Source organism: Polypterus senegalus, chromosome 11 (assembly GCF_016835505.1).
Source record: "Polypterus senegalus isolate Bchr_013 chromosome 11, ASM1683550v1, whole genome shotgun sequence".
Taxonomy (NCBI): Eukaryota; Metazoa; Chordata; class Cladistia; order Polypteriformes; family Polypteridae; genus Polypterus; species Polypterus senegalus.
The window spans coordinates 127370052-127506665 of record NC_053164.1 but is presented as its reverse complement, the minus strand read 5'-3'; the positions used below and the strand labels follow the sequence as shown (position 1 = coordinate 127506665).

The following is a 136614-nucleotide window of genomic DNA, read 5'->3' as shown; positions in this document are numbered from 1 at the left end:
AGCAAATGAAGCTCTGCAGCATCATGATTGCATATGAATGAGGTTAATTAGCATAGTCCATATACGGTTGTATCAGGGTAGCAACAGGGTGGAGTTAGAGAAGAGTTCACACATGCACATTTACAAGGTGATTGTCATTTATTAAAAATAAATTTTGCAAAAATGTGCACATGCCAGGTTTTATAAAATTGATTTTTTTTTGGCTTATGCATTTTTCTGTTTTTTTTAATATATGCATACTTTCACACTCAATTCCAATGCAAAGTTTTATAAATGAGGCCAATGGACTTTCTGATATTTTTGTACTACAGGGGTCTGGTAAGCAGATGAGTTTAGAGTCTGACATAGAGATGCCTACCATTGCCAAAAAAAAGTAGGGGTGACATAGCCCCTTCCAGTGAGTTCCTGGCTCTAGTTAACATAATGAGTGCATAATCTGGCCAATGCCTTTATAATGATATTTTGTGCTTTTACTAAACATAAACAAGGTAGGTTGTCCCCTTTAAGTCACCTGAACTATAAATACACCATTCAATATTAAAACTTAATATTTATTTGAGTATTACATTATAAGGAAGAGTAACACAATACCAAACATTCCTTATCTAACCTCAATGATTCACTGTGAGCAGTTATCATTACTAATATGTTAGTATTTTTTTGTAAACAATAGCAAATAACACAATAAAACAGATCAGGCTACAATTAAAGCATGCACAAGACAAAGGAACAAAATTTGGAGTAAATGCTCAAAGCTAAATAACAGCTAGGGACTTTCTGCTTTGTTATTAATTATGAAACCTATTGGACGGCAACACTGTGCTCTTTTATATGTGAACTAAGTGTACTGTATCCACTTCAGGCTTGTTTTTTATTGAATTTATTAAAAGCATATAATATTCCATACAATCAAGTCAAACTTTGCAAAACTAAAATAAAATCAAATCAACCCCCACCCATGGGGACTGTTAATTCAGTTTTAGCACCAGATGGAATTTGTATCCCACGTCAGCATTCGCACTCCCACCACCATTACTAGAAATGCCTCCCAATATGTCCGTACTGACCCCTACTCTCTTTTCTGTTTCTTTTTCCGGTTTCTTTGTGGCCACCACCACCTACTCAAAGCTTCATGATGCTCCAACAATGATGGACGGATTAAAAGGCAGAAGTCTACGTGACCATCATCATCATCAAGCCCTTCCGTGAGAATCCTAAATCCAAAGAGGACTGTTTCATTTATGTTAGGTAGAATGCCCAGAGGGGACTGGGCGGTCTCATGGTCTGGAATCCCTACAGATTTTATTTTTTCTCCAGCCGTCTGGAGCTGGAGTTTTTTTGTTTTTTCTGTCCCCCCTGGCCATCGAACCTTACTCTTATTCGATGTTAATGTTGATTTATTTTGTTTTATAATTGTGTCTTTCATTTTTCTATTCTTTAATATGTAAAGCACTTTGAGCTACTGTTTGAATGAAAATGTGCTATATAAATAAATGTTGTTGTTGTTGTTGTTGTTGTTGATGTTAGCTTTGTCATTCATTAACTTGGAAAACCAAAAGAAATGTAACTGACTGTATCATAAATGTTGTAAGTTGCCTTGGATAAAGGCATCAGCCAAATAAGTAAATGGAAATGGAAAATGGAAATTAACAAAGAGGATAATAATTGCAGCATTTATAGATTTTCCATAAGATGGATAGTTGCACTCTTGCAGAATCTGTCAATCTAAAGCTGTTAAACTATACAGTAAGAAAAATTTGCGAGAGTAAAAAGATGATAAGTTTAATAAAGAAAAAGTAATTTTGAATCAACTCAACGGTTAACAACACAATTTGCAAGCAGTACCTTGTTTAAATTCATGGACTTAAAAAGTATACGAGTACTTGAAATTTATACCCCTAACTAACAGGAAAGAGGAATCTTAAAAAAACTGAAAACATAAATATGGTTTGTCTTGGCTTCATTGATAAACTTGTTTTATGGCTAGGAGCAATTTAGCAAGAAGGGAGTAGCTCAAAAAGTAGGTTTTTTTTTTCTTATCTATATAATCCAGACATTTTGGCTCAAGTCTCACCCTGATCATCTTTATCATTCTTGAACATTTCAGACTCTTAATTACAGTGCAGGAGGGGTAAACTTGCAAATCCAGTTGTCTGACAGACACACAATCCCATTGTACTTTACTGCCAAAAAAGTTAAGTCTACTGTTCAAACATTTCTATACTGACTGCTGAAATGCCCTGGATAAAGTTTAGTGTGCCTTCAATAATGCAAACTCACTCACTGCCTCTTTCAGAAGGAGATCTAAGGAGTGGTTACTACAATGGAAGTTCTTGGAGTCTGGATGGACTTCTTTCAGTTTGTTAAATTTATCAAAATGGCAGGTCAAGGCTATGGTTTAACCTTTCCAGGACATGGAACTTTGCCCCCCACCAAATCATGAATGTTCAGGATCATTGTCTTGTTGAAACACTTTGTGTTCAACTTGAGCTTTCAAACCATTATCTTGACATACCTTATAAATTCTTTATTTTTTTTTTCAGAATTCCCAATTCGCTCAATGATGTCAGCTTAAACAAGACCATAGTAAGATCCACAGACTCATCCACAATCATCCTTGACAGGAAAGACAAGTGTTTGCTGGCTCTTCAATAAAACATGGGCCCACTTGTTGTGTCCAAATAGCTGAAGTTGGAGTTATCTGTCCTGAGAACTATTCACACTTGCCCAAATTGTCTGTAACAAAAACTTCAGATTGGCAGCTTTGCTATTTATGGATGGAAGAAAGTTCTTTTTGGTAAGCCTTCCATAAATGGGGTCTCTTTTTTTGGACTCTTCTTACTGTTAATTTATATACCACTATTCTAGAGACAGCTAGGAAGTCCTCAGGGTGTTATTTTAGAATGATCTTTTACTTCTGTTACTATTCTCCTTGTTACATTGGCCAAAATATTAGAAGAGTGTTCACTTCTTGGCAGGATTGCAGTTATTTTATTGTTTCCCTCTCTTGTATACCATTTTACAGACAGTGGATTTATTTAGCTCAGATTAATCTGAAACGGCTTTATACTCGGCCTATTTTGATGAGCATCCAATAATTTTTTTATCAGTTCTCCTGATGCTTCCTTAGTTTGAGGTGAGGCAAGGTGCTATTGTAAGATGAGTAATTGATAAGCTTTCTTGTAATTTTTTGATAGCTGCTCTTCCCTTACTCACCATTTGAGGTCTTCAGTTTCCACAGTAGGCTCGATGAATTGGTTAACACTGTCACTGATGCATGTGACTCTGCTTTACCTTGATGTTACTCACAGAACTAAGGGTTCCTTTGTTTTTGCAGCTGTACAATTTCTGTATACTATGTGATATTTTGCTACACGTTTCCTTTCAAATAACTCAAGGAAGTGACAAATCCTGAATACATATTGTCACATACGAGCGCATGGAAGACAGCTAAAGGGACCTATCAAAGGTAATTCCATGCCAGGCCAGGGGGTGGTGGGGTGCATTAATCTTTCCTCTGATATTTCTGCAGATCAAATACGTGAACTTCTGCCCAAGTTCGAAGACGTCACTTCTGGTTCTAGCCACGAAGATATCACTTCTGCTTCTGGCCATGAAGATGTCACTTCTGCCGACCAGCCTTAAAACCCTGATAACCTCCATCTGTAATCAGTTCGATCTTGGACTCAATTCTGTACACAACTGCACTACAAGCTTTGCCTTTTTGCAGCCAGGATTCAAGAACACGGGTGATTGCCCCAAACCTTTTTCTGTTGTATCATATTCACAATATATATATATATTACAGTTAATAAAAACAAAATATCTCAAAGTATGTAAAGTATTTAAATTTTCAAGCATGACTATATGTGTTCTCTCCAACAACAGCTTCCAAACCATCCCATTATGATAACTAGGGCTTCTGAACAGAAACCTTCTTGACAAAGGAATTAGATAGTTTTGTAAAGCAGTGCTTTGATCTTTTATTGTAACTCTGATCTCACAGATCTAACAAAATTAATACAATTCTGAATGTAGACCTTACTGGCCAGTCACTTCTTTTATCCAATTATTTATCAAAACATTTCTTTGTTTTTACTCATTTACTCATTCCTTCTCCACCACTTTACTCTGAGTAAAATGGAGAACACAATGTTTCTTTAGTGTAATGCAATCAAGATTCATTTATAAACCATTTTCTTTGGAATGATCTCTCAATTTTCCTTGCGCCAAATCTTGTAAAAGGGAACTTAATGTCCGTAAGTTAAAAAGCTTCCTCAGATTCTATCATTTTAACATTGCAACTAAATATAAAACTCAGAAACTTAACCTTTAATGCCGGAAGCAGTGAGCACTTAAACATAACAGTTATGTCACTTCTCCACCAAGTCTCTCTGCAGGTCAATTACACTACTTCTATTGTTCCACTAACATCTTCATTCCTTGGGAGAAGAAGCTTTCAGTTGCTCCTGAATCCAGTTCTGCACTGCTTCATTAGAGGTCAACCTGTGACTGTTTAGAGCCAATTTAAGTGAACCGAAGATATGATAGTTGTATTGTGCTAAATCAGGGCTCTAAAGAGGATGAGGAAGACATTCAAACAGCAGCTGTAGCATTGCCTCCACCGTTGTGGCCACTGCATGACAACTGTTTTCACTGGATGCTTTGTCTCTTGCTTTCTGGCACACAGTGGTTAACCCATATCAGTTTCTATCTGTTGCTGTTACGCATAATTTTCAAATTGCTTTTACTTTTTGATTTATCCTTGTATAACGCATGCGCACTTGGTTAATCTGCTATTCAGCCAAACACTGGACTCTTTAGATATGATTGCTGGTACCGAACATTGTCCATTAAAGTACTGATGCAGATTTAGCACACATCCTTTCTGTGATATGTTTTGAGACAGTCAACAACACAATTGGTGACAGCAGAAGTGTGTTTCTTTCTGTGATTTTCTAATAATATTTTTTCTTTTGTTGCTTGAGCTTGCTGGAAGAATATCAATGTCTGATCTGCATGATCGATGCACCCCCTGTGTTATTGTGCAAGACTTCTACATTTCCCTTGACAGGAACGCCAGTTGCTACATTGTCAGCGGTGCTTAGGATCCAACAGCTTTCTTGTCCTTCTGCTTCATTGCAATCATTTTGCCTCTTCGCCACACACCTACTTGCATAACAGTTTGGTGATACAGTTTCACTATTCATGTCAGTGATGACCATTTCCCATCGTCTTCACTATCACTTGATTTAACCAATGTAAAAATGTACTACCGCAAAACAGATCATTACAGTCACCCCAAGTCTGACTTGAACTGAACCATAAGCAGACTGGAACTATTCCTACGTTCTTTAATTATTCAGTGATTTAACCCCTGTTAGAAAAGGCAGACCTCAATGCTTTGCTTACCAGTATCTTTCGCCCCATTTCCAAATTACCATTTCTTTTCAAAGTTTTGCCGAAAGTTGTGGGTATCCATCTACAGGCTTTTTCAGAGCACAACAATATTCTTAATAAGTTTCACTTGGTATTCAGAACATTTCACAGCACAGAATCGGTGCTTCCAAGAGTGATGAATGATCTTCTGTTGGCAGCTGATTCAAGGAGGTGCACAGTGCTAATTTTATTGGATTTGAGCACTGCGTTTGACACGGTTGATCATGACATTAAGATTAACAGGTTTGAACATTGGGTTGCTAATCGGTTTACTGCTCATAAGTGGTTCGCAGATTACCACATAGGAAGGAATTTTTCTGTATATGTTGGTAGTTCACCGTCTCCTACCACTTCCGTAACCTGTAGGGTACCCTAGGGATCTGTCTTAGATCTCTTTCTGTATGTTACCATTATGCTCTATATTAAACAAGTATAACATCCCATATCATTGTTATGCTGATGATACTCAACTTTACTTCCAATTTCAACCAAGTGAAATGGAGTAAGTGACAAAGCTTTTTAACTGCTTAAACGATATAAAACACTGGATGGCACCTAACTTCTTGCAGTTAAATGAGTCTAAAACTGAAGTCATTCTATTTGGTAAATCCACTATTACCTGAAACATTGCTAGCACATTGGGCCGATTTGTCCAGTACTTAATGTAATGTGCTAAACAAATCTATTTATTTTATCTATCAGGCTATCACCAGCAAACTATAAATAGTCCAGATTATCATAATCAACAGGCATCTTTAGATTGGAGTTACCTGTAAATGCTGGTGCAAGATTGTCAACAGAAGTATGAAGCTGGAACCAAACACATACATCACTGAAACTTAGCAGGCCTGAATCTACCAAACATGGTGTCAGTTTCACTGTTTGTGTCAATGTCTGGTGACCAATTCACGTTGTCTTCATTATTGCTCACTTTGAGCAATGGTTCCATTTCAGTTTGTTCTAAAACTGGCTTTACGGCTTGGTTATAGGCTCTGCCCCACTCATGAATATTGATAAATTACGATAAAGAACATATAAAAATGTAATGGTTTTTCACAGAATGATGTTATTTTAAACGCTGTCCCAAGAGTAATTTGGACGGAACAATGTCTGACTCAACCTTAACCATATTTACATAGAATTCTGAGCCTGATTCACGCCCCGGGTTACTGCTCCGGTGTTGGCCTCTCTTCATAGGTCTCTTCTCTAGTTATAATGTGAATTTTAAGATTTTAGAATTTGTGTTTAAAGCATTACATGGGTCAGCTCCACCATACTTAGCTGATCTTCTCGATCAGTATTCGTCAGCTGAGGTGTTCAATTCAGCTATTGCTTACTGCCCCACGTGCATGTTTGAAGCTGAAAGATGATCATGATTTTGTGGTTGCTGGTCTGAAACAATGGAACAGTTTGCTCTTCACAATAAGGTAAGCTCCCACAATTCCTAGATTTAAGTTTTTACTAATAAAGCAATTTTATTCACTTGCGTTTAAGCTTATGAATTTTAGTGCTTAAATCTTTCTATTCATATTATTTATACGCATTAATTTTATTCTTGCGGATTTTATTTTACATAATTTTATATAAGTTATTTATGTTTGTATGCTGTGTACAGTGTCACCAGGCTAGTATGTATAACTTTTTTATATACTTATCTGGTTGTAATTTCTTACTGTTAGCTTTTATTCTTTAAATGCACTTTGGTCAACTTTTAACTATTTTAAATGTGCTATATAAATAAATAAAACTGATGGTTCAGTTTCAGTTTGTTCTAAAACTGGCTATACAGATTTAGTTTACACACCATTGTGTTTTGGTTGAAGGCTCTGCCCCACTCAGAAATATTGATGAGTTACCTGACAGTGGCAAAACACATTGAAATATTCATGATTTTTTACAGCATATTATTTTATCCACTAGATGGCAGCAGAATACTGTCCAAAGAGTTATTCAGGCTTAACACTGTAATAGCAGATCATTACAGTCACCCCAAGTCTGATCTGGACTGAATCATAATTACATAGAATTCCAAGCCTGAATCACACTCTGGGTTAATAGCAAGGATGTTAATGAGAGACGTTTCAGAGAATGGCCAGACATACTCCAGTAATAGCTCTTAAAAATGGTGTTGTGCAAACCTTCCTCTGTCTTGAACATGAATACAAACCACGTTAGACCATGAAGTGGATGGGGCTACAAAAACATAGCGCACAGGTTCCACTCCAGTTAGCTGGCAGATAAGGGGACAAGTGAACTGGAGAACTTAAGAGTGGTCTAATGGAGCTCAATTTTTGGTACAACATCAAGATGTTAGAGTCAACACTTAGTGTACATAGCATGACATACTCCAGTATGGATTGACCCTTCCTTTTATCAATGGTACAAGCTGGTGGGGGTACAGGAAGACTGTGCGGGGAATGCTTCCTTGGTACATATCAGGGTTATTGACATACCATCTGAGTGCTCCTAAGCAGTGGTTATGCACTTTCAAAACAGATATTTCCAGTAGAATAATCAGCTGTGTCACAAAGGTGGTTCCATGAACAGCACATTCACTTTATTCTAATGACCTACTCAACCTCCAGATGTCACTCCAACAGAGTAATAAGATAGAACAGGACATTTGTAGCATAAATATTTCTGAAAATTCACCATTAATTTTGTGATGCCATTGAGTAAGATGAAAATTCACACAACATTTTCTGGCATCATGCAGAATTCATGCTTTTCTGGTGACAAAAGCTGTTCAAACCAGCCAAGGCTGTACCTCATAAAATGCCCGATCAGTGCATGATGGGTAACTTTTTTGTAGTACCTTTAGTATCCGACTTCCAGCTTGTTAAAATATATTTTCTCGTACAGTAAATCACTTACTTGTACTAACAGTAAAGGAGACACCACTACTGCCTACCCCCAAATTCACATATAAGAGGCCAATTTAGAGTCACCAGTTAATGCGAAATGCAAATGCTTTTGATGAGTGAGGGAAAAACCAGAATACACAGAGAAACACATTGACATTGGTACGATATGCAAACTCCAAGAGTTATAAAACACGCCTGGGATTTGAACACAGAGGTCTATTGCAATAATATTAATACCTGCACCACCATGACTTATCACTTACTTATCAATAGCACCTGATGACCCTGATTCTATTGATTCACTAACACAATGTCTGACTAGTATCTCAGAATGGATGAATAGTAATTTTCTCAAGTTAAATAAAGAGAAAACTGAAATCTTAGTGATCAGCAATAATGGATACAATGAGGCTATTAGAAATAAACTGGATACATTAGGATTAAAAGTCAAGACGGAGGTAAAAAGCTTAGGGGTGATTATTGACTGTAATCTGAATTTTAAATCACATAATAATCAGATCATTAGGACAGCATTTTTTCACTTAAGAAACATAAGTAAAGTTAGACCTCTTATATCACTGAAAGATGCTGAGAAATTAGTTCACGCGTTTGTTTTCAGTTGACTAGATTACTGTAATGCACTCCTCTCAGGACTACCCAAAAAAGATATAAATCGTTTGCAACAAGTGCAGAATGCAACTGCTAGAATCCTAACTAGGAAAAGAAAATCCGAACACATCACACCAGTCTTAGCGTCACTACACTGGTTACCTGTGTCATTCAGAATTGACTTTAAAATTCTGCTTATGGTTTATAAAGCCTTAAATAATCTCGCTTCATCTTATATATCGGAATGTCTGACACCTTATATTCCAAATAGTAACCTTAGATCCTCAAATGAGTGTCTCCTTAGAATTCCAAGAACAAAACTTAAAAGAAGTGGTGAGGCGGCCTTCTGCTGTTATGCACCTAAAATCTGGAATAGCCTGCCAATAGGAATTCGCCAGGCTGATACAGTAGAGCACTTTAAAACACTGCTGAAAACACATTACTTTAACATGACTTTTCTATAACCTCATTTTAATCTTAATTTAACTTAATCCTGATACTCTGTATGTTCAATTTCCTCACAATAACTATTCATGGTGGCTCTAAAATCGGTACTGACCCCTACTCTCTCTTCTGTTTCTTTTTCCGGTTTCTTTGTGGTGGTGGCCTGCTCCACCTTAACCTACTCAAAGCTTCATGATGCTCCAACAATGATGGACGGATTAAAAGGCAGAAGTCTACGTGACCATCATCATCATCAAGCCCTTCCGTGAGAACCCTAAATTCAAAGAGGACTGTTTCATTTATGTTAGGTAGAATGCCCAGAGGGGACTGGGCGGTATCATGGTCTGGAATCCCTACAGATTTTATTTTTCTCCAGCCGTCTGGAGTTTTTGTTTTTCTGTCCCCCCTGGCCATTGAACCGTACTCTTATTTGATGTTAATTAATGTTGATTTATTTTGTTTTATAATTGTGTCTTTTATTTTTCTATTCTTTAATATGTAAAGCACTTTGAGCTACTGTTTGTATGAAAATGATATATATATATATAAATAATATATATTTGATATATTTATATAAATAAATGTTGTTGTTGATGACATTTATGTTACTAAGAAATAAATGAACGGCGTAAACTAAATTTGCTGCGTATGTAGCAAATAAACAAAGGTAAGAATGAATGGCTGGTACAGTATGAATCTCGTTAAAAAAAGACTTGCTGATCCAATAGTAGCGCTCCCTAAAAAAAATCATTATTAAACCAGGTTTTACTTGTGCAGTGCAGAAGTGCTAAAAAGGCTCGATGGAAAGACAATGTGATGATAACTAAAGTGAGTTTAAAGTGATAAGAGACATTGAACACATTAGACAGCACTACTAATGGCTCGATTAAAGGTTACTCATATGTGCTAACAGCACTGTCAGGAGCTTTGAAATTTTGATGTAGCCGTATCGCCATGTATCACTGAGCTTCAACACACCAAATACCAAAACGCAGAGCAGCAAAAGGCACACCACTTTCTAAACAAACTTAGGTAGAAGGGCAAAAAAACAATGACTGTGTAATAAAGCAAACACTGGATTATTTATTGTTCACTGCAAGGAAAGCTGCAATGGGTTTTCAAACTATTACTGATAGAATTGGCGATGGCGTTCTGTTATAATTTCTTTATTATTGTGTAAATGAAAATTTCTATCCACGTCTCATTGTCGTGTGCACTGTACATACAGTACACTTGAGGTACGATGTTGAGTAAAACATTTGGTTGATGGTTACATAGCATATGTTCAGCAAAAACTAAATACTGACACGGTCTTAATAAATGCCCAAACATACTACCTGGTGATGCTGTACAAAACGCCCACATGGTTCCATTTAATTGTTCGACATCAATAGAATTTAAAGCATTTTATGGGTAGGTTCCACTCATTAATGTAACGATACAGACATTAGCTTCCTTCGTGTTATGTTTACCCCCCAAACAAACAAGCCAAAAGTGCTGAAATTTTTGTTTTCAACAACAAAAAATCTTAATACGTGTAACGGATGAATGTAAATGCCAAAATGTCAACAGATTCACAATAGGAAAGGTATGTCTAGTGTCCATCGCTGTACTGATGCAGATTTAGTATATGTGATTTGTGTGAGATTTTTTTTTTTTTTTGAAACGGTCACCATGTAGAAAGATTTATTTTTAGTATTCCAGAGCTGACGTCACACAGCATGTAGAATTTTATAACAAATTTGGTCCGTTTTTATGCAATATACTGCATCCGTGACAGCCTTCCCTTGTAACCCATGAAGCTTTAGTCAATAAATATATCACAGTCGGGAACCTACACCTTTTACATATTTTTGACCTCTTTGAACAGATTTATTGCTGGGTCAATTTTATTAGTGATATACTTTACAGTCCATCCATCATCCAACCTGCTGTATCCTAACCAAAGGGTCACAGGGGTCTGCTGGAGCAAATCCCAGCCAACAGAGGGCGCAAGGCAGGAAACAAACCCCGGGCAGGGCGCACACACACACCCACACACTAGGGACAATTTAGAATTGCCAATGCACCTTCTCTGCATGTGTTTGGACTGTGGGAGGAAACCCACACAGACACAGGGAGAACATGCAAACTCCACGCAGGGAGGACATGGAAAGTGAACCCAGGTCTCCTGACTGCGAGGCAGCAGCGCTACCCACTGAACCACCCTTTATACTTTATAATGAGACAAATTCAACACTTAATCATAACTTGGCATGGACCAGTACTATCTCTGGACTGCTTCAACCACTATTCTCTGTAGAATCAGAAGACAGAAAAACACCCATATGCCATCTGTGGCAGCAGACTGTCAGGAACTGGCACATGGTTTACTGTGACCTTTCCCATACTACTTCGCATAGTGGTTCATTTCAACAACTATTTTTTCTACCAGACAATAGTCCAGATTATCATGATCAACAGACATCTTTAGACTGGGGTTACCTGTAAATGGGCAACAATGAGGTACAGGAATGTCAGCAGAAGTATGAAGCTGGCACCAAACATATACAGTACATCACTGAAACTTAGCAGGCCTGAATCTACCTAACATGGTATCAGTTTCATTGTTTGTGAAAATTCACATCGACTTCATTATTGCCCACTTTAAGCAATGGATTCTAAAGCTTTACGGTTTGGTTACAGGCTCTGCCCCGCTCATGAATACTGATGAGTTACGATAAAGTGGCAGAACACATAGAAATTTAATGGGTTTTCACAGAATGATGTTGTTTTATACACTGTTTCAAAAGTTATTTGAACGTAACTGTCTGACTTGGCCTTAACTGTATTTAAATAAAATTCTTAGCCTGATTCATGCTCCGGGTTACTACCAAGGTGGTTAAAAGAAATCAGGATACACTGTATTAAAAAGCGATGCAAAGAAAAATAAAGAAGCTGAAAAAATAGTGTAAACCACTAGAAGACTGCATTCATAATTAAAAAGAATTAAAAAATCAGAACGAAAGGTGGATCCTGCTACTCAAGGTGTAGAGATTCCTACATGCTGCATCAATAGACAAAAACCCTCTGCTAGCTACAACCAAATCATATTCCTCAATCTTAAATGAAACATGCTTTTAAAGCACAATTGATTTTAGTTGTAAATAGGCTATCTGTACTGGATGTATGCTAGGAAATTATTTAGGTTGTTAAATGTCCAACAATCCATTTACTTGTCATACGTTCTCCAGTTCAGGGGCATGCAGTGTGGCAGCATATCACAGCAGCAGTGGGTGCCAAGCAGAACACAGTCCTACAGCACACATCCATACACACTCAGACCAGCCATCTATTGTTTTAGAGCCTAAAAATTAGGGCTTTCTTTAGTAAAGTGTATCACTCAATGTACTTTGCAGTGCCATTAAAAGGTATTTGCCCCTTCCTCTCCACCTCTGATTTGGGTTAATCATAATACTTTATTTGGTTTCTGATCGGCAAACAAATTTAGAATAACACAAGAAAAAAACAGAACACAATACTGTACAAGTTTTAAATGATCATTTTGATTTATTCTAGGAAAACAGTTCACTGACACTCACCTAAACCAATGTGGAAAAAGTAATTGCTCCCACAAACTGACTACTTGGCTGTGTCACCTTTAGCAGTAACAACTCAACTCAAATGCTTTCCATAACGGGAGATCAGTCTTTAGCATCACTGTAAAGAACTTCTGGCCCTCTCTTCTCTACGGAATTGTTTTAACTCCGCCACATTGGAGGGTTTCAATTATGAACTTAAAGTCCAGCCAAAATATCTCCATGGCATACAAGTCAGGACTTTAACCAGGCCAATCCAACACTGAATTCATGATAATCTCAATTATGGCAAGTCACCCAGGCATTGAAGCAGCAAAGCATTCCCAAGCCATCCCCACCACCTTCACCACGTTTGAATGTGGGCATGATGTTCTTAATGTGGAAAGCTGTGATTGCTTTACACCTGGTGTAATGGGATCCCATGTCTTCCAGAAGGTTACACATTTGACATATCAGTCCACATTTCTTTTATTTAGCAGTAACTTACCCATGGATGCCATCTTTCTGATGGTGCAGTCATGAACACTTACACTAACTGAACTGAGAGAGACCTGCAGTTCCATAAATGTTCTTCTGGGATCTTCCACAACTTCCCAGATGAGTTTTCTATGAATTCTTGGAAGTAATTGTGCTAGGTTGGCCACTCCTGGGCAGATTTACCACTGTTGACTCTAATCTCCAGATGGAGAAAAATGTGATCACTAGAATCCCAGGGTTTTACATATTGCTTTGTAATCCTTTCCCAACTGGTATATTTCAGTAATTTACTTTATCAGGTCTTCTGGAATTTATTTTGATCAAAGCATGTTGTGATGATTTTTAGTAACTTCATATTGCTAGAAAGGTTCTATTTCAGTAATGTTTAGAGATCATTAGGGCTGGCAGCATTCAAGCTTAAGCTTAGGTGTGTCTAGTCTACCTTAACCCATTATAATTTAAGTTTGGTTCACAATCAGCAGCCATACCACATGTACCACATTCATAACATAATCCACCTGAAGCTAAGCATGTTTGGGCCCTGCCAGTAATTGGATGGGGAACCATACAGGAAAAGCTTGGGTTGCTGATGGAAAAGGTGTTGGTGAGGTCAGGAGGGGCTGGGTACCCTGCAGTCAGAATGTGTATCCTGATGCCCCAGTGCAGTGACGGGAACGCTGCAAAAATGGCGCTGTCTTTTGGAGGCCTTAAACTGAGGTCCTGAGTCTTTGCAGTCATAAAAGATCCCTGGGCATCTTTTGTAAAGAGTACAGTATTTTCCAATGTCCTAGCTAAGTTGTCCATCAAGCCCTGGTCAGTCCTCTAATCTTCCCCTGTCAGTTACTGGCTATCTCTCTTACATGTTCAACACCTAACAGCTAATGTGTGGTGAGCACACTGATGCAAGAATGGCTGCCATAGCATCACCCAGGTGAAGGCTGCACACTGATGGTGGGTAAAGTGGCTCGACCCTCTCCATATAAAGTGTTTAGAAATGTATTGAAAAGCACTTAAAAAAATGCAATGTCTTTTTCTTCATTGGTTGACAGGGTGACTACGGAGACAAGCACCTTTTCGCAGAGATGGTAAGCGTTGGTGGACTTTTTCCTTCAGTAAATAAAAATATCATTTAAAAACTGAACTATTTTAACTCAGGTTGTCTTTTGTATTGTTTGGAGATAATAAACAGGTGTTTATAAATAAACAAGAAGAAATAAAGAATGGGGCAAATACACATACAAAATTAGACAAATTATCTTGCAGCATTCTGGAACTTTTAGCAGGCTTAACAGGCCTGCAATCGACAGATACATGTTTGTATCATCAACAACATCATAGCCACGGCAATTTGTTCAAAGCCACAGAACTTCCTGTGATGGGTCAATGGGAATGCTAGGAAACTAACTATGATTAGTGTCCAGTTAATTAATGCCACTTTTTACCACTCGATATGCACTTTTAAAAAGTAATTTGGGTGATAACTATTGCCTTAATATCCTTCTGTCATTGTATTTCAGTAAATACAAGCAGAACACTTTATAAATGATCCATCTTGTTTGTTAAAGTGATTTTTGCTAGTATCCATCACATAGCTCATAACTAATTCTGTTTATCAAACTGAAGCAAAGGCCATTCGGCTTGGCATAGCAATTCGGTCTCAGGTTTGTAAAATGGAAACTGATTTCAAGGACCAATATTTATGCACAATGACTGCATAATTCTCAAGACGGCTACACTACACTGGAGCCTGCGTAGGTTAAACATGCTTGCCAAAAACATACTGAGTATGAAGATTCCTGAATATCCAAAAGTGCTGCTTATTCTGTGCAGACCTTTCAGAATTCAAGGTTCTTGCACTGGGTGACTATCTTCTTATAGAATACGCTACCGTGGCTGTCCGTTTAGCTTGCAAACCGTACATACTGCTTGACGTCTACTATCCACTTTCGGGGTGATGATTGACCTCAAAGGATATTCCTCTTTTTAGTTTTATTTTATCGTAGAATCAACTCTCGGTAGTGGCCAGCAGGGCGGCACATGTGTACGGGCACTGTTCTCATTCTTACTACCTTCGCTGTCACTTCCCCTACCTCTTCATATCTTAAGTAAGTCTTCAATCTGCCTCAAGAATGAAGTGGCAGCTTAAGTGAAAAATTAATTAAAACGTGTTAAGTAACTGCAACCCAAATACTGACTTAATCAGTTTTAACATGAAAAGATGCCAACAAAAAAAGAGAATAAGCGGGCCTGGGAGGGGGAAAAGAATAGCTGCTCAGGAAGCAGCAAGGGCATAAACCTCTGAGCAAACGAATGCTAAACGTACAGAGAAAGAAGATGAAAACAATGAATGCACAAGTCAAGTGTGTTCACTGCATGTTATCGTGCAGTGCGCAGTTACTGGTGTAACTATAAAAGAAGGCTCACTCAGCAGGGTGATAACTAAACTTTGACCAAGTCCTTGAAGATAGTTCTAGCACCAGCATTCAAATATTAACTTTTTTTTTTTTTAAACATTATTTTTAAGCCGTCTGTTTCTGTACTAAATGAGACAGATTTAATCTTTATCTGTGCCTCTTCCATGCATGTAATGTACTGTTACCATGTGTTCCAGCTTTGTACTTGATACTGCCAGCAAACCAAAAACTAGATTAAATAGGCTCAGCAAATTGATACTATATTTATCATTGGTAATATTGTTAGCAGGAAAAATATAACCATCACAAAAACATTTTTTACACATTTCTAAAATCATTGACTAGAAAAATCATTAAATCACATTACTATATCCTATACCCACCAACCCATCCATCCACCCAGAAATCACTTTATCCAATGCAGGGTTAGAGAGAGCTGAAGCCTACAAAGGCAAAATTGGTCACATGGTATGATACAAACAGGGTGCCATTCCATTACAGATAATAATGCACAGCCGCCTGCACTCACTCACATACGTTCATTGTATGGTCCCAAATTATTTGCATTGTTAAAAGTAACAAGATTACCCACAAGAAAAAAAGGCAAGCCTCACAAAGACATTAACCATACCTGGAATCAATCGTAGAAATCTGGAACTGTGCTAAACCATTGTGCCATCATAGCGCCTCTCTCACTCAACAAGATTAATCAAATATTTAAAGAGAAGGCTTCATACAGTGCAAATTTATATTATTTGTCTTTGTCAAGAAGACACATTAAGTCAGTAAGTTGCCCTGAGGTGTTTGCCTAAAGTATTTTTTTTAAAACATTCACTTTAAGAGGGAAGCGAACACTTTGTGAAACAAATATGACAACATTCCAATAAATAAGTACCATCACATAAAGGTAGCAGTCAAATTTATCAGACAAAGACCAAAGCTGGCATTCTAATTTTAAAACTATCTGGCCTAGAATGGAAGTCACTTGTAAAACTGGTTCCACTCTAATAATTGAAAGTAAAAAAGTAATTGGTGGTATGGAACTTGTATTTTTACATCACCCATAGAATAATTTTGTGTACAAATTAACAATTCACCAAATATTATATAGGAACACAATCAAAAACAAACAAACAAAAAAAAAACGATTACACAGAGAGTTTAGACACTCTATAAAGGCTCATGAGTACTGCTAAAATTGGACACATTTGAAGTGTGAAAGTCCACTTATATGAAGATATAGCAGCTGTGTGTCACATCCTTCACACTCTGCACTGTTTCTCTAAAAGCACGCTTTCCTTAAACAAGTGCACATGCCTGAAATTACAAAGGGTTAGGCATTATTATTTAAAGTATTTTCTGACATTAAACAAAAACTCAAAAAAATAAAATAAAATAAAGCAACATGATAGATTAATCCAAGATATCTCGGCAATTTCAAAATAATATAAATATCACATTGATCTAAGTAAAAATAATTTCAGTTAAAAATTGAAGCCTTTACAAAGATACTGCCTATAAATACCATTCTGACATAGCAGCAACCAGTTCACATAATTAAGACGTTGATTAACACGCAACCAACCTAAAAGATAGGGGGAAAAAAAGCTAGAACGTCCCATTGGCAGCACTTCTTTTGAATCTGCCCTGCACAAGACCCCAGGCCCAAAGTGTACTGCATGCTTATCAGAAGACCACATACTGCGATGCATCTCCTAACTAGCCAAAAGTGATGTAAGTATATTCCAGTTCTTGTAAATCAAAATCCATTATACCAGCTACACAGTTGGGCACATAGCATTTTTTTTGTAGTGTACTATAAGAATGACAGTTTATAAGAGGAGAAATTCCTGCTTAACAATCTTGGCAGATTATTGGCCTTTAAAAAAAAAAAAAAATTCAATTTACCACCTGATATAGACAACCTGACAGTTCCCTTACTTTTGGAAGTGAACAAGTCGAGGTTGAAGGAGAACAATCTACACATAAAACAAAAATAAAAAGCCTTCCCCATCACCTAGAGGAAAAGAGGCCACATTAATAAAGTCTCTGTAGCTGTGCAGTTCATAATTGTTCAGATCCCTTTTTCTTTCCATTCTGTTAAAAGGCACAGCTCCAAAATGAATACATCAAGGCTACCAGGGTCAACTCTTATTCTGCCAGATCGTCCTTAGGTTTAATGGTCTGTTGGCTGGAAGAATACAGGATCTTACAAAAAGTAACTCCCAAGATGACTATACTTCCTTTTCTGCTTCTTCATTTTTTGACTCAACCATGCTGTTAGTCTGTACAGAAAATGGAAGATAACAAAAATTAATCAATACAGGGTCATGTGGATAGTTAGTACTTGAGGCACTACGCCTGTAGAATATCAAGTAAAATAAACCTGTTATAATATAGCAGCTTATAAAAGATACTTTCAAAGAAAATGCAAGCAATTTTTATAAATAGGTCAAAGTTTGATATAACAGTGGAGGTGAACTTTTAATTTTTAATTAACCCAAAAAATGTTAGAGGCATAATTATTTTTGTTTATTTCATATGTAAACCATTTTTTAATCATAACATTAGTTCATGGAAATCTTTTATGCAATATAATTAACTACTTTGTTACTGGTTGTTTTTTTAATTTGATAACAAAGTTTCTAAATCTATGCATAGTGACAGGAGAATCTCTCAACATTTTGGTCTACATCTATGAAGGGTTGGGTATTCATATAAAACTGAAAATAAGCTAATAATAATAGCTAAATAACTAAACATCAGATAAATGTAAGTCCTTGTGCAATAACAGACATACCCTAAAATCTATAACTATCATCAAAATGGATACTTACCATAAAAACACAAAATAACTGTCTTATTGCTTCAAACAAAATCAAAAGAGCAAAAAAAGTGTAAGGTAATGGCAGTTCATAAAAAAAGGATGCATTGGTAAAAAAAATATTGACAACATCCTTGCATCCAAAGGACGATGCTACAAAGATCTAAGACAGAAGGTGGCATGGCTCTACCTGTCTTTCCATTTTATTACTGGCTGGCAAATATACAAGTAATAAAAACCTGGACATTGACACAAATAGACACACACAGGCTTGGTCCACAATAGAAATAAGATCCTGCAGTACTTCATTATATTGCTTGCTTTGTACCCCAGTAAATAGAAGTTATCATCACTACTCTAAAGTCAATTGTGCTTTATTCACTCAGAATATGGAATCAATCTAAGAAGTACTTCAAGACAGAGAAACTTTTATCTGTGGCACCTCTGCACGACAACCACCTTTTTCCACCCTCTCAAATGTACACAGTTTGTAATGTTTGGAAAATATTCAGGATTAAATCACTTAGAGATTTGTACGCAGATAACGTCTTTGCATCCTACGAACAATTACATTCCAAATTTAACTTTCCCTCAACACAATTTTTCCACTATTTCCAAATTAGCAACTTTGCTAAACAAAATCTGACCAATTTTCCTCACCTCCTACATACTTCTATTCCGGAAGAAATTGTGATCAGTCTTAAGTGCTCAGACAGCATTTCTGTAATATATAATAACATTTTAAACTCCCTTCCTTTCAAAGATCCCAGACTACAGTGAGAAAAGGATCTCTTACTCAACATTTCAGAAAAGGAGTGAAAGGCAGCCATGCACAGAATTCACTCTAACTACATATGCGCAAAACTTACAATTATTCAACTTAAAATCTTTTATCGAGCACAACTGTCTCTTTTAAAATTATCTAAATGTATCCAGGGCAAGATCCAACCTGTGAAAGTTGCAATCAAGCTCCAGCATCACTGGGCCACATGCTTTGGGCCTGCACCATATTAACATCATTCTGGACCAAAATGTTTAAATACCTTTTAGACAGCCTTGGCGTCTCTATCCCTCCTAACCCATTAACAGCTGTGTTTGGTGTACTTCCAGATGGGCTTAAAGTGGAGAAGGACAAACAAACTGTAATTGCCTTTACTACACTATTGGCACACAGACTTATGTTGTTTAACTGGAAGAATCCTAACCCACCTTTTTTAAGTCAGTGGGTAACTGATGTTATATATTATTTGAAATTGGAAAAAATCTAATTCTCACTTAGTGGAACTGTTCAAAATTGTTTTAAACCTGGCAGGATGTAAACAGTAACATTTTAGAATAAGCATTCATACTGAGGAAAAAAATTCTCTTCCCCTTTTATTCTACTCTTAAAGTTTTACTCTGGCTGTTGGCCTTGCTCTCTTTCTCATGGGTGGTGGCTGATTTGAATTTAGTTTTGTCAAGTTTGACTTGCTTATATAGAATGTTACTTGCTTAAATAAATTCAATAAAATGTAATAAAAAACATCCTTTTACTGTATACTTGCACAAGACAGAGACAAACATTTCACTGGTACCAAGCAATTAAAAAAAGAGAGAATGAAGTACAGCAATCATATTAAATTATGGAACACACTCTTTTCCTGAAAGCTATTCATTACTGTGTACAAGCTAATTCTAAATGAGGTAATATTATCTATACTAGAACCACGGGGTTCTTAAAAATGAAAAAAATTCTCACCTTGTTCAAAATGCGTTGCATCTTCTCAATAACAAACGACAGTTGTCCTGCATTTTCCTTCAGCTGTTTCTCACAACCTGAATGTCTTTTTTCTGCTTTGCTTAGTTTTTCTTGTGTTTCAGTTAGACTCTTCTCTGCAAACTCCAGTTTGGAAATCAAGGATTTCTTCTCCCCCTCTTCTGTAGCTATCTGTGCTAAGGCCTCCCCTAGGTAAGCATTGAAAATCTTATTCAAGATGCCAGCAATCTTAGTTAAGTAAACACATATACATACAACAGAAATAATTTAACATTTTCTTTTCCATTGACAACATAAGTAACAGAAAGTAATACTGAAACAAAATGCAATTTATTAAAACAAATCATTATTCATTTAAAATGAATGCCTTTAGCACTTAAATGAGTTATTACGGTTGGTCTGAAGACAAACTGTTGCACTTACAAATGACCAAGGCACAGGTATTGCCAACAAAACCAATGAAACAAAGGACACAAGAATAAAACAAAATTCCTTAGGCACAAGCAACCTAAAAAAAAAACTATTTTAAACTTAACTGATGGAAACCAAGGGACGCATAATGTAACACTAAAACATATTAATTGGAAGTACTTCAGATATAACAGGTATTGCTGGGTGCTATTAAACATAGTATTTTTCTAAATGTAAAATAAATGGTATTTTTACCTAGCCTGGCTTCCAAATTATTAATTCTGCACTCCAGATGGACCCGTGTGCTCTCATCCTGTTCCAGCTTCTGCAGCAGATTTTCAATGTTGACAACAGCACCCTTATGCAAAGCAAATTTACAGGTTTCATCTCCCAAATGGTGAGATGAATCAATGCTTCTCTTTGCAGGTAATGGTGGCAAAAGAGCAAGGTTTCCTGAAATAATAAAGGCAGAACACTGATTCCCAAGAAAGATACATTTATGAATACTTGTTGTGTGATGTTACCCTTTAAAGTCTAACAACATATCACGAGTTACTTCTACATCTACTGTGATAATAAAATAAAGCAGTATTTTATAAAAGGTAATTTTCTATGACTACTTTTACTTACAGTTAGGTCTATAAATATTTGGACAGAAGCAACTTTTTCTAATTTTCAACAACTTTTGAAACAACTCAGATGCAGTTGAAGTGCAGACTTTCAGCTTTAATTGAGTGGGGTGAACAAAAAGATTGCATAAAAATGTAAGGCAACTAAAGCATTTTTTTAACACAATCCCTTTATTTCAGGGGCTCAAAAGTAATTGGACAATTGACTCAAAGGCTATTTCATGTGCAGGTGTGGGCAAGTCTGTCGTTATGTCATTATCAATTAAGCAGATAAAAGGCCTGGAGTTGATTTGAGATGTGGTGCTTGCATGTGGAAGATTTTGCTGTGAACAGACAACATGCGGTCAAAGGAGCTCTCCATGCAGGTGAAAGAAGCCATCCTTAAGCTGCGAAAACAGAAAAACCCATCCAAAAAATTGCTACAATATTACGAGTGGCAAAATCTACAGTTTGGTACATCCTGAGAAAGAAAGCAAGCACTGGTGAACTCAGCAATGCAAAAAGACCTGGACGTCCACGGAAGACAACAGTGGTGGATGATTGCAGAATCATTTTCATGGTGAAGAGAAACCCCTTCACAACAGCCATCCAAGTGAACAACACTCTCCAGGGGGTAGGCGTATCGATATCCAAGTCTATCATATAGAAAACACTGCATGAAAGTAAATACAGAGGGTGCACTGCAAGGTGCAAGCCACTCATAAGCCTCAAGAATAGAAAGGCTAGATTGGACTTTCCTAAAGAACATCTAAAAAAGCCAGCACAGTTCTGGAAAAACATTCTTTGGACAGATGAAACCAAGATCAACCTCTACCAGAATGATAGCAAGAAAAAAGTATGGAGAAGGCGTGGAATAGCTCATAATCCAAAGCATACCACATCATCTGTAAAACACGGTGCAGGCAGTGTGATGGCTTGGGCGTGCATGGCTGCCAGTGGCACTGGGACACTAGTGTTTTATTGATGATGTGACACAGGACAGAAGCAGCCGAATGAATTCTGAGGTGTTCAGAGACATACTGTCTGCTCAAATCCAGCTAAATGCAGTCAAATTGATTGGGCGGCGTTTCATGATACAGATGGACAATGACCCAAAACATACAGCCAAAGCAACCCAGGAGTTTATTAACACTAGAATAACCAGAGCCTATGAAAAAACTCGTAAATCCGTCCCATCTTAAATCGCTTCTTAAAAGCGTTCACAGCTCTCCACCAGTGTCTTTTGTCATCTAAATGTGCTGATAAAAATCAGGCTGCAAGCAGCCGGCTATTCCATCCCCCCACCGACTTAGAACGTGCACAAACTTCTCCCAGCTCATGCCTTGATTGAGTATCTGGGAGTGAAGTGGAGTTTTAGAGTGGAAATAATAGATTGTTATTTGGAACACACTCATTTCACGTCTGTTCCGTTTCTACAGTAATCTGTGTAAACACATTGTTAAAACAGAAACGTTTTTTATATTCTAGTAGTAGATGACAAAATGTAGACATAAACTATATAATGTATGAAGCCTGAAGTCCAAATAGCAAAGAAACATTTTCATAAAAAGTACAAAAATAACACAGCAATTGCGCTTTTATTCAAAAATATAACTGCAGAAATAAAAAGCCACCTTAACATGCAACATTGACACCCATTTATTATGACTGCCTCTGTGGTGCAATAGAATCAGCTGCCGACTGGGAACCAAAAGGTCGCGAGTTCGAACCTGCACCACTCCGTTTTGAGAAGTAAACTGCTCTTAGTCTTACTATTTTAGAATAAAAGCATACATTTGATTTCAGTCTGTAACAACCGGTGTAATTTATGATCCTTGTAAAGGTTAGCTTTGTTTTTTGTTTTTTTAATTCACTTTTCACTTTCTCAGTCGCGTTCAGAATCAATCCATATAACCCCATCTGACACGGCTGTTTTCACATAAAGACGCGCTATAGCTCTGCAGTGTACGTGTGACTGCATTCTCGTACCAATGTTTGCGAAATGAAGCGCCTGTGTGCACTTTTCGTGGCATTACATGTGTATTTTTTGAGCATGCCCGTTTCAGCATGCTCAAACACAGGAACATATGTTGGTGTAAAAGTATAACAAAACAAGTGCACTTTTATTCAAGACTACCTGTATAACCGAAGAAAAAAGAAAGCAAGTTACAGAAGGCGATTGATACGACAGCTTGCATGGTGCAATGCTAAGAAGTGCTGATTTTCATTCCGTGCTATATAAAATCATCACATTCAAATATTAACAGTTCCCACACACCCAAGGACCGTCCTTCCTTCATTTACGACACGTGTACTTGTTGCAGTGCACACACCTCTCTGTGCTATGGTTCCTATTACACTGAATGAGCACCTGACACTGTACTTTCTTCCCTGAGGGAAGGTCCCGCATCAGAGAATTTCCAGTTCCTGCATAAATTCATACCCGATCTGACGCTGTTCGTTTTCAAATAATATTGCATTAGTGCGATGATGTTTTCACATATATTGTCTCTTTCTTTCAGGTGTGTAATAGAAACCACAGCATAGCGAGAAGTGTGTACATTGCTTCTTACAGGAAAAGGCGATGGAAAAGGTATAACTAAGGCTCCCATAGATTGGCTTTGTACCCATGTGGTCACACAATTTATAACTTTTGCGTAATGTGTTTTTTCTGAATTTTTGGTTGATATTCTGTCTCTCACCATTAAAATAAAACCACCATTAAAATTAGAACAAAGAGTGTTCATTTCTTTGCTGCAGTTACAATGTGTTGAATTCATTTCAATTAGATGACCGTTCTGCAATTAGTTTTAAGCACTAGACAAGTTTGATAAGTTTGAGAGTTAATCATAGACTGGGCACAAAAGTAACATAATTGTTGCATATTTGCATACCTTTGCATATTTCAGGTGTGACTGAATGACATTAGAAAAAACACTTAATTTTACCTTTCACAAAGCAGTCAATGGTAAGATCCTTATCTTGATTCTCAGTGGCATTATTGCAACTAGCTGCTAAATCTCGGTAATGAAACTTATTCTCTGATGAAAACTTGGATAGTAGATCTTTAACCTATTGGAAAGGGGGACAAAACATAGTGACACAATTACATTAGTCCTAATGCAATTGTTTTACTAGAACACAAACACTCAGCACTATGGTGATTATGCACATCTTTTCAAGCAAATAAAACTTTATAATTTGTGTAAATGTAAATCACTAATGTGCTCATGTCTCTCAGCCATACTTCTAATTATAAGAAAATGAATACAACTCTGGATGGACTGCCAGCCCATCACAGAGCATATGAAAACACATCCATAATCACTCAAACCAAGCAAATTCAGTGCAGACGGTCCAAGACACACTAACAGATTGGGAGTGTTGTATATTCTCCAAGCTTTTCAGGGAGAAGGAGAGTTCAATAAGAGGCACAATTCCAGTAAAGGGTTGTCTATTCATCCTTTAATCCAAAGAGTGATAACTTAATTTAAAAAATTAACTTTGTTTTCAACTTAGTTCACTAGAGGGCTCAGCTTTACTGCCAAAAGAACAAGGCCTCTTCCTATACTCAACAATCTATTTGCCAAAACAAATGTTTCACTGCTTTACAGACGTATGTAGTGGCAACAACTTTTAGCACCATCAAAAATTAAGAATGATTCTGAGACATTGCATATGCAAAATGAGTACATAGTTCTCTGCTCTATTATTAATAAAATACTGTAGATTAAACATGTATGATAATGGATATACAGACAACAATATCTACAAATAGAAAACATTGAAATTGTTACTGTCCAGTAGCTATTTTTGCTCTCCACTGTGTCAGTCATAGTTGTCTGTTGTTCATTAATATGTGCTGTACATTCGTTCAAGATAACTTTCTGCCCCTTATAGCACTGTTTAAAACTACTTTTATATGATTTAGATCATGAGCTTGGGTGCTGCAGCACACTTAGCACCTCCCTTCTCATGCCAAGAATTGCATACTGCTTATTGATTGAGTTATGCAAGATGGTGCTATGATGTACAGTATAAGATTAAAAATATTCTTGTACAAACTGCACAAAGCACAAGACAATTTATTTTCCATTTTATTAATAGGTATCATTATTTCTATAAAAATACGCTTTCGAAGTTGTTAAAATAGATGTAGCATTATGTGAAAAAATTAGCATACCCAATGAAAGATTTTCTTCTTTTTCTAACATGTGGATATATAAAGATTTGATCTTCATTTAAACAATACATATAGTGACATATAAAGTGACATAATACAACAAGCATTATACCACATTTACATTTTCCTGTTCATTGTATAATTTACATAAGCATAAATGTAATTCATGCATGTGGAAAACGTAAATGCACCCCTAAATTTATCATTATTTGAAATACTTACAATTAGAATCAGGTGTACCAGATCAATTGAAAGTGATAAGATCATCATTAGAGAGGACTGGATCCTGGAGGAGCCTGTTTTATTTAAACCATACTTATTTTTTTTTTTTCATCTGTCTTATTTGAACCTGATTTATTTATTACCATGCCTAGATCAAAAGAGCTCTCTAAGGCTGTCAGAAAGAAGGTTACAGATGCCTGAGTCTGGGAAGAGATTTAAAAAGACCTCCAACAAATTAGAAATCAACCATTCCACTGTCCGGAAGATCAGTTACAAGTGCCAATCTACAAGTACAATATACAAATGCCAACTTGTCCAGGTCAAGCCGACCCTGCAAGTTCCGCATGAGAGCAGACTAAGATGCTGAAAGATGTTTGTATGAGCCCCAGATATCATCACCGAACCTACAGGTAGCTCTTGTCACTGCTAATGTCAAAGTGCATGAGCCTATCATTAGAAAGATACTGCACAAATTAAATGGAAGATGGGCTAGGAGGAAGCCTTTACTGTCCAGAAAGAACAAAGACACAACTAAAGTTTGCCAATGAACTTCAAGGCAAAGTGCTCTGAATAGATGAGGCAAAGATAGAGTTATCAGGCCACAATACTAGAAGACATTTTAGTGAAATTCAAAGACATCTGACCTGAAACATCTGATTCCAACAGCAAAGCATGATGGAGGAAACGTTATAGTTTGAGGATGTTTTGCTACATTAGTGCCTTTGCAGTTCACCATCATAGTATCATAGTACAACAGGGTGGTTAAGACTAAAGTGAGACCATCTGTCAGAAGACTGAAGCTCAGTCAACCTTCAACTTGACAACTGTCCTAAACATTCCAGCAAACACACCAAGGAATGTTTGAAAAGAAACAAATGTAGGGTTCTGTAACACTAGCTATTATGGCCAATGGTGTACTTATTTTTCCAGAGATAGAATATTTTTGTTGAATACATTACTTGAGAGTGAAACTTTTTTCCCCCCAATAACATCACCTCTATTTAAAGCTGTTGTTTAAATGATCTAATCTAGAAACGTCCACATTTGATTTAAAAAAAAAAAAAAAACACACTTGCTGGGGTGCACTTACTTTTTCACCTGACTGTATGGATGGAAGATGCAAGGTTAGGACATTTGTTAGCAGTGGTGAATTAAAAAAAAAGTATTAAAACATATGATCATAGATGCTAAATGAAAAAAACTACATTATGTAATACAAGGTGAGCCAAAAAAAAAAAAAAGTACCACATTTCAAACGTTTATTTTACAAAAACGCTACCAGGTAAAATAAATTTCATTATGACACAAGAAAATTTATTATAATAGAGTTTTTTCACTGTGTTTTAAAAATGATGTCTTTAAGGTGCTGGCCACCATTAGTCTCTTCAAGACGATTTCTGAACACTCGCATGACTCGTTCGGCCATTTCATGGAGAATAGCAGTGATTTCATGGCGAAAAGCGTCCTTGAGGGCACCAAGGTTTTGAGGTCAGTGTGTGTATACCTTTGACTTGAGATAGTCCCACAAGAAGAAATTGCATGGAGCGAGATCAGGCGAATGTGAAGGCCTCCCGATATCACCACGTAGGGGGATCAGATCTCCCGCAAAAACTTGCATGGATCTCTGTATGAACTGTTGCCCCATCCTATTGAAACCAGGCATCCACTAAATCCATTTCATCCAGTTGGGGCCGCAAAATGTTCTCTAGCATTTCAATGTAATGTTCTGACATGATGGTGACTGTTGCTCCCCCCTCCTCAAAAAAATTCTGCAACGACACACAAAACTGTAACACGTTCACTGTGCCGGGGTCTCTGATGAAGTTCACGAGGGTTGGTTTCAGTCTAATAGTGGAAACTTTTGTTTATTTATGCAACCATTCAAATGGAAATGTTCCCCGTTGCTGCACATGATGATGGCATCTCGATGAACAGTTTGCAGAATGTTCACACACAACTCTTTACTGCTCTCCCAGTGAGTTCCTGAATTACCACCATTTTGTATGGATGGAAATTAAAGTCCTCAAGCAAAATCCTCCTCAAAGACATGTTGGAAATGCCAAAGTCAAAAGCATGTTTGCATGGGTACTGAAAAATTGATGCCCTTACAGCTTGGATGTTTTCAGGCATCCGTACAGTATGAGAACAGCCTGAAGATTTTCTGTTCAATGTTGTACCCATCTGTCTAAATTTATCCATCCACTGAAGAATTGTTTTCGGATTTGGGACGTCACTGTTAGGAGGAATTCTGAAGTGCGTTCAGAAGGTGCATTGCATGGTGACGATGGATTTGTTGTTTTTGAAGAATGTTTCGACAGAGAAAGCACCGGATCAAGGCATGTTGCCAACTTAAAACTACAAAGGATCCCACCCCAACCCACTTGCCCGCCTTTACCTCACACAATGACCTTGAGAAATGTGGTACTTTATTTTGGCTCACCCTGTACATTATTTTGGAAACGTGGCTACAAGAATAAAAAGACCAGTGACTGACTGACCATTTAAATGTAGTTCATGCAGTGGTTAGCCCTGTTGCCTCACAGTACAGGAAGACTGGGTTCAAATCCCAGTCTGCCCACTATGTCTGGTTTGCACTTTCTTTCTGTGCCAAGAGTTGGATAGGCTTTAGGTTCTGGACTGTCCAATACATCTGTGCTTAATCCCTTTACATCTGTATTAAATGACAAATTGTGCACAGGATTATACTGATAGCAAGCAACTAATATATTTGTAATATAACATTATAATTTTTGGTAAATAGAGCAAACACTTTGTTGTAAAATAATAAAAAGAATACATTTATTATTTTCTTGAGTGTCTGAAATCCACTAATAGCTCCTTGGTCTTGCTGAGATTCAGTGAGAGGTTATGAGCTTGGCACCAGGTGCTGCCAGGATCTCTACATTGACCTTTTTGGAAATGATGCCTAAGAGCACCATGTCATCAGCAAATCTAACAATGGTGTATTGTGTGTGTATAAAGGAAGTACAGCAGAGGACTCGGTACACAGCCTTGTGGAACTCCTGTGTTGACAGTGATGGTGTTTCTTTGATCAACTACAACAAACTCTTGATTAAATTTATAAGAAGAAGACCATACCCAATAGCAAATAATTAACCCGTTATGCTTTCTCTGTAAGATCTAAGTATTGTTAACTAAAATGAATATCAATAAAAACGAAGTCTGTCATGATGAATCATATATTGTAGAAACAACAGTTAAAAAAAAAAAATTTAAATGAACACCACAACCCTCATCACAGTTCATACAGCAAAACACTTGAAAAGACAAGTTCAAAGATAAATAAATATACCGGAATCAAGTGGAAAAACTGGCATGATTTATTAAGTATAGACTCTGTACTAGAAAAGAAGAAAGGCACTGAGAGGTGCAAGTCTCGTAATAGCTGCAGAAGATCCCATTATTTGTTTTATTATCAGTATGTGACTTTTATGTTTTTGTATTTTAACATAGCTAAATGTCTAAATGTGCATTATATTGATTCTAACTGGTATTCATGCTTACACAGACTTAGAAAGGGATAAATGTCTGTCTTCAATGATGTGGGATAATTTTTGGTAACCATCACCAGAAATCTTTTTTTTTTTTCTTTCTATGTCTTATATAGAGATTCAGTTTTGCATTGCTTTTATCACTTTATAATAATGACAAAACTCCAAATGCTTATTATACATTATTTATTGAAAAATAAAAGTTTTTTTGCCTTTTTCCCCATTATATTCTTGGCTATCTCTCACCTATTTGTCTTTGCATCATCTGACAACTTTTTTCAAACTGACTTATGACAATATGAGTATCAATTACTACTGTTTATATGTATTTTTCACTATTTAAGTACAGACAGGTTAAGTGAGTCACATCCTCACTGGACACACTTCAATGTCTCAGAAACAACATACTGCTTAAGAGATACTCTCAGGCTGTTGAAACAGCTTTGATTCTAACAAAAAATGTTTAAGACTTTTAGGAGTCTCCACTTTATCATAATTTATTTGTTTCTTTGCTTTGCCAAACAGCACTTTGAAGTTGATCTTAAAAGCACTGAATTTTGTTTTGTTGTTAGTTTGAATGAGGGAGTATAGTTGTTTCTATGTCAGCCTGTCACTCGATGATTCCTGAAACACATCATGTCAGAGGAATCCAACAATTAACTTAAAGGCAGACACTGTGAAAGACCATACTTTTCTTTGACATTACATCCACAAAGTTGATTCCTGGTCCAAATCAATAATTGCAAACACAACCCTACCATTAAATAACTATTAATAACCTTACTTGAAAGAGATCCATCTTAGAAACCAGGAATTATATCAACACTATTTTCAACATTCAAAATAAATTCAATATTTTTAAGCTGTGCATTGAAAACTATCTTCAATGTATGGGGGTTCAAGTTTTTTTTTTTTCCTAGCCTGCAAGGAATTTTATTTACAAAGCAATTTATTTGGTAGAATGAAAAAAACATGACAGACAGACAGATAGACAGACACTTTATTAATCCCAAGGGGAAATTCACAATAATTCAGAGACAAACAATATAAAAAACTATACGCATTTTTTTTCTGCTGGGTACACCAGTCCTTAGCTAAACAACTGACTACTTTTAAATAAAAAGGTTTCAATTAAGTTGAAATAGCAGATTACTTCACAACTCCACAATAAAAATAAGGTAGAATTTTATAGTAATGACAAGTAAGAGGGGTTGATATGGCCAAAAAATCCAATCATGGTATAATAAATACAAAATGTATTATTTATTAACTGTGCACATTAACATGCCTCTCATCAGTCAAAATGTTTGCTAACACTTTGCAACTCAAATAGTTCAGAGAGCAAGGATTCACCTCTCTCACTAGAGCTACAGATGCCACTTCCAAGCAAACACTGCACAAATGCAGTTTCTTCTCCTTCAACCTTCCTGTTTGCATCAATGCTTGAAACACACATCAAATCACTTATTGCGTACAATCCATACTCAAAAATATTTTTATGACACTAATATGTCAACAGAAAATCACTTTCTCATTTCCTTCTGTATACATGTTTTGTGTTGTACACTTAAGATATGTTCACAAGTTTTCCACTAATTTATAGCATACTGATGAAACTGTCTTTAATCTATGGATCAACTGGTATTATCACCAAATCCAAATGACAAGAATTATATCATAATGTGCTTCAGCTCAAAGCAGATGTCCTGCTTCTTCTTGTAACTATAATAAAGTTACCAGTTTCTAAACACTATAAACAACAAAGAGTACTAAGAAATAGATCAGGTTAAAGACGTCCATCAAAAGCTAATGTGAAAAGAAGACATATTTACCCTAAAAGGAAGGAAACTTTCAACAAGTAATTATCATAGCTTTGCCTACTGTCTATTCCACTGTGTATGATACCCCATACACTATGAAAAATCATGGTTAGTTAACACAGGGCATATTTAGTAAGAAAAAAAAACAATGCTGCTGCTAGTTTTCACACTTTAATATACATAAAATAACCAATTAAGAAAACAAGGAAATAATTTTAAAAAAGTCACCACTAGAAATTTAATCAAAAACACTTTCCCTAATGGCTTTTTGCAGTTTGTGCTTAACATTTATATTATCCAGCTACTTTTGCTTTAATAAGCACTTGACTAAACAAACAAGCAATTGATGTACACCACAAAGAGACATTAAATCATAACACTTACAGCATTGCCTCCTATCCTCTTTAATAAAACCCTTGTGTGCGTCCAGTGTCCGTGTGTGTGTGTCTTCTGGTGAAGTGCGCATGTGCGGGGCCACATGGCATGTGTTCAGTCTCTTCCTGTGTATTCCCTGTGCAGAGAGAGAGACAAGATACACACAGGCGCGCGCGAGTCTCACACACACACACACACACACACACACACACACACACACACACACACAGAAGTGCGCGGTGTCCGTGTGTGTGTGTGTCTTCTGGAGAAGTGCGCATATGTGGGGCCACACAGCATGTGTTCAGTCTCTTCCTGTGCATTCCCTGTGCAGAGAGAGAGACAGACACATACACAGGCGCGCACGAGTCACACCCACACACAGGCGCGCGTGAGTCACACACACACACACGAGTCAAACAGACACATGCGAGACACACACAAATACACACACACACGAGTCACACACACACGCACGCACACGCGAGACACACACACACAGGCACGCGAGACAGACAGACACGCACGCACACAGAGGCGCAGGCTTAAGAGACACACACGCAGGCCTGTGAGAGAGACACACACGCAGGGGCACGTATGCATTGTTGCAATGTTACTTTTCTTGGTTGTTTATTAAATTACAGATTTTTCAAATGTTCATTTTTTCCCCTGTGCTTAAAACTCATTAAAAAAAGAGTTTTTAGCGAGAGGGTCATAAGGCTATAGCGCAAATTCTTGCAGTGTTAGTTTTGACTGTTGTTCAAGGTTTTCTTAGTGTTATTCAATGTTTTTACATTTAGTTTACTATTACGCTGTGCTTTCTATGGTATAGTTAACTATATTTGTGCTTAAAAACTTTAAAAAATATATATTTACATACAGTTCATATGGTCTGAAACGGATTAATTGTATTTACATACAATCCTATGGGGGAAATTACTTCGATTCATGATCAAATCGGGTTACAACCAGAGTTTTGGAACGAATTATGGTCGTGAACCGAGGTTCCACTGTATTACTCTCAGATAAAATTACAGGCATTTCACGGAAATACAAACCAGTATTACTGAGAGAGAAAATTAAAGGCACACAATAAAGTGACACATATTACAGCCACATACAAGGTCCCTTATGCACTACTGTTCTAGCGCCCGTTATTTTAACGGGCTTAATGTCTAGTATTGTATAACTCGTAATCAGAAGTCACAAAACATAAGCTGAACAAATCTAAACAAGCTTTGCATCTGGCGGCTATGTTCTCACAAAGTTGTCACTGCGTATTCTGTTAGGAATTACTGGCATGCAGGTAATTTAGCGGGCATCAAGCTGCACCCTTCCCCACTTGCATTCCAATGTAAGGGACTAAACATCTCGTATCAGAATCAGTGTGTACTTCATCTTATGACAAAGGTGTAAATCACAGTTGCACTGACATCTTTGCAGAGGCCCCTTTGCAGATTTCTTGAGCCAGAAAGCATGTAATGGATTAATGCAAGAAATGTAAATCAATGAATGACAATTCTGATGGACAAAAGACCTTGCCTATGAGGAGACCCTGACTTTTTTACTGGATGTGACTTTAATCCTATCAGAAGTTACACATTCCCTTAAAACTCTTTGCATCAGCCTGTGAATTCTCTGAAGACACACCCTGATTCTCTCGGCTCACTCAAGGGAAGTCTAAGGGAACTCCCACGGGAGCTCTGCTCTCACTATCTAAAATGACTAAAAACCTATGAAACCTGTTCTCTGAAACTAAATGGCTTTGAGCTGGTCTTCCTTGGGGAACTGAAGCCAAGGCTCTTCTTTTTATAAGCCAGAGAGCTGAGATCCAGTCTGCCAAGCTTAAACAGTGAGCCAGTCTGAAAGCAGAAGAAAACCTGTGACAATGCGGGTTCTACTCCATGTTCCCATCTTCCTTCTGGTATCCCTTGAACCCTACACTGTCGGTAATGTCACCGATGAGCTAGGCAGTGAGGCACAACAATGAAGCAAGGGGATGGTGCAAAAAGTGCAGAAGTGCTTTTATTAAAATCAACAAACAAAATCAAACAGTGTCCGAAGTGCAGTGCTTCAAAAAAGTTTCAATAAATAAATAATAATCCAATAAAAACGAGTGAACAGTGGAGGTTAAAAAAACAATAGAAAAAAAATCCTTTAAAAACCCAAAGTTAAAATAATGGCTGGAAGCTGTCCTTTTAAAAACAGATCCCGGTACTTTTCTACTGGTGACTCCCCAGCTTCTCCCATCCAGGCTATGCACCAGGGGAGCCACCCTACCTGCAGCTGACCTTCTTTCTACCTTCTACTGCTGGTCTGTTCGCCTTTCCGACCCCTGGCTCTGTTGGGCATCATCAGACCGTGAATTGGGCTTCCCAGCGACCAGGGAGCTCATGCTGGGGCTTTCACTTCCCAAGTCCTGACTCCCGCTGCCTTCTCGGCCTTATGCGGCGAGCCATCCTCCTTCTGGTCACTCCCTCTCTAATGCTCAGCGGGAGCAACCACTACCGACTGCCCCCAGATGCCGGCCAAACACCCCATGAGGGCTCACTGTACAGCTGACAACCGCTCTATACAGTGAGCGAGCATTTGCTCAATCACGCACCGGCTTTCTCCTCCCTGCTTCCTGCCTTCTTCTTCTCTTGCAACCTCTGTTCGTCTTTTCTCCTTTCTCTTTGTTCTTTTTCTCTTCTCTAGCCATCTCACGCTTCTATTATTTGTCATGAGGACGTGGACCAGGTGTGGCAATTAGCAGCTCCCGGGATCAATTACGGATGCGGACAAATCCTCACCTGTGCACTTAAGCGAGGACCGCTCACACCACAAATTCACCTGGAACCTGCTACGGCCACACTACCACACCCTTTCTCTAAGCCGCGAGTGCGGCAACTATTTATTTAAAAAGTGGCCTTTTTAACTTGAGCTGTGGACCCGCCACACAACACAGCTATCACTTCAAGAATGGAACTTCAGCATCTAAACTCTTGTGCCAGAAAGAGTAATGCTGTTCTCTATGAAGCTACAGACAACATAGCAAAGGGTCTAACTGAGGAAAGCCCAGCACACAACAAACAAAGGATCACACAGCAAAGAGCAAGGAATGCACTATAACATAATAAGAATCCTTCACTTGAACCTAGTGAAGAAACAAAAGCAACAATTCCCCACATCAGACATTAACTTTAAAAACGAAGTATCGTAAAACTATCAGTGCCATGATAAATTAGAACTCTAAATAGCAAGAAAACAATTTGTCTGTCTATGTTATATGTTTGTCAGTCTAGATGGTCTGCATCCTTACATATCAACATATATATTCAATTATCATATCTCTATAATGTTTGTGTTCATCAACCAATTGTATTATTCTGCTTCTTAAAACAAGTATGCTTCAGTTACATTAATATAAATTTAAAGATCAGAGACCAGCCTCCTACAACAGAGAAAGGTAAGGTAAATAAAGTAGAAGCCTTGCTGAATGATTTGATTAAGTACCAGTGATGCCAAAGGCAAAACTGATAATTATTAAGGGAGTTAAAATTTTACTTTATATTCGTACAGTAGTATAGTTCTAATGTCTTACCTGAGCAGGTGAGAGGTGTAGTCCTAAAGAATGGAGGATTTCCTCAAGGTCCTTGTTCATGAGGAAGCCACAGAGATTCTGATCAAAGTATGTGAATGCCAGGACAACATCCCGACTTAGGACCAATTTATTGTGCTCTACTTTTTCCTGTATTATATGAAGCATATAACATTTTTCAATATATCTTTTTTTAAACACTTATCTCCCATTATGATAATTTACTGCATTACTACTGAAACACTATGAATACATAGTGTTTAATTACTAACTCAAGATCTTACATTAAGTGGGAATAGCACTTATGGTCTTGTAAGTTTGATTCCATGCCTTTGTAAATAGGCAACATTGTAATAAAAAAAAAAGGAAATGATGATTTTTGCTACAACATCCAATAAAGCTGGATGAAAATGTGGAAAGAAATCAAAGAGGAAGATATGCATTCCTCTTTTTATAAGCAGCAAAGATTTGATGCTACACAAACACTGTAATGTATCCAAATGTGCAGCAGCATTATATAGAGAAAGGGACACTCACTGCCAGCTACAGGCATAAGAATTATAAGGAAGATAATACTATATTGTAATTATTTTTAAGATTATATCAAAGATGTTCCAACAGAATCTTTAAAGCAGCTAACATGCATATAGACACTATAAATTAAAAAAAAATAATTATACATTTCTGGCATATACTTACCACTTCTTTACTAGAGACAGCATCTAATGAATTTGATACAGCAGACTTCATCTCACCCTCATCTGTAGAAACCCCTACATCAAAAAATATACTCCAGGTCATTTCCTCAATTGGATAACACAGACCTTTCAGAAGTTTTATATGAATCAGTTTGCATTTTAGGGTTTTGAATAAAAACCTTTTAAATGTTTAGTCAATTTAAACATAAAAACCATATAAAACACAGAACAGTACCTACAACCTTTCACCCACCTAGCATCTCTTCAATTCCTTCCCAATAACAGCTTTGTGACATCTGTCTGTCTGTCTATCTATCTATCGCACAAAAAAAAAGAGATTTCCCCTGGGACAAATAAAGTTTGTCTGTCCATTTGCTTGTACTCTCTCTCTCTCTCTCTAAAGTGAAAGCAAGGCTACAACAGAGTACTTACATGCAATATGACAAAGACGATGTAAATCAAGTTTGAACAAATGCTTCTGACAGACCCAAGTAAAATCGGTTATAAAAACCTTCCTTGCTGATACTCCTCATTTTGTGTACCGTGATGACGGTAACTTAACTTAAGTGTTTCGCACTGGCACCTTTTAAAACACAGCTTTGGAAGCAGCATTGTGGTTATAGTGAAGTAGTGATCAAAAAAGTTGAGTGAAAGCATATTTTAGTGAGACTTAAATACTGGAGTGTGACATGGACAAGCTTGGAAAATAAGTGTCAAAATTTTTCTCAGATTGGGAACACAATATGGTGTACATATAAGCAATATGCATAATCATATACAGCGCTGTACAACAATTATCTAGATACAAGGACTTGACGCTTTAACCACTATAAGCACTGAAGGTGTTGTTTACAGCTTGGCTGCTTTTTCTGCTTAAAGGTGGGTCCGTAGGCAAGTGGTGCTAAAGAAAATGATGGGTGTGTGTGTGTGTGTGTGTTTTATTTAAATGCTGCGACTAAAACCGAAGTATTTCACTCTTATACCTCTCTGTTGGTTCCTATTAAAGCAGCGACTGAAGTTATGGCACTATGATTTAACAAAAAAAAAAGCAAGTGCTTTTTACTTTGATTTAGTACTTTACAGAGTAACTTCTACAATTTTATATTTTTGTGACTTAGAAGAAACTGTCTGGAAAATTTTGCCTGTGTAACACAGGTTAGCATTCTCTTCAAATAGCATTTAGAACAATATCAATGAGATAGACTCTTTCCTTTAATAAGGTGATTACTTTCTTATTGTTGGGGAGGTTGAGATGGAAGAGCACAGCAATTCAAGCAAATACATATTAACTGAGTTTTGTGACCTCCATTTTTCATATGACTCCCAGACTTTTGTGAACTTACTTTTGATGAGATTGTGTGTTTTTAATCACATATTAAACAACCAGATCTCACATTTGTGGAACAAGTGTCTGTTCTCACTATATGATTTAGTGTTTGAAGGAGAAATATTTGTAAGCCTGAAACATGGAATAACTAGTTGAGCCTTCCTGTCCATGCTAGCTGATACTCCAGATGCACAGTGCATCTGCATACAAATGATTCTTTAGTGTTCAAAAGAACACATAAAAATATGCTGAAAATTAAATCTGCTGAAATTAAGCTATGATTTTTCTGCAAAAGATGGCCTGTTTCTAATCGTAATTCTAAAAGTTTACCAAATTGCTTGCATTTTAACATTCCTATTTCACCTGGTCAATTTCAGGGTAGAGTTGAACTTGACTTCAGCACCCTTTGGTTCAACATATTAAAACACTTGGTTGTACAGACCTTTGGGAAGAATAAGAATTTATATGTTAAAAAAAAATTGAATTTGGGATGTATGAAAGCACTAGCTAAGAAAGTGTATGAAGAAATAAGTCAAAAATATCTGGCTACTGATTTCTTTAAACTGCATGTTTCAAACATTTATCATTGGCACAATAACATTTAACATCTCATTATATAAATAATACATTTTATAAGGAAAATTCTGAGGGATGCCTCACCAAAATCATCTTCATCATCATCTTGTAAAAGCAAGCAGTCATCAATTATTTCATCATTTGTCTTTTTACTCTGCTCGAATTTCAAAGTCTCTTCACCCTTAAATTTTGCATCTACCTCTTCCTCTTTCTTAACTTCAGACTGTGGAAGGTAACAGATCATTTATTAAAATAAATTTAAAAAACTGGTTTTAGGCTAGTTATCAAGAGGCCTGCATAAAGAATAATATCACCTATGTAAAACAGCTGAAAAGGACATAATTAAAATTTGTCAATAAAAATGATTATTTTTATAATTACACAGCATAAAAATGTAACAGTCAATTTTCTAGACATAGTCCTGTAAATCTATACATCTCTAACAAGAACAAAAAGCAAAAGGAAGACAAAGACGGCTCTGAACTGGCGGTGGGGTGGTTGGTTGTTATTTTGAAACCAATAAATTGTCCATACCATACAAAAACTGCATATTAACCAACCACATAGAGTTAACACAAGGTTTTCCAATCAACAGTCATATTCAAAGTCTCCTTAATATCAAACAAAAGCAAAAATGAAAGAAAGATTTTACTACCAGGTGGCGCTTTTCATATTTACTGTACATACATATCTAATTTTAATTAGTTTTTTCTTTTCTTGTAGCTACTCCTTTGACATTTTGTAGAGTACTTTGAGCTACATTCTGTATATGAAAATATGCTACAGAGATAAATGTAGCGCTGTTCTTGTAACTTTATCCACATGGACATTTCAGGGCCTACAGTAGGGATACCAGGTTTTAACACAGAAAAAATGCAAAGATAAAACTTCCAGAAAAAATTCTATGCAAGCATTTAAGAATTTGTTTTAATACTAAGGGAAAATGTATTACAAATGTTTTGTTTCACAATACTGAAAAGCATTTTATGCAATTTGTGTTTTGGAATCAGTGCTCAGGAATCCATCATGTGTTAACTGTCAGGTTGACAGCCAAGAACGGACATACTGATTACACTGTTGTTGTTCCTGGCTACGGTCTGGTAGTTAACTACCACAGTTAAAATAAATGTTAAATCCATTATTGACTATACAAACAGTCTTGATGACATTAAAGTGTATGAGCAAAACATACAAACCAGGCCTAGTTCATGGGGATTGGGGTATTATTGGCCACAATTACTTTGCCTTTAAATCTCAGTGTCTACACAACAGCAGTTAGTTTCTCAGCAAGTTTATCAGCTATACAGGTCTGGTTGAAAAATATTCCATCAGTAATGTCACCAATTTATTCTATGCCGAGGGGTCGGTCATTGCAATAAAACTCATGCTTGTTAACATAGTCTAAAGTTTAGTACTGAAAGTGAAGTTATTGTCTATGGCTAGCTTAGTTTTGAGCTCTTGTTTCGTCTCAGTAAAATGTTTTTCTATATAATGTCTTACTGGTATTTCTGAATGGATGAATAGTAATTTTCTCAAACTAAATAAAGAGAAAACTGAAATTTTAGTATTTGGCAATAATGGATTCAATGAGGTTATCAGAAATAAACTTGATGCATTAGGATTAAAAGTTAAGATGGAAGTAAAAAACTTAGGGGTAACTGTTGACTGTAATCTGAATTTTAAATCGCATATTCATCAGACCACTAGGACAGCATTTTTTCACTTAAGAAACATAGCAAAAGTTAGACCTCTTATATCATTGAAAGATGCTGAGAAATTAATTCACGCTTTTGTTTTCAGTAGAGTAGATTACTGTAACGCACTCCTCTCAGGACTACCCAAAAATGACATAAATCGTTTGCAACGAGTGCAGAATGCAGCTGCTAGAATCCTAACTGGGAAAAGAAAATCCAAACACATTTCTCCAGTTTTGATGTCACTACACTGGTTGCCTGTGTTATTCAGGATTGACTTTAAAATACTGCTTATGGTTTATAAAGCCTTAAATAATCTCGCTTCATCTTATATATCGGAATGTCTGACACCTTATATTCCAAATTGTAACCTTAGATCTTCAAATGAGTGTCTCCTTAGAATTCCAAGAACAAAACTTAAAAGAAGTGATGAGGCGGCCTTCTGCTGCTATGCAGCTAAAATCTGGAATAGCCTGCCAATAGGAATTCGCCAGGCAAATACAGTAGAGCACTTTAAAACACTGCTGAAAACATATTACTTTAACATGGCCTTCTCATAACTTCACTTTAACTTAATACTGATACTCTGTATGTTCAATTCATCATAATAAATATTCATAATGGCTCTAAAATCCGTACTGACCCCAACTCTCTCTTCTGTTTCTTTTTCTGGTTTCTTTGTGGTGGCGGGCGCCACCACCACCTACTCAAAGCATCATGATGCTCCAACATTGATGGACTGAAAGCCAGAAATCTACATGACCATCATCATCAGGTCCTTCCATGAAAACCCTAAATACAAAGAGGACTGTTTGACTTATATTAGGTAGATTGCCCAGAGGGGACTGGGCGGTCTCGTGGTCTGGAACCCCTACAGATTTTATTTTTTTTCTCCAGCTTTTGGAGTTTTTTTTGTTTTTTTCTGTCCACCCTGGCCATCGGACCTTACTTATTCTATGTTAATTAATGTTGACTTATGTTTATTTTTATTGTGTCTTCTATTTTTCTATTCATTTTGTAAAGCACTTTGAGCTACATTTTTTGTATGAAAATGTGCTATATAAATAAATGTTGATTGATTGATTGATTGATTTAGTGGGTGACAGTGTCTCGGTAGAATGTGGCACCTTCACTTGAGATTGACTGATTAAAGTGTTGAAAACCTTTACCATCAACCAAGCTAATTGGTAACATCTTCTTCTATCACTGTACACAGCCCTGTGTGAATTCATCCGACTGCCAATCATTTTTTTTTTCCTTGCTAGTGCTTCTGACATGGAAGCATTGCTGCACTTTGACTTTTGGTAATGCATTACTGATGTGTGGCTTTGGTATTTCAGCACAGTATCAAATAATTGCAACAAAACTCATCGCCCTTTACCTAAAAGTGCTCCTAAACTGATCTGTGTTAGGCAAGCTTCATTTTCACTGATAGTATCTATTCTACAGTATTTAATGTGACTTACTGCTCACATTTCAGAATGAGAAATTGCATTTATTTTTACTTTATATCTTCCTTTTTAATCTTAGTATACTTTAAATTAAATTTGGCCAACTTCATTTTTCAAATGGATGTATGCATTTTTGCAGATTTCTTTTGAAAATGAGACAACAATAGGATTAAAATAAAGAGATTATGACATCTTTCTTTATTCCTAAATACAGCAAACACAAGGCAATGATGATGGCTTACTGTCATCTTAATGTCTTGATTGTTTTCTTCACTCTTATCCTGAGTTTGTACAGTCTCTGGTCCTGGAAGTAGGCAGAGAGTCTGGTAAATCAGAAACCCAAAGTCTCGTTGTAGCATTTCATTAAACAGCTCAGCCATCAGGAACACCTGTTAAAACAGAATCTATAAGAATTTATAAAGTCTCCAGAGATGTGACGGTATTTATGCAGATACTTTATAAAATATTCAGTTTTTGAAGTGATTCTCAAATTCTGTATATACCTTGTTAAAGTACTGCATGCAATATGGGTGTGATAAGAACAGAGTTAGGAAAATAAAGACAAGGTTGCTCATCTGCAAAGAGGTTTTTTCTAGTCAGGGTGAACTTCACACTGTTTGTACTTTCTGGATGTCAGACATAAAGGCAACAGTAGATGTGATGGACAAGCATTTGTCCTTGAGTTATTTAAATCAGTTATGATGAGTGCTGCTTCAATGTCTATGAGGTACTTTAAATGAAACATTTTTATTACTAAATTGTTGTTCTTTCAAAACTAGTCTTTTTAAGTAAACAGTGGTATGTGTCTATGAATTCCATGTATTACTTTGAAGAACTGATGCATCCAAAATAAAGAAATATGTACAGTAAATAGTTATTAGCTCAAGTACAAAATTAACTGAACTACAAAATGTAGCTCAGTGAATCACGTATGGCTAACTATTAGAGCCAATGAAAGAATTAAGTTATTTGAAAAAGGGACATTGTGCCAATTTGTAAAAGGATGTTCTTCAACAAGCACAAAAACAATGTAGTGTACAAAAAGGCACAAAATAAGAGGAGGAAAAATATTTTACACTAGCAGATGTACCTGGCAATGCCTGGGTATACTGGCTTAATGGATTAAGGTAAAGATAATATTTATGTGTTTACTAAATATTGACTCTTTTGTCATTACTGGCTCAAAGGCAAGTGTCCTATGTGTCATTTACATTGCTTCTCTGATATCAACCAATTTTTTTCTGCTTTCATGAGACAAGAATTAATTTTCATGTTTATGATTGGATTCCATAATTTGGTAACTCCTTGTTGGGTTGGATCCATGAATGTTACTTCTTTTTATTTGCTGGTTTAGTGTGGTTTCATGAATATATGTTTAACCCCACATTAATAAACTGGACTGCATGACTGCAGAGAGCATTTACAGTAGGGAGGCCAGGGGGTCTGGGATTCGCAGACCTCTGTATTATTACAGCAGACAACACTTGCTGCACTGGTTCAATACTGTTAAAGAAGATTCAAAGTTGATTCATTCAGTGTTGATTTAAAATTATTATAAATCATGACTGTATTGGCATAAAAACCTAAAATGATATGTATATCATCATAAAAAGGAACTGAGTATGTCTACCATCAACGGTAAAAATTGCCACCATTCTCAATAATTCTCTTTCTGCCATATTGTGAAGAGCAACTTGGCATATGCTAAAACAAAACAGTTTTTTCTGTTTCATCATGGCTCTTTTGCAAATAGTAATGGTGTGCAGGAGTACCATAGCATTGGCTTTTTCAAAATGATAAAGTTTTGCTTTGAAAAAAATTAATTTCGGAGTACACAGTGTAATGAAATTCCCATCTGCCGCTTGGCCAACATGAAACAGGCCGCTACTGTCCATGTCAAGCAGCATGAATCTCCCGCCTAGGTTATGTAAAATATAACATTATAAAGTAATAGAAAATGGTGAGCGAAACAGCCAAGTTTCTTTCTGCATGCAATTTCACGAAATTAACGCTAAACTTTGTTTCATAGGATCCAGATGAAAATAAGCGGGAAGGATCTCTTGAAAATTTAACACGGTTAAACATAATCCGCAATGAAACAAAAAGGCATTGTTCAGCAAAAGCTGGAGTCCAATGTGGTAAGCAAATCGTTATCCAAATTTGCAGAGAAGAAAACATTGTACCTGCGGTCTTAGATGAAAACCCACTTTGGCTGGTTCAAACATTTGTGTCTGCTGATAAAGGTATCCTTCAATCAGCCCAGCACAGAACTCTCCTGCTGCCTGATGGGAAATGCAGTTCCAGAATCTACACTGTTTTTTGTGATGCTTTCCATTACTTATATTTTAAGTTGGACCAATGGCAGCATATAGTATATGCAAAACTTTGTAAAAATCAGTTTAGCTATATTGTTCTTGAATGACCAAACAAACAGATTACAATTGTATAGATAATGATAACTATTCATGACAGATATGTTTACTCTTCATTTTGGTTTGAAAAAAGCTGAAATTAATGCCCTGAGTTACTCTGAGTAAACAGAATACTATATAGTTTCAGGAACTGGTTCAAGAGGACAACAGTTCACATTAAATCCTAAACCAGAAAGGAATTGTAACATCCAGCTTTCTGTCCCTACTTTACTTTTCCTTATTTTATTGCTGCACAAACTTGAATCATTGTTCTGTTTTAGATAGTATGCAGCAACATAAACGTGCACACAGTTGGACTAGGTAAAGGATTTAAACAAAATAAGATATATGGTTTACTCTGGAGTTATTGGCAGCATTCATGAAATTAAACAAAAATGAATGTATAAAATAAACACAAGTCATATTTTGTGCTCAAAAATGAGTAGTAAAATATAGAATAGAGCATTTTTTCTGCAAAACACAACTATTGGTACACCTATAATTAATTTTGGTGAAGATAATAGCACTAAACTTTACTTCCTGTAAAGGGTAACAAGGTTAGATCAAACTTTTGGAGGGATGTTGGACCTCTCTTCCATAGAGAACAAAATACAATTGATAGTTTTAAATTTGTGCTTGTTAAAGGTCCTCTTCAATTCAGACAACAGGTTTTCAAAGTGATTCAAATGGCAATTAAAAAAAAATCACTGCTTTTGTGGTCCTGCAACCATTTTGGTTGATTTTCATGAACCACGCCACGAAGTACAGACATGGTAATAATCAAAACATTCCATGTCTAGAACAGTTGCAAATTTGCAAAGATAAGGCCCAAATAATCACTGTCATAGTGGCGACGAAAATTAAAATCCATGAAACAAAAGAAAATAATAGGGAGCCCTCCTGGTTAATACAGTATTATATTAGCAAGAACAATACATTAATTAAAAGCCAAGGAGATGTACTAAATTCAATAGGAATTTTTTTTTTGTTTTGTCACTGCCACAGCCAGAAATATGGAAAACATTACTTATATGAAAAAGGCACTAACAGATTACACTGAAGCTGCTGAACAAGCTTGGCGTTTAGAACAAACTTTATCTCAGTAAGAAAGTCTTATATACTGGTATCCAAAACAATTATTCCCACACAGATTTCTGAGTACATATCATTATGCTATGAACATGAAGCACACACACAGGTTTAATTACTGTAATTTGGGCCAACATGGTCTATAACACAGGCACAGGTTAACACAGGAATATGGAGCTCCTTATAGACATTCATGGCTAAACATAGTTTGGGCAAGGCTCCAACCTATTGGCATCAAATAATGGTTTCATCCTAAAAAAAAATACTTTGTTGCATGTATATACATACACACACTCACGCACACAATTATACACGTACACATACACACGCATATGCAGGTTTCAGCCCAAGCATGGTTACCTGGCTTGTATGAAACTTTTGTAATACAGTTAACCTAACAGCTAGAAAAAATGCAACTGATATGAGATTAAGAGAGATTTCAGCTTATTTATATTAAAGTGAACTTGCTTTTAACATGCGACTTCAACACAACCCCCTTAAAGCTCATTTACTTGTTACTTTAGTCATTCTTTCACAGCAAAGGGTTTATCATGGTTGGCATAATTATATGCACTTACATGTCCTACACTTTCATTAAAAAAAGGATTTAATGGCATGTTTATACAACCGAGATACCAAGCATCAATCCCTTATTTCATACCTCAAAAGCAAACTCACTGCTGCCTTGCCGACATTCTAATAAGGTTTTTAAAGAAAGAGTTGCACAGGTAAACTTGTCTCCTGCAGCTTTCTGCTGTGGACTTGAAATAATGGAGGGCTCATCTGGCAAGCTATCCTGACATTCTGGTTTTGGGGGAGACTCCCCTTTGCCCTGCATACAAAGACAAACACACGTGTTAATCAGATAGAGAAAAAACATGTAAATACAGTAGACACTTAAACTACCAGTACTACAATTTTTTTGGTGCAGTCATTAAAATCACACTTCTTTTACCACATTTATATTGAAATGTGTCGCAGAACCATGCCTAGAACCAATAATTGTAAAAATAGGGGTACATTCTTAAGTAAGTATACTTTAAAGACTACATTGAAGAATGAAGATAAACAGGTGAATCATTGAAGGGACATTTCACAAACATCCTTTTTGAAGAAAAAAGTATAAGTGCTGACCCGGATTAAATTACTAGTGGGACTGAAAACTATAAAGTATTTTGTGACTGAAACAGCACTCATTGTCATGCTACATCCATGCTTCATTTCTCATAAGCCAAGGAATATAAGTTAAACAGACAACACAAGCACAACTTCCCCAATGAAGTAGTCAGTCTACCTGAAACATTTTTCTAAAAGGAACGTATTTCATATACTGTATATACGTAAATGAATCAGCTAACAAAATGTAATTTAATCTAGGAGTCAGCATACCTTCTTAAAACTAAGGCACTTTAATGTTAGTGCTCCAGACAACCCAGTTATTTTCATCACAGTTTCAATAACTGTTTATTTTAAACCTATCACAAATGGATGATTATTCATCCATTTTCTAATCCACTTAATCCATACTGGATCAAGGGCAATAAAGAATCCAATCTTAAATCATTCTGAATAATCTCAAACTCCAAATACCTTGTCCTGCTCATCTTCAGTGGTGTCATTGTCATCTACAGTTACTTTGTGATTGTTCTTTATAGTTTCCCACTCTGGTAAGGAGGGCATGCAGTGCCACACATCAGGAATAAAGAACACTGTTGTCTCTACCCGCTCACCATGCAAGTACCGCACTTCAGCAAAGCGAAACCTAGAACAAAACAAAAATGAAACAACAAAAAAAAAAAAACACATGTTCAAGTTCTTGAAAGAAAAATACCCTTTCCAAGATTCTCAACCTAGTATGCCAGTTACAAGTGTGATTACAGTATCATTTTCTAACAATGAATAAACACGATTGCTATAAAACCATCAGTACTGCTTTCTTGCAAATTAAATTTCAAAGGAAGTTCATCAAAAATGTAAGCCATCACAATGACAAATTTACCACCCTGCAAATTACATAGCATTTTAAAATTCCTGATTTGGAATAATCATAAAATCATTTGATTTCACTGTAGTCTCTTTCAAATACAGAACAAGAATAATTCAAGAGATGCATTCTTTGCTACTATTTTCTAAAGACACATACTTCTGTGCAATATATTCCAAACATTTTTTATACAAACTTGAACACAGCACAGCCAGATGCAAAGCAGCAATAAACCAGTAATATGAACTAATGAATATTTTAATACTGCATAATATATATTAATTTCCATCTGATGAATACCATGAGCAGTCCTTTGTACTTTTGTTTCATTATCATTAGAGTACATCATTCCCTTTTCTGAAAAGTGGATCTAAATATCACCAAGTTTAGTAGTATAATTGACACAATTTCCTGACATTCTGAAATAGTCACCTCTGCAAAACAAGCAAACCCCCCTGCTTAATTATAACTGCCACAACCTAAGTGATTCATTCATGACTGATTCACTTAATGTGTTCAAAACTTTTTGCAAGCTATAGACTGCTAAAAATGGAAAAAGAAAAAAAAAAAAAACAGATAACTTTGAGGGTGGAGTTTCCACTTTACTCAAATGTCTGTGGCATGACAATTTGCCATTGAATTTCAGGGACAGTTTGCAGTTGTGAAAGTGGCTAAGTAAGGTATATGTCCAAATAAATTTAAAACAGTTTCTAGGACTGTAGAAATCATACAAACATTTAATGTTTTGACCTCTGGACAATTCTGTCATTTAATATGAAATATGGCATGTATATGTGTTACGGTAACTAGATTTTGCTAATATCATACCAGGCATGGAACCATCATTAAAATGGACTTGAAACATTTTTTTTCTTCAAATTGTGGATGAGGCATAATTTTACTATTTTTTTTTTTTTTTATAAAGGATAATTGGAACAACTGGGATTTCAGGTTTCTGCTAAATAAATCTCTACAGAGGTCACAAAGGGAATATGTATGGTAATGGAATATAAATGATCATGTAACAGGTGACAAGAAAATTATATGTAATAATAATGATGATGATGATGATAATAGCCCAAGAAGAAACTCAGTAATGCTGTCTAATTCAAACAAGCTAATACTATTTTTATTAATTTTATTACAATCCATACATAGCAATCAAGTTTTTACAAAAAAAAGAATTAAGTTAAGAACATACTATTTAATCTACATCTACAATTTGCAATTTTCTGTCATAAATTGGACTTATTTTCTGCTCAAAACCCAAAATAACAATAGAAGTAGAAACAGAGGATTAGATGTAAACTTTAATCTCTTACCTTTACAGGTAAAAATATGTAATCTTATGACTTGCCTATATTACAGGCTTATTAATTAGCTTATTCTGAAAGTCTTTACTGTAGTAAATACAGTATCCATTCATAAACCTATTGGTAAACTTGCATTTAATTTTTTAAAAGCAACTACTACACCAGTTTCTAACAAGTGTGCTCAAGAAAAACTGTACACTCAAACTACGCAGGCAAACAATGCCCGCAAAAGGGTTGGCTTAGTCACAAACTGAACTGAGAATAAATAGTAATTTTTTTTCCATTTTAGGCACTGGAATAGAAACTGTACCAAGATCTAAGGAAACAGAACTGGAATTTAATTTGAATGACAGTAAATTAATTGAAATTTACTAAATTCAATAAAATTCCTAGACATAACTAAATACTAAACTTCAAACATTATTAATCAAATAAAAAATCTTCTTTCTTCTTCTTTTGGCTGCTCCCGTTAGGGGCTGCAACAGTGGATCAATTTTTTCCATATCTTCCTGTCCTCTTCATCTAGCTCCATTACACTCCCCACCTTCATGTCCCCTCTCCCCACATCCATAAACCTTCTCTTAGGCCTTTATCTTTTCCTCTTACATGGGAGCTCCATCCTTAACACCCTTCTCCCAATATACTCACCATCTCTCCTCTTCTCATATCCAAACCAACGCAATTTTGCTTCTCAGACTTTGTCTCCAAACCGTCCAACCTCAGATGACCCTCTAATGTATTCATTTCTAATCCTGTCCATCCCTGTCACACCCAATGCAAATCTTAACATCTTTAACTCTGTCACCTCCAGCTCTGTCTCCTGTTTTTTGGGTCAGTACCACCGTCTCCAACCCATGTAACATAGTTGGTCTCACTACATTCTATAAAGCCTTCCCTTTCATTCTTGCTGGTACCCTTCTGTCACAAATAACTCCTGACATTTTTCTCCACCCACTCCACCCTGCCCACACTCTCTTCTTCACCTCTTTTTCACATTCCCCGTTACTCTGTATTACTGATCTTGCTCCACCTTTGCCAACTCTACTCCCTTCTTCCTCACCATTCCTCTGGCCTCCCTCTCATTCACACACATGTATTCTGTTTTACTCCTACTGACCCTCATTCCTCTCCTCTCTAGAACATATCTCCACCACCTGCTCCCTACTCTCACTACAGATCATAATGTCATCCGCAAACATCATAGCCCATGGGGACTTGTATCGAATCTTGTCTGTCAAACTGTCCAACACCATTCCAAATAACCTGAATGTATCCATCAATCCTATCACAGACCTCACCACTGTCAAACTTCCCTCGTTCATATCCTGCACCACTCTTACATACTTCTCTGCCACTCCCAACTTCCTCATGCAGTACCACAACTCCTCTCTAGGCATCCCGTAATATATGCTTTCTCCAAGTCCACAAAGACACAATGTAACTCCTTCTGGCCTTATCTACACTTATCTATCAACACCATCAGAGCAAACATCACATCTTTAGTGTTCTTTAACAGCATGAAAACATACTGCTGCCCACTAATCATCACCTCCCTTCTTAACCTAGCTTCCACTATTCTTTCCCATAAATTCATTCTGTGGCTCATCAGTTTTATCCCTCTGTAGTTACTATCGAGCTGCACATCTCCCTTATACTTAAAAATCAGTACCAGAACATTTCTCCACTCCTCAGGCATTCTCTCATTTTCTAAGATTGCATTAAACAATCTTAAAAAACCTCCAATGCTATCTCTCCAAAATACCTCCATGCTTCCGCAGGTATGTCATCTGGACCAACAGCCTTTCCATTCTTCATCTTCTTCATAGTTGTACTTAATTCCTCCTTGCTGATTCATTGCACTTCCTGATTCACTATATCCCCATCATCCAACCTTCTCTCTCTCTCTCATTTTCTTCATTCATCAGCCTCTCAAAGTACTCTTTCCATTTGCGCAACACACTCTCTTCGCTTATGAGTACATTTCCATCTTTATCCTTATCACCCGAACCCGCTGCACATCTTTCCCAGCTCGGTCTCTCTGCCTAGCCAATCGGTACAGGTCATTTTCTCCCTTCTTAGTGTCCAACCTCTCATACAACTCATCATATGGCTTTTCTTTAGCCTTAAGCCACCTCTCTCTTCACCTTAAGCCTTATCTCATTGAATTCCTGTCTACATTCTTCGTCTCTCTGATATTCCACTTCTTCTTCGACAACCTCTTCTTCTGTATACTCTCCTGTACTTCGCCATTCCACCACCAGGTTTTCTTATTCTCCTTCCACTGTCCAGATGTCACCCCAAGCACCCTTCTAGCTGTCACCCTTACTATTTCTGTTGTAGTTGCGCAGCTACCTGGCAACTCTTCACTGCCACCCAGTGCCTGTCTTATCTTCTCCATAAACCTAACCCTACAGCTTTCCTTTTTCAACTTCCAACATTTGATTAAAAAAAAAAATAATGAAATCAAATAGTATATCATAATATACACATTACAATTACATGTCATGTAGGATCATTTCTCAATTTATCTGTTTATAAATAAACTGAATGTTTCACTTCATCTTTCAATCTGCACAATAATTCTCCATAACACTTCTGTTATTTAAAGATGTAAAGAGGATAGGATGCAACAAAACAGTATATACTGTATATTAAAAACATTTATCATCAATAAAATATTTTGTTTTAAAATATTATATATTACAGTTTAGCAACGAGACTGAGGATGTTTTTCATTACTTTATGTAGTAGCTTATATTTATAGATGTCAAACAATTGTTTTTGTCTTCAGATATTCAAGTAATCCTTTACTGGTATAAACAGTATGGTGAAATCCACACCTCAACACATATTTCTTATCTTTTTTCAATGACTATGCATTTCAAATTCTCCTTTTTATTGAATCTACTTTACATCAGCTAATCTTCATATATCAAACACAATATTAAAGGAACCTTTAACATTTAATGACATTCATTATCGGAAATATATATCAATACATATAACTTCAGATATGCAGCAAGAAAAATACAATAAACATGCAAATGTTCAGAATTTCATTGAATTAAATTCAATTTCCCGAAATTCAAATTATTTCAAATTTTGTTCAGTTGAATTGGAATTGATGGGTTAAATAATTCAAGGACTGCAACACTACACTGCATTTGTGATCATTGTATTAGACCCCAAAAATATTCTGGTTCTAACACAACATTTTGTACATCCCCCTTCATGGTTTATTTAACTGCAGAATTTTCAGTGACAACAAATTCCATAAAAAAATAAATAAAAACCAACTTTATTAAAACATAAAGAATAATCCATGATGAACACATTCCTGTAATGAACAGAGCCTTTAAGTTGTTGAAGAAATGATTTCATGCACTTGCAGAATACATACAAGATTATTGTCAGTTTTACAATAACAAAAACAGCAATGAAATCCTTTCTGAAATATCTTAATGCACGCTGCAAAATGAGGCACAGTTTTCTTTTAATAAAACCATAGCTATAGTCACTTTCCAAATAATAATATTCAATAAAAATATGCTTTATTTTAATAAACCCTTTATGCAAGTGTTATTAATTGCCAAGTACCCATTTTTTTCCTGGCTTAGTTGTGATTCTACTCTTTTCACACATAAACCTAATTTAAAAAAAAAAAAAAAAAGAAAGAAAGAAAAAAAAAAGCAAGCTCATTTTCCTAGGTCTTATTCACATCTTCCCAAAACTGTAACAGTGTCAACTATATGAAATCAAAACTGTATATAACAATTGCAAAAGAAAACCTCCCTTGCATTGTGATAGTGTACTTTCAAACAGGGTGTGTGGGATGATAACCATGCATGTTTTATGTATGTATGGATGCAAGTTGTGTTGCAAACCTCACATCAAAATATAACCAGACATCTGGCAGAAAAAAAATGGTGACATCAGAGAACCATATACACAGCTACTCATGATTTTGTACTGTACATTATACAGTGGGAATGAATCAGGAATCTGGCTCTACATTTATGACAAAACATGGTACTCGCCCTCTTAATGCAACCAATAATAGTCCAAGATGTGAACAGAATCTTGTATCTCTCAAGAGTACACTCATACATAACACCTAACACAAGCTGTTTAAAGACAGTTTATTCATTTAACCTTTCAAACTGCTGAAATGTGCCAAAAGGTCTCAAATTTCCATCCATCCATTATCCAACCCGGTATAACCTAACTACAGGGTCACGAGGGTCTGCTGGAGCCAAACCCAGCCTACAACAAATTTAGATTAAATCAAAGAATCATAAAATTCAAAAGATAAGTGTTGAACAGGGTTGTACAGTGATCAGAAAACTGATTATGATGAATATGGAAAAACTACATATTAACATTAACAAACTCACCACTGAGAGCAGGTAATCAAGTCCAATCCTGCCTGTGCTCTGGTGCATCGGATAGCTGTTTGGATCAAGACTAACGGGTCTTTATCTGGATCAGGACCATCCAAAGATGAAATCCAGGGTCCCCCAAGTATTAGTGCTTCCTGTTCTTTCATACCTACTAAAAACTATGGATAATAATGCAAAAATTATTAATCTTGATAGTTGATCACAATACCTATTATATAGATAACTAATAAATAAACAAGTATATACTGTATGTATTGTAGTATTGGGCTGCCAGAACAAACATCACTATTCCAATATAATTCAAATCTATATATCTATATCTAATAAGAATATTAACTCCTCCTATCACACAAAATGTTTAACTTTCATGCAAATTAATTAACCTTAATCAGAGAGCTAGGGTGAACAGGTTTACAAGAGGAGTCCTTCTGATCTTCAGATGATAAGCAACACTTCTTATACAACTCTTCTAACCCAGGGTTGGATAACAGTAATACCTGGAGAAAAGATAATGCTTATATTAAAAACAGTTTACTGATTATAGGGAAAATTCACCCTTTTGAAGATACCTGTGAAACACTTACAAAATCAAGTCAACACCCCAGATCATTTTTATATATGCTGCTAGTAAAAAAGAAAATACTTTAATAAGCTAACATTATTCCCTGTCATGCAGCAAAAAAACCCCACTCAACATCAAAATAATCCATATTATAACAACACATGCCCAGCTCCTTTTCATGGCTCCAACAGTCACAGTAAAGTGTTAGTATAATATTGTTTTCCTTATATTTCCATAGTTTAAATTATGTTTTCTGAGATTAACACTTTAACATGTATGAAGTAACGGAATGTCAGTACATTCTGAAAGTAATACGCCTGTGAGTGTACAATCTAACAATCAGCTTATTTTAAGAATTTGCTCAGGAAGGCACTGTTTTCAACTGTAGTACTTAGCTATAGAAATAGCAATTTTACCATGCACTCTCTGTAATGTTATAAAGGTTATGCAGTGCAAGTAGGGTTTAGAAATTTATTACAGTATACAACTTACAATTCCATTTTAGTCACCATCAAAATACACCACTTGTCCCAGTGCTTCTTCCATTCCTGGATAACAATTGCAGTGCTTACCTTCTGTTACTGTGTCTGGAGCCTGCTGTGATTGTTTCCTGGAATTCTAACTTGGTACCAAACAGCCTGCCTTTTCATCTCAATTTTTAATTTTGGGAACGGACACAGTTTCAGGGAGTAAGATCCGGTGAATTTGGAGTGCAAAGCTACAACCACATTGTCTGTGGTCAAAAACTCTTTGAACGATAAGGTGGTTGTGTACAGGTGTGCTGTCTGTTGCAAAATGCAGCTTTGTAAGTGCACATGCTCCAGACATTTTTTTCTTAACATTTTCTCTCAAACGCTTCAGCAATTTAATGAATTTCTGATTGACAGTCTGTACACTCTGAAACTATTTATTAAAAAGTTTGTTAATGTTAAATAAACAAGATAATGTTTGTCTTGATATGACCCAATTTGCTTTTTTTGGGTTATAGAAAAAAAATCACAGTTGTCACCTACTTGATTGTTGAATAAATATCAGAAACACACATTTTGATCAACTTAGCACAAAGCCACTTGGAAAACAATAAATGAAAAAAAAATAAATAAATAAATAAACACAGTAGGAAAACAATACCTAGCAGCATAGTTGATAACTTTCATCTTACTCCTGTATTGCTGACCAAATTCTAGGAATTTCTGCATCCCCCTCTCGTATATACCCCAACTATGTGTGCCCCTTACCCCACCTTCTGACACTGATTAGTTATTCGAATACATTCAGTTTTGACATGATTAATGCCTGGCTCTGAATCAAAATGCAATGCACTGAGCTAAGGTAAACTGCAAGAAGTTACCTTATAGTTACGACAAGCAACTTATGGACATGAATTAAAATGAAATATTACATTTTAAACAAACAGGAAAATTGTGGGCCATAGTGAAAAGCAATTGAACATTTGGTTGATGTTTTTAATTATGTCATGATAAAACCATGTCAAAATTAAATGCACCATATGCAAATGCATTGCAAAGTTGTTGACACACTGGAGTATATTTAATATTGACATGAATAATTGTATATAATTATAAAGTGTAACTCCAAATATAAGAATAATAATTTCAACATGCTTACATTTCTATCACACAAAATCTAGACTACCAATTCAAACAGGAGTTTGATTTCTTCTCTACCACAATAGAAAAACAAAAACTTAACAACTTTGCTAATACATAAAGGAAAAGTTGGTAATGCTGTCAACTCACCTTTGCATTGTAAATATTTTCAGAATCACACGCGTTTATATCTTCAAGGGAACTATCAGACTTGGGCTCAGCAATGTGGAACCGACTAGGGTAACGTAGCGTCAAGGGTCTCCCCACGGGAAGTGTTTCTACCCAGCATATTCTCAAGTCAAAAAAATGGTCAGGAACTGTGATTTTGGGGTAGCGACGCAGAAGTTCAATAGTGTCACACATGTCACTACAACACACATTAAAGATGAAGTTTTCAATTGACAGAGCAAATAACTAGTTTTACAGAAAAAAATAATGGTGCTTAAACTCTATCCTTTGGTCACTACTGTTTCTTATTTTACTTCTGAAATGCCTAAAATAATACATAGGCTATAACAAGTAATAAAGGCTTTTCTCGTTATCAGAGATGTGACAGTAGGCTCCAATAAATGTAAAGTGATAAAGAAGACAATGAAGCCAACGTGTATAATGTTCTCAGGTAAAAAAAAAAATCAAGTGCCAAAACTTGAGTTCTGGAGCCCTCCAGTGGCTGCAGGTTTTCATTCTAAACATGTTTTTCTTTAAATTAAGAGTCTATTAGTTAAGCAAGCTGTCATTTCCAAGATTTTAAGTCTTCTTTTGTTTTTCCATAAGTCACAAACTCATTATGCTAAATAAATGCTTGCCTCATCCAGTAAACATAAATTAAGAAAAAAGAAATATTTCATTCTTTTTATCTTGCTACTTAATAGTATGTTCTTTGTTACTGTTTAGGCTATTTAGGCCATTACTTGCTAATAAGTACACAACTGTAAGTAACTGGTGTCCTTTATCATTCTGTATTATTTGGACACATGTCAACTATCTTTATCATTAATTAAAAGATAAAAAGTAGATTAAAAGAAAACTGACAAAATAAAGTTAAGCATTTAAAGCTACAATGAAACATTTCTTAACATCTTATAAATTAACTCTCGCACATAATTTTCTGAAAGTAAAATAAATTCAGCTCAGGTTATTTGGTTAACCTGAAACAACTTTAACCACTGTATCTCACATTTATCATTATTTTCTTAATGTTACCATCATACATTAAGGTAACACCAAAAGGATTTGCACTGGTATTCATAAAGCTTTATAAATTAAAATGTTGCTACTAAAAATTCATATACATGGGTCAATAAAGCAATACATAATCCTCTCAATAATAACAACTAGCAAAGACCGTAAACACAGTGGAAACCAATTGGCTTAGAGTATGAAATCAGCAAACACAGGCAAAAATAGATCATACCTTTCTCTTGAAAAACGAGAAAAAAGAGGTGAATAACGGAGCTCATGCCTGTTGGCAATTTTAAGCTCCAGACCTCCCTGCCATCTCCGCTTTTTTTGACCAGTAATATCTGCTCCCTTACCCGGTGAATCGTCCCTAAAGAATAGAGGCCAAAAAAGAACAAAAAAAGGGGCTTTATGTGCAAATATAGAAAACAAACATGGTATCTCTAAACAGAAATATAAGTTTAGAGTACAGTTATTTATAAAAGACTAATGAAGTTAATGCCAAACTGTAATTTCAAAAAATACTCCACTAACTCACCACCGACCCATTTCTCGTCCTCCTTCACCTCGCCTTTTTCTGCTTCCTGTCCTTGCATCAAACAAGTTTGATCGTGGGTGCTGGATATGTGGAAGAAGGTGGCTGGGTGTTTGAAGGAGTCCAGCTATCAAATCAAAGTAACCAAATTTGTTTTGTTACCATGTATAAGGGGTAAACAAAAGTATTTGAGACTGAAAACTGAAATAAGTGTGCTATGATGCTGATTTTACAAGTGCCCAAAGACTGGGTCTGGTGTACTACAAGTCAACACAGATGCCAAAAAACAAAAAGCCAAATATCAATTGACTTTGAAATCTAGCGAAAAATTGACTCCTATAATAAAACAGCTATGTGATTTCTCAGTTTTTTTATTTTTAATAAATTTGCAAAAACCTCATGTAAACTTTTTTCATGTTGTCATTATGTGGTGTTGTGTGTAGAATTCTGAGGGAAAAAATGAATTTAATCCATTTTGGAATAAGGGTGTAACATAAAATGTGGAAAAAGAGACGCACTGTGAACACTTTCGGATGCACTATATGTATTCTTATAGTCTACAGACTTTTTTCCTTGCTTCATTAAAGTGGGTTCCCCTTAGAAAGAAAACAAAACTTCTAAAATTACCAAAGCGTGCAAAAAAATGTGTGCTGAAAATTAATTCTGGATCACACACATTTGCTATATTTGCAGGCGTAAAATAATCAAATAATAGATTCAGAAACACAATTCTTTTCAGATACCTTATTATAAATTACAAGTCAATAGAATACATGCTGAAACCTGCTTAAAGGATAAATTTGGTATTTTTCAAGTCGAAGTTATTTCTTCACAATCATGGTATATATTACTTTACCACATGAAATTGTGTTTTAAAGGGAAGTGTCTTTTATAAATTGCAAAAATACCTTGATTTTGCTGTTTACAATGTGGCTTTAGGGTGCACGGTGACAGAAAAAGCCTTAAAACTTACCAAATATATGGATTTTTCAAGCCAAAACTGTTATAGTATTAAGCAGCATCTTGAGACACGCATACTGCAAACAGAGACTTTACTATCCAGTTTGTCTTACTCTGCCGGAGTACTGCACCCTTCAGGGCATTTGGGTAGTAGGTTCACCTGGAAAATCATGGCTCAGCGCCCAGTATTGACATTAACTGTTGATGCCCAGATGTGAATTTCTATCTCAGTTCCATACACAACTAAACAATAATAACTGAAAAATAGTCACAAGATTGCTCATGTTCTTTCCCTGTATTAAGGCTTTTTCCTTTATTTCACAAAGATACTGCATATAGCCACTGGATTGATAAAAGCACATATCTGCTTCAGTGAGAGAGAATATTGAACAGGCATGTAGCCAGGGCATGTTTCTGTTTCAGGGCCTTCAGTACCTGCTAGAAATGGTTGGGGCACTTCACATTCTGACACCAAAAACTCCCTCCTCCTCAGCCACCTACCATCCCAATCTTCGATGTAATGCACTTCTAACAACTTGTTGAAAACTCTGTGGGGGACCACAACACCCAGCAGATTAAGAAATATCACAAAATTTGAAATACATCACAAGTATGATCAAACAGCTTACCAAAAAAGAAAGTCCCACAAATTATTAGCATTACAGGTAACGTGCAATCAAGTGACAGGAACTGAGTAGATGTTGCACGCATCCATCCCGCTTATCAAGGGCAGGGTCGCAGTACATATGGAGCCTATCTCAGCTAGCACTGGATGTATGCGAGGCAGGAACTATCCCTGGACAGGGTGGCTATGTATCACAGTGTGATACACTCATAACACACACTAATAAAATAGGGCCAACTCAGCAATGTCAATTCATGTAAGTTTAATCAGGTTGAAGTTTATTAAGTTCAGTACAGAAGTTATAACAAAGGCAGAGTAGGCTGTTATTTCTGCCTCACAAAGGCATGTCTTTATGGAGTGTTTGGCATCAGTGTTAGTGAATTTGCACACTCAAAAACACAGTGCTCAAATGTTTTATTACCATATTTATATCAAGAACAACTCATCATACATTAAAAAAAAAAAAAGTTATAACTGGTTTGTGGCACTACAGTTGGCTCTGTCGCACATCCTGCCTATTTTTTTTTAAACTGTATGTGCACGACATGCCACCGAAACAGTGGCTTGGCTTTTTCAAAAATCGGAGGATTTTATTGATAATACGTTGCAATGTTATGTGCACAAAGCACAAAAAATATATGAGCTCTTTTCATTATGCTCCCACTGGGCAGGCATCTGGTTTTATAGGCTGTGTGAAATAACACACAAAATAAAAGATCTTGGGTACTGGGTGTCAGTTTGTCATAGCTCCACTCACGATGGCTGTTACAAGTAGACAAACTAACAAGAAACATATCCTTACCTAGAGAAAATATCAAGAATCTAATAAAATAATTATTTATAGTTCCCTTCCAGTACCACAAGGATGCCTTATAAATGTGGAAGTCTTAAATCAAAACCTCTGCCACTACAAAGTGGATGTTAAGTTTTAAGGCTTTTTCTATCATCTATGTACCCATGTACCATAAAGCCCTATTGTAAACTGCAATAATACAGAAGGTATTTTTAAAATTAATAAAAAAACACTTAACTTTTAAACATAATTTCAAGTGGCACATTAATATATATCATGATAGGGAAGAAATAATTTTGTCTTTAAAAATACTAAACTTATCCTTTAAGAAAGACACACTATTGTGCTATAAATGAAAAAAAGGATTTCACACATCAAAATTCTATACCCTACATGCTTTTGTAATGGATTTAAGAGTGTCCTAGAAACTGTACTGGAGCAAGTTCAAGTCCCTTTAAGTTGATAACACTTATTTATAGTGTTCATTACTTAAAAAAATGGTTTCACATAAATGTAAAATTTACAAATTTAAAAGTCGCTAATGAAATATTTATCTTTAAAGCTTACGTTTCTGATGAGCCTGCTGAATATTTGGTAATAATGGTGGTATTAAAGATGTCTGCAGTAACAAGGGTTGAGGCTTGGAACCCAGAATTCCCTGCTTTTGGCTCTGACCCATAGTGGGCAAAAGGGATGGCAAGGACTTTAACAGAGGCTGGAAAAATAAGAAATATTTCAGAGTAAGGCAAAAATTACTGTACTGTTGTTATGAATACAAGAACTTATTGATTGACTTTAAGAAGTGAGATATACAGTACTGTTAAAAACTGAATATGTCTAACTTCCTCAGCTGAAAGATTACAAGCACAGAACTTACCTGGTTATTAAGGACTTGAATTTTTTGAGCATTCCACTTTGAGGTCTGAGTGGGGTAATAAATAGCTTTGACCAGAACCTTCTCTCCAACTTGTGGTAATCTGCCCTTTACTACACTGAAAAGAAAAGGGTTGAAAAGAGGTAAGCTGAAAATACTTTTGGAGAAACAAGAGAAAATAAAGTATAACGTTTGGTACAACTGATGACAGCACAAGAAAAATGTTTTAAACACATTGAAAAATACATGATATATACCTATCTAAGAACCTCAATGTAATAAACAAAACACTCCAACTAAAACCATAATTCATTAGATGAAAAGTCCGGCTATTTTGACTTATTACTGTAGTTCAAAAAAATTCCTCTGTGTTGTGTTAGTTACAAATAATAATAATAAATTAAAAAATAAAATAAAAATAAATGCACCAAAGTGCTTCTAACTTGCTAATTCTGCATCTTTATAAATGAGTTTTCTTAATGTACCCTCTATCTGTCTTTCAGGGATATAAAACAAAAACAGGTATAAAAGTAGTAAACAAAAGCAACTCAATTAAGGAAACACTCTCTCTTTGCTCCTTCATTTTCTTCTTTCAGAAATGTTTTTGCTCGATCCCTGGACACAAAATAGATGCTCCACTAGGTAAAGTTTAAAGTGAGCACTAATCTTCTGAAGCATAAAATTACATACTGTACTAACTGTATTTTGTTATTATCCAATAATAAATCTCCTGGGAACCAACAAAAACTTACCTGGTCATTTGTTATATGCAGAAATTAAAACTGAGTATATCAATGACAGAGACAAATGCATGAACAAAAGGTTACACAAATCAAACTGTTTCAATATACTTAGAATTTGAGGAATATCTGTCTCATTTTCAGTTAGCTATTACTGGAAAGAAAGGTTAAGTGTTTGAACTGCATAACTTGTAGTTTGTAATAATAAAAGGTGGCCATTCAACCACAATTTTTTATCCTGTAAGAAAGATTGTATGAAGCCTACAGTTGACTCCTAGCCCTAAACACCTGGATGAGAGCCTTCTGAGAGAGACAAAACATTAGCTTCATTGACAACTAGGATCTCTTCTGGGAAAGACTTATTTTCTAGACGTGATAGCTTGCATCCAAATTAGTTCACAGCTCGGGTCCTCTCTGACAATATCTCAAAGGTAATTTGTCTTTCTTGAATACATAGTTTTACTCCTACAGTTAACCATAACCCAGTGTTAAGATGTAATATTTCTGTAGAAGGTTAATTTATTGTTGAGCACTGTATTAGCAATACAAGAAAGGACCACAGTTTAACTAAAAATCTCCTGACAAAGCAGTATAAACATAACCTAATTACCACTTCAAGATGCCCCAACATTCCAATACAGCTGTGCTCTTTTGAGACCTTATGTGACTTTGCTAAATATTAGAATGTTCACCAGTAAGCCTTATTAAATGAACAATTTTTTAGCGACTGCAATACAGACTTTACTATGTGGAGTGAAACATGGCTCAACAGAACTTGTATGGCAGTGTTATTTGAAGCAGAACCTCCGAATTACAATTTTGTTTATTCAGTTTTCCAAGGTAAAAAAGGAGGCAGTGAAGCAAGTTATTTTTTTTTTTCTTGAGTCATTTAAACTGTAAAAAAAAAAAAAAAAATGCCAGCTTTGGTACTTTCCTGTCTTTTGAGAATCTTGCCAGGGTTCAAAGAGTGTTGCAGTTCCTCGTATTGATGTATTTAGACCTCCAAAATATAATGCATCTTTTCTCAAGGGGTTTTGAGACTCAGTATCTATAATAATAATTAACTATGACAAGTTCCTAATTGTAAGCGATTTCAGTTTTCATATTGATAACCAATGTGACTCTAAAGCAAGAGAATGTATTAAGTTACTACACTCTTTTGATCTTAGCCAGCATGTCAGCCAGCCTAAACAAGTAGACACATCTTGGATTTAGTAATATCAAAAGAACTAAAAATTCTTGGGAAGCAGGTCATGGATATTGGTATATCTGAAAATGTATGCATTTTAGTGGATGTAAAAACACTGATAACTAGAACTAATTGGGATTAATAAAGTACAGTATCTATCTATCTAAAGAGAAGCAAACCATTAAAAAAACATTATTTTGATGAATTTGCAGCCTCTAGGCTTGCTAATATTCTGAACAATCAGTCCAAATGTAGTTATCATCTTTATAGAGCTGGCAATGTAACCCGTAAGGGGGAAAATCTGAATGCAAAGTTCAGGTCTGCAGCTGACTTCGTGGCCCCTGGAAAATTGTTAAAAAATCCTCCAGCACTAAATCAGAGGACTTGAATTCAAGAAAAAATGCCAGAGTTGATCTTAAATGGAGGAAAACTAACAATCCACTTTGGAATATTGAAGACACATACGAGGTGAGACACAAAAATAACCAGATTGGTAAAACAACAAAAAAAATATTGATGAATTACAGCATTCTAAACATTGTCACCTTCTATATACTCCCCCTCCCAATCGATACACCGCTCCATAGTATCTTCCATTAACTGAAACAGTGATGGAAATCTTCTTGCTTGAGGCTTTTCAACAGGCTTACTGTTTTTGTCTACACTTCAGCTATTGAAGAAAAATGTGTTCCTTTCAGGTCACTTTTGATTTTCAGGAACAAGTAAAAATCACAGGGAGCTAAATCGGGCGAATAGGGAGGATGATTGAGGACAGGAATGATTTTGCTAGTCAAAAACTGCTTTACGGAAAAAGAGAAAAGTCACAAGAAATTTGATGTTGATTCACTGTTCGATTTTTTTACCTGACATTATAACGGCAACTCATGTAGCGGTTGTTGTGCAAATGCTGACTGGGCTATTCACAGGATATACATAGTCAGTCGGCAGTTTGAGAGGGCATGTAGGAGGGGTTATAGTTCTATGATTCACGTCCGGCCAACCTCCAGAAGGTTTTGCAGGAAAGCCCAAAGCCCAGTCCGGTTATTTTTGTGTCTCACCACATATAACTGAATGTAACAATGCAGTTTGCCTTGGGAGGCAGTCATACTTCCCTAAAATTATAAACTATAATGCTGGAAATCCAAGAGATTTTTTCCTCAAATGTTGATCATCTTGTCCAGCTCCATCAGCAGAATGTCTCTTGGAAACTTCTAGATAAACATGTGAGGTTTACATATTACATGTAATATAATATATATCCCTTATAATACATCCCTCCAAAGTTAATCCTGGTAAACACCAGCATGTTCTTTTTAGTGAATTAAATTCCTTAACACAAATAGGTCTACCTGAACTCTTCAGAATAATTTCTCAACTAAAACCTGACTGTCCTTGATCCAGTTTCAACTTTCTTTTTCAGAGACGTTTCCATTGTGCTTAATGATAGTGTATAGTGACATAGTTAACTCATCATTACATAACAGGGCTTTTCCCAGATTGTCTAAAGACTGCAGTTGTTAAACCCCTGCTCAATAAAAACAATTTAGACTCCTCTGTATTTGACAAATTTAGACCTACTTCTTACCATCCTATCTTATTATATCTCAAATTTCTAGAAAAAGCAGTGTTTCTACAGTTAAATGATTACTTGAACAAGGATTGTATTCTTGATTAATTTCTGTCAGGTTTTAGACTAAATAGTAGTAGAAAAATTGCACTGGTTAAACTAGTAAATTTGGACACAGGTCACATATTTGGTTGTGTTCTCTTAAACCCGAGCACAGGATTTGACACCACAGACTGCATTATTCTTATAAATTACCATAGACAATAGGTGGATCTCTCTGGTTGTGTAATAAGCTGGTTTTAGTCTCATTTAACAGGTAGAAAATTCTTTGCTAGGTGAGGCAATAGTAGTTCGGTGGTCCAAAATTTTGTATATGATGTACCACAAGGATCTATTATGGGCCTGTTGCCTATTTCAATCTACATGTTTCCTTTAGGCCAGATTATATTGAGACAGAAGATGAACTACCACAGTTATGCATATGACATGCGGCTTTGCTTATCTATAGCATCTGATAACTATGATGCTCTAGCCTCTCCGATCCAATGACTTGTATTTCTGAATGGACAAGTACCATCTTTCTCAAGCTAATTCACAAATGACAGAAACCTTAGAGGATGGAAAATTAGAAATAATGAGGGCATTTGATATAGCATTTAAAGTCAAGGAGGTAACACATAGCATTTAAAGTCAAGGAGGTAAAGAATTTCAATGAAATCATAGAATCTGACATAGACTTTAAATTGCACATCAACCTGATTACTAGGACTGCAATTTTTTCACTTATGGTACACTGCACAGGTTACACCTCTTGTAAGAATGCAAGATGCGGTAATGCACTCCAAACAGGACTACCTAAGAAATAAATTAACTGGTTCCAATTGCAAACAAAATGTTCCAAGTTCAAAATGCAACAAGAAGAATCCTAATCAAAAAAAGAAAATCTGAGCACGTCTTATCAATTTTAGTTACACTGGTTACCACTATTCTTATATATAAACGTCTACTCTTGGAAGTGTGTGTGTCTGTCCGGACCGGAAGTGAGAGGTGGAGTCGGGGTAAAGGCTCCACCTCCGAGGATACACAAGCGAGGCCAGCACATCAGCAAAATGGTATCCCTTTCACTTTTCCTCTCGTTATGAATACACAAGCCAGGCGAGCACGATGGCAAAAGAAAGACAGTCGCTTAGCCGCTAATGTACAAACGATGCAAGCATGTCGGCGACACGAAACCTCCTAGGAGAGTGATGCCCAAAGAAGTTCCTTTCAATTTCCTGACATTTCTACATTTCAATTTTTGTTCTGACAATTTCAATAGTTTCTAGGACCCCAGGCTTTTTACAGCACGTGCTTACACAGATAGTGATATACAGTATAAAGCTTTAAATAAACTTGGTCCTTCCTATATTTTGGTGTGCCTGTCCCCCTACATCCAAGTCGTAACCTCGTATCTTCTAATAGGGGTCTACTTATTATTCCAAGACCTAAGCACAAAAGAGGTGGTGAGGCATCCTTTTGCTGTTATGCAAAAAACACTCCTAAAAATACACTTGTTCTGATGTTGCCTTTTAGTAGCTACATTTTAGTTGTACTCTTAATATACTAAAGATGCAAAGAATTATCATTATCATATTCTTTACTAATCTCTACTGCGCACACCTACACAACCTTCCCTACGCCACCTGCACCCCTCCCCGAAATCAACTCCCCATCCCCAAAATGAGCATGAGCATTTTACTTTCACAAAAACAGTTGCACACTGTCACGGACTTTTAAATACAGCTTACAACGTCAAACAAAAATAAAATTATATTAAGAACATAAAGAGCAATTTAGGTCTCCCTATATATAACATGTAATTGTAAGCATCCATTAATATTCATCTTTAAATTAATTAAATAAGTTAAATAGGGTAAGAAATTAACAGAAATTTCTATGTGTAAGTAAAATTGATCCCTAAGCAGAATCTCCACAGGATTTTTCACAGTAAAGCATGTTTCAATTAAGCAAAACCCTGCTTAAGTTTAAAAAGTGTGAATAGTACTTAACATCCACTCACCTCAATTGAAAAAATACGTCCTCATCTACTATGCCATAACAGTCATGCATTTTTGACACTACACCAGTGAAAACACGTTGCTTCTGTCCTACAGATGAAGATGGAGGATTCTAAAGAAAAAGAAAAGATATATGCAAGTAAAGTATTTTTTGTCATAAATAAAGGAGGAAAATGATGAAAACTACTTCTTCTTCTTTCTGCTACTCCTGTTAGAGGTTGCCACAGCGGATCATCTTCTTCCATATCATTCTGTCCTCTGCATCTTGTTCTGTTACACCCATCATCTGCATGTCCTCTCTCACCACATCCATAAACCTTCGCTTAGGCCTTCCTCTTTTCCTATTACCTGGCAGCTCTATCCTTAGCATCCTTCTCCCAATATACTCAGCATCTCTCCTCTGCACATGTCCAAACCAACGCAATCTCACCTCTCTGACTTTTTCTCCCAACCGTCCAACCTGAGCTGACCCTCTTATGCACTCATTTCTAATCCTATCCATCCTCTTCACACCCAATGCAAATCTTAGCATCTTTAACTCTGCTACCTCCAGCTCTCTCCTACTTTCTGGTCAATGCCACCGTCTCCAACCCATATAACATAGCTGGTCTCACTACCGTCCCGCAGACCTTACCTTTCACTCTTGCTGATATCTGTCTGTCACAAATTACTCCTGACACTCTTCTCCACCCATTCCACCCTGTCTGCACTCTCTTTTTCACCTCTCTTCCATAATCCCCATTACTCTGTACTGTTAATCCCAAGCATTTAAACTCATCCACCTTTCGCCAACTCTATTCTTTGTATCCTCACCATTCCACTGACCTCCCTCTCATTTACACACATGGATTCTGTCTTGTTCCCACTGACCTTCATTTCTCTCCTCTCTAGAGCATATATCCACCTCTCCAGGGTCTCCTCAACCTGCTCCCTACTCTTGCTACAGATCAATGTCATCAGCAAACATCATAGTCCATGGGGACTCCTGTCTAATCTCGTCTGCCAACCTGTACCTCACCATTGCAAATAAGAAAAGGCTCAGAGCCGATCCCTGATGTAATCCCACCTCCAAATTGAATGTATCCGTCACGCCTACCGCAGACCTTCCCACTGTCACACTTCCCTTGTACATATCCTGTACAACTCTTACTTCTCTGCCACTCCCGACTTCCTCATATAATACCACAGCTGCTCTCGAGTCACCCTTTCATATGCTTTCTCCAGGTCCACAAAGACGCAATGCAACTTCTTCTGATCTTCTCTATACTTCTCCATCAACATCCTCACATCAAACATCGCATTTGTGGTGTTCTTTCTTGGCATGAAACCATACTGCTGCTCAATAATCATCACCTCACTTCTTAACCTAGCTTCCACTACTCTTTCCTATAACTTCATGCTGTAGCTCATCAATTTTATCCCCCTGTAGTTACTACAGTCCTGCACATCCCCCTTATTCTTAAATATCAGCACCAGTACACTTCTTCTCCACTCCTCAGGCATCCTCTCACTTTCCAAGATACCATTAAACAATCTAGTTAAAAACTCCACTGCCATCTCTCCTAAACACCTCTATGCTTCAACAGGTATGTCATCTGGACCAACGGCCTTTCCATTTTTCATCCACTTAATAGCTGTCCTTACTTCATCCTTGCTTATCCACTGCACTTACTGATTCACTATCTCCACATCATCCAACCTCTTCTCTCTCTCATTCTCATCATTCATCAGTCTCTCAAAGTACTCTTTCCTTCTGCTCAACACACCCTCCTCACTTGTGAGTACGTTTCCATCTTTATCCTTTATCACCCTAACCTGCTGCACATCTTTCCCAGCTCGGTCCCCCTGTCTAGCCAATCGGTACAGGTCCTTTTCTCCCTCCTTAGTGTCCAAACTTTCAAACAACTCATCATAAGCCTTTTCTTTAGCCTTCGCCACCTCTCGCTTCACCTTGCGCCTTATCTCCTTGTACTCATCTACTTTCTGCATCTCTCTGATTATTCCACTTCTTCTTTGCCATCTTCTTCCTCTGTATATGATGATGAGAGCAGAAAGGATTTGCACTGGCAAGCGGAAGGTTGCCGGTTCAAATTCCATAAATGCTAAAAGGGACCCTGCTCTGTTAGACCCTTGAGCAAGGCCCTTAACCTGCAATTGCTGAGAGCTTTGAGTAGTGAGAAAAGTGCTATATAAATGCAAAGAATTATTCTTCTTCTTCCCCTGGGATTTTACCTTCTTTATACCTGTGGATCTATCTTGCTTAAAATCTTGTTGTACTCAAAAACCACACACACATCCTACTTCTAAATTCATATCCACTACAAGCAAGAATGCTGAAAGAGGTATTGACTGTACTGCGTTTACATCAAACATAAAGAATGCAAAACAATATTTGTCCACGCAGAAGATGTAAATGATCACTTCATCCAGCTTTAAATATGGTGACCTATATATTTTCACAGTGTAAGGTGAAATATCCAAATCATGTTAAACACTTTCAGCTCAAACCACGACTTGTGCTTACAATTCATGTACAGTCTAAAGCACTTTGAAATACAATTGTTTTTAAAAATGTAATTAAAAAAAAAAATTATAAAATTTTAAAAAATGACTAAGTATTCCTTGAAACAAAACCAACTCAAAAATTATAGAAAGTGGTTAAAGATAGTGCCTATATGCCCATAACAATAATGCATCAAAAACAGTCTTGAAGTCTGCATGACAAGGGATAAAACTAATCAATGACCATGACCTCAACATGGTGTCTCTATAGGCATACCCATGCCAGCAATTGTTAGCAGCCCAAAAATTGCAAAAAAGCAAAAAATGATCAACCTTTTAAGCAGATATACTCACTCTCTGTGATTTAATAAGAGTTGAGCTTGAAATAAAGTTTTGAAATAATGAAAGCATGACTCTTAGAAATATTTCCTTAAACGCTGAAGAGTTTACCCAATCAAAAACATTTCATACAAAGCTATATGAGATACATAAATAAAAAGAATACTACACAATGTTTGCCCTGCTTTATAAATCACATATTTTCCCGTAACAATTTTGAGAAATATATTTGGGTCATTTCATGTCAAATAAACTGTTTTTCTAAAAAATTCTGGGGGAAAAAAATACCAGGTGGACCCATGTTATCCAGGAGACATCCTGTAAAACTATTTTGATGCAAGATCGATACTTTTCAAGATGTAGCCAATTTTGTGAGGGGAGATGGGTGTCAAATTGGACACCACTTTATATTTTCATCAATTTCACAAGACCATATCTCAAGAACTAAACTACCTAGCAGCCTCATATTTTGTATAATAGTATAATACAGGGTGACACAGAAAAACGGGAACTTTTGAAAAACCCAATAAAAACAGAAGAAATCCAACAAAAAAATTTTATTGACAGCAATTGAACTACTACAACTTGCCTTTTAAGAGACAGTAATCCAGATTATCAATGTCTGAAAATTACGTCTTGTAGATGGCGTCCTCCTGTACGTATGCATTCTTCCAATCTGCTGTTGAGGTTTCCCATTGATCGCTGCAACATCTCTGCTGGGATACCACGAATTTCATCTTGAATTCTTTGTTTCAATTCATTCAGTGTCCTTGGCCGAGTCGTATAGACCCGACTCTTAAGGTAGCCCCACAAGAAAAAAATCACAAACGGACAAATCTGGTGATCTTGAGGGTCAGGGAATGTCACTGAATCTTGACACTGTTACCGAACAATTCTCGCACAGAGGCCATTGATTGCCTTCAATTGATTACTAATTTACTAAATGACGAGATTGTTTACAGCTCAAGGTCCCTGTTAACTGTACATGGCTGCCACTACACATTTCAAAAGTTTCCGTTTTTCTGTGTCACCCTGTACTAACAAACTCAAAATGTTTTAATCCAGATGACACCACTTGGTAAGAGCAGACCTTTAAAATTGGGAAAAAAAATATTTTGTGTCTTTGGCTTTGCCATTTGTAGACTTTCAGAAAGCATACTACTTCTGATACTGCTTGCTGAATTATTTTCCATGTTTAGAAATCTACAAAGAGCTTTTCAAAAGGTTATAAACAAACAAGAAACTGCATCAGGGTTTGACCAGCAGACCTCTCAAAAGTGAAAAAATCATTTTGGGACTAATTTTCGGAGCAGCTTAATGTACTGTAGGAATGTTCGGACATTTTTATAATTATCTGTATCCTGTATTACCTGTATCCTTCCTTACATGGTCCCTTCTTTCTCAAAAAGCAGTCTTACTTTTATGTTAATCTTTCATTTTTATTTCCATTCTAAATGTGGGTTACATTCAACATTTGCCAGTAATGATAATCATCAAGCTCTTCATCATTAACTTCAGCACAAAATTAATAGAAAAAATAAATCACTAAAGGCACATTAAGCACAACACATGAACACCAGCTGCTTGATTTATCGTTAAATACACTAGTTAAAATGAAATGTTAACATCTTGGTATTGCAGCAGCAAGAATGTGACCCATTTCATTTATTTTTCAATCGAAGTGCAGAGTGTAGGGCATCCTTGTCTCCGAGACCACAATGGTACTGCCTCCCACTGACCATTGTAGTTGCACTAAGCAGTGCAATGACACACTGTAATGACACCCAACAAATATCATCTCTAGGTGGCCAATGGAAAGACTATACAGGACAATTTGGATGCATGAAACATATCATATTGTCTGATTCTGCTTCACTTTTTCATGAATCACATCAATCCAACATTTGTCATCATGCATGCACCCAACATAGCCAACAATAGGACACTGATCTAATGTGATCCATCAGGAGTGTGATCGTGAGAGGGCAGGATCTCAGGTGCTGCTTCAGTGGTGAATATTCGGACAGTCAATTGACTGTCTTCGCCAGACACCCAGCTGACTTTGAGGTTGCTATCTTCTGTAGGGATGTAACATTTGGATTCTCGAGAACCAGGTACTGTACTCTTTTGGCCATGGAGAATTGCATTCTCTGCTCAGCAACATGAGATACAACACTGTCATTTGATACAAAAAAAAAGTTTGACATTTTTGAAAACTTACTGATTGAAACTCAGTGATTACCATTATTGACACATGGCACATTCAGCCAATGAAAGATTTGTATTAGAAAAGTAAGGTTTGTGTTTTGAAAAAGAAGGGACAATGCAGAATAAATGAAATATATTTAAATAATTATCTGCACATTCCCACATGCCATTAGGGTGCTCTGAAAATTACATCCAAAATATTTTTTTGGATTTAAGAGGTCTGCTGTTCAAACTCTCATACAGTTACTTTTCAGTTTATTGTTTTTTCAGAAAGCTTACATAGTTATCTGAATAAGGAAAGGTCTGTGTTAGTTGGAAATATGTGTTTCTGAGGCCTAAACATAGCATAGCTTTGATCATGCAGGGTCATCTGGACCAAATATTTTAATTTTGTCATATACTATACCAATTAATGTACCAGCATGCAAAATCTGAGCTCTTAAGCTATGGACTGGAATTTGATGAAAAAAATGAGGCTGAATAAAATTGACACCCCCAGGTAAATTAGCTGTATCTTGGAAAGTATTGACCTTACATCAAAAAAAATCATAAGGTTTCTCCTGGCTAATATGGATACACCTGGTAATTTTTACAAACTTTTTTGAGTCCAAAACTCGTGTACCATTAGTTGATTTGACATGGAATGGCCCATCCCTATAAGAGCTGCTTAATTCTACTAAAAATGTCTCCCTTAACACTTTCAATGAATCATGAGATTTACTTTTCCTGTGTGTAATTGTGAATCGTAAGCTGTCTTACTCAAAATGTAGTCATATGCCTGCTTTTTTTAATTGCATGCATTTTACGAGGTAAATGAAACAGTCAAATATTGATGTACTGTATACAGAAGGGCATTTCTGAAAATTATAAATGGTAAAAAGTGCAGAGAAAATCTGTAACTAGGAGAAAGCATTACAAAAGTCTGAAATATTAGACATAATTAAGCAATGTCACTTCATAAATTAAAAAAAAAAAAGTTCTAAGAAAAACAAAACTTTCTACTGAATCAGCTCAGGAACAGTTTAGTAAACTGTCCATTGTAGGAAACAAACACACACACTTTAGCTCACGCTCAAACAAGGGCCAATTTGGAATCATCTATTAAACTACTCTGGGGACATGGAATCAAAACTGGAGTACCTACACACAGACATGGGCAGAACATGTAAACTTCATGCAGGCAATTACTAAAGATGGGATTTATTCCCCAAATTCAGCAGTAATGTAGCATTCAAACAGAATATATATTGAGCACAACTGTATTTCAACACACCTGCAGAAGAGGGGTTGCCTGTGACAGATCCATTCCTGAAGAATTTTTCATATACATGGGATTTGGGCCAAGGAGTGATGGAGTACCTACAATAAAAACAATACTCACTTTATCATATAATGCCACAATGCTACGACTAAACCCAAAAGGAGACAATCTGGTCGTAATAGGAATATAAGAAAAATAAAAGGTGTCATATACAGTGGTGTGAAAAACTATTTGCCCCCTTCCTGATTTCTTATTCTTTTGCATGATTGTTACACAAAATGTTTCTGATCATCAAACACATTTAACCATTAGTCAAATATAACACAAGTAAACACAAAATGCAGTTTTTAAATGATGGTTTTTATTATTTAGGGAGAAAAAAAATCCAAACCTACATGGCCCTGTGTGAAAAAGGAATTGCCCCCTTGTTAAAAAACTAACTGTGTGGTGTATCACACCTGAGTTCAATTTCCGTAGCCACCCCCAGGCCTGATTACTGCCACACCTGTTTCAATCAAGAAATCACTTAAATAGGAGCTGCCTGACACAGAGAAGTAGACCAAAAGCACCTCAAAAGCTAGACATGCCAAGATCCAAAGAAATTTAGGAACAAATGAGAACAGAAGTAATTGAGATCTATCAGTCTGGTAAAGGTTATAAAGCCATTTCTAAAGCTTTGGGACTCCAGCGAACCACAGTGAGAGCCATTATCTACAAATGGCAAAAACATGGAACAGTGGTGAACCTTCCCAGGAGTGGCCGGCCGACCAAAATTACCCCAAGAGCGCAGAGACGACTCATCCAAGAGGTCACAAAAGACCCCAGGACAACGTCTAAAGAACTGCAGGCCTCACTTGCCTCAATTAAGGTCAGTGTTCACGACTCCACCATAAGAAAGAGACTGGGCAAAAACGGCCTGCATGGCAGATTTCCAAGACACAAACCACTGTGAAGCAAAAAGAACATTAGGGCTCGTCTCAATTTTGCTAAGAAACATCTCAATGATTGCCAAGACTTTTGGGAAAATACCTTGTGGACTGATGAGACAAAAGTTGAACTTTTTGGAAGGCAAATGTCCCGTTACATCTGGCCTAAAAGGAACACAGCATTTCAGAAAAACAACATCATACCAACAGTAAAATATGGTGGTGGTAGTGTGATGGTCAGGGGTTGTTTTGCTGCTTCAGGACCTGGAAGGCTTGTTGTGATAGATGGAACCATGAATTCTACTGTCTACCAAAAAATCCTGAAGGAGAATGTCCGGCCATCTGTTCGTCAACTCAAGCTGAAGCGATCTTGGGTGCTGCAACAGGACAATGACCCAAAACACACCAGCAAATCCACCTCTGAATGGCTAAAGAAAAACAAAATGAAGACTTTGGAGTGGCCTAGTCAAAGTCCTGACCTGAATCCAATCGAGATGCTATGGCATGACCTTAAAAAGGCGGTTCATGCTAGAAAACCCTCAAATAAAGCTGAATTACAACAATTCTGCAAAGATGAGTGGGCCAAAATTCCTCCAGAGCACTGTTAAAGACTCATTGCAAGTTATCGCAAACGCTTGATTGCAGTTATTGCTGCTAAGGGTGGCCCAACCAGTTATTAGGTTCAGGGGGCAATTACTTTTTCACACAGGGCCATGTAGGTTTGGATTTTTTCTCCCTAAATAATAAAAACCATCATTTAAAAACTGCATTTTGTGTTTACTTGTGTTATATTTGACTAATGGTTTGATGATAAGAAACATTTTGTGTGACAAACATGCAAAAGAATAAGAAATCAGGAAGGGGGCAAATAGTTTTCCACACCACTGTATTATTTACCCTAAGAGGGTGCTATGAAACACATTTCACTTTCATTAAAAGTACAAATATTGACTACTGTCTCCTGCTGTTCTTCCTCAGGAACCCCCCCCCCAAAAAAAAAACCCCACAGAGACAAGTTAAAAACAGGCTTCCACTGTCTGCATGTGTCTTTTCTCTCTAACTGGACATGTTACATCTGCCTCAAATATTTTAAGAATTGCTGTAAAAGGAAGACATATTCATGAAAACAAATCATCACCGGACTTACCGCTCTTGTGATTGGATCGTAATGAATTCATCTTTTCCCACACTTCTGCCTTTATGATTAAAAACTGTTTTAATGCATATACTGGTATTTAAAATACTGCAAGGAAAAAAAATACACTATCATTAGAGTAAATGGGCTACACACACTTAAGTACCATATTCCTTACCCTATACCTATTAATTATAAATAATCACTCATTCTGGTTGCTTGTATAATTAAAATTTAGTTCTATAGTTTCCAAACAGAAGTACATAATGCAAACACAGTGACAGCACTTAGGCAAATAACAAGACAAATACCAAAAGTCGACGAACAGACAAAGAATATTCTGTCACCGTGGCTTGTACTACAGTGAGAGAAGGCTGTCAGTCATAATTAGGGGAGAACAAACTTTTAATTTTTTTTTAATTAGTAGGTGCTGGCCTAATGTATATGCAATATAACGTATATAAAATGCATATGTTGGGTCGGTGTGCAAATACATTAAAAAATGTCAAGCGCTGTGTCAAAAAATCCTGTATCTACTAGTTGCTCTATTACCTGGGTTCAAGATACATTTAGCGAAAGATCAATCCCCTTCACTATCCCCCTTTATGTGATTGGATCTAATCATATAACAATGAAGACTTTTTACTCGATCCTACTTTCTGCACTGATATATAATTCTATAATATACACGAAATCTGATCATTCATGGTCATTTAAATTTTTCAATCAACAAAATGAGCATTAAGGTGTCTCCCTTGCTTCAAAGAAATAACACAGGCGTATTTTGTTCTCTGGACTATTAGTAGTGAGTATTTCAAAATAAAGCTGCGGCATTTTCTCTCATAGTCGAGAATGGCTTAAGAAAGGTGATCACTCGCCGTGTTGTGATATTATTTAAATAAACGTCCACTCCCACATCTCTAAAGGCTAACTGGCTGCTTGCATAAAAAAGCAGTAATCACCTACTATTCCCAAAGACGATGCTTTGGTGTGATTGATTACAACAACCGTACGGTTGTTTCTAATCATATAATAAACATACTTACTAAATCCCTGATTTCGTACCTGTGCACTGATGTTTCACTCTAACTCCTTTTTTCACCCCGTAGTGTCGCTTGCATTTCCGGATCTTTCCTCGATAAAAGAGATCCAATTACCAGTACAATTTGCCAGGGGGCCATCTAGTGGTTGGAGGTCACACAGAACGTTACAAGGGATTGTGTAAACCAGTATTACCCGAACTGTCCGTGATACGTCGCAAGGGGGTCCGCAAAATAATTTGTACAACACCCTACTACAAATTGATTAAATATAACGTACCAACGATCTTGTTATTTTCTTCTCCTTTATGCTTCATTTCACATATTTTAAACAATCACAACAAGACATTCGATTACATTGAAGGACTAATGTCCCTATTAAACAAACCAAAAAAGAGTTAAACAAAGTTTAAACTTTACAGAGAACAAGCATCAACAAATACCACAAGCTCCGTTTTCCGACAGACAATCAAAACTCGACTAGCTGTCGCCCTATGCCGCTCTGCCTGACATGTCAGCTTTTAAAGGGGAATGCCATACTAGAAGACTGTTCCATTTTAAGTGGGATGCTGCGAGCCGTTGCACCAATAAAGCTTAAGTTTGTGCTAGTCCTTACCATAATGTTCTGAGCCAATAAATATCACTCGGAAGCCTCGCATCACTCATTTTGTACATACCGCTGTCAATCACATAAGCTTGAGTCCCTTATGACTGTGTTTTGCCCAGTCACTCTGAAGCTAATTAGCTATGGGAACAAATCAAATAACGGATAGATTCTTGGGTCAATAAGTGTCTACATCGTCAAGTGAAAACATATGCCAGCTTCATCTATAAAATATGATGACAGTTATATAGAATTTGGCTTTGTGAGTCTTCATTCTCAGTAGTGACTGCTATCAAGACAAAGTACAGGACACGTTTGCATGCGGAAGATGATCTCAAAGTCTGCCCATCCATCACTCAAAGAATTGAGAAAATATGCAATCAGAGAAAAGTGTACCAATCTGTCACTGTAAGGTACACGATTATTGGAAATAAACGCAAAAATGTGGCATAGTGCAGTTCTGAAACTAAATAATCTGGAAAGGTGATTCACTTTCATTAGCACTATGTATTTTGTGATAATCCATGACTTGTGTAGTGTTTCCCAAAGGGGTCCTTAATGTTTTTCTCACTTTCAAGAAGTCCCTGATCTGAAAAAATTTGAGAACCCCTGGTCTAAAAGGATCGTGAGGAAACGGTAAACTAAACCCAGGAATATGCAATGCTATTGTGAACTTAAACTGCATCACCCACAACATAACAGAGCAAAGTTATTACTGTTTTTAAAACTAATAAAGGTTCAAAGATAATATTCACAATATATGTCATGCGCTTTTTTTTGCGCTGTGGAAGAACATTGATTTTTGTGTGCTTCCATAGTATGGAAGATTATTTAGGGCAAAACTAAATAGATAAAAATGCAAAAAATGTGAAATGTAAAGAAAAGGCGCATGAAGTGTGTGCGTATGTAAATAAATGAGTCACAAAATCTGTTCATGTTCTGATTTATTTGTGTATTTCTTTATTGTTTTTTGTAGGAATTATTTATCCATACTCTACTTATCTGATGCTGTGAAATTTGTCTAAGGGTATATATTATCAGAATGTGATCTCAGGGCCATCTTAATGTATGCACACAATGGGCACTGGCTCGGGGCCCAGGAGCAGAGTGGCCCACGTTTCTGAGGCCTATGTATGTTTCTATTTTGCTATTAAAACAGCGGCCCCAGCGCAGTATACTTTGCTGGGAGCCTATTATGATTAAAACAGCCCTGCAGTGCGGTATACACAGTAGATTTTTGTGTCTTGGGAATATTTAGAAGATTTAAAGTGAAAATTATGAATAGATACTCATTAGTTTGAGTAAGTGGCTGAAAATGCTGAATGTTTGTCCACGCCAGAAAAGAGGACATAATTGCCATCTTTTTGCACCTGATTGTATACCAAATACCAAAGCAGTTGTTGAAGTGTATGTTGTTTTCCACAAAACAGCCATGTGATTAATGTCCACAGCATACTTTTCCTGATGCTGCACAGAGAGGAGAGAGAGGTGTTCTGTCTGGGTAAAGCTCTGGACATCCGCAGCTATATTCTACTGGCGCCCATTGGAGTCAACTCCATCTACTTGTCGCTAAAGGGGGAAGCTCCAGCCTGCAGATTTATAGATTTCCCCTAATGATTACTGCACATGGTCACATCACAATAACATGATGTTTCTTTGTGTTTAGGGAAATGCCAGTAAGTTTGTAGACCTAAACTTCTGCCATTCCTTGGAATTTAGTGCTTTTATTATTACTCCTTGTTTTCACCTAAGTTGTGTGCTTTGAACGTTTGTATATTCTGCTTCCACAATTATGGTTATCTAGTATGTGTTATTCAGTAGATTGCATTGTTGCTTGCTTATTTGATGGATATGTGTATGTGTTAGCAGGGATTCTCAAATTCTGTTCTGGGGTATCACTGTTCCTACAGGTTTTCATTCTAATTAGCCTTTTTTTATACTTAGATTTGTGCAGCAATATAATATTTAAGTTGCATTTATTATTTTTAATTCACATCTCTATGGTATTTACACAGTTTATTTAATACAGTCAATTAAAGAGTAGAGTTTATTTAATACAGTCAATTAAAGAGTAGAGCAAGCACAAGTACAAATGACAATGGGGGCAGCTACTTTGGCAGCATGTCTTGATAAGGCATTTTATACTATCAAGATATGCTATTCAGCATTAAATATTTATGGATTACTTGTAAGTAAGCCTTTCATTAATTTTTACTTGACAGCATTTCCTGATAAAATAATAAGTGTATCATTACATGCACATACAGTACATATCAAGGTTAGGCTGAATAACCTGGTTAAGGAAGAAACCTGATTTCTGAAAGATCCATGTTTATGTGGGCAAGTAATCCTCTGGAGTTCAACTTTGTTAAAACACTCCAACAACATTAACTATGCAAAAAAGAGTTAAATCAGTGGCTCTCAAGCTGTGGGGCGCCCCCCTCCACCCCCAGGGTGGCGCAAAGTAACAAAAAGGGGGGTGCGAAGATGTGAAAAAAAGAAAACAAGAATCAAAAATATGAAAAAAAATCTGTTGAAACCAAAACAAATTAACTTAAACTACATTCTGATACTAGAACAATAAATATAGAGTTAAATAAATGTCAATAAAAGTTAAGTAGGTATAATAAAATATGCATCTACATTTGAAAAAAAATGTTGGGGGCGCGCGATTAAAGCTATTATGAAAACTCAGGTCATAAATGCTTAAAGGTTGAGTACCGCTGAGTTAAATCTCTTCATTGGCCACTGTGAAATCAGACATAAGTATTATTCCCTTGATAATTTCTTGTGTTTTATAAATGCATTTAGTCAAATTGATGCTTTATTTGTACCAACTCTGTTGGTGGCTTGCATGCAGAACATTATTTTTTGTTTGGCTGTGCAACTTTGCCCTATGAAGGACCCAGTATGTGTGCTGTATGAGTTTAGTACGTTCAGCTCATCAACATAAATTAAGTGATTTCTGAAATGTTGAGATAGATCCTTTCAGCCTGGAGAAGGAATAATGCAATCACCCAAACATTTTGCCTCTAGAAATCTATTTTATGCAGGCTTCTACCCATGGCTACTGAAAGTGTGTGCAATGCAAATACATGTGCAGGCTGACAGAGTTCAATGGACATGCGAAGACTACAAACTCATTAACAGTAACTCGGTTAAGGGTTTACATGGTCACATACTCACTGAGAAATTTACCTCTGTTATTCAGGCTTCTCAGAGTCTAATAACCTGTTGTTATTTTTTTCCTAACAGAAATAAGAATTTACTTGACATTTTAGATGGAATAACACAAGCCAACAGACATATTTGATTGTGCAATGGTAGTATAATTTGACAGGACAGGACAAGCTGATAGTACAGAGGATTGAAGGGAGGAGTTCTTAGCACCTAAAGTTAGGTAGAATGATTTTAAAACTCTTTGACTAACATTTTGTTACTGTCTCTTAATAAAAAGTATAACATGGACTAGATGAAACAAGGACTAAGGACAGTGATATAGGTGCTGGAATGTGTAATTGATTGCTGGAATAATATATTACAAAATTGTAATATATTGAAGCATTGTTATATTTAAACCATAAATTGCCTATTGTGGTAAGCTTTGAAATAGTATTCTTTCATTTGCAATATATAAAACTTTGTTACTACAAATCCATCCATCCATCATCCAACCTGCTATATCCTAACTACAGGGTCACGGTGGTGTGTTGGAGCCAATCCCAGCCAACACAGGGCGCAAGGCAGGAAACAAACCCCAGGCAGGGCGCCAGCACACCACAGTGTTACTACAAATATTCATTTTTATTTTTAATATAGTTAATTGCTTTCTTTTCCTTTTTAATTACAATTCTTGCTTTGTGGTTTTTAATATTATGCTTTATCAGTCTGTGAAGAAAGTATTTCTTGGGCTCTGCAACTAGTCGAGATAAGACAGGTCTTTGTTACCAGAGTTTTCTAGCAAAAGGGGTGCAAAGCTCCTAATTAAACACTAGGCCAGTTGCAGTGTACCTGCACATCAAGACCAGACTACAGTCGTACATATGGTACTGACAGGAGACGATTCTCAGGTCTAAGTGCTGTTTGCAGTGAATAGTGGAACAAGGTCAATACCATGTTTGACTAATACACAGCTAGCCTTCTTGTCTTGTGTATCTCCTCGGTTTTTTCAGCTGACCGTCTGATTGCCTGTTAATGGCGGGGTGCTGGCAGTTAACGTCCTGTTCTCTCTCAATTAACAAATTGCAGCTGCACATTCCTCTAGATGTAAAGGGACAGAGTACGGGGAAAAAGTGTGTCCTTGTGTAAACTTCATAAAAACAATTGCAATCATTAAGCTACATTAGATCAAAAGGAGTGCCACTTTGTTTTTTAAATGTTATCCATGTGTCTATATAGTATAAAGTAATGACAATGAAAGGTAAACATAAGTAGAATTGTTTGTGAAACACAAATGTCTCACTGGAACTCATGGGTGGATGATGCTATTCCGTAAGGGTGGCCTGGATGTACACTCTGGCATATGCAAGTGAAAAATGAGTACTGAGAAAAGCGCTATATAAATGTAATGAATTATTATTGCGCTTTGAGTACTGAGAAAAGCGCTATATAAATGTAATGAATTATTATGATTATTATTATTATTAAAAAGTAATGCAGGCATTGTACCAAATTCACACCACCCCCACCCAATCATCACCGCCCCTTCACAATCACACAAGAGGCATTATTTTATCATTCTTAAGATTAAACATGTACAGTAAGTGCTGTTGATTAATTCCTTGCTATGTGGTTCCTACTCCTATCCCTATCTCGTTGTCATTTGTGCGCTACAACCATCTGATTTATTTTTATACATTTTATACACAGTGGAATAGCTAAGGGGGAGGGGCGGTCCCTGGCGCACATTTTGGGGGCGGCATTATTGGCCATAAGGCTTAGTACAATTTGTGTGTAAGCAGCAGGGTTCGGAAAAATATCACTCATGTATGAAAAAAGTCAAATTCTCTGATTTTTAACCACAAATGCTTGAAAAATAATGTTCAGACTGTCCTTCTGCATCAGACACAGCAGTTGAAATGTATGAGGCAATGACAAAAATAAACATAAATATTACACCGATAATAATCTCTAGGAAGATAAACAACTAATTTACAATTTATAATTTCGTTATTAATCCGAATGCGTTCTTGCTCTGCGCAGAAAACATCCCCACCTATCACTTGTACCCTACTTTGTTTGTGGTTTTCGTAGCGTAATTATATTAAACTAATAATTAGAACACGGCTTATCGGTGCATCTATACTATATTCTAGTCTAGTTGATGCTTATAAATGTATTTAAAAATATTGCTGTTTCTTTATCTATGAATAAATCTATGCAAAATGTATCTTAATTTTTCTCTATACGTCATTTTAATTTTCTATTTAAATAGTTTAACATATTCAGATATGTTGGAGGGCGACAAATTGAAGTACCTGACGAAAAAGGACTCCTATGCTCAATTTAAAACAGTTTTGAATTATGGCTCTCGTAATAGCTAGTCCTTCAACTCCCAGTGACTATGACTACAAAAAAAAAAACTTAATCTGAAAAATGGATGGATGAAATAAGGTAAAGCAGTAATAAAAGAACAAAATACCACATTCTTGAGTCGATTTATAATTATAAGGTTATGGGAGATGGAGTATTTCTAGGCAGCAACAGTAACAAGACAGGAACACCAGTCCATATCAAGGTCCACATTGCACACCCACAGTAATGTGGAGCCAGTTGAGTTACCAGTTACCTAATGTCCAAGCATTTGGGTTGTGAGAGTAGTCATACAGATACATGGAGAGCTTGCAAATACCACACAGACTGCAGTCAGGCATTGATCCAGTGTTCTGGATCTGTGAAACACTGTGCTACCTGACGATAGTGTAGCACATTCAGGAGAAATGTTGTTGTCAATGGAGTTTATTTTTTGAATTTTGGTAGTTTTTGTGACATACATATTTTTAAAGACAAACTATTTCCCAGTACTTCGTTTAGCAATTATCAAACCCATCCATCCATCTTCCAAATCTGCTTTTTCAAAGACATACAAAACAGTTTTATTATTTTGGGAAACTTGAGCCTATCACAACAGCCCTGAGGATGTTAAAGAAACCAGCTAATGCATCATAGGGCACACGCACACACATTCACACCTGCTCATACTGATCTGGGGCAATTGATAGTCATCAGTTAACTAACCATGCATGTTTGAGGGATGTAGACAGAAAACTTACAGATACACAACAACCAACGGAAAGGGCCTGACACAATATTCATATCCAGTCTTTTAGGGCAATGAGGCACTGGCCATTCCTTATTTTAATTTTGCAGGAGTCTATCTGAGAAGCATAGGAACCAACCCAGGATGATGTGCCAAACATACTCATATAAACACTCAAAACAATTTAGAATCACCATTCTACCTAAACTTCACATCTTTAAGATGGGAGATGAAACTGTGTAGGGAAATCAGTTGCGCTGAAGCAGCTCTGTGTGGTTTAGTGTTATTGGAAGGCCAAGAAATCTTCCAGATATGTGCTTGTGGTGATAAGGAATAGTTCAAAGAAATTCTAAACATTTACCACATTCCCCCTTTATCTAACAGTTCAGAATTTTGTTTGCATAGTTTCACTAAGAGGCTGACTGACATGTAGCATATACAGCATGACACAATTCTCCTGTTAAATCCTTCCTTATATTTTGTAATCTACTTTATGCAGTCTCAGATTTATAAAAATATTTTTTTTTTTATTATAAGAAAACGTGGAGAAGTGATGAGCAAACACAAAAGCAACACAGAACCTGATCACTCTAGTCCACTCCCAAACTGACTGGATAACTAACCTCTAAAGCATTTTTAAAAACCTTTATGTTATCTCCTGTTTTGTTGGCTTCTATTTTTTTCCACCAGTGAGCAAATCTGTCTAGCAGTGATTGTAAGTCTACGCATAATGTTAAGAGTGCTATTCTCGGAATCTCCTCAAGGTTCAAAGAAAACATGTGGCACCTTAGTAGTATAAACTGGCTATGAGTCCACCCAATATGATTTTTATCACTGAACCTCTTCAAAAGAGTAGTTTCCCATCACTGCTGCTAGGCAGAGTGCCTGTACCAAGTAATAGCAGGGAATTATCAGTTTCCCAGTTTGCTTTGTGTCTGCTATGACCATTCTTTTACCTTGAGATCCCCACTCAATTTATTTCCAGGGCACCTTTAGCACACTTGGAGTTAACCACCCTGTGGTAATCCCTGTCTACTCAGACTGGCTTACAGGAAATCTGTTTATCTTTCTTTTTCACCAGACCATGAGGACCATAGTCCAGGCTTTCAAATCTCTACATGCTTGTTGTCTTTTGTAACACCTTTCCAATCTGTAAGTCAGTTTTGTCTGAATATACATTTGGTATAGAAAAGAAATATAGTTAGAGATTATGCTTATAGCCAAGAGGGAGAGCTATTAGGAAATTATGAGGCCTAACAAAACTCTAGATAAAATACTCTGGGGCATAATGGCCAGAGGGAAGTGTGGTTGGGTTTCTCCAAGTTATATGGGAGGACAACCTTCCTGAGCTCAATATACTGTACATGTATCTGTGGTCCACCTGAGACCTTAAAAGTGATTCCAGTGTGTGCCCCAAAATGGTTTCTGCCTGAGGCTTAAAGGTCTGTTTTGGCCAAACAGTTACTAGACTGGGAGTTGAGAGATGAACATAGCCAAGGGGTGTCTGGCAGGAGAAAGAATGGTAAGGGTATGAAGAAGAAGACTAGAGAGTAGAAGGTTTAGCAAAAAGTATTGGAGAATTGCTGTGAATAAGAACAACCAGCTCATGTAGTAGAAAGGGCTGACTGTATGTATAGCTGGGCCCTGAGAGGCAGTATAATTTTAGTTATTTTACCTCTGTCATATTCTTTCAGTTATCTCTGTTATAGTAATTGTCTATGGTAAATAGTTTTCATATTTTTTTTTACTCTTCTAGCCTCCTGGGTCTTTTATTTGAGTTCAAGACCACCTCCACATTGTCTAGAGAAACTTTTTTACAAAGCCCAACTCCATAGACTTTTTGAAAGCAACTGCAAACTTAACAGACGCAGATGACTCATACAGGACAAACAAAGTGGCAAACTTGTAATTTTTAATGATTGCCTTGACTGGACCTGGAGTGTCATTGTGCAATGGCTGTGATTGCTATCTCACAGCTCCTCACCTGAGTTTGACTTGTTCGGTGAAGCATTCTCTATGTTCTGCCCTTGTCAAGTGAATATTCTGTAATGTGCATTCCTGCTACATTCCAAAGGCCGGTAGGGCAACTTGACTGGTGACTCTAAATGTGTCACTTTTTATTTTATATAATGTCATCTCACAGGGTCCTTTAAAGGTCTAACAAGATGACATTATACAATTAAATGTTCCCAGTGATAAACTAGCATTTCTGTTGTTTGTGGGTTCTTCACTTAAATGCTTTTGGAAAAATTTCCACACCCTTTAGTGGATGACATCACATTTTGGATTGGTTCTTACCTTATTTGTGAGACTCATAGTATGAATACTGATTCCCCACAACCATTAAATTTCTAAAAAATGAATGCAGGGATAGATGGATGACTGAAATGGTGGTAAAGATGAAAAGGACAGGGAAGGACTGTCTCAGAGGAATGTTTATTCCCTCTAGACAGTAGATGGCAGTAGATTGACACCCATTTGGGAACCAGCCGAGGATGCCAGGAGTTGTAGTCCGGCAGCACACCACTGCTGGGGTACATGGGTGCCACAAGAAGGTGCTGCAGGGAGATATACTCCCTGTTATATGGGACATTCGTGTGACCTGCAAGTACTTCCAACAAGCAGTAACCCTAGCACCAGAAGCACTCCCGGGTCCTTAATAAAAGGGACTGCACTTCCTTGTCCAGGTGAGTCATAGCTGGGAGAAAGGAAGGCAACACTCAACTGGAGAAGGGCAGTGTGGAGAAGAGAGGAAAGGTAAATTGAATGAGAGATTACTTGTGTTTTGTGTTGTACACTGGGAATTATAAACCATCTATTCATTTGAACCCGGGACTGTGATTATGTCATCATGTTGGGGTTTGGGGCTTGATGGTGCCCCATTTCTATCACTATATATTTAGCTCTGTGGTGCATATACAGCAATGGATGCAAACGTGGGAAATGAAGGATAAAAGTACAGACAAAGATGCATCTTATTCTGACTGGTGGCATAGTGGTGCAGTGGTTAGGGATTGTTGGCCCGTAGTTCTATACTCCTGTCTGTCTGGAGTCTGCATGTTCACATTATGTCTACATGGGTTTTTGTTTGAGTACTACAGGTTTACTCCCAAATCAAACAGACTCATAGGTTAGGCTTATATGGTCTAATATATGTGAATGTGTCCTGTAACAGACTGGCATCCACTGCTGTGGAGGTAGACAGCAGTTCTCCTGTGACTCTGAAATATATAAACAAGTAGCAAGATGGATGGATGGATGGATGGATTGCTTCTGGTCTGGATCACAGTGAGCTTGGTCTAAAATGATCTGGAATTATAATAACAAACATCTGGAATAGACATTATACAGTATACACATTTTCAATGAGTCAATTTAGAGAGTTGCCAATCATCCTGACAACATGCTCTTGTGCAGCAGTGGGAATCAACACTGTTAAAAATGGGAGAACATGCAAAACACACCCAGTCATGAGCTGAGATCATTATAACCAAGAAGAAATGTAACTTGTATCACCATGGTATCGAAGACTCAAAATTTACACACATTAAAACAATGTAACATTAGGGTTTCAATGACTTTCCTGGAAAAGGTGCTGGGATCTCTCAGCAGCCGCAGGGGCATTCCACTTTGATGAGGTAAATCATGCTAGAAGTAGTGCTTAAAAATTTTATCTGTAAAAATGCTTAAAATTAATCACCCATATCATGAAATACCATACTTTAGAAACATGAAATTTTTGACTTAGTGCCATTCACTCTTTCCAATTTATTGCATTAACTTCAGTGTATGTTTTTACACCCATCATACTTTCACTAATGCATCATGGTGATATCTCAGATTGCAGAAAGGATATGTTTCTTTAGAAATGTGTGAAAGTCAAACAAGATTTATACAAGCAAGTGTTTCCTGATTTGAGTTTCATGTTTATTTTGTCATATGCAACAAGTACAATGGAACTGTTATTCACACTTGACCTATTGGCACTGCGAAATAATGGAGGTATACATAACAAATTTGGCCCAAAAATATGGCGTACAGCAGTCACTGTTAGAAGGTGCATTTGTGCATTCGTCTGTGTGGTTTCAGTATTTTTTGGCTTAGCAAGGCTGTTGGAAATCTATCATCTAAGGACCTGAAAGAACTTTTTGTCTCCAGAAAACCTCTACTGATGTCAAACATAGCCAAATTCTATCCTGGAGTCAAGATGTTACCACAAAGAATCAAGCGCAATCCTGTGGAGACCTCCACAACAGAATACAAAGTCCTGTCCTTTCACCTTTGTTGATAATTTCTCCCATCTCAACTATAGTAGTTTGGCAATTTACCACTGTGACATCTGATTCACATTATATTCTTTTGCATAGTCTTCATTTGGATGACATAGGCTATGAGTTGTCTTAAAAATAAAACAAGCCAGCTTACTCTACAACATAATCTAAGATTACTTGATCATAGACTTTATATGTACCTCTTTTTGTATTTCTAACAATATCTGAGACAAAAAGGCTAGGGATCTGCACTGGCAATTGTTGGGCAATTGAGCAAGGCCCTTACCCTGCAATTGCTGAGTGCTTTGAGCAGTGAGAAAAGCGCCATATAAATGCAAAGAATTATTATTAAAAAGAAAACAAACAATAAAAAAGAGCCACCTGAAACCTTCTCTAGCTTGGTTTCATTGTAGTATCCATTATTTTCAAACTGGAAATTTTCCATCTGCTTATATTATGGACACAGTATCTCCTGGCCGGGTTCATAAGGAGCTGCCGGCTATCTTACCAGCAGTAGAAGAAAGACAAAGCTGTGGTAAAGCCACCTGCCTATAGCTGGAACAGGAACTTAAGATTTGGTGACTCATGTTTGAAATAATTATTAATTCCCAGTTACTCTTACTTAGATTTCCAAATTGTTAAGAAGAGGATCACGTTTTGACAGCTTTGCTAATGGGGAAAATAAGTTTAGCCTCAGAGAACAAAGAACTAAAGTAGAAGTACATTAGCACTGCAAGTCACACCACTTTAACTCTTTCAGGGCGGATGTCGACTTTTGTCAGCAGAGAGAGGTTGAGAGTAGTAAGCAACTGCAAATGATGATAAAACCTGCCATTATGTTTTAGATCAGCTCTCTTTGCTAGAAGGAAAGTTAACTTGATTGGTTTGACTGAGATTGCGCTTGCAGGAGCAGTGAAGAGCAAACAACAAAAATGACATCAACATCTGGCAAGTGATCAAAGCGAACGCACAAAGCAAATAACTCCGAGGATGACGGTTTGTATATTATCGCTGAATTGGACTCTGAACTGCTGCATGTGATCTGGAGATCGGGATCAAAAGTGAAAGTGAGGTACCGGCATCCGTTGATCAATCTTCAGGTAATCGTGGAGCCAAACAAATTTGCGTAGATGAAGACCGCCACTCATAACGATAAGAGGTATAAACTAGGTTGCATTGTGGTGTGACTGCAACTGCTGCTGCCGTCCCCACCGCCATCATGTGAAGACGGTCTGGCAGCCGTTCTGCCATGCATTCCTGCCAGCCGTCATGGCCACAAGTGAGTGTCCTGAGCCACAAGACACTGTGAACTGGCGGCCACAGCACCCAGCAACTGATAGTTTGGGTTGATTTATGTGTGAGACCCTTGCCTTGAGTGCTTTTCAGAAAACTGTGTTATTTGGAAAAAATATTCAGCCCTCAAAGAGTTAAGAGTCATATGTTGCTCAATTCCACCACTGATTAATGTTTATCACAATGCTGCAAAACTGCCGGCTTCTTGGTCTCATAGTATTCTAGGAATGCAGGATTTATAAAGCAAGTGGAATCACCTGAATCATATAAGAAATTACAGACATGGGACCAGTGACATAAACAGAGATAGTGAATAATGCAAGAAACAAGTATGGTATACACTTTATTGTCCTCAAGAATCACCAGGAGGGCAAAATCACAAAAAAGCACAAAGCAACAAACCTGAAACAAAAAGACAAAGAAAAATTAAACAGACAAGCAAAATAGCAAACGTAAAAAAAAAAAAAAAAAAAAAATTTGGGAAATTACTAAAATGCTGGAATCAAAATTAGAAACAATTCTAAGGACTTCCACAATGGGCCAGAGCCATATTTCTAGTGCTCTTGAATGATGGATGTATTTTTTTTTATTTGCAGACAGATGTCCTGGACACACGTATAAAAGCACCAAGTATAATTTTTTATATTTTTTTTAAATAAAGTGCATAAAGCACCACACTTGTCACAATTAAAAACAATCCAATTATCAATAATCACAATAATCCAAATCCTCCACTCCCTGCAGCTCTGTCACACGCCCTCCCAACTCTGGCTCAGCTTGCTGGGTCTCAAACAGTCCTTTTATATTCCTTGACCCAGAAGTGCTTCTCCTCTTCTCCCAGGTCAAACGTTACATCATCATTCCTCAAGCCTCCCGGAAGTACTTCGGAGTTATGAGGATGGAAACCCACAGTAGGAAAAGTAGAAGTCCCCAGGTCCTTTATGAACTCCCCCTGGTGGCACCAATGGCACCCAACAGGGCTGAGAAAATTGACTCCTTGTCTAATGATGCCCTGAGGGAATCCGGGGTACAGTTACTGTGGAGGGGAGCTGCCACCTAGCATCCTGGGGGAGGCAGTGTCCTGGAAAGGCTGCCCTTCTCCACTATTCCCATTCTGGGATGTCCCGGCCAGATTGATCTGCCGGCCGTCTATCACATTGCTTACACTTCATATTTATGACTGTTAGATAAAAGTGTTGCCTAGCAATGAGGTTCAAGGCAAGTACCCTATAAAAGAAGGCAGACCCTAAGTCCAAAAAAGTATCAGTTAATGCTATATATGGTAAAGCCCGAAAATTGGATAAACCTAGAATTATTCAGGTAAAGCTTACATTATCCAAAAGGCACGGATAAACCTAACATTACAGTACGTGAGTAAAGCTCACATTATCCAGCAGACCTGGCTAAAGCTGAAATGAAACATGAGTTTCTAACTTTAGCCAGGTAATCTCTTTGGATAATGCAAGCTTTACCTGGGTAATGGTAGGTTTATCCAGTTTTCGGGCTTTACCCATAACATCTCTCTATATATATAAAATCCAACATCTGTCTGCTTTTCATGAGAGAACTACTTAATGGATTTAGATTGGGTTTTTTTCTATAATTTGCTTGAACATTCCGGTAGATTTTGCAACTTCTCTCATTGCACTAAGTATCATAGTTCACTTGTGGTACCAATTTATTTGCATGAATCCCAGAGAGATGCAGCAGGCCGAGTTGAGGGGGACGGGACCTTCCTCACTCATGTGCCAGCCTCGGGGTATGTGTCTTACCTCCACTTAGCTGGGTGAACGAGGGAACCACTTAACAGATTTAAATCAGGTTTTTTCCTATCATTTTCTTGAACATTCCGGTTGATTTTGCAACTTCTCTCATCGCGCTAAGTATCATAGTTAGCTTGCAGGAGCGATATATTCGCGCTAATCCGAGATAGAGGCTGCAGGCCGAGGAAAGGGGGAAGAGTCACGTCAGGAGTAGGGAGTTGGACCTGGCCCATTCCACTAGAGTTTGATATCTCCTGATTGTCCTCTACTGTTTTTATAAATAAGTTTGGCATTTCAAAAACCATTTAGATTGCTTCTGTGGATTTGCTGAAGGGTGCAAAAGTTGTGACATTATAAACTTGTAAGTCAGTATCTCTTGCAAGTTAGGATTCTCCATCCTATAGTTAACAACATACTGTATGCTGAATCATATTGTAATTAGTATGTTTTCTTTTTTATCTACATGTTCTTTAATTACTATCTCCAACCAAAGTTTTAAAACATAAATACCTCTATTTGTTCAGCAAGCATTGCATGTTCACTGAGAATTTTGCTATTTATAAATTTTAATTATACAGAAACCCACTTCCATGCTCATGCAAGAGAGGACAGAGCCAACTACACTTCCTTAGAAGGCTGGCGTCTTTCAACATCTGCAATAAGATGCTGCAGATGTTCTATCAGATGGTTGTGGGGAGCGTCCTCTTCTACGCGGTGGTGTGCTGGGGAGGCAGCATAAAGAAGAGAGACGCCTCATGCCTGGACCAACTGGTGAGGAAGGCAAGCTCTTTTGTAGGCACGTAGCTGGACAATTTGACATCTGTGGCAGAGTGACTGGCACTGAGTAGGCTCCTGTCAATCATGGACAATACACTGCATCCACTGAACAGGATCATCTCCAGACAGAGAAGCAGCTTCAGCGACAGACTGCTGTCACTGTCCTGCTCCACTGGCAGACTGAGGAGATCGTTCCTCCCCCACACTATGCGACTCTTCAATTCCACCCTTAAACGTTAACATTATACAAAGTTATTGTCTGTTTTACCTGCATTGTTATCGCTCTTTAATTTAATATTGTTTTTTAACAGTATGCTGCTGCTAGAGTATGTGAATTTCCCCTTGGGATTAATAAAGTATCTATCTATCTATCTATCTATCTATCTATCTATCTATCTATCTATCTATCTATCTATCTATCTATGGCAGATATATTAGAACAGAGCAATCAAAAAAGGATATGTTTATCTTGCTTTTAGCATGGATTACACATTCAAGAAAAAACAATTATGGAAGACCATCAAATAACACAATGTCTTAATGAACTCTCCGATGACAGTGTATTCTTCTGAAGAGAAGTGTGTTTTTTCGGGGCTGTCGTGAACATTCATTAGAATCACTTTGTATAATTTGTCCCAGTTTCGGTGCACATATTTTTGATTATAGGTAAAAACATTCATTGCCAATCATAACTAGCTGACTTCTAGACCTGTAATGTCATCGCACTGCTATGTTATATAATTGCTGAATGCTCAATTCTTTATCTTTGTGTCTACCAACTAAAACAATTTAGATTGAAAAATTTACAATGGGAAAGGCTAAAAGATAGGTTTTGACTTTCGGATTTGTTATTTTCTGGGTCTGAATTTTGGCTTTTTGGTTTGAGCTTTGTCACTAAAAATCTCACATTGTACATTTTAATCTCACCCTTTCCTGTTAACTGACAATTGCTTCTAGTTCATTCCTCAAAACACATTTTAATTTCCTGGTGTAATCCACCTTAAAAAAAGGACAAATGCCTCAGTGTATGTGTCTGTGTATCCATATGTTTCTGTTATATGCTACTTCGTATGGGATTTGTAAAGTCAGTGCTAATGTTTTGTGATGCACCATCTGTTGGAATAAAAAAAGCAAAGCATTTTATTACCGCGTGCATTTCAATATACATTCTAATAGATGGTAAACTGCAAACATTAATGCTGAAATATGTTGAAATCTACATTGAGCCTTGAGGACTTGCTGTTTCCCATCTTGGCTTTAATGCAGGCTGCAGCAGCACTGGGATAACTTCCTGTTTAAACGGGGCTGCGAGACGTGAACTCAGGTCTTCGGCGCACCTCATTTGATTTTTTCCGGCAAACAAATTTTCAAAACAAACCGTATTTTACGACTCTAATCGGAGTAATAATTATGGTGGCATGGTCATTTTAGATCTGAGATTGGCTAAAATTTAAACAATGACCGTTGTTAATACCCAGCCGTCATTACTCAGTTTGTCAATAGATGTCAGAAGGACGGATGCCAAAACTGAACTGCCCAAAGATAGATTTCGAAATACCAAGCAAATGGCGATACGTTCTAAATTACTTACAGTTCCGGAGCTGTCAAAGGGTTTAAGTCAGTCGAGGATGTTACTCCTGTAAAGTACGCCCCACCAAACCAATGATCCAAAAACCAACCAAACTTACTGTTATCTGCTCGAACTAACAAACCAACACCAACTTACTATACTCGGCCATCCAGTGGCGTCACTGAAGCATTTGAACATTCTTAGCCCATCATGCAATACTATGTCTGCGTTTGCTATGTTATGTTCTAACTACAGAGGCAGAGTCCCACTGCATGGTTCTAACTTGTATTGAGTCGAGGCATTGACGTGAACATCATACATACGGGGTATTGAAGCGAACACCATACATACGGATAGTATCAAATTATATATAAGGATGGTGTATTCTGAGCTCATCCTAGCTTTTTAAATCATGTCATATTTATACATTTACAATTATTCACTTCGGCCACTTCAGCGCACACCATTTGTCAAGAGAACAATGACCCAAGTAAATATTGCTTGCACCTTATTTCTATTGATAAACTTACCTCTTCAATGTCTGCAGTCTTTCCACTTTATTTTGAAGTCATCTATAAATGTCACTAGTTTACTGAAGCTTAATCTCCAGTTATTTGAATTAGAAAAGGTGTTAGTCCTGGGACGGACTGACTAACTGACTCAAAACCTGGTCAAGCATTCTCTCTTTATCTTTACTTTTCTTTTTCTTGGTTGTTTGCCAGCATTCTGTACAATTTCATAAAGCACCATTGATATTTATAGGTTATGGGCTTTATTAACTGTCTAAAGGACTATTTTTAAATTGTTGCATCATTTATCTAAAACTAACTGCTTGTTTAAGAAGCTCTATCAGATCTGTTTGACTGAAAGCATTTTCTACTTTTAAATCTATACTGGCTGCCATATCTACTGTAACCAGACTTCCCTTGTATTTTGATTATGTCTAATTGCTTGGTGTAATTTATATCCCCTGAAGACATGAGATACATATGCAAATTCTTATTCCCAATGATTCAGATCAGTGTAGCTGAATGTGATTCTACAAAGCCACAGTGTTTAAACGGTTTTATAGAAATATGCAGTATTTTATAGTCATATCTTTTTCTTTTAACTTCATATTTGACTATTAGACTCCTTGGTTGTGTATAACAGCACTCAGTAGTGTGGAATCAAAGTTAGGACTATCTAGAAGCTCTGGTGTGTGAGTATTCATCTGCTCTCTAATGTGCCTGTTTACTAATGGCCTATTGTTCTGTCCTGGGGTCCTTGTGAAAAAAAGCAGTTTGCAAGGAACACATACAGGTGTGACCAACAAACAATGAGCCGCTCCTCAGCAAGATCCATTGTGATTTGTATTTGTGTCTATGCTGCAGCTGTGGTCACCCATAAGAACAATTTAAACAGAAAAGAAAGCTTTTAGCAAACACATCAAGAAGATGTGAGAATAAGGTGTCTGCGATATGGTTGCCATCGAAATTTTTGTTTTTGCAAAGTACGTAATGCTGGCCCATTTCAGACTCTTCAGGGCAGTAAATGGGCCACCTGCTGAAACAAGTCATTCAATGAAAAGCCCTTAATTTCATGTGGCAGAGAAAAACTGCAAATCTACGAACCTGTGGTTTGGGTAAACACATTTAAAGAAGTGTAGATCAACTGCTTCATAAATCTGTAATGTGATGCTACCTCTGATATGTGATGTAAGGGTAAGATTGCATTAAACAATTATCTAGCAGAAAATAGCTTTCTGGAGAATGACTAACAGTTGGAGAGTTTACAATACAAAAACACAATCAGGATTAAATACTGGTAGCATTTGATCTAAATAGGATTATAGTGCAGAGGTCTGTGATCTAGATGAAAGTCAGTCAGTCAGCCATTTACTAACCTGAACATGGTCACAGGAGGTGCTGGATCCTATCCCAACTAGCCTAGGGCAGGAAAAAAAACGTGTTCAGAGAACCAATCTATCGCAGGGTGAACACATACATATACACACACACACACAAACACACACACACCCACACCCCAACCACACACTAGGGCCAATTTAGCATCACCAATCCTCCCAACATGTCATCTTGCTAGGTGGTGAGGATCCAATTTAGTCTAATGCAACAGAGTATTATTGGCAGATTCTGTTCTACTAATATATATTCTGGCCACTAGGGGACACGCAGGTTCCTAAGGCCAACACAGGCATAAGTCTAGCAACACAAAGGCTTTATTTGTCTCTGATAGATAGATAGATAGATAGATAGATAGATAGATAGATAGATAGATAGATAGATAGATAGATAGATAGATAGATAGATAGATAGATAGATAGATAGATAGATAGATAGATACTTTATTAATCCCAAGGGGAAATTCACATAATCCAGCAGCAGTAAACTGATACAAAAAAACAATATTAAATTAAAGAGTAATAAAAATGCATGTAAAAGCAGACAATAACTTTGAGTAATGTTAGCATTTACTCCCCCGGGTGGAATTGAAGAGTCGCATAGTGTAGGGGAGGAACGATCTCCTCAGTCTGTCAGTGGAGCAGGACAGTGACAACAGTCTGTCACTGAAGCTACTCTTCTGTCTGGAGATGACACTGTTCAGTGGATGCAGTGGATTCTTCATGATTGACAGGAGTTTGCTTAATGCCCGTCACTCTGCCACAGATGTTAAACTGTCCAACTTTACTCCTACAATAGAGCCTGCCTTCTTAACAAGTTTGTCCAGCCGTGAGGCGTCCTTCATCTTTATGCTGCCTGCCCAGCACACCACCGCGTAGAAGAGGGCACTCGCCACAACCGTCTGGTAGAACATCTGCAGCATCTTATTGCAGATGTTGAAGGACACCAACCTTCGAAGAAAGTATAGTCGGCTCTGACCTTTCTTACACAGAGCATCAGTATTGGCAGTCCAGTCCAATTTGTCATCTAGCTGCACTCCCAGATATTTATAGGTCTGCACCCTCTGCACACAGAGGTAGAGAACCCTTTACTTTGTTCCCCAGTACATCATAGTGTGTAGTATGAGAAACAAACACCTCACAGGTCCTTATTCCTTAAATACACACCAAATACCAGTGTCATCTACGACAGAGAAAAGATGATGCCAGGACGCTAAGCATAATATGCTATTCCAGTCATCATTTTCTGTGCAATGTCTGTGAATTTTTGCCCATTTTAATCTAATCTCTTAATTTTCCTTTTTCAGAAATTGTTTTTCCTTTGGAGCTCTGCCTCTAAGACCAGCATCCTGGAATTATATTTTCATTGTTGTAGATATATATATATATATATATATATATATATATATATATATATATATATATATATATACAGTATATACACATGTATCCACAGTTATTAAATATATCCATCCATCCTTTTCTTTTAGCCTGTTAAGAATAAGACATGCTGGACATATTGTTTAGTTGCAGGATGTACTTAGCTATTCTTCTCTGCACAACTCCTACAATTGCCCTTGTGCAATGCAAACCTGTTGGAATGAAAAATGTATTCGTCAGTTTTATTAGGCTATTTCAAAGTTGTGTGCCTTAGTTTGATTTGTAACTTGAGAAACTGTAGGTACCTGCTTGAGTGGGTTCTCTTACAGACTGACAGCCATTCAAGTTTAGAGTATATTCTTCCTTCTGTTTCATGCCTCCAGGACATTAATGATATTCATTTAAACAGGTCTATAAAATGGAATGGAGATATCAGGGTTAATAATTATGTTGGCTCTGTAAAATACTTTGTGGTCGTGTATGCCGTTAATGGTTTTATACAAAATGAAGTTTAAATATTGAGGAAGAATTATTAATTTACATTACCCATTGCTTATTTGAGTGAGTTGCTGAAGAACTTTGAAAGAGATGGGTTGCCTGTGAAGCTAATATTTCATTAGACAGGTTTATACAGTATAAAAGTGCAGCAGTGCAATGATTAGTGTTCCAGAGTTGTGGGATTAAATCTCTGGCTCAGTAACTGCTTTGTGGAGTTTGCATGTGTCTCTTGTTTTTCTAGAAGTACTTCAGTTTTAACCCCACATCTTACAGACATTTCTGAGTAAGGATTTAGACTGGTATCTGGAAGGTTGCTGGTTCAAATCATGTTACTGCCAAATGGGATCTTACTCCATTAGGCATTTGAGCAAGCTCCTTAAGCTGATTATTGCTCCACGGATGCTGTACAATGGCTGACCCTGAGCTCTTGACCCCTAAAGATCATGTGAAAAGACAATTTCCCCTGGGGGAAAAAAAAAAATATCAAACTCAAAAACAAAAATGAATTGGCAACTTTGGATTGACCTTATGATCATTGTAATCTTATCTTCCTGTTCTTAGTTGATAGCAGTGGATCCTCATGCAGTTTGTTGCTACTGTAGTCAGTTAGAGATATGACATTCTGTGACACTTTTACTTTTGTAAAGAGCCAATATTTGAGCACTTGTGATATTTCTGTTAATTTAAAATTAGCTTGGTCTTTTATTAACTAATATTTTAACAAAATATGTTTGGTGTTAACAAGCAGGCAGACTTCTTATAGTGGCCACTGAGTGTAAATGAAATACATCTGTATAGTTGATATACCTTTTGGAGCATCTCTTTGTTATAAAAAAAAAAATCCTGGAAAGGAAAAGCAGGGCGATGAGACGTGATCTTCTCGGAAGACACTTAAAAGACCCATGAGATGCAAACAATATTAAGTAACAGCCAGCAAAACACTCAGTCATGTGAAGGCACGTAGCACACACAGATCCTGTGCTGTCAGTACATATAATGCGTATAAGGAGAATACGTTGTAGATGAAACATAAACGACTAAGCAAAGAAGAAAGAGCAGTGCGGAGAAAAGAGACCCAAAAGCGTTGGAGAGAAAAAAAGGCAGATAAAAGATTATGAAAGCATTGGAATTCGAAAGGCTCAAACAAACGATGGCGCGATACACATGCAGAGAAAAGTAAAGAATATGAAAGCAGTAAAATTCGAAAGTATTGTAGCGTCTCAGCCAGGTTGAAGCCTTTTTGTTTTAAGTGACTGTTAGGTCCGATTGAGGGAGGGCGGAGTACAGCACGGAAGACTGATAGCAGAGTATTGATTTGATGATGTGGAGACCCGGGGGATGAGGGATTGGAGAAGGTGCTAGAAAGTTGTGTTTGGGGTTACGAAGTCTGCGATTGTTCAAGTAAAACTTTTGTGACACTTTATTAGGTCAGTCGCTACAGTATCAAAAAAAGATAGTAAAGCTTGCATTAGTGCAAACAAAAGGAAATTAATTAATCAGGACCAGGTGTAATTGAAAAAATAGCAGTACAAAGTGATGTCAGGAATAATAGGTAAAGAGCAGAAAACAAAGTCTTTTCACCTTTGTATCATTCAATGCACAAAACGTAGATTTACACAATAATGAACCATACACTATGAGAATCTGTGGCCCAGAAATAGTTAAAGCAATGACATGTTTAATTTCAAAGAAAACACAATTCGGTCAGGTGTATATTTATGATCATGGAGAAGCGATCACAAAACGAGCAGCAGAGACACGAAGTGGCAAAAAGGACAGCGGCTGTACAGGCTTTAAAATGATCAACGCTGCCCCCCCTTCACAACGCGAGTAGCGTTATACGTTCTGCGAGTGATACATTTAACCATGCCCGGGGCCGGAAATAAAGGACAAGTATTGTTTTTACAATGTCACACAAGACCAGGCAGTGAGCCATCATATAAAACAAGTCCACAAACATCTAACCTAGCAGTTTTTGGATTGCTTTTGGCAGACACACATCATGTGCTCACAGCTTTTAAAACAACGATATGCGACAAGCAGAACAGGGAGCTCGCCAGCAGCAGAAAGACACCAGATGATCCGACGGCATCTCCTTAGTGTGTGTTCAGGCAGCCCCCCTCACAACGCAAGCAGCATTATACATCCTGTGAAAAAGAGATATAACCATGCCCGGGGCCGGAAATAAAGGACAGGTATTGTTTTTACAAAAGTTTTTAAAGTAAAAGTGAAAATAATGCATATGTAACAATTCCCATGAAAATAACAATCTCTTTAAATTGTATATCCGGTAAACCAAACATGGGGGGGGCGAAATGATCGGGGCCCTAGTACTTTAATATAATCTGCAAACATAGAACAGCATGTTGGTGAAGTAGATACTTTTGCTGCCTCACAGCTCCAGTGTCCCCTGTGAAGTTTACGTGTTTTCCTTTTTTTTCCTCCAAAATCCTTTTAGGTTGACATATTAATCTAAACCCTTCAAGTGAAGACAGTACATCCTTTGATGATTTCTCCCAAGTTAGGTCCTCCCTTGTACACAATCCTGTCAGAACAGATTCTATCCTATGCTTGCTTGTACTAGATGAAGTACGTTTGACAATGGGGAGAATGGGTAGCACAGTAGTGCAGTGGAAGAACTACTGCCTTAGTAAGGAGACTGGGGTTTGTGTCCCAGGTACTCCCTGCATGTTTTCCCTGTGCCTGTGGGTGTTTCCTCTTGGTGTTGTGGTTTCGACTCACAGTTCCAAGTGGGTTTTGGTTAGTGTAAGTGTATATGAATTGACCCTGCAATGGACTGGTGCCCTGCCCTTTCTGGGATAGGCTGCCCTTGACCTCCAACCCTGCACTGGATAAGCGGGTTAGGAAAATGGATGAATGGATAATGAATAGTTAGTTATGGGTGACATTCATTTAATGGAGAAAAAGGGCTATAGGTTTATGATTGTACAGTGCTGAGAACAATAGGATGATTACTATTGGATTTAGTAGTTGAGGTGTTAGCCAGGGTTTATGGTGCCATTTACTGTATCTCAGGTATAACATAAAGATGTAATAGTACAGTGTTGCTGGATGTTTGTGAATTTTATTTCATGACTTCTCACAAAGTTCAATAGTAGAGATTAAAGAAATAATACAAAGCCCCAAAGAGCACAGTATACCCCTCTGTAAAAGTGCTGATAGCCACTTGCTTAATCATCTCTAAATGTGACTTTTAAATGAACTGAAAAACAGTGTAGACGGGTGGTTTCCATTCCCAGCATTCAGCGTCATTTGCCCCCGTGTTTACTCTGTTTTAAGAATTAACAATTAAAGGTGCAAACTCCACAGATAAAGGAAAATTAAGAGCAAAATTACAAAAGACAGCTATAACAAAAAATGATTTAAAACTATAGCAGAAATACAAATATTTCAACATTTCTGTAAATGTAAATCTTACATTACTGGCCCTTTCTAATTGCAGACAAGAAAAAAAGATTTGCTAATTAAAAAATGTGATTAATTTGGGTTAAAAATGAGCCACTGATTGTGAAACCAGTTGAAAAAATTATAGCTGCATGGGGTTCCCCAGGCCAGTGACTGGAAACCACTGGGTGTAGACCTCTGTTGGAGAACAAATTTCAGCAGGTTAATTCCACACAGTGGCACAAGCAGGGCAGGGTTCCTGGCCACCTATCACACTGCCCCACCCCCAGCTGAAGCCCGTAGGGCAAAGCGGCCCATCCCGCAAGGGCTGTCCACCGACAGGTTGGGGCGCCAGCATGTCCTGGGTCACAGTTCCGCCCTAAAAGAGACAAACAAAATAAGGTCAGGGAGGTGTGTCCACAACACCACTCCATGGCGTCCTCCATGAGTGTATATGGACAGCTCCTCAACCTGTGACCACAGTTATTACAGTTAAAGCACTGGCGCTTCCCTCCATGTCCCCATGCCCTCCGGACATGGCAGCAGGATGGGTTTCTGGGCTTCGCCTGGTCCCCAGAAGGCTCAGGACTTCCCTCTGTACTCGCAGAGGGCGGCTCTCGACAGCAGGTGGGCTCACAGTCCCAGCCTGCCCCTTGTCAGGAGGTCTGGACCTCTGTCCCCGGATCCTCCTCCTTACACTCTGGGATCCTATCACGGTCTGGGTCTACTTATGGGATAAAGAGAGACCTGCACTGTCTGCATCCCTGTGGACCTCAGCGAGGCTGCTGCTGGCTTTTGGAGCAGTGTGCTTCGGCCACCGCCACTCACGAGCCGGCTCCTCACACACACCCGCACTGGACTCGCCCTTACGGCACGATTGGCCACTTGCCCCGATCCACTGTAGGAGGTTTGGCTACTTGGTGACCGGAACGAAACGATACCGGCCACACTTCGCTCAGCCATCCTCTTTTATGTACGATACAGGTCCCACTTACCTGTACCGCCGCATCTCTCTGGCTGGAGAAAGAGAGAAACACTCTCGTAGTGTTTTCAGAGGCGTGATCGCCTTTTCCTCTAGCTTCTGGGTGGTCTCTCGGTGGCCGTGGATTACCTGCGAAAGTGACCAGACGGGCTGAAGGACCCCTCTCCCGGTCCGTCTTTCTTCCAGGCGTAGGGACGCCTGGTTCAGGGAAGAACCGGGAAAGGGGCAGTATCTTCCCTGGATGCAAGAGGGCAGCCCCCCTGGTTTCCATCCAGGGCTACGGATACGCAGCATGGAAGCTCAACCCGGTGGGGATCTGTGGTCCAGACAAGGGGCTGCCTGGATGGTTCCTGAGCCACACCAGGAAGTGCTGCTGCTCCAGGAACTGTGTACGCCCGGAGTGCTTCCGGGTGCAGGGACAGCACTTCCGCCCACACCAGGAAGTGCTGCCGGAAGACCATCACCAAGCACCTGGAGTACATCCGGGGCATGATAAAAGGAGCCGCCTCACTCCCTTCGGGAGCCAGAGTCGGTTGGAGAAAGATGGAGCTTACAAGGGAGGAGTGGAGGCGGCCGAGGAGAGGAAAAAGGACTGAGCAATAGTGTGTGAGTTGGCAGAACCACTGTACATAATTGTAAATAAACAGTGTGTGTTTTGGACACTGGTGTCGCGTCTGTCTGTGGCCGGGCTAGCTTTTACTATATATACAGTGACGGTTTTTGATATGGGCAACATGGGCCGTTGCCCAGGGCGGCATCATGGTGGGGGCGGCATCTGCAAAAAATTGTTTTTTTTTTGCGTGTGCCCATGCTGCCCCGACATCATGTCAGTGCATTTTTGGGACTGCATGGGCATCGATCGGTTTTCTATTGCCCATTTGCGAGGAGTAAGGGTGTCCTCCATTTGCAAAGTGCGCCTGCTGCTTTACGCACAGGGAGGAGAGGGGCGGGGGATTCTCCATCTGGCTCACAAAATAAAAACAAACAAACAAACACAAAAGCACCATACATTATGATATAAACTTATAATTTGCACTGATGTGTTTTCTAAATTCCATCACACCCATATATGCGGGAAGTGAGCGCAAGGGCCTCCTGTGTGCCTGCTTGCTGCTCCTGCTGAAGTCTCACACACAACCTGTCGAAAGGGGGGGCTACCAGAGGGGGTGTTCGCCCGGGGCACCAAACAGGCTAGGACTACCCCAGTATATATATATACATATATATATATATATATATATATATATATATATATATATATATATATATATATATATATATATATACATATATACAAGCTGCAAAATCCTGTGCTGTAAAAGGCCCGGGGTCCTAGAAACTATTGATATCATCAGAAAAATTATTTTAATTTAGAGACGTCAGGTAATTGAAAGGAACTGCTCTGGGCATCTCTCTCCTAAGATTTTGCAAATGTTCTCGCATTGCTTGTGCATTAGCGGCGGGAGGAAAAGTAAAAGGTAACCATTTTACTGAAGTGCTGGCCTTGCTTGTGTTATTATTGGCTAAGGAAGTTTTCTGTTTCCTCGGAGGTGGAGGACTTACACCGACTCCATCTCTCACACACACTTCCACACGTAGACGTTTATATATAAGATATATATGTATATATATATATATATATATATATATATATATATATATATATATATATATATATACATATACTGTATATATATGTATATATTGATTAGAGCTAATTTTGGTTTTCTTACAGTGGTTTTAAAGATAGGATCTCATTCTCATCCAGCATGTTTCTTTATCTGACATAGTAAATACTTCATGCTAACTATGGAAGGAGGAGCACTTTTAAGAAGGTTTGGTACCAGTCCAGAGTTTTGTGACAAACACACACTCATTTTATTGAATGGAATGAGGACAAAGTGAATTACTCACCAGAAGCTGCATTAATTAAACCCACTCAGTCTGAGTCATTTAATAACACAAGGCACTGGAGTAGGATCACTTGAATGGAAATGATTGTTGTCACTCAAGCTGCACCTACACTTGCAGGAATTGAGAAGCTAAGGCGAACAACAGATAGACTACTGTAGTGCCCTCTGACATTTTTGCTTACTGATTAATCGACCACAAAATGAACAGAAAGATCCATTTGTGGAGTAGCTGCTATGGCATAAAACATGGTGATGAGTCTATAGCAAAAGGGCAGGAACAGCTAACGAGATAGATGTTCCAGTGCACTGGCCTATGCCACAATAAAGTGAAATTTCTTCGTTCCTTAACGACTGCATGTGGCATGTCATTTTCTGACAGCTGATTCTGAGGCAGAACCTACGGAAGTGTATTAGGGTTGCGGTGAAAAAAAAAAATACAGACACAGTGAAGAAAAAAAAAATCTAAATGTCGAGATTAAAGTCGACATGTTGACTTTATTCTCAACATTTCCACTTTATTCTCGCCATTTATGTCGAGATTAAAGTCGACATTTCCACTTTATTGAAGTTGTTTATTTTGTCAGTAGAATGTCACAAACTAAACTCCATCTCAAAATGAATGTTTAATTTACTAGATTTTCTCAAACCCGTCATAAATTAATTTGGCACATTAATTGCTTTATATTAAGTGTTCCCCGACCCTGTTGTTAATCTCAACGCACTTCTTAAACAGACTTCCTCTTGCACTGAGAGGAGCCGACAGCGATCGCCGCACATTGACTTCATGATATTCCTGTTCTAAGAACATTCAGAATACTAAGATAAATACGTGATATCTTTTTCACGATGAAATGCATTAAAGCATGTATTAAACATGGGTGGCGGGGGGCACGGTGGCGTGGCTGTAGTGCTGCTCCCTTGCATTAATGGGTCCCCAGGTGTACGTTCAGTGTAGAGAACTTTATGGCAGGTGTGACGAGGCTCCAAAAAACTGGATATAGGAATGGGTATCGCACTTTAATCTCGACATTTAGATTTTTTTTTCTTCACTGTGTCCATATTTTTTTTTCACCGTGGCCCTAATACACTTCCGTAAGAACCAGAAGCTATTTCTATTTTTAAACACAAGGAGAACTGAGATGAATTTGAGCACTGGAATGGAAATCCCAGTTATTACAGAACTCAATGAAGTTAGAAATTTAAAGAAAATGACGCATTCTCTTCTCAAGGCTCATCACAATCAGGACATGGATGCTGTGATCATTTTTCTCAAGAGTCGGTAGAATAATATGGAAGAAGGTAGAGAGGAAGGTTGAATCAACTCGGGGTCTCTGGTCTCTTTCTAGGTTGACTCTAGCAGAAGAGGAAGCAAAAAGATACATGACCCATCTGGCCTCTTCTTAAACCTTCTGCTGTTATCTCTTTTGAGTAGTCACACTGCACTCAAATGGATAATCACACTCTTGACAGTGTAAAATAATGATTTTCTTTTAAGAGTGCAGAATCAAAGTCACCAGATACTCAATGAGTTTTAAACCAATACATTTTGTTATAATGTATCCATCCATCCATTGTCTAACCCGCTGAATCCAAATAGGGTCACGGGGGTCTGCTGGAGCCAATCCCAGCCAACACAGGGCACAAGGCAGGAACCAATCCTGGGCAGGGTGCCAACCCACCACAGGACACACACAAACCACACACACACCAGGGTCAATTTAGAATCGCCAATCCACCTAACATGCATGTCTTTGGATTGTGGGAGGAAACCGGAGTGCCCGGAGGAAACCCACGCAGACACGGGGAGAACATGCAAACTCCACGCAGGGAAGACCCGGGAAGCGAACCTGGGTCTCCTAACTGCGAGGCAGCAGCGCTACCACTGCGCCACCGTGCCGCCCTGTTATAATGTATGTCTTTGCATATAATGGTAAACAGAGTACATTATACACAAAAAAGAAAAATACTATACTCTCTATTTTGCCCAGGTAGGTACAGATTGATAGATATATAAATAGGGCCAGAAATTATTTGCCCACATATTCATTGCCCACCTAAAAATTCTGGTAGCAGCAAACCTCTCACCATCTTAGATTTCTGAACCAGCAGTCATGCTCAGTCAATGCAAGTCTTCCAAATAATTGAGGATATAACTGCATGAAAAGTTTTATACACTAAAAAATCTACCTGCATTCATTCTTGCCAGCATGTATTAGAATAAGTTGATAAGACTGATGTTACCCAGTTGAGGAAAATAGTTATGTCAATGAGTCTTTGAAGATGTGCATACATTCGACTCCTAAATGTGTAAGATGTATGTAGACTTGATGAATGCAAACAGTTCAGATTTATAGCACTAAGCAACAGAATTCATAGGAAATAAGTTTATCTTGAATCATTCGCTATTTGTGATACATAAAGCAGAGAGTTCAGGACAACAATAATTATCATTTATAAAATGTAATAACTTATTTTAAACTATACATGATATAGCACATGTACTGAATACATTTCAGAGCACTTTACAAAAATTACAATGAAATATCTTAAATAAAATGTGCAGTAAAACAGTAAAATAAGATTACAAATAAGAATAAGAAACAAAAGCATTAAAAAATAATGTTCTGTAACTTAATGGTTACTAGAACTAGTGATCCTATCATTGATGACATGATAGTTTTGTCATTTTATTTTTTTCTGTGGTTGCTATGACTGGATGGTAATAGAGGGGATGGAAACAAAATCTGGAGAAAACAAGTATACAAAGAGCATTTAATCTAAGGAAAATGGCTGCCATTGTTTAGGATGGGATGTAAGAGATGGCACAGTCAGATGCTGTAGGCTTCTCATTTGGGTTGATCGGGGCCTTCAACACTTTACATGGTGCAAACTACCATCTACACTCCATCAGTAGTTGTCTTTCTGTAGTAAGGGGGTCTGACATCTCACTCTGTTACTCCTTGTGTCATCACACCCTGCGCAGCCAACTTGAAATTCTCCAAGTCACTATGAAATCATGGAGTGTTGATGATGTAGGAGTCACTGTAGACGTGTTGACTTTGAAGCAGACATGACAAATAGTGCACTGTTATGATCTGTAGTACATTTTATTACTTTATTTCCCCCATTTTCATATTTTTTTTTTAATGTTTTTGTTTTTTGACATGCTTTCATGTCTAGTGTCCTTTCTGTTGCAACACCATCATTGCACATGTGTCAGTTGCTTACATTCCTCATACTATTATTTAGTACTAGGGTGTTGTACCACGTTAGCCATTATGAAGGTAGAGAAAAGCCAAGCAAAATGACACAATGATTACATCTTGCCTGAAGAAGAGGCCCGAGTTGCCTCGAAAGCTTGTATATTGTAATCTTTTTAGTTAGCCAATAAAAGGTGTCATTTTGCTTGGCTTTTCTCTACATTCATACTGTTATTTAAAAGGGAAGTTTGCTGAAATATTTGGTTGGAAGTTAACACAAATAATAATGGAAAGGCTCTTCACTAAACAAGCATGTCTTTTTTAAACAAATGACACATTAACGATACAGCTCTCCCAATTATGAAATTTAGTTTTTATTAAGATATACTGCAAGTGTTTGCCCGATCAATAGACCCTCCACTTAAATGTCTTACATTTACGATTCGTTTGTGTTTAAACCTATGCCACCTAAGTGAACAGTTAAATTAAAACGCTCTCATATAACGAAGACATCTTCACTGATCACATATGTAACTTTGTGCTTTGAGCTTATCTCTAAACTTCCCAGATATTCACTGAGTTACACCAAAAAAAAAAAATTCGGACATTAGCGTCAGTAGGCTTTGCACCCTAGGAATCAAGTTACCAGAACTATTGTAGAACATTTCATTAATTATTTACCACTCTGATGCTGATCTTTCTGATCATAAAATAGGTCATTACGATAGCAATTAATGAGGAGAATTCATAATTAATTGCAGAATTATGGTATTTGAGGGTTCCTCTAGAGTGCCTCTTTCTCATGCACATTTTGGCTCAAAAACTGATCAGTACATCGTCATCTCATAACAGGCTTAAGTTTCGGGTTTGGTATTTTTCCAGCTGTTTTCTCTCTAGACGATCCTTAAGAAACTGTGACACACACCCATCATCAAAATATCAATGTTTCGGTATCAAGGGACCCTAAAATGTTGAGATCCGGCGTATATTGGACATCAAGATTTTTGATGAATCTAAAGCCTTCGCTCCTACCCCATGTGCTGGGGAAGGGCGTGAAGTGACTTAATATAAGCATGGTTTTTAAAAAGTATTTTATAAAATGCTTTTTAAAAACCATGCTTATATTAAGTTAGTGTACTAAAAATTTAAGTCTCATACATCACTCGTAAAATAAAAGTGTGGGTGCTTTTGCTAAGATTAAGTGTTTTTTGAATGTTGATTGAGAAACATTACTTTAGTACACTTTTTAACTTAATACTAGGCTGACCCGCCTTTTAAGGCGACCGACTTTTAAGTTGACCACTTCTTAAGGCAATTCAATATGTAGATCAATTTGATATTTTATACAAACTCATTAATTTGGTTATATTGCATTTGAGCGGTATTACTTTAATACTTGTAGTTTCTGTTATTTTTGTGATGAAATTTTAACTTTTTTTCTATATTGAGGTCGCCCTTTTGAACCCCCCTGATATTTACTACGCGGTGAGGCATTTGTACTCCATCAACATTAATTATTTCCAGAGACAAAATTTTGTCTATTTTTCCAGCGCATCGCGCACAAAAGCTAGGGGACGATGGGAGCACCAGAACTCTGCTCACATCATGTCGCTTCGTACCGCAAGCTGCAAGTAGTAAGTCTGTGATAAGCGGAATACTGCTACGCTTTCCAATCACAGGACGGAAGGATAATCCCGACCGCTTTTATATAGTAAGGAAGAAGAAGAAGAGATCACACAGTCTGGAGTAGAAAATCATCTTTTACCTGGGGGAAAAAAAAAAAAAAAAAACTACAAATCCCATCGTGCATTGCAAAATGGATGGGGCGTGTGTGAAACTCCGCGCCTGCGTAGCACTCACGGGACAGAAGGACAATCCCGACCGCTTTTATATAGAAGGATGATAAGCATGGTTTTTAAAAAGTATTTTATACACTCTGAATCCTTTCATTGGAGCATCCACTATAATGCTCCAACTTCGGTTGGTGGAGGAGTGTAATCTTTTTGTGTAATCTGACGTACGAGGTTCGATCCCCAAGAAGGGGTGCAGTGAGTGTGTACGCTTGATGAGCCCAGAATTGGGGCGAAACATGTGACGCATTCTCTTTGCATTATTTGACAGTAAACTATTCAACTATATATATTTTATATATGTGTTTATTGTTTTCAACTTTTTAGTCTTGGGTTTGTTTTAGTCTAATTTTGTAATCAATATTTTAACACTTCCTTCAATATTCTATCCATTACTAGCGCCATCTATTGGTGAAATCTAACGATTCTTCATATGAAAATGTAATTTCTTAATTAACATGGATTAAGTAAGATCAATTAGTAAAACTGATTAAAGATTCATGTATTGTCATTGGAAGAGAGTAAATGTGCAAAATTTCAAATCATTTGGACAATAGGTAGTGGGTTAAATATCGATTACAAGATTTGTACCAGACAACAAACAGGTGAAGTTAAAATAAGCGTGGTATTAATAATAATAAAAAGATAAACAAATAAAGGCTATAGTTTACCCATTTCACTTCACCTAAAGCTTGACAGTGAAAAGGCATCATAAACAAATACCAGTGTCAACAGTAAAAGTACAAAACAACAAATTCAAAGGTTAAACCATATTGCTAAGCAGACGGACAGTGTTATTCTAGATATGCAATGAGAGTAAACTTCTCCTGTACCTCATTGTTCTGTTACTTTTATAACAGATATACTGTACTAACTAGTTACTGACGTCATCTAAGTAAATTCAAACAGGTTTTTGGGGAGATTGGTAGAAAGAAAGACATCTTAAAACAAAAACTTAACAAAAAATAAGTCAGTCACAACAGCATAATTACGAAAACATGATCTCTTTATTAATAAGCACTAGTTTGGAGGAAAATTCTCAGTATGTACAATTAAAAAACATTTAAATACAGAATATCAGTATTAAAAAACTGTAGAAACAAAGTGTGAATAAATAAGTCAACAGGTTGTACATAGAGATCAATAGCATCAAAAAATATATACATCTGTGCAACACAATAAAAAAAACGAATCAGAGTTCTCATTTGCTCCCCCCCCTTCTCTATCGACCTTAGTTAAAAAACAAGACACACACTTTTCTTTCAATCAGGCACTGCAGAAAATGTAGCATGTACTACAAAAGGTGTGGTATACCCGAGACAGGCAATAAACACACAAGTCATTTTAAGAAAAATATATTTGCTTTCGTAGCTTCTTCTATGCCACTAACCCAAAGCACTCAATACTGTGAAGTACAGTCTTCATTTACGCAATTCAAAAAGAAATAGTGTGTTTGTTTCTTGACCTAGAAATGCCTTACCAACATCATCCAATACAAATGAGCATATAACCAGAAGAGTTCAATGTTTTACAAGGCAGCAATGAATACGACAATTTTATACAGGCATTTTCTGTCCTCGATAATAAAACTAGCCATATAGCAATGGCACAACAGTCCCGAATGGCGTGGCTGAAAAAAGAAAATGCGCTACACTAATGTACTAAGCCTCTCTATACTTTCTCTCTCTCTCTCTCAGGATAAGTGCACTCAAATGTATTTCTAGAACACTGTGGCCTTTTTTTGTGCTTTACGAAAGGTTGTGGGTCCATAGCAGCAAAACTTGAAAAGTGGCATATAGCAGCTTTAAACATTAAACAGCAGGTTCTTCGTCTCCTCTTCCAAACAAGCACCAGTTTCTTTGGTTAATTGACCCTTGGCAAAAACAGGCGGCCACTGGGGTCTTTGAGGTAGGTTTGTCAGAACCAGGAAGTTTAATCTATCCCATAACAGCCACTCTTTTGTAATAAAAAACAGTTATATACATATTTGTAGAATTTTTAGATACTGAATAAAAAGGCTTTCACAAAGTCTTGCAGTAGATACTCCTGTTTCATTTCCATCCGTCAAAACAGGGGGTAAGGTAGAAATTACAAAGAATGCAGACAACAAGGGAAGGCACAGAAACACTGGCAGGTTTAGATGATGTCAAATACACTGGTTCTCACACTTCAGATGCAAGGAGTAAAATAAAACAATGCCAAATTAGATGCGTGGGTCTGTATGCTCATCTGTTGTTTACGTGGAGTCCCAGACATATTTCACGTCCACTTGTCACCCCTTTATCCCAAGTTGTGGCTTCCTTCAATTCTAATAGATACAAGGATGGCATCTCTCAATTCTTTTTTTTTGTGGTCCCCACAGTGCACTCTCTCAATTTAACGTACAGATAAGTTCTTCTCCCTCTTCTTGAATATTGGAGCAAACTTCTGTTTAGGTTGGTTGTCGTCAACTGGCACACTTGATTGTCTGTGAAAAAGAAATTAAAGTCAAGTTGGGGAGCATGAACCGGTACAGTGCGTTGCCAAACCCACTACACGACAAAACAACTCAGAATCCCAGTTTGCAACACCCCAGGCAGACACACAGTCCAGTCCCACCCTCTGGAAATGACCCTCTATCTGCCTCATCCAGGTGTTACGTGGTTGACCCCTTGGCCTGGTCCAGCCACTCGGGTCCTCAACAACGAGGATCTTACGAGCCGGATCACCCTCGGGGAAATGCGCCACATGGCCGTAGTGCTGTAACGGACACTCCCTCACAATGCAGGTAATGTGCCTCATTCGGGACTCCATGAGCGTCCACTCATCCGACACAATGTCAAACCAACAGTACCCAAGGATTTTCCGGAGAGACACAGTACCAAAGGAGTCCAGTCTTCGTCTCAGGTCACTGGATAGCGTCTATGTCTCGCAACCATATAGCAAGACAGGAAGCACCAGGACTCTAAAGACTAGGACCTTCGTCCTTTTGCATAGATATCGGGAGCACCACACACCCCTTTCCAGCGACCTCATGACCCCCCCATGCTCTCCCAATCCAAGGTAGGTAAACCTCTCAACAAGGTCAACACACTCTCCGCAAACAGACACACTGCTGATGGCTGTGCCCAAGAGGTCATAAAAGGCCTGGATTTTGGTTTTTATCCAGGACACTCGCAAGCCTAGACACTCAGACTCTTCACTCAGTCTCTCAAGCGCTCTGATCAGACCCTCCAATGACTCCGCGAAAAATCACAGCATCATCAGCAAAGTCAAGATCCGTGAATCTTTCTTCATCAAGAGATACCCCACAACCTTGCCTAACATCCAGTCCATACAAGCATTGAACAGAGTAGGAGCAAGAACACATCCCTGACAATTCCCCCAAAATCAACTGGGAAAAAAATTAAAGGTCTACAATAAATACTATTACCAGTGAAGAACAATACAGCATATTGTACATCCTGCTTTACTAAACAGATTATATATTAAAGCTTTATATACAGAAACAGGGGGTCCTGGGTATGATCACAGCACAGTCACTGTCTGGTTGAAATTTGCATGTCTTATAGAAAAGGTTTTTATTTTCTCCTCTAGGTTTTTTAGTTTTTCCACCTAAATACACACTGGACCAATTAACAAATCTTTGGGACTACTATAGGCGTGTGGACAACTGTCTCTTAAAATGGACTGGCGCCTTTATCCAGACCGATTTAAAAAATAAAAAAAAATAAAATACATCTGCACCACTAGATTTTCCAAAGTACAAATATTTGCATCCGAGGAACACAGACCCAGACTTGCCAAATATAGTATGTTTTACAGCTGCGGGTTTACAAGTTTAATCCTCTGGAGCAGTGAAGTCAAAGTGGTAAACAGAAAGACGTCATTGCCTCTGTGCAAATTGTAATTATCTCTCAATCTGCGACACAGACAGTATAATTAAAAAAAGGTCAGTGCAAACTCTGATCACAAACCAGCAGCACGCTAAAATTTTCTTCAAAAGAAATAAATGCCAGTCTATGCCTTGAAATTAAAATAAAACAAAACTAAAAATTTCAACTTGTAACTATAATTGTGAAAGGAGGTCATTTTCTTAAAATTGTGTTCTGTTTAGTCCTTACAGGAGCCTTATAAATTTGTTTGAATATCCAAAGAATTATTGAACTGGCAATGTGATTACAGTGCTAGAGCTTGTGAGGTAATATAAATAGCATATACTGTTTGAATGTTTGTTCTTTTTAACTCACTTTGTTAAAAAAAAAAAACACAACTTCATGAATATTCATGGCAATGAACCGAGGCTTAGCTATGCACCTTGAAATTCAAGATACATTTGGGTTAAGCCGCCACTTTATACATTTAGCTTTTACATTTCTTCATTACTTACAAAAGTTGTCAAGCAAAACCAAAACTGATCATTACCTAAGCATTGCTGGCTTCTCTGCTTTTTTCCGAAAGCGACTGACCAAATCCCTCACCTTCCCCCAGTGTTTGTGCTCAATCTGAGAAGAAGAAAAAAAAAAAAAATGTTAGTACAGCTTTGAAAGCACCACACCCTTTTAAATTCATATCCCTCCAATTTTATAATCTCCTTAAACAGAAAAATTACATCTTTACCTAACATCAACCAAGTAAATTGTGCATTATAGCTTTATACTTGAAAGGCAGCATACTTGTAGACAAAGTCCAGCTAACTTGCCTTCTATTTGTACTACCTAGTTGTTATCTAGCTAACCAAACTTTGCTAACAAAAATTTTCACTCTGGCCAGAATTTCCTACATGGAACTATAAACGTTATTATTAAAATAAATAATTTCATACCTTGTGAATAGGTGTATGATGATCAGGATGCTCCGATAAGGACTCTAAGAGGTTTCCAGTGCTAATAAAGTGAGGAGAAGGTAGCACTTCATCTGTGTTAAAAAAAAAAAAAAAAAAGTATAAAAAATAAATTTGTAAAGGCTTACAAAACTTCAAAAAAAAATTCAGCATCCAAGAGGTGGCAGCACTATGCCCCAAAAGAATAATAATAACTTATTTTATTAGACCAAGACGTCGGTCTAACCTAGAATAAAATAATACTTTTTATCTAGGATCTTAATCACGTCGGCGACACGTTATATAGAGTACACAATGATTCCAATACTGATTTTCAAAATTGTCAAAAAGGCATTGACAATGTTGACCCAGCAGTTTTCCTCCCTAACAACATAACCCCATCAACATAAGTCTTAGGGCGAAAGGTCTTCACTCGTTTGTAAGAGGTTTGTTGGTTAAGTTCAATAAAAACTATCTATCTTTGTACAGTACATATTGAATATTCATTCCAATGTGTATGAACATGTTGTATTTTGATTACCACAAGCAATTCATCACATCCCGGTCGTTCCAGCTTTTGCCATCGGGCAACAGATACAGAGCAATGAAAACCAGGACAAACCGCCTTAAAAACAGCTTTTATCCAAAAGCAATCATGGCCCTGAACTCAGAATAAAACTGCTCCATATCATTGTCCCAATGTGCAATATAGATCCTTAAGTTAACAAGTACAATTTGTATATTTTGTAAAGTACTTTTATTACTATTCGGTTTGTTATTATTTCTCTCTTCTTGTCTTTTTGACTCTTATGCCTCACACTGAGTCGACTGCACCTTCAATTTTGTTGTTCCTTTGTAAAAGTATTAATGACAATAAAGATCTATCTATCAAGTAAGAGTTTTACTGCACTCTCATGATACCCAGGTTGCCCATAGCTGGCATAATCCTCCTTGAACCCGGGACATTGATAGTCAGAGACTGAGATGGACTAGGATGATTGAAGAAACAGAACAACTGAAGCAGGTGCGCTTAATGCTTTTTATTCAAAAACAGTTGTAATTTTTATGGTGCTGCCCAAAAAACTGCAGTGTTCCTTTTTATCAAATAAGTCAACATATAATCCAGTAAAAAACAGTGTTTGTGAGAAACATAAAACCAATAAGCAATTCATCCCTAAATAATTCAAAATCAGGAATAAAACCACACACAGGATCCTCTGTACTCATTATGGCCCCAGTGCTCCATCCATTGTTTCACCCAGCTCTCCCACACAGGTCAACTCAACTAGGCTGAAAGTCCCAGCAATTGCAATCAACCCTTTTAGGACTCCTGTTCCCACTACCATCCTTCGGCATCTATCAGGAACGCCAGAAAGCCAGGCTCAGTCTTCTATACCCCGTCAACGGTGTCTGCAAGGATCCCTGGGCGTCCACAATCTCGCATAGTCTGCTAATCATAGTTAACCTCCCAAGGGAGCGCCATTTCCCATCAATTCACTTCACTTCACTTCACTCCAGGGTTTACCCAGTAAAGTCTCCTCACCACAGCACTGGTCCAATACCCTAATCCTACTCTTGCCATCCCTCAGCTTCTCTTCCTTAGTTTTTTAATTTTGCTGTCACCCACAGACCCAGTGGGTGCACGTACACCAAACAAAAAACAGAGCCCTAATGAGCCCATACAAGCACATTAACTACAATTGGCAAATTCCCTCAGCAGGGATCTCTGCATCCACACGGCTTCTCTCACATGTCTACACTGCCTCACCGTTTTTTCGTTTTTTTTTTTTTTTTAAATAAAAAACACACACACCTGCCATGGACTACTTTACTCACTTTACCACAATTTTGTAGAAATAGAACAATGGCCCTATTATATAAATATTAAGCTGTAGTGTCCGCTTGACTCTACAACAGAACAAGTTTCCCCAAAAAACTAGTCATTTCATTCAGGTCAAACCTGGTGAAGTGGGGATTGGTTCTAAATGGTGTCAGGTATAGTACCACCATTTGTTCCTTTCAACTAAGAGCTTAAAATGTTGGAGACATAAGAGACTATACTCGAGCAAAACATCCAAATAATTAACCCTACTTGGTATGCCTGGAGTTCAATGTAGGTGGCTTTCAGGAGGAGTAGACAAACATCCAAAGTAAAGTTTTCCTTTCTAAAAGCTAAAATGTAAGCAATCCAATTTTCTTTTCCTGGATCAACCCACCAATCTTACAAAAGGTTGTTCTGTCACACAATCAAGGATCTAATGCATAACTTCAGAAAGCAGCAATTCCCGTTAAGCAGCAGCACTCACACACATTCCTCTTTCTGAAACCTGAACCTCAGGTTTTTTTTTTTTTTAAAAAGAAAAAAAAAGCAATAAAAATATTCATACCAAGTGACCTGCCAAAGTTCAGGAATGCCCGTGTATCTGAAGATGACCTCTTTCTGAAATGGGTGGGCAGGAAGGGTTCCTCCATTGGCAGCTGGCTTGCTAAGTCCACATGACTCCGTCGTTTTTCACTGGAATCGGTAAAGTCCTCTGCTGACCCACACAAACACTGTTCAGAATGGAAAGAAGAGAGCTTGAAGACTCAAACAGCCCACATTACTGGACATAGACAGACAAGCTAATGACTTGAAGCTCTTGGATACAAAAAATACTGTATAATTCATTAATCGCCATTTTGTCCCATCCAAAATTAGTTTCTGCCCTGGGCCCAATTCTACTGGAAAAAATAGGTCCATAGAATGGAGGAGAGCTATCAACATCTATGCATCAGAGACCTTGTATACAATAGAGTTTCTCTAAATAAATATACATATTATACTGTACATACAGAGCTGTTCTGTTTTAGAAGATGTGGGTATGAATTTGTACCTCAAAACATGAAAAATCTTTGCACCCCAGTAAATTCTTCAGTAACAAGCCCGTACACATTTTAATTTGTTTTTTAGTGACATGCATTGTTTGCATATCCACAGACTGAGCTATGGAATTAACTGAAACAGCCTGACAAAGAATAAGGTCAGGCTCATTCTTGGCCTTTGCAGGCTTGGTTGGAATGTACAACACCAAGACAAAGTCGAGAAGTGGAAGGCTTTACCCTACATAATGTATCCAATGAAGGGAATAGTGGTAAATATTTGTGCTTGATCTACAACAAAAACCTACATTTCATGAGAAAACAATGACTACCCTTATAAAATTTTACAAGCAAGAACATTCCTTTTTCTGAAATTGTTCTATGCTACACTGCCATCTCCCTGTAATATTTGAATTACTTTAAACAAACCTTTCATTAAACACTACCGCCTCCTGCTTAAAACTGACTCTTAAATGGCACACTGAAACTCAAACTTAATGCAGCTTTAAACATTTTTATTCCCAACTCCATGAAAGTTATGGAAAACAAAACTTTCTCATAGGTTTCAAAATAACATTTCTGATTGGTTACCCAATGTTGCCAAAGTACAACCAATCAATTTCAAACAGCACGTTAACATGTAAAAATCTTTACTTTCCATTACAGGGGTAAATTTCTTGACATTATTGTAGATACCTACCTCTTCTACATTGCCAGCACGTAACCTGCTCTCTGCAGCCTCTTTCTCCTTCTGCAGCAGCTGGTTTTCCTGTTGCAAACGTGCAATATGCTCCAACATTCGGCATACCTGTTCCAGGTAGCCCAGTCCACCACCAGGATGAACAATCTCTTTTTGTCCTGCATCAACCTGAAAAATAAAACAAAAAGAAAGTAAGGTTAGGAAGCCATACATTCAAATCAGATTAAAGATTGACCATACTCAAGATGTGAACGTCCTATAGGAAATAATATCCAGCATCAATTTTCACTTTGCTGGCTCCACTCTGTCACTGATGCCATTTTTATGTCTGCACTTTCTTACATTAAGAAAGAAAAAATAAACAAATATTTTGAAAAAGCTGTCTCTCACGCACACGCAAACATACACGCAAAGTGAACTATGCCAATTTTGAATGCTGCTTATCCTGACAATCATAAAATCAAAATTCCACTATGTCTATGATTGACAGGATTACAACCAAGACCCAAAAATAAAATATTGCACACTTATCCAAATTCCTTATCTGCCAAGTTGCCTCTCAGATTTCTTTCAACCTAAATGAACACGTTTTTTAAGAGACAGACATGCCTGCACCACGTCCCCCAACCCATGGATGACACCATATGCAAAATAGCTACATCCTATTTGACCAAGCAACATCATATCTCCCCCGCCTCTCCCTCCAAATCAAAAAAAAAAAAAAAAAAAACCCTTCAACCAACCCACCCTTGGCCAACAGCCAACAAACTCCAGAATGGCATTCTGTTTGAACAGTCCTGCCCAGAACACCTGCAACAACTTGTAATAAACCATTAAAGATAAGGAAAAGGTGGAGGGCAATCTTCATTAAATTCTGAAATAATGTAAAAGTATATCATAGAAAGAACCTAATCCATACAAATGCCACAATACAGAACAAAGATTTCTGTATTTAAGCAAGAAAACTAATCTAAAAATAGAGACAAAGCTAGAACATAGATGGACCTTGGCTAACTACTGTACACATCAGAATGGCATTATACATTAACCTGAAGAAAAATCCATTGCAGGTCCTGGTCTCGCACAAGGTGGTTGCAGTTTTTTTTTTGGGGGTTTGTCTTAGCAGGCAAGTAAAGAATCCTCATTTGCAATAACAAGATAAAAATTTTGGGGGTTTGTCTTAGCAGGCAAGTAAAGAATCCTCATTGGCAATAACAAGATAAAAATTTCTGAGGCTACCATCAGCTTTTAAAAACTGTGACAGTGCTAAAAATAAATTACCAAGCAAAAACTGAATTTCCCTCAGTTTAACTTCTTTGTAGTACTCTACTATTCAAATTCAATTATTTCCTCCATCTACAGTATTTTCTGAACAAGCTGTTCTTGTTCAGTAGTTAAATTGTTTGAGACTATTCCAACATTATCTAGGTAACATCAGGAATGGTCTATGGATGGGATTAGTCTCCCAGGACAGATTAACCCCCTACTGGGGCAATGATGACACAAATAATAATTAAAAATCTCAAGATGCATTTTCAGACACTGTTCTGCATTTTTAAAAAAAAAAAAAAAATCCCCATAACAGAACAAAAACACCGCTAAAAGATGTGACAACTGAGAATACTGGAACTCATTGAATATGCGGTCACATAGCCACAAATGACACAGATTTGACATGCAAGCTCCACTTAAGATTTCTGAAGCATAAGTAAAAGTTGGGGTAAATTCATTACTGCAGAACCAGAAAAGCCATTGATCGTGGGGAAGAATAAAAAGATGGCACTTTCCTGAAATTTTTAACAAATACTTTAAATATAGTTTGTAGCAAATGCCCATGTTCACAATAGCTCAAGATACTTCTATTATACACACACACTATTTTGGTTTAACAACATCATTAACAAAAGTGCAGCTGTACTCCTATCCATCTCACATTTTACTTGTATCTTCATACTAAACAGCCATAAGGATACTTGACCGCATCTATTACATTACACACTGATGCCTACATTCAAGATTTCATAAGATCTCTGTGCACACTTACCACATCCCCAGTCCAACAAGCCTCTAGAAACTCATCCAGGGAATCCCAGCCCTGGGAATGCTGCACAGTGGATCGTTTTTCCGATTGCTTTGAGGCTGCGTTTTCCTCCACTGCCGACGTCGCCAGCTGGACTGTCTCCATAGCTGTATGCTCCGACTCTTGTCCATTCCGTTGCAGGGAGCGGCACAAACTAGCCTCAGTCTCCCTTGCTTTTTTTGAGCCATTTCGAAAAAGTCGCTGTTCTAGTGGCTTGCTTGACGACCAGGGTACAAAAAAAGGCTCATCTGCCCCAGTGGTCCTGTAGATCTCAGTGTTGCTTCGTTTGCGCCCCTTTTCTTCTTCTAACCTAACATCCAGCAAGTTAGGAACGTGAAAACCATCACGGTCCACCATAAAGAAACTGTGCTCAGACTCTGGAGGGGTGGAAGGAGAATGGTCACTGCTTGCCATTTCAACCCCTGAGTCTTCAGATTCCGACTTTAAAAGGGTTGGACCAGTCCGGCTTTTAAGTCGTCCCCCACTTTTGCTGCTCATGTTTCCCTGCTGCATGGAGTGATGATAATCCTTCTCCCAGGATTCAGCAAGTGTTCCAAAGTTCCGGTAGAGGTTCATTTTGGTTAGAACAACTGTGTTCTTTGGTCGTTGAGATTCTATGAATGAGAGAAAAAAAAAAAAAATTCTCAGTAAGGTAACAGTAACAAGATCAATGTAGACGTGCACTCACTGGTAACATGTAGAAACTGCCAGCAATGTGTGCATTGCAACAAGGTTTCAATTAAAACTTTAGCCTGAAGGGAACACGCCTCCTCCTTCTCAGCTATCAGTGGCTACATACTTTGTATCACGTCGCTCCAGTGAGACAACAGGACTTATCTTTAGGAATCACCATAGCATTCCAGCTCAGCATGAAGACCACAAAAAAGATCAGGACCACTGATCAGCCAGAACAAGAAGAGCCAGTCAAGCTATTCGGACTGACAGAGAACCTGAAGAACTGATACTCAGGGCACCACTAACCTGAAAATCCAATCTGCTCAAAACAAGTCTTTACCTATGCAGTATACACAAATTTTAGACATACAAACATCCTAATTCCATATGCTTCCCAAAAGAAATGCTCTCTTTTGCCAGTTAATCACATAAATGATATCCTTGATAAAGGACATTATATATAACATATTTAAATAGTACATAACTAAATTTAGAGTGTTCGAGAATGATATGAATTTAATAACCCTAAAGGATGACAATTGCATGGCTGACTTAGACATAGTGATCATAGGTTTATGCTTTTAGCTAAACTCTAAGCTTTTATAGACTGTGTCAGATTATCTGTTCTGTGTAGCTGGGGTATATAGCTATAGGTGAATAGTTCAACCCAGAATGGCCATCTGCATAGCCAATGAGTAAGAAAAAAAGTAGACACGGCACGATACCACTTTTTTATGTCTGATACCGATATTGTAAATTTGGATATCTGCCGATACGTCACAAATCCGATACAGTCATTGAGTCTTTTTTTAAACAGAAAACAAAAATTAATGCTTTCAAAAAAATGTCCAGATACATTTTATATACCTCAACACAAATACCACCATCAAAGGCTACCACCCCGCGAAACACTTGTATTGCATAAATTACATTCGGCAGTCTTGGCTTTTTCTTCTTTGAGTCGGAAGTAACTCCAAACTGCTGACATGTCGGCAAGTCTCACACGCAACAGAAACTCTTATCACGTGATGCATGTCCCAAATCACGTTATGCATGCGGTAATTATTTTCCGTAATTTTTAAAGGATCAAATTACATTTTTTATTGCTTCCCGATTTCCGATCCAGTAATTTAGGTCAGGATCGGACCGATACCGATACAGAATATCGGATCGGCGCATCTCTAAAAAAAAGTTTAGCATTTAAGTGTACTTCCTACGTGTTCAAATGCGCACTGCAGTAGGACAACCTAGTAGAGTCATTGGTAAGGTAGACAGGTTGAATGTGCCCGTTTATATGACTTAAAGACTATAAGAAAGAACTGCAGATGTCAGGGTTTCTTCACACTAGCTGCCACTATTGTTTAGAAAGTCAGTTTTGGCTTGCCTCTTAAACAATGAAGGGTGAACCAAATTAGCCAAGAGGTAGTCTACAATCTTGGAACACCACATATAAAGCAAGAAGAATAACCCAAAAAGCCAGATAATTAACATACCGTATGTATGGACCAAAACCTACAATCTTGTGCTAAGTGGGACAGCTCCCTTGTGGGTTTGTGGAGACAAGCAGCCCTGCCTCTTTAACTAAAAGGTTTTGTACCAAGAAAGCTACATTCTCTTTGATTAGTATTCTATCATTACACATCAATGCTCAAAACAGCAAATCCATCCCTTAACTTAGTGAATGGCTCCACAGCTATATCCAATCATACATTTATATAAATAAATAAAAACACAACCCCAGTTTAAAGTAACAGGGAATTGATGGTTATTCTCCCAGCACTTAAAAGAAAGTATGAACACCTGCTGGGTGAGGCAACAGACTATCATAGAGCCCATTTTCAAACACACAACTAACACACACCAATGGTGCTTGGTTCAGGTCATCACTCAAATATATTATTTGAGAGAAACAGATAGATTATGTATGTAATATGTGTGTGTGTGTGTATACATACATACATACATACTGTATATACGTGTGTATGTCTGCTACATTCTTTTCTGTACCAGTTAAAGAACAGAAATATGAAACACAGTATTGGAATTTCCTCTGAAACATCCTCTTTGGATCAGCAGAAGAGCTGCTCCATTCATGCTAGACTCCGTGCGATGGGGAGTGGCAGCCCGATTGTTTCTCCAGATGAACTATGCATTCCTAAGTGCTGCACTGCACATTCCTCTAGGTTTGATAGCATCAATACCTGAAATACTTTTATCAATGGGTAACCATCCAGGAAATTATGAGGTAATCTGACAGATGCCTTTTTTGAACCTCTGACCATCAGATAATCAGTCCTTTCGTGCATATACCACTGAGGCAGAAGGTGTCAAAAAGTGAACAAGATAGTTCAATCATAAATGCCTGCATGTAGTCATTACATGTTGAACTTTCCCAAGCTAGAAAGCCAAAGAGTTTAGACAAGTGAGTGAGGAAGAACTCTGGTACCCAGCAGGTACACAATCAAGGCTGAACATGTCAAAAAACTAGCCTCTTTGTAATAGAGCGCCTTTCTCAGCCAAAGCAAAATAAAAGGGCACCAAAATTACCTTCCTTTAGCAGTGGAATGGCCAGAGGGATATGTTGCTGGCATATATAAACTGGTCTCACCTTACAGAGAACAACATAAAGGTCACACTCTTCAGAAAATGCTTTCAGGCTAGTTCTTAAAACGTAAAAAGAGTTACATTTGAAATAGCAAACAAATTGTTAAGATTGCACCCTGTATGGCAATGAGTCATAAATGAGCATTTAGCTGGCTTCCAGGACATGGATTACTGGTTATAGTTCTCTCTGGAGAATTAACACCACAAATTTAGAATGTACAGGTATGTGTGAGCTAGCACAAAAGACTAAAATTTGGATTCTACAAAGTGCTCTTATTAAAACTAAAGAATAATCAGGCAAAAGCAATGATAATATAAACCTATTATATACCACATTCAGGTGGTTCATCTGACCTAACATGCATGGGCAACATTTGGCTAAAGATAGTATGGCAGGAGGACACTAAAGGGTGTGAAACAGGCATGTGTTTAACATAAATAATTATTATGGTAACCTAAAGCGTGCTGAAAAACCATATAATTACATATACAGAGCAGGGGCAACAATGCTGCCATAGGAGGTTCTGCTCAACCAAGTCCTCAGGTTGGCTAGCAGTGGAACATTTAGCCAATTAAATATCAAAATTTACCAAACTGGCACTGGAGCCCATTCCAGCAGCAACCTGTTTAGGATATTGAAAATTTTACCATAGGACACTTTTAAATGAGCATTAGAAATCCCAGTCTGTTTTAAGGAGCTTCAGAAGGAACACAACACATGAAACCATGGATAAAAATGCAAATTTCACACACTGAAACTCTAGACAAAGGACTTTAAAGAGAAAACACTGCCCACTGTGTACAGTCTTACACTTTTATACAGTAGTGCGAGACTACAGTTAAAATCCACATAACATTTCAAAAGCAACTTAAAAAGCGATCCAAAGAAAAAGGACTAGAAACAACCTGAAAGCCATCGTTCCAATGGTCCCATTATAAATTGAATACACCATTTAAAAATAATTGTGGGCTGGCGTGGTGTTTACATCTCCATTTACACATCTGAAAACTTTTCCACTATTACTCGTGGGACAAAGGGCAATCCTGCAGGTGGGAACCAGTGCAGTAAGACACAAGATGGCCCTATTAGCACCTAAAGAGTCACGGGTATGGTTCCCACCGTCTGAAACAAGATCTTTGAAATGCCTCCAATTCTGACACCCACCAATAAGTATTGCCTGAAGTTGTCAGCAGAACTAGTATGATGAAACATCAGCAACAAATGAGCATTTATGTGGCATTTTAGATTCTTGCTATCACTGCGTAATTGAACGCAACTATTTGAAATCAAATTCTTTCCAATCTTAGTCAGTGAATATGGGAGTGGAAAAAAAAAATCTTGTCTGATCTGTTTTACACCTTGATTGTGGGCTTTACTGACAAGTTCTCCGCATCTTAGAAAAAAAAAAAAAATTAAGAGTAATCCTATCTTGTTACTGCTGGGAATAAATAATACATATTTTGTAAGGTGAATGGGTACTACATACAGGTAAACAAACAAGAAAATATCAACAAAATAAAAAATTTCAATAAAACACACACTATATATGGACTGTCAGCTACTGACAAAAACAAAAGATAAAAAGCACAATCGCCCATCCATTCATCATTGGAACCTGCCAAATCCATTTATGTCTGTGGAGTGCCAGAGCCTTTCCTAGCAACACTGGGCACAAGGCAAAAACCAACTATGGATAGGCACACTCATTCACAATGTGCCAACTCAGTACTGCAAATTAAACTATCTTGTATGTCTTTTGATAACATGAACAAAGAAAGTTAAAGCTCAACTGAGCCTCGTCCCAGGCTAAAGATTAATATGTGCCATGTGCAACTGCAAGGATGAGAAGACTCCTTGAGGCCCTGATGTGTTTAATATAAATTAAGATCCCATTCATGTTTCCCTGGCCCCACTGAACTGCTTGGGCCACAAAAGCAAGCAGCTGCAGGAAAGCCAGTGCTATTGAAATGCAGATCTCTTGGGACTCAGACAGTCTCCGCTTTAAAGCCTCTAGGGTTTCGGAGAGTACGTGAGCCAAATATTGTGGTGCCAGCCTTCAGTGAAAATGTTCAACTGATGAAAGTAATGCTCCCAGTCTCCACACCTGAGAAAAATGGGTACTTATGTTGCTAGGGATCAAAGTCACAAACATCACCTTGAAAGCCAGACACTAAAAGCGCTCCCCTGCTTTGTTTTACAAAGCATTTAAGCCAGACTGCAGACTTAAAAGTGACTGCTACCTTCTACCAGACTGTCTGATGACAGAGACGGGGAAACAACTTATTGGATTAAAAAAAAAATATAAACAAGTGTATTATTAAAATGAAAAGAAAAACAAAAAACGGGACTATTCAAGATGGGGATCACAAATGTAGAATCAAATGGGAAAAGTGCATTACTGTCTGACACTTACAGGATTCAAGACTCCCTCAGACATCAGTAGGACAATTCTACATCAGTGTCAGTATTTGAATTTATCCTGCCCGGAGTCTTAAAATTACTGTACAATTTTATTTGTAATTATAAACTTGCCTTCCACCAAAACTCCTGTCATGTGTCTAAAGAGCCCAGTAATAGCGCAATGTAAAACAGCCAACAAAGTAAATAAGATTGGCTTTCCAAAACTTGGGCATTTTTGGAGTGGACACTAGATAAACTTTCTTGGAATTCATTATAAAACAAGGCCTAAAACTTACCATAACCCTATAAAACTGCAAATACCACTGTATTAAATTCGCTTTGCAAATCGTCTTTAAACAGTGTTACATGTCAAGAACAATTCTGAAAGCCAAAACAAAGTAGAATTAGTTAAATGAAAACTGGACACAATCCTTAGCCATTCTAGTATTTTACATCTATTAGAAGATTTGTTTGATTTTTTTTTATTATTAAAAAGTTTTTACTGGGCGTCACAGTGGATAGCACTGCTGCCTCGCAGTTAGGAGACCCGGGTTCGCATTCTGGGTCCTCCCTGCATGGAGTTTGCATGTTCTCCCCGTGTCTGCGTGGGTTTCCTCCCACAGTCCAAAGACATGCAGGTTAGGTGCATTGGCGATCCTAAATTGTCCCTAGCGTGTGCGGCCTGCGGTGGCCTGGCACACTGCCCGGGGTTTGTTTCCTGCAGTGCGCCCTGTGTTGGCTGGGATTGGCTCCAGCAGACCCCCGTGACCCTGTAGTTGGGATATAGCAGGTTGGATGGATGTTTTTGATTATGATCCAAAAAAAAAAAAAAAAAAAGTTCATAGTTTTAAGCCAAACTTATTACTAAACACCCCAACATCCGGTGTGCTTGGGGAGTTACTCATACTGTACATACTCTAAATTCCTGCTAAGTACCAAATATATCAAGCAAGACAAAAATGGGACAGTGTGTTTAAGTAAATATGTACCCAGGAATGCCGAGATTATACTGTACAGCAAATGAAAGTTAGGCAATCATTCTAGTTTGTATCTGACTCTGAAAGTTTAAATGCAACTCCTGCCTTTACACTCCACCTGATTTATTACTATTCGTAGCATGTCTGCTCTTCCACTATTCACCCAAAGAGACCAGAAACTTTTAAAAATGGTTTTTACATGACATAATTCGACTCAAGCTCTATACAATATCTATATTATACTGAAATAAAGGAGTTCCTTGGTGGTTTTTTTTTCTAGTAACACACAAAGTGCTGTCCGCAGCATTATATTAAAAAAAATTGACCCTCTGTGTGACCCTGAACAAGTAATTAATCCCTCCTGTGTTACAACTGTAATAAATGTATGTAAACATTAGCAAGGCACAGTGATCATGTAAATATCTTGGATAAAGGGTGACTGACAAATACAGTACAGTATAAACAAAGAAAGACTCTTCTACAAAAAGAAAGTACAGCAGAGGAGTCCTTTAGAAAATGTCACGATGATGACATAACAGATGCAGTTAGTGCTTAATGTGTGTCACAATGGACTCCAAATACTGAATACATTACATATATCTAGGCTCAAGGCATAACAAAGACCTGTCTGGTTGTTGGCAATTTCAGCATGGGTCAGGTCACTACTCTTTATGGAGTTTGCATGCTCTCCCTGTGTGGATGTGGGTTCACAGAGTTCGAAGACACACTAAAGACGGACAGTCATGAATGTCCTACTCTTGTGTGTGTGGGGTGTTATCGAGTTAGACAATACATTAGTATGGTGGGTGGGACTGGTACCCCCACCTAATGTTGCTGGGAGAGGTTACAAAATTCTAAACTTTAAAGGATATGAGCGCAAAGACTGGCAATATAGTAGTATGTTTTAGCATAGCAGCTAATGGCCATAATGCCCCACAGTGTCCGATTACACATGAGTTTACATTAACACGCTGAAGTAAAGAGTATTAGATTGTTCTTAACCACATAGATTAGTGTCATGCGTTGGAAGAGCAAGTAACAAACTTAATACTTTTCTTCTCCACTAGGTGGCAATGTACTGCTATACCGACTACACGTGAATATTCACTGTCGTTTAAAATAAATGCGCATTATATTCCGAATAATGAACAAAGTAGTAAATGTGCATTTTATAGTTGGATAAAGGTGAAAAGACCGTTTAAGTAATTTGTGTCATGAATCAGAATATTGCGCATTCTGCAGCATTTGCAATCTACCCTCCGACAAATCTCTTCCACGGACCCCTCGGCTAAAAGAAAGGGTTAACGACGGAACTGTAACGTGCATCATTAAGGAGTGATCAGTTGATATCAAAAAAGCGTCACTTCACTGCGGTTCTGTACAATTTAAGCTACACACCTTTCACTCTTAAGACATTTGCGGAGCACTGCTGTGTACTTAATAAAATCGTTACGGTACCTTTCCAGCGTTTCATCCACACGGCGAGGGTCCGCTGTTTTCGGAGCATTGTCCTTCTTTAAGGTTTATTTCAAATGGCAGCGTCTATAGAGTTCAATGACAATCCTTTCAGTTCTAGCGGAAACAGGCGACGATAACTCTGTTGTGCGTATGGCGCAATGTGTTTTAAATACAAGCGAACGCCTCGCAGCCGGTGGCTGGAAGCGGCTCCAACAGGTGTTCAACAGTTCCTGCCACGCCGGGTCCCTCACGCACCCTGGACACGGCCGAGGCCTTCAGACACCCAACGCCGCGATCCGAGAGCCCTCGTTTTAAAACAAGTGCCGAGTCTTCAGTTTGTTACTTTTCTACCCCGCGTCCAGTTTATTAGCGTTTACCACTGCTGCTCTCACGCACTTGTCAGCTTCTCAGACAAACTTTAGATGTTGTTATCCTTTCAGTAAAACAGCGTCCTCACCCACAACGTCACTTATCCTCAACTGAATGATTTCTGATCGCCTTGAACCCGAGCCTTCTGTTAAATCATTCCGCCCTGCGCACGCTGGGGGGTCGAGGGGGCGTGGTCAAGGATTAGGCTTTGAATTTGAGGGCAGGGGGTGAGGTGCACGAGTAGAAGGGGGCGGTGCGGCAAAATCAATAAAGAGGGAAGGGAAGCGACAGGGGAAAGGGGGTCGCTTGTCATTTATGAGGAAGTATTAAAAAGTGATTTGTTTAAAGATTTGTAGAAAAAAGCAGACGATTTTTTTTTTCATTACTGTACCACTTTATTGTGACCATTGGCATATTACATTGTAGCTGGATTCCCGTCTGAAAATATATCTGTTAAACACAGGGGTCTAATCCGTATCCAAAAGGAAAATGTAACAGAATCGATTACAAACAGCGTTTATCTCACTACATCACAGAGAAACGTCGTTGTTTTACTTCTGAAATTAACTGAATTTATCAGATATTTTACTAACAGGCATCGGCTCTCTGCGACTATGGCCTGGATAATCGGGTTGATTGATGTAGTATAGGGACTCGCAGTCGAGGCGTTCGTTCTCTACTGTTTCTGCCGACCTCCTTGATCATAAATTATTGTGATCCATTCACATTTGGCAGTTTCTATATATACGGAGTTGGAGACCCTGAAGTAAACTGCAAACGTATACAATAAAGTGAAATAAATTGACCGATATTTCATTAGATGGTTTCTGGTGCTTATGTCAAAGAAGCAAACTGTTGGTGATTGTATAACGTGTATGCCTGTCAGCGTGGAATAACAACTCGGGTACTACAGTATATAAATTGTTTAGCGAAAAAAAAAAAGCATTTAACTAATATCCCAATGAAGAGAGAGCTGGTAATCTTAGGAGAAGATCTGGATATAATGTTAATAACGTTTGCAAAAGTGCAGCAAGTGAATTATGTTATTAATATTCAGAACATTGGAATGTTATAAATAAATTGACTAATTCACAAGTATGCGTCCACACAAGGAAAGTTACGTAGGCCTATATGCTGAGAAGTGTTCTAACAGCTTATGGGAGTATCTAGAATAATTACCATCCCACAGCGCTTGGGTCTCACTTAAAGAATCGGCTGGCTTACTGTTAACTGTATACGTTCGCCTAGGTTTCCTTACAAAATGTACAGAGCTGTATTGTATATTGGAGAATCGAGGATATGCCTGTGTGCGTGTGTATGATGATGGGCTGGCGTCCGGTCCAGGGCTAAATTTTGCCTTCACTATCTGAAGGGCGTTTTTTTTGTGAACACCATTCGATCATTCTTCTCACGAATACCTTGTTTTGCTTACACTGAAATCTGTTTTTATACCAGATCGCTTAATCCTGAGCAGGGTCGTGGTGGACTGGAGCATATCCCAGCAAGCATAGGGTGCAAGGCAGGATCCATCCATGTACATGGTGCCAGTCAATCGTGAATTAACACCCTCATACCAGGAACAACTTAGTGATGCCAGTCCACCTAACCTTTACGTCTTTTGGCTGTGGGAGGAAACCGGTGCAATTAGCAGAAACCCACTTAGACACGGAGATAGCATGCAAACTCCAATGCAAGGAGGACCAGGGACGCACAACTACTCGGCAACAACGCTACTCTTGTACATTATATGCAATTTAATGACGCGGGTTTAATGATCTGTTCACTGATTTCACAAGGAATTGATGTTCACTTATAAAGAACACGACAGAAATTAATTTTAACATGGAAAAAAGGGAATGCATCTTTTCAACCGATGACTGATTAAATGTGAATGTAACAGTGAGCGCTATCAAAAATGTCGGAACCCAACCTTTACGTGTAAAGGTAAATGCAATTAACATGGCAGAACGAATTAGAACAGCACACAACCAACACAAACAGAGGAAGTTTGAAAATTATTTACTACAAAGAACCTACAAGTCCTCTAATCTAATCACAAACCGCTTGAAGATTAAATCCGTACGTTAAAAAAACAGTAAGTCCACTTCAATAGTAAAATTCTATTCCCTTTTCCAGTAGAAGTAGGTCAAATTTAATCTCAACACTTAAAATAAGTACTATAAATGCGACTAAATTCGATGTATTAGCGAGTGTTATCTGCATGGAGAAGACCTAATGGATATTTATAAGATCGATCTTTCTCATTCCACCTCTTTCCCCTTTTTATGGGATCCATAGAGCATCTGTGCCTGGTATCAGAGGGGCGCTTTCGGCTCAGGGTTTCATCATTATTGTTTTATGCTCCTGCTGGGATGCAAATGCTGTACTGTATGTTTTGTTTTTGCTTGTTTATTTTAACAGTCCACAATCCGTATATGATTTATCATCACCTCCCTCAGAGATAATGGCAGAACGAAATCTGCTCGGAAATTAGCATAAAATGGAAAGAATTATCAGCATTAGTTCACGTAATGCATTGTTAATCAGGATGTCATCACAGCTGCACCGAGCTGCTGCACACCTATTAACATTCAACATAAAACCCAACCGATTACTTCCAGAGCGCGTGTTTAGTGTCAGATGCATTTGGCATTAGAAGTAAAACACCCACGCATGCGCACAACCGCTCAGTGCAAATTCAGTAATCTGTTTGAAGTCACAATGAATCCGACACAACTTAATTTCAAGTCTGATTCAAAGACTGAATATAGAATATAAGTAGAAAAACGAACTATTCTAAATTCCCGCTACATCAATAAAAATAAAATAAATAATAAATTCAGAATAATTAAGGTGTGATTTATATTTAATTTTAAAGCCATTCAGGAGATTTATAGCACTACGTCTAAAGATTCATACAAAGTATTAAGATCAAAAATATGAAAAGCAAAAATTTTGTTACCATGTTAATCACTAAGTGCTGTGCTAAGAAAGGTATAATAAATCATTAAAAACACATATAAATATAAAAGATAGGTGCATTAAGCAAACAAACATTACAAAGTTATTACGGGAGTGATATATTATCTACGCAACGTTTTTATGTCCCATCTATTCAGCCATTTTTGAATCTGTCAGAGAGAGGAGGCTTTGGTTTTGAACTTCATTGAAATATATTTTAAGGTAATTGATCATAAATAGAATTATGTTGGGAGATCTTTCACAGCCATGCTAAAATGTATTCCAAACTTCAAGGCAGGAACCAACCTTGAAGGTCCATTACAGGCCACATATAGGCACACATTCCCAATTAAGAGTTGCTTAGTAATCTAAGACACATGTCTTAGTAATGCATGTTAGAGGAAGATTATAGTATAGTGAAGAACCCATCCAGACATGGGAAAAATGCACAGGCTCTACAGACGTTGATGGAAGTTTCCAGGTAGAAGTGCTAACTCAGGCACCACCACACCATTCCAACAAAACGTAAGTGCACCCAATGTATAATTTAAAAAAGCTTAACATAACATTCTGAAACTCACTTAATCCAGCTCAAGGCCATTTCAGAGTCTATCCTTGCAGCAGAGGGCACATTGCAAGACATAGCCTTGGACACAACATCAGTTCATTACAGAGCCCACTTACACACACCACCTGTTGAATTACCCAATAGAGACATCATTGCAGATATGTATGTGTATGGAGGTTTTTAAATGTGAGATGAAAGATATGACCTAGTAAAATCAGACAAGCTTCCCCCTGATCCTGGAGAGCAGGTGATCCAGCTTGTGGAGTGGCACGACTGATCTTCTTGTAAAGAGAGTGAGGCCAAGAGGTGACAAAACTTGCCTGAATGCTCAAAGACACTTGTTCCATCTTGGGAAATGTATGAGCAGGATAAGAGAATAGGGCACATAAATGACAAGATGAAGAAAGGCCGAGGTCTGGAGAGAAAAGGAGAAAGAGAAAGATGGGAAGTAAAGTGAATACTTTACAGTGGTACTTTGGTGGGTTAATGGGCATACCATCTCACCAGACAGGCAGTAATTCAGGGAATCAAGAAGTGCAGTAAGATTTTTTGTTTATTGTTTTAAGTTGTACTTTTATTTAATCACACTTTTGTAGGCCTCCCTGTAGTTTGTTTTTGAATGGTGCCATTTTTGTACTTTTTAGATTAACACTACTTCATTTTCTTCATTCATTCATTTGCTTAACCCAATATTCAAATAAGGGTCATAAGGCAGCTGGAATGCATTCTAACAAGCACTGTGCGCAAGGCAGAAACATTTCCTGGACAGGGCAGAGGTCCATCACAGGGTAAACACAAAATTTAACATAACCAGTTCACCTTACCTGCATGTCTTTTTACTGTGGATGAAAACTGGAGCACCCAGAGGAAAGCCACACATGCACAGGGGGAACATGCAAACTCCATAAAGTGAACACGCAGGACGTGAAACCCAGTCTCTTTACTGTAAGGCAGCAGTGCTACCACTTTGTCACTCAGTATGAAACTTGTATGGATTTATTTAGTCAAACTAACAAGAGAGGGATGAGTCAAGAAGTAAAATGAAGAAAGCAGGAAATAATTGAGGCCCTGCAGGTGCACTAGGCACAAGCAGTGACAGTCTTGTCTATCAAATGGGGTGGATTTCCCACATTCCTATCTCCAGATTACACAAATCATGTCATCTTCTCAGCTCCCATTTCTAGTCTCTCATTTTCTTTCTTTTTGTTTTGACCCTTTTTCCTCTAAGCCACAAAAAATGGACTATAGCTGACCTTCTAATATCAGATGTATTGTGCTTTGACATGGAATTATAATAAGATACATTTTGGCTACCTCTAATGTCCCATCTGGGTTCAGAAATAGGCTTACAATATCTTGAGGTCACATCACATCTGCATCCCTGACCTGTGTTGAGATTAGAAGGCTAGGTGCCAAGGATAGCTTTCGGGCTGTTTAGGTGCTCTCCCATTGCATTATCTCATTCTCTATGTGGCATATGGTGGGCACCATCTGGTTCAATGTCATCCCCATTCCCCTTCCGTCCTTAACAACTGTAATATTGGTAACAATATGGTAACTCAAAAAGAATATGCCTCCAGATTAAAATTGACTGTCACATGTCTAGGGTTGGTTTCTGTATTATAGATACTCTTGTTATTGTTGACTCAGCTCCCCATAGATGTGGCTAGGATTTTAAAAAAAAGTCTTAAAAATTAATCAATAGATAAGCAGTGTGGACTTGAACCCGGACACACACAGACAGACATCGTTGGCTCCACCACACACTTGTTTATTTTACAATATTTACAATATAAAGTCAGTGCACTTCCCAGTGCCTCCAGCACCATTCCCCCCAATGTCCAGGCCACACAGTCAAAATGCCTCTCTCCTGGCCGCCTCCCGTCCTCTCTTTAGCTCCGTCCTCTTCCACCCGACTTCCACCATCGACTGAAGGGAGGCGGCCCCTTAAATAGGAACCGGATGGGCTCCAGCTGCTTCCCGGCACTCCTCCGTAGCCATGCCCCAGTGTGGCGGAGGTGCCGGCTGCACACCTGGAAGCCATCCAGGTGTCCCCTGTCGTCTTCCCCCCAGCACTTCCTGGTGTGGCGGAAGTGCTGGGCTCTAGGGATATTCAGGCACTGGGGCGCCGCCTGGCAGTGGCCACGGGTCCCTACAGGGCTGGGCTTCTAAGCCCTTTACCCATGGCCCCCAACATAACCAGGGCGGACGCCCCCTCATGGTCTGGAGGAGGCACAAGCCCTCGTCCGGTCCTCCTGGGCGTCCCGGCCGGGGCTCACAGCAGATAGAAACACTTCTGCACACAGACTAACTAATGTCCTGGTGTTCAGTTCAGTCTGCTATTCTTTCTGCGTTGAGTTTGCAGCATCTCCCTTTGAAGTAACCTGTGTTACCATAACTTCCCTTGCTTCGTCTCCTTATTCTTTCATGTTAAATCGAGTGACTAATCTGACCATGCTAGTTTAATTTTATACATAACTCTACAGGTTTCCGCTTTTCTAGATTTGGCCCTGCTGAAATTATTAAAAAAATTAACAGAAGGAAGAAATAAGATGTGTATAGTATCATTCATCCACCTTGATTATGTGAGTAAAAGTAAGAGCAGGAACACACCTTGTGGAAAGGCAATGTACTGTCATGCATGTGCATCTGTGGACCACTCTCCGGGGTCATCTGAATCATGTACTACTGCTTCGGGTTCAGAGGGGGCCCCAACACTAACCTTCTCCTCTCTTGCTCCCTCCGCAGCACAGAGAAGACACTCAGTGAGGGCAGCTAACTCTTCCCCTTCTGGTCCCTGACCTATAAATCCCACTGTTGCTAGAAGGAGGTGTTCAGTCTTCTACCAAACTTACCTCAGAATGGAGTTCCTTCCTGGAAGTTCTTCAATTATGTAGCCCAATGACAACCTTGTTTTGGAGAATCATTTCTATTGTTGCACACAGCAGCCCTAATTTTCATTGAGTTTTCATATAGTTTTGGTTGGAATTAAATGGGGATGACCAGGTTAGCTCCCCAATAATTTGCAGTGGGTACTTGCAGTTTTTTTCTCGACCACAGTACACGTCATCATTGGAGCTACAAGAGGAGTTCTGAAAGTGAATTCACTTTACTGGAAATGAAAGAGTTAACCCCCTAAATTTTTTTCCTTCTTATTTATTCTCTACTTCTCCACATAATCGCCACCGACCTCAATCCATTTTTGTAATCTGTACATTCATTTTTTAAAGCATCCACAAAAATAATCTTTTTTCAGCTTTGTCAGATCTTCATTCACGGCCTTAATCACATCTTCTCGATCTTTGTAGCATTTTTCACATATGTTGGTCTTGATTTTGGGGAACAGCAGGAAATCACAAGGGGCCAGGTCAGGCAAGTAAGGTGATCCAAGAGGCACCAATGAAGAGAATGGTTTTGGTAGCTTGATGCACAGGAGAATTGCCATGGTGAAGGTACCAGTCACTCAATTTGCACTTGATACATCCTCTTTTGAGATTTTGGAAAACTTCAGCTGAACATTTGTTTGTGTATAGACACCTGAAACTGGTCAAGCCACTTTGGACAGTTCTCTGAGTTAATGCTTGGTCGCCAGCTTCTTGAATTTTTTTGCCATTGATAAACCATAATGAAAATGTGGGGAGCACGAACACTCTTTTGTCATCATCAGAGATATTCACTTGTGGGCGTGCACTATGTTCGCTTCTACATTCCATTCTTGCCTCCATGATTACCTACGAATGTGAAAATTTCAAGAAGCTTTTGTAAATAGTTGAATAGGATTCCCTGAAAAAAAAAAACATAGGAAACAAATTCAGAAATCCATATGAATGGACTTTTGGAATTCCCCTTGTGTGGCCTCTTCTTACTTTCCACTCTAGTTGAAACTTTTTTGATTTTCATATTACGTTTTGCTGTTGAACCAAAGTATTAATAAAAGAATTAATGCTTAAAAGTTTTCGAGGGCATGTTGCACAAAGTTTATTGTGTTGATGTGTGATGCTAGCCTCTGAAGCATGTTTTTCCACTTACTGAAGAAAGTGACATGTAGCATACAGAGTAAGGAAATTGAAAATTCTGGAATTCATTCCTCTAATTTAGAGGCCAGAGATTACAATGGAGAGATATGGCCCACAGCAGTTCTCGCAGTTTGGAAATCCTCCCCATCCCTAATAAACATGGAATGTGCCACAGGGTGTCTCTTGATCCTTTTCAGTTTCAGTTAAATTATGCTCCGTATAACAGGACTCAAAGGCAAATTTTGTCTAAATTATACATTTTGCCATTCTTTGTTTTGTAGTTCAGATGTCTTACATCAAGATTGGCTGAAATAAAGAAGCAATATGGGAAACGATGGCGGAGAAGAAATATTGAGACATGTTTTGGAAAATGTATTAAACTGTTAATTTCACTCTTCCTCATGGGCCATTCAAATACAGTAACTAAGTCTTAGTTTACTTTATCACAGTAATAAAAGAGCAAGGGTAAGCTTCCAAGTACAACGGTGTGGGTTATTTAATAAGGGCTTACAAAGTCATAAAGACTCATTTAGGGGAATGTGTTTGTTTCTGCCTCCATTTAGTGATTCGTTACCAAGAAAAATCCAAGGCACCAAGAAATGAAAAGGCAATCCACTTGATTATACACCTGCATGTAACACTTTAACACTTCATTTTTCAAGCTACCTTATACCTTTGATCCTCCTTCACTGTACATTCTCATGGCAGCCTTTACAGCTAGGTGTTGCTGCAGTTCATTAACATATGAAAACCAACTTATAAGAGCAGGAGGGTTTCAATTGATACCCATTTAGAACAGGAATGTTGTCTGCCTTTCACGATGGGGGGGTTATAGCCAAGCCCTTAATACCACAGGGCCTGGTGGCAATGTTCCTTAGGATTGTATCCAGCTTTTTTTTTTATGCACACAGTGCAGTGCTTCAAGCTGAAACTAAGGCATGTATTGTGATTATGGGATGGTTGGCAAGGGAGGGCAGAGGTCAGAAAGCAAAGGCCATGCACATTTTGGCCCCCAATCTGCATAATTTCCATCCTGAGAAATGACAATAAGACAATGGCTTAAAATGAATTTTAAAAAGTAAAGTTGGAATTTTTCTACTGAGAATGAAATCAGTATGGTGTCATTTAAATGCAATGTGCAATAAAGACCTTCATTTAAAATATGAAATATTTCATCTCAGTTTGTTGAGATGCCATTTGTTAAATGTTTTTGCATTCATTATGATTTAAATAGTGTGGTAATTAAGTTCCTGGATTTAGAGAGTACTGCTGCTAACACATTCCAAAGATCGGGTGAATGTGTACGGTAATAAAACGTCATGCTATCCACAGCAGATTGCTGCCTTGTACTCCATTTTGCAGGTTCCATTTCACCTTTTTGTAGAAAAGGTTCACATATTTAATGGATAAATGGAATGCCAATGAAGCAGCCTTTAATGACTCATCATTAAAGACAATTTATTTAGAAAAGTTGTTAATGGTGTAAGATAATACGGTGAAGGAAACATTTCGAGAGAGGTTAGACAAGTCAGCACACATTTGAAGCCCCGTACTGCTTTAGATAAAACTGCAATGAGAATGTGTTACTTCTATCAAGAGGGAAGCAATTGGCATTGTAAGGAGGTGCTATGGGATAAATGTCACCGTTCCATTTCTGCAGTGCCTTTCTGGAAGGTAATCACTAAGTGTTTTAGTTTTTTTTTTTCAGTTAGCTTGTTGGATATCTATCATTATCACCTTTGTTAAAACTGCTGGTAATAAAAATATTTATGTCTTTACAATCACCATAAATGGTCATTAGCAGAGGAATCAACTTATTCCAGTTTACTGTAAATTAATCAGATTAGCTGTTAGTATATGTTCCAGTACAAATGTATTATATCCTGTCATTATTTTTGTTTACAGTTACAATTTTATTATATATATGATTGCATTGTATGCCATACAATAAAATCAAAAAAGGTCTTTGAAATTTCAGTGCTTAATATTTTACTAGATTTGAGAAACGTAAACGTGTTAAGCTTAACTTCTCTATAACAAGCTAAGGGTCATACCTTGACTTTGATGAGCATCAGTTCTTCTGCAATGCTCCTACTCAGCCTAAAAAATATCCAAAACAACTCTGAAGACAGCCCTGGATTGAAGCTTTCTGTGAGTAACACGTCAACCGGTTGTACACATGCATACACGATTAACATGGTGACAAGTCTTTGGACAATCTGAAGAAACTATTGAGTTGAAAATGTTATTTAGAACATTACCTCTCTTTTTTAATTAAAAGAAATGTATTACAAATTTAAAAGAATGCATTAATAAATAAAAAAAAACAGCTCTTAAATCAAACAAAGAAAGGAAATTCCTATTCATGTACTATTACGATTTGAAATAATGTGACAGCTTAAAGCAGGAATAAGCAGTAGTTAACCAAAAGTATATTGTTATTTACTTATGAATTTTCATAGCTGTGTTTGGTTAGCATTATCTCTTTATGGGGTCAAGAAAAATGGTGCAAAGAAAAGAACTCTCAAGTCAGACTTTGTGCTGGGATAGTGTTATAGCACAGGATTAATTCTAAGATTGTGAGGCAATAATTATTACTTTTTTAAATATATGTGTTAAATGTTTATACATATAATGCTGTGTGTTGATCAGATAGGAAATATATCTGGCGGAAAGCTCTCTGAATCTGTAATAGCAGCAGATCTACTGTATTAAGTTGCTTTGCCTTTTTATATTTTTGTTCTGTATGTAAAATTGTATTGTCCATGTCATTCTTTTTGCTCAAATTAAGTAGGACATATGATTACTGTTAAAAATTTCCAGAACATTTTAGCTGAAACAAGTTAATTTCTTTTGGTTTTTCAGTTTGTAAGATGTTTTATGACTACAGCTCTCTATAAGTACAGGAATAGCCTCTGATCCCAGTGATCCTCAGCTGGTAAAGCAGATACAGAAAATGGGGGGATTACACATGTTATTTGTTTGAGGAACAAAGATAGTTTTCAAAATTTAACATGAATTCATTATTTATTCACCCTATGTCTTCCATCATGAGCTTTACAAAAGAATACAAGATGACAGTTTTGATTACAAGAAAATGTAATGGTATTATTTTTTTTTAAATGAGACAAAGAGTTTATTCACACATGCTTTGCCACATACTATATCATAAAACACTGCGTTGTGTCTCTGTGTGTGTGTGTGTGTCCGGTTTCTTCAAGCAATCTGATCATGATGGTCAGTTTGGCTTTGTTGATGTGATCAACAGAAGAAGTGCTGGGTAAGAGAGATTGAAGCACATGAGGAGGAGTCAGAGTGTAGGAGGCATGCTGAGAGGTGCCTTCAAATACAGGAAATATAAACAAGAATACGAATGATGTTTTCACAAACGATAATAGGAACCCATCTACCATTGGTGGTAGTCAAAAAGAGAAAAGGAGGCAAGCAAGGTGCTTTAAAATGACAAAGTCTGAATAACAGGCTTTATGGTAACACACTGGAGAGAGGTAGTGCCAGGCACTATCTATCTATCTATCTATCTATCTATCTATCTATCTATCTATCTATCTATCTATCTATCTATCTATCTATCTATCTATCTATCTATCTATCTATCTATCTATCTATCTATCTATCTATCTATCTATCTATCTATCTGTCTGTATATCTGATATAGGGTCACAGGTGCAAGCACTGATATTGCCTTTAGAATGCAGCAGATTTAACAAGCTATTAATCTTAAGTAAGGCTTTGCCTACACAGATCTGTAAATTATTTAAACATAGTTGAATTACTTTTCTTACCCGCCACATCTAAAATTTGTACAATATATAATATTTATATTTTTAATGTATAATTTATGTGCTAAGATGTTAAAATCATAGAAACAGAAGAAAGTTTGAAACCTGTAAAAGCTGGGAAGTTGGAATATTCATCATCCATGCAAATGTTTTCTTTTTGAAAAAGTTAGGTTTACTCTGAAAAATTAAAAAGTAACTTTCTTTCTTTCTTTCTAAATATTGCATCTGAATAAGATTTTAGAATGCATATGGATAAAACTAAATGAAGTATATTTGTATTGTTTTCATAAATATGTGAAAAATCCATATAAATTTGTACTATTTTTGTGGTAAGTTAGCAAATTTACTGAGTGCTGTAATTTGGTTTAATAGTGCAAACATGACATTATTTGTGTCTTTGCATTCTAATTAGTTACCAACAAAGCCAGATACTGTAGATTTGGTGATTAATATCTTTCATAATTTGAGTATTGGGTAGCATGGTTCTTCTATCAATTCGTCTTACTGTAATATTGTTTG

General features: G+C 37.6%; 2 protein-coding genes across 4 annotated transcripts; both read right to left on the bottom strand.

Annotated features, from left to right (window-relative positions):
- Positions 1-16069: 16069 nt before the first annotated feature.
- Positions 16070-74263, bottom strand: ccar2 (cell cycle and apoptosis regulator 2). Of its 2 annotated transcripts, none has more exons than XM_039769623.1 (21): positions 74184-74263; positions 73131-73226; positions 71070-71155; positions 64750-64859; positions 59198-59312; positions 58888-59035; positions 55946-56069; positions 55643-55777; positions 54379-54595; positions 52440-52553; positions 52051-52214; positions 45950-46121; positions 45021-45191; positions 41102-41248; positions 37799-37937; positions 35813-35886; positions 35117-35263; positions 24373-24496; positions 21072-21269; positions 20388-20593; positions 16070-18110 (listed from the first exon to the last, which is right to left on the bottom strand). In XM_039769623.1, exons 2-21 carry the CDS (start codon positions 73159-73161, stop codon positions 18060-18062), a joined length of 2673 nt encoding a protein of 890 aa, XP_039625557.1. In that variant the 5' UTR covers positions 73162-73226; positions 74184-74263; the 3' UTR covers positions 16070-18059. The 2 variants fall into 2 exon arrangements, with proteins under 2 accessions (XP_039625557.1, XP_039625558.1); XM_039769624.1 differs by having other exon boundaries at positions 74165-74225.
- A 32551-nt stretch (positions 74264-106814) lies between these two features.
- Positions 106815-124898, bottom strand: LOC120539502. Of its 2 annotated transcripts, none has more exons than XM_039769621.1 (7): positions 124382-124898; positions 116231-116880; positions 114187-114354; positions 113015-113180; positions 110631-110722; positions 110231-110310; positions 106815-108293 (listed from the first exon to the last, which is right to left on the bottom strand). In XM_039769621.1, exons 1-7 carry the CDS (start codon positions 124428-124430, stop codon positions 108203-108205), a joined length of 1296 nt encoding a protein of 431 aa, XP_039625555.1. In that variant the 5' UTR covers positions 124431-124898; the 3' UTR covers positions 106815-108202. The 2 variants fall into 2 exon arrangements, with proteins under 2 accessions (XP_039625555.1, XP_039625556.1); XM_039769622.1 differs by having other exon boundaries at positions 124778-124896.
- Positions 124899-136614: the final 11716 nt, after the last annotated feature.

Coding starts and splice junctions, on each gene's coding strand:
- ccar2 (XM_039769623.1), bottom strand. CDS start 73,161: ATGAATTCATTACGATCCAATCACAAGAGCG. Junction 37,938..41,101: donor ATCAAGACATTAAGATGACA/GTAAGCCATCAT, acceptor TACCTTCCACAG/TCTGAAGTTAAGAAAGAGGA. Junction 24,497..35,116: donor TACACCTCTCACCTGCTCAG/GTAAGACATTAG, acceptor CCTTTCCAATAG/GTTAAAGATCTACTATCCAA.
- LOC120539502 (XM_039769621.1), bottom strand. CDS start 124,430: ATGCTCCGAAAACAGCGGACCCTCGCCGTGTGGATGAAACGCTGGAAA. Junction 116,881..124,381: donor GTGGATGAAACGCTGGAAAG/GTACCGTAACGA, acceptor TCTCATTCATAG/AATCTCAACGACCAAAGAAC. Junction 114,355..116,230: donor CTTGTTGGACTGGGGATGTG/GTAAGTGTGCAC, acceptor TTTATTTTTCAG/GTTGATGCAGGACAAAAAGA.